Source organism: Halichoeres trimaculatus, unplaced genomic scaffold (genome assembly GCF_033239565.1).
Source record: "Halichoeres trimaculatus isolate MK-OKI-2021-1 unplaced genomic scaffold, fHalTri1.1 fHalTri1_scaffold_15, whole genome shotgun sequence".
In the NCBI taxonomy this organism is placed as follows: Eukaryota; Metazoa; Chordata; class Actinopteri; order Labriformes; family Labridae; genus Halichoeres; species Halichoeres trimaculatus.
Genome location: NW_027437193.1, coordinates 12,791,930 through 12,936,108, shown reverse-complemented (window position 1 = coordinate 12,936,108; position 144,179 = coordinate 12,791,930). Strand labels below are relative to the sequence as shown.

Here is a 144,179-nt window from a genome sequence, read left to right as displayed (position 1 = left end):
AATGAGATATAACATTAGCCCCTCATTCTAAGGTCTTCCATTACAACACCTTTGTACTCACACATTTCACCCTGAAACATCATAACCATGGTGTCCCCAGTGCTATTCCCCTGTGTCTGCTCTGACACTTCACATCCCCACCATCTCCCACATTCTGCCTCTGTTTTTACCCCTGAGTGGAAATCAAAGGCAAACTTCTTTTTTGCACCTCTGTGTGCTGAGAGACAGAACAAGGGAACAGAATATAACATTTCCCACCTTAATATGTCAATATGTGAGAGTCAGTTAAACACATGCACTGCAAAAACTGAAATCTTATCAAGTGTTTTTGTCTTGTTTTCAGTAGAAAAATTCTTATGACTCAATATGAGCCACATTCACCTCATCAGTTCAGAAAAATGTCTTGTTTCGTGTTATTTAAAGACAAAAATGAGGTCTGAATTTCTTGTAACCAGTAAAAAAAATCTGCCAATGGAACAAGAGAAAAGTTACTTGTATTAAGACATTATTCTAGTCTCAAGGAAATTTTCAAGCAATTTTTACTTGTTCCATTGGCAGATTTTTTTTAACTGGTTACAAGTGATTCAAACCTTATTTTTGTACTCTGATAATTTGAAACAAGACATTTTTCTGGATTGATAAGTTGACTGTGGCTCATATTGAGTAGAACAAGACCATTTTTACTTAAAACAAGACAAAAACACTTGATAAGATTTCAGTTTTTTGCAGTGTGTTTGCTGTTCTTGCTTTGAGATTATGCCCTTCAAAGTTGATTTTCTTCTGTTCATCCTGTTACATGTAGCTCCTCCACACCGGCTGCATAATCTATATGTGTGCATCATGTGTTCATGTTTGACTTTCATTACATGGCATTGGGCACAGTTGGACACAGTCTACTTAGTTTTTACCATCAGAGAGTGTGTCTTGTTAAGGAGTGATGAGGAATTAATAAACTCCAAAAGGCGGCGACTGCAGCTCAGATCTGTCTGGTAAACAAGTCTGGTGTGGACACAGCAGAGTGGGTAATTTCTCTGATCAATAACAAACTGCAGCAGCAGGCCAGTGGAGAACAGCTGCAGTGACAGGCTCATTTTACAGTTTAATCCCACATCTGCACAGTGTGGGGATCACAGCCCAGTGTGCAGCATCAGGGTAAATGAGTGCATGTGTCACAGTGACTGGGTGGTTAGCACTACTGCCTCACAGCAAGGGCATTCTGATGTGTGGTGGACAGAGACTGTCCAGTGTGCTGTGTTGTCAGACTGAGGGGATGAATGCCTTCACACTGATCAATACATGAAAGACAGAGCTACACTGTAGGAGAGCCTGGGCATGCTGGATGATGATAACAAAAAAATAGGGAGAATAAAAGGAGCCCGGCGTGTCATCTGCTTTATGTGAAAGTGACCTCAAACAAGGTCTTTCTGGAAATGTCATTTAAAGATGCGACTCAGCAGGGTTCAGCAATCAAACACCCTAATAACCCATCATCTGCGAGTGTGTTATTGTATTCACTGAGGTGGAAGTATCCAGGCTGACAGTTTTTGACAGCAAATCTATTGAACTTGGGATTCAAAAGGAGGTTCGCTGTTTGTTTGTATCAGGTCAAGAGATTCCTCTACACAACCAAAAGAGGGTGCTGTGGTTCAGCTGCTGTCAGGGCTGCTTTTAGTTTGAAAGCACAGATGTTCAGAACTCACAGGCCTGAGGACTGACATCCTGCGCCTGAATAAACTATGATTTTCAGCTGTCATCATCCAGTTTTTAAGGTTTTGAAAGATGAATGTCACATTTGTGAACAGTGAGGTCACAGGCTCATTTTAGAGATGATTAACTTACTTTCTTTTATACTTTTTTCTTTTGAGATTGCTATCTGCAACGTCTGATAATTTTACTTTTCCTGTTTCTCCTCCTCCTCCTCCTCCTCCTCCTCCTCCTCCTCTGTGTTTTATATTTTACAACATTTTTATTGTGATTTTCATTTGCAAAGAAAAAAAAACTAAAAAGATGCATGAATCCATTACCAGGAAAAGGAGAAATGTTGTTCATTGGTGCTAAAATGTTTTTACGGAAATCCTGCTGTGAGTCCCAAAAACCAGTGTTTATATTATCTTTACTAAATGAGAATTTCTGCCAAGCAGCATGGCAACACAGTGTATGTTGGAGTGAAGCCTGTACAGACTGGCACTGTCACTAATCCTGCACACTGAACTGGATAGCACATGAGGTCCTAGCTGGACGAGTGACAGTATAATTACATGCTTGTGCTTTTCACTGACGGCCCTGTGGATTTGATAGTGAACACGTACCAGGAATCCAGCTGGTGTATATTAACCCCCTTATTAATATTAGCATTGGCTTGGACACACTTTATATCCTGACTGCTGGTAAATGATCACAGTAGAACAGTGTCACCACAGCTGCACAGACAGCCATAGGAGAGTTCATGCAGTTATAACACAACACTGTAAACTGCAATTTAAAGACATTAAAGTTACAACCAGTGACGTGTTTTCCATCAGCCATTAGGGGTCAGTCCAAAAGAAGGTAAGCCAAACTATTGCAACAGATTAGTATCTGGTTGCTACTAATGCTGCAAGTCTTAAGCCTGGACGACGTGGTTGTGAGCACTACATACTTCTGTGTCAGAGTGTCCAAGTCACTCTGCAACACCTTAATACATGCAGACAGTGTGACTTATATGCTTATCTGGTTGCTAGTTTCTGGTCCTGCTTTGTTTTTGTAGGCATGTCCATAGGGAATTATAATGACTTCAAATGTATTATGTTAATCTGGAACTAATAAATGTTGCCACTCATTGTAAAGAAGGCTTGAAGTATATCTGATGCACAGGGATGTATAGGGGTGTAATGTAAGGCTTGCAGTCCAACATGAAGTTTCATTTTGGAGCAGACACACACCAGGCTGTGCTGACAAGCTGTAACCTTCAACTTCAAGAAATACAACTGATGCAAAGGTGCCTAAAACTGCAGTTTGTGGAGCGCAGATGGCCTAGTGGTCTAGGTTGCATTCCTTGAGGCTCTCCCTCACACAGGCGGCTCAGGTTTGAACCCAATCTGTGGCCTCTTTCCTGCATGTCACTCCTTACTCTTGCACTGACTCGTGCTGTATCTACTGTCCTCTTCTATCCAAATAAAGGCATAAAAGCACAAAAATAACTAAGAAAACAAAGTAAAATAAAATAACTGTAATTTGTTAAGTGTTCACTTGGAGCTGGCTCCAGAAGTACTGGAAAACACAAGCACACCACTCGGATACATCTTGCAGCAGGTAGTGAGGAGGCTCAAAGCCAGCCTCTTTACCTCAAACTACCTGGACAGATGCTAGGTGCAGTTCAACATTTCCAATATGGCTCCTGACAGTGGCCATTGTTTTTAAAATTATATCAGAGACATCACAGATGCCACATACCAATATTACACCATCTATGGTTACAACAGGGCTACATGGGCCTACACTGTAGGGTACGGCATTTATAAACAATACTTTATCTATATAAGTAGAAACCCAACTCAATGCAGGTACTGAAACAATTTTCAAATGGAGCAACAGACTGTAATTTTAGAATCAATACAAACTTAAAAACATGCAAAAGCCCAAAATGATGTTTTTGCATATATTATTATTATTTTATTATGATGATTATTATTTTTCATTTATTTATTCTGTTTTTTTCATCTTGCCTCTGCAGCAAGGTTATATGAAGTGGCTCTGTACCAGTCATCTAGCAGTGGTTGGCTGATGGCAAGGGTAATTTATCAAGAGGGCTCATGTGTAATTGTACTTGTAGATCTGAATCATTTTTGAGTCATGACTGGACAAAGAAAGAAAAGAATCATAACTATCTGTCAAGTGGTGGCTGCAATATTTTACAAAAGTGATGGAAATTGATGGTTGCAGGAGGTCTGAAACTATTTGCAATTATGGTTATTTTCAAATTGGCTTCAAAGAAAACAAATGTTGGTCTGGGAACAAACCTACTGTGAGAGGTATTTCGATGGTTTGCTGTTGCCTCTATGAAATGCTTCTATATAGTTATGCTTGGCTTTTATGAAAAGATTGGCAGCATGCAAACATTTAGAGGAACCTTCATCTGCACAAATTTCTCAATAAGATTTGTGGTAAGATGTGTATAAAACTAATAGGCCCATTCAAGAATCAGATTCTGACCCTTCTCCTCTTTGTCATCAGAAGGTCTCAGACTCAGCTCTTATTGATTTTTCAGCACTATTACTGAATGTTGTTGAAGGTTGAAGTATATTGTGCAGCAATTCATTGTGGTTTGTTGGCTAGATTATTCTACACTACCTTAACTTTTTTTTTTGAAATAATAATAAAAAAAAAATCCTGCTCTTAAAAGCAGCACCTGCAGTGGAATAACTTGTAGCACTCCTGTCGCACCAACTAGGTTTTCCTTCTGTCTATACTCTTGCTTGTGTTGTACGTCACTTTGGACAAAAACGTCCGCTAAATAATACTATAGAACTGTGGAACCATTTCTTCCTGACAGGTTTGTCATTTTGCTTTACAGTGCATGAATAGTGTTGTCTGTGGACGTCACAGTGAATTGAACCATCAAATGGAGGAACATTTCATGTTGGCTTTGCCTTTGAGCTTTACCTTTCTTCTTAAGTAAATGTATGGCAGACATGCTATTAATCTTAGCTTTGCAACTGTCAAAGTCCAGCAAGACCGAACATTTTTGCTCACAGGTTAGTCTCTACATAGGCCCAGAGTTAGGGTTCCTATTGAGAGCTGGTAATGAACCAATGGAAACCTGATACAACTCAATGAAAAATCAATCAACATTGTGATTTGTCAAACCTCTGAGATTGAAGTGAAAGGATTAATGTTGTGCTACTATATTTTCCAGGGAACAAACAGCTAGTTCCAGAGTCCTTCTACATTAAGATTCTCTCAGGGTTACTATGCATCTTTCCTGCTGTCTACAAACTGCACATGAATGCCTTCCATCCTGTGATAGCTGCACACACCAGAGATGGGAGACTCTTTAGCTTCAGTTGATTTCTATAAGTAGATTCACCCATGCAAGCTCAGCTATCAATTCAATTCGATTCAGGTCCATTTAAGGCTCCATTTCCATCCATGCTTCTCAGGTAGCAGCTCAGACTGTATGTACCTAAACAAAGAAGTGCTAGATTGCTTAAGACTAACTACACTAATAACTGTGTGGGGTTGCCATGATAGATATCATCTTTCAGTCACAAGGCTGGAAGTTCTATCCACACGTCCACATCTTTAACTGCCTCCAGTGCAATCAGTGTGTGAATGGGATGGGTTTATAGTCGTTGGGTTTTACATAGCAGCCCCTGCCATCAGTGTATGGATCTGTCAAAACACAGTCCATTAACCAAAGGGTTAGCAAATTGCTCCCTAATGTGATATCAGAAAATGGCAAATGGATTCCTAGATTACCTTTCCCCTCACCAGTCACTTGTCCAGATCTTACTGCAGGTGGACATATTACCTCGGAAGTAACATGCATAACTGTGACACTGGTATAGGCTTTTGGGACATCATACATTGATTTTGGCTAATCCTTATTAGCAGCTGATGACAAAGGCTGCAGAAGAACTGGTCTTCCAACACAAGACTGCACCCATCACTCTACAGTTTGTACTCCTCGCACTGTATTCAAAACTCGCCCCCCCCCTTGCTCTCCTTACTCGACAATGTCAATTGATGCTGTCAAGGACTACAGTGATGATGGTTTGATGATAATTTGATCCATCTATCTTCCACAACTTGTTCAGGTCCAGGTCCCAGGGGCAGCAATGTCATCATTAAAAACCAGTGGTCCCTTTCCAGGGTCACTCCTCTGAAGGGAGACTGAGGCGTTTCCAGGCAAGCTGAGAGATATAATCTCCATCATGTCTTGGGTCTACCTCAGGGTCTCTTCCTGGATGGGCATGCTAGGAACACCTCACCAGGGAGGTGTCCAGGAGGCATCCTCACAAGCTGCCCAAACCACCTCATCTGGCTCCTCTTGACGGGAAGAAGGAGCAGCTCTACTCAGAGCCTCCAAACCTTATCTCTAAGGCTGAGCCCAGGTGCCCTAAGAAGAAAGCTTGTTTCAGCCACAGTCTTGTCTTTTAAGTCATTGACTGTATCCTGAGCTATCTGTCAATCTCACACTCCTTTTCCCTCCTCACTTGTGAACAAGACCCTGAGATACTTAAACTCCACCCCTTGCAGAAAGACTCTCCCCCGACCCAGAGTGGGCAGTTCATCCTTTTCAGGCAGAGAACCATGACCCCAAAATTAAAGGTGCTAATTTCCATCCCGGCTGCCTCACACTCATCTGCAAATGGCCCAAGTGTGAGCTGGATGTCAGTGTTCAATGAGACCATAAAGACCACATCATGTGCAAAAAGTATAGATGGGGTCCTAAAACCTCTGAACCTGACTCCCTCTACCACTTGCCTGTGCCATAAAAGTAATGCACAGAATTGGCGACAAAGGGCAGCCCTGGTGGAGTCCAACTCTGACTGAGAAGTCCATCAAGTTACTGTTGGTAATAAGAAACAAATCCTCGCTCCAAAAGTATAAAGATCAAATAGCCTGTAACAATGAGGCATTGACTCCATATCCCCGGAGTCTCCCCTACCTCCAACAAGATACATTGTTAATTTGGTGCTGATGATAACGATGTTGATGTCAGTGCTGGTGGTGTTGGTAAAGTAATGGTTCATATTAATTTTGTAGATAAAGTAGATTATGTTCATTTAATGTTGATGAATTGATGCTTATGATAATATTGTAAAAGTCAATGTTGGCGTTAATGATAATAATCTTGGGAATGATGTTGCTGTTGTTGATGCTAATGTGAACAACAACAGCAACAACAACATGTGATAATGGTAAATGTAAATTGTAAATGTTATTTATGATTATGTTCTGAATGGTGTTGTCATTGTTGTTCTGTTGATGAGGTTAATGCTGACACTTTTGTTGTTTATATTGGTGCCCCATTGATATTGTTTATGACGTGAACGGTGACTTTCCTGTTGTTGATAATAAGGATGACTATGATGATGATTGATGTTGATTTTAAAGTTATGAAAATGATTTTGACAATGATTTTGTTTACAGCAATGGTGTTAATGACAATGAAGTTGACGGTTATCACGATTATGATGAGGGTGATGATGATGATATAGATGGGAAGGTGTTAGCTTAAATTCCTGAGCACTATTGGGGTGCGCTTGAGCAAGGCACCAAACCCCCAACTGCTAAGGTGCATACTGACAGTGCAACACCATCACTCTGTCCTCTCCATAGACTGTAAATAGAGTGGACAGTGTGGCTATGCCATTCATCATTGTATGGTTTTGAAGCCAAAATACTGCTGTCACAGGCGCAGCCATTGGCAGCAGTTGGAGCCAGAGTCTGCGCAGTAAAGACGATGAGGGATTCTGGGAGAATCTGAGTGGAGCTGGGTGACAAAAATGATAATTTTTTTTTTCTTTATAGAGTCTAATCACTTCTTGACTCTACCTCCCGGCATATTTTACAACCCCTGAAAAAAATACACGAGAACAGCAGCTGTCAATCATCATTAAACGTGACGTAAAACCTTGTTTTTAACCTCACATAACTACTGAAAACGAAACTTTTCTGAAAAAAGAGGACTCAAATACAAGACAGCCAAATGTTATCTTCAAATCACCAAAATAATATTTCTACGGGGAGGATTAATTTTTAAAGTTTGACCACAGCCCATCTGGAATGGCTGAGAAGCTGATTTTTTAACCTATACTGCAGCCAGTCACCAGGGGGAGCAGTTTTTGTGGAGACCTCACTTCGAGCTGAGCGAGCGGACGTCCATTTTTTTTTACAGACTATGGTCCTCTCTAATCAGCGCGTGTTTCTGTGAAATGTGTGTGTATGTGTATGTATAGCATGAGCCAGAGTGAAAAAAACAGAATTTCCCCTAAAGGGATAAATAAAGTATATCTTAATGATGATGCTGGTGAATGTGGGAAAAAAAAGCCATCATTCTTTAAACCCTGTACGCTTTCCAAGTGCACTGGATGTCACCAGCTGTTACTGATGATACTTGAAGCTGTTTATTTACTGTGACTCACACTGTCGCCTCCTCCTGGATGCTCCCTCATGTTTTTCTTACTTGCTGCTGTGTGTTGCTTTGGATCAAAGAGTCTTCTCAGTTTAATTTCAGTAATTGTAGCACTGACACATAAGACAACATAAGCACTTTATTAATTACTCAACATATGGTGTTTGGTTTTTTTCAAACTTAGATTTCCTCTTGAAATAAAATAGTGAATCTATTTTTGTGACATCTGAATTGCACCACCACTTTTCATGGTAATTATATAACAGCTGTGATTCTACTCAGTGTGTTAAAGCAGCGTACAGCAGGGGCTGCACTGAAGGTCATTTCATGGCTGCAAGTAACAATTGGCATTGTCCACAGATTGGAGCCTCTCCAATGAACATGCCAGCCGAACAACAGAGTCCTTCCAAAATAGCAAACTGAACAGGTCTTGGATGTCTGAAAAGCTTGTGTCGATGTGGTTGGTCATGTTGTGAATTGTTGCTGCTCCCTGTCAATGGCAATCACCTGGTGGGATCTGAGAAGGGTTTGGCACTGAGCGACGCAAGGCTGGATCCATTTATACTCAGACTGACATACACAGTTTCCATGTGTGTCTCTGTGTCTCTGTGTTGGTTTGGTCCGGCCAAACACTGACAGCTTCAGTCCTGTGCTTTTTGAAAATAATGAAGAACAAACCGCAGCCATGACTTATTATTTTTGCAGCACGCAATAATTTGGTGATTGTTTTATGCTTCAGCATCCCATCTATTCCAGGACAGACAGACCTCATGAGTTAGGAAAAGCACAGTTAGCTCGATCCTTTCTCAGTGTCATTTTCCTAATTGTAGTTGAGGGAGTAAATTGTCGTGGTATGAGGTTATGATGTAGGGTTTTTTCATGCATTGTTGGGCAATAACAGCCCAATATAATAGATCAAAAGGGCTTCTGTCTGCATTAATTACAGAGGAATCAAGGCTAATTCTTCTTTAAGATAAATCATTTCTGGCCTGTCATAACTTCAGGAGCTGCTATCCTGTCACAAAGCCCATGTTGTCAGATATCATCCCTGAGGATCTTAATTTAATTTACAGTCTCGAACATTTATTATGATGGATTATGTTTGAATCCTGCTGAACAATAACATTCAGTCTCATTGGTCGCACAACTTGCTGCCACAGAAAGGGATACTAAAGCTTAGATTATGTAACATATTGACTCAAAGATCTTTGCTTATTATTATGAACAGGAAACCTCAAAGCTCATTCATTTCCTCTGAAAAAAACTTGGTTCAAGGTTTAAAGGCAATGGATGGACATTAAAGAAATGTATGCGGTGTGGCACTGAAAGAACAAACTCATTTTAATGCAGGCCATGCTTTTGATGCACTTCTTGGTTTGCCAAAACTCACCATTTGCCTCTATTGACTTGATTGGTTGCCACTTTGGTCACATGACATGAGTGGGAGCCCAGGCTTATAATGAGCTGTTTGCCCTGAGCAGTTGGCAAGTGACATCTGTCGGCACCCTTAGACAGGATCAGGTTATTAAAAGAAAGACAAAAAAGAAAGTATGAGCAGAGGAATTTACATTAATGTGCTTTTCAACAGTTAAGTTTGTTGTATTTATACTTTCACTCTTACATTGATCAAAACTAAAATTTAAACACATCCCAGAACCTGCATCAACTGAAAACACATCATCAAATGTTAGGTGAATCCTATAACCAGCAGAAAACAGACATAGTCTCAGTGATGTCACTCATTGGTTCATGAAGAGGAGTTATGAAGCCCATAAATGACAATCCCTGAATTGCAAATGTTGACCCAACCTTAAGTCTCACCCCTAAAGTTATTTAACGTTGGGTGGTGGGGGATCAAATCGCTCCATCCCTAATTATGGAAATCTCAAACCTTGATATCCTCAATATGAATCAATAGATACAATTTTTGTACTAGGCTGTAAACAAATTCATGCTTTCAAAGTGTTTATTTTAACATGGGTGTTAATTGAGTCTCTTTAGTTTCTTTGGACACACAAAGATCCACAGTTTTTAGCACTTCACCAGGCTTCAATTTTTGACATTTAATGTTGCTGCTCGGTGCTCACCTGTTTGTACATGCAGTTGCTTTTATGATGCAAATAAGGAGCATTATGAGAGAAAATTATCCTGCAAAATTTGTCATTAAAGGAGAAATGAGCTATGGAGACCAAAACTGTTTCTGTACCAGACTGTGAACGTGTTAAATCCAGCTGTCAACAGGTATTTCAGCATGGGGCCTACAAGAGATTTCTTTGTTTCTAGAGTCAGCCTTAAAAGTCCCATATTACACTCCTTTTCTGCAGTTTAAAATGGATCATTGATGTCTTCATGAAATGGAAACATATTTTGGTCCAAAAAGCCAATAAATCAAGCACAGCAGCATTGTTTCCAGGCTCTCATAGCCCCTCTGTTCAGAAAGGTCTGATTTAGTGGGCGTGACCTTCATATGTAAATGAGCCACCGCTGATACTGCCCCGCTCTTCCCCGTCAATGAGCACGGCGCCACGAGAAAACGGCGGAGCTCATTTACTGTAACATTACAGGCTAAAACAACAGGCTAACCGCAGCTAAAGTTAGCATCCTGAAGCTAACACAGAGACAGGGGGGGCACTGAGGAAAAGCTCTTACATCTGCTCCACAGCACACAGCAGTTAAAATACTCAATTTTCCAGGGTCTGAGGTTTGTAAGTGGATGTTTGGTAATGTGCCTGGATTCAGGACCAGTCTATTCGCTAGCCCTCTGTTGTACTGTCCAAAGTTGGAAAAGCAGTCGGCCGTGAAGTGACAAGCACCCATGCACGGTTTTACTGAGTGTAGCTGGCACATTTCCTTGATAAATGAACTCTAGCCACTTGTTTTGTCTTCTTCCAAGATGGGAAGCTTGTGCATGGAACTATGTGGCTGTTTACAGCCAAAAACAGAGCAGTGATGGCAGCTGGGAGCGAAGTGGGCGGGGAGGGGTTTGGGAGTATCTGCTCCGGTGGACCAATCAGGTCAGACTTGCTCCTGATTGGTCAAAAAAGGGAATCACTGAAATCCCCAAAATCCAAACATCTCCTTTTAGGTCAGGATTTTACATTCACAAGCACTACTAAATACAGGTTTTGTCATTAAATATCTCATTTTGTGGGCTGGGAGGAAAGCCAAAGACCCACAAATTTCACTAAAAGACTTAATAAAGTGATATTGCACAATATGGGATCTTTACACTCAGTGGACACTCAAAGAACTGCATTTTAATGCACACGAGCATTTGCATTATTTTTCAACTTGGAGGGTTGCAGAGTGAATGTAGGCTACTGAAACCATGAATGCTATATTACTGTAAAATTGTAAACTGAAATAGATGTAGACTGACTCAAATCAGCAAAATAAAAGTCATGCTAGACATGTCCAAGACACTTCATCATTATATCTTAAAAAATACATTGATTTTTGTTTTATTCACCCTTTAACATTGATTGCAGTGACACCTCCAGCTGGAATCAGCAGTGTTTTCCAAGATGAAGACATTGTTTCCAATGAGCACCATCACCCATTGTCCTAAAAATGTGACTTATGCCAAAGAGTGAATTTATTCAAAAATAAATTGGAGAAACCATTTTTGTCAAGAAAAAAAGGACATAAGGCCAAAAAAACAAACTACATTGTTAAGATTATTTCTATTCAACCTGCTCCATAGAGTCCTTAGAGTAAAAGTAAAGCCATAAACAACAGAGAGAACCAAAAAAGCTCACTGAGAAGAGTTAAGAAAAGTCAATATTATATAAATGATGAGGTCCAACTAAAAGTCTACCAGAAGTGGTGAAGAATACAGAGAGACAAGTGGGAAATCAACACAGAGCAGGGGAAGAAAGCTGTCAGACGTGAAAACAGGAACTAAATACAGATGAAGTCATCAAACGCAGGTGTGACTAGACAAGTCACAGGTAAAAACAATAGGTACACACAATTATAAAGGTGGGAAAAACACTGAGGATGGGAGTGAAGCTGTCCAAACGAAAGTGTGAATGGTGCATCTTTGAGTTTATTTTTTTCAACTGTGTGTGAAATCTACACAACTAAGCCATACGAAGACTCTCAGGCATGACCTGGGAGGTTGCTCCACTTCTAATTAATTTGCATATTAATTGAACATTTTCTTGGATTACTTGCTCTCAAGCAAACTGATTCTTATTTCATAATACGGTAATTAAAAAATTATCCTATCCACAGACTCCATCTCTCTCACCCAGGATTATGTTATTGTCCTCGCGTAACACATCCAGTTTTCAGAGACTGGTTCATGTTAAAGTAGGTGGAAGAGAAACAGCATCCTGTGCTTATTATTTTGGAAAGGGTTAAGGTTTAAGGCTCTGAAAATCCCTCTGATCAAACTGGATGCAGAGTTAGCATAAAGGCTTTCCAGGGTTATTATGTTTTGGATGCTAATCAGGTAGATTTAATAGGGATTTGCAGTTCATCTTGAGTCATTACGGCCTTGTTTTTAAAACAAATTTACCCCTCGCTCGTGCTGCAATTATTATTTCCTCCTCCCCTCCTCAATAATAACCAGCACACTTCACTGAGCAAGGTCAGCACTCCAGGATTAGGGAGCTAACTCTGGGTCACACTTGTGACACTTCATGATGGAAATAGCCTGATTAACAGATGCTTTCAGGCTCTGGGATTCAGCCAGTTTGATTTTGCATCATTCATATCCCAATGATGTTCACACACACACGCACACACAACAGCCTTTGTCTTAAATAGAAGCACAAAAGCATCTCCTTTTATAGTCCTCCCACTATTGTTGGCAGTCAGGTTGGGCATTGGAAGGGGGGTGGAGATGACACCTGTGGACAGTGGATAAAGGGACGTGACCCCCAATGTGCCACCTCCACCCAAACGGTGCTGGATCCCTCTGCTGTGTCAGGCCCTGCTTTGTGACTTCTTGAAATGGCCCCTAAGCCGAAGAAGGAAGAGCCAAAACCTGCTGCAGCTCCACCTAAACCCCCAGAGCCTGAGCGCCCTAAGACCCCGGACTTTGACCCCACAACAGTGACGGTAAATGAAAACCCAGAAATTAAATTTTAAAAGCGAGGAGGAACTTTTTGTATTGTACAAATGCAGAAGATAAATGTGTGATATTAAAGAATATCGTCTAAATATTACTCAAGAATTAAGATTTTTTTATTTTCCTAACAGTCATAATATTCAGATGTTTTACATGACTACAGGATTAGTATGGAGACACATTTTACCACCAACAAGATCACTTCTTTTAAATGAAAGACTGTGTTACGCTGCTGTTTGTAGAGCAGTGGAGACCCCATGTGACATAGCCCTGACAGTGCACCAATACAGGATATGTTTAAATGGCTTGTTATGGTGATTTTATTGTTATTTTATCCTTTTATTTGACTTGAAACATGCATAACAACGTAGTTTCCCTGCTTCAGAAGCTGTGATTTTATGAAAGACGGAGCTACAGCCACCACGGAAAGATCTTCTGCTTACTTGGCCCCTTTTTCTCATTGGCTGAATGTTATCATGCCATGTTACAATGGAGTGTGGTTAAAGCCACAAAATATGATTTTCATTATGTCTGTGAATAGCAGATCACCCACACATTCCTCAGCAGGCAAAAAAAAGGAGGGTGGAAAAAGCTGGTAGGAAGAAAAATAGAGATAATTACATCCATCGCCATCCGTCTTTAGACATGCTTTGATAAGTGTTTGGATAATATTTTGACAAAGCTCTAGAGAAGGGCTGGGTTTTAAAGACATCCAGACTTCAGACAGATACTGAGGGAAATATCAGAGGAAATTCACAAGTATGCTGAGGGCATGGGCTATCAAATAAGTGATTATATGTACATAGAATGTAAAGCATTTGATGAGAGTCAGTTGTTAAACACAACCAGCTCAATATTTATTCTTTTTTTTCTGGTATTGCACAACATTTTAACGCTCAAATATCTAATGACAAAAACGTGCTCCTGTGATACTGAGCTTTACAGCTTTAGAGGAACTTTCAGTGTATGTTATTTTTGGCAACCATGTGCAGGGGTGTGTCCAGAGGGGCAGCGAGGGGTGGCATCCCCTCGATTCAGAATGGCCCCCCCAAAATCTTAAGCTATGATTTAATATTTGCCTTGTCAGAGAGAAAACTAATATTAAAAGTAACTATTTGAGCTCCCAGTAGGCACATTATGTTTTCTTAGCAACTTGATGATATCTTTGGTTAAATGTTTACTTATACGCCCTTAAGGAATTGAGACACTGATGTGTTTCACTTTGAAGTGAAAAATGGTACACAGGAATAACAACTAATTTATATGATAACTAAAGCTGTAAGTGTTTTATTTTCAATTGACTCTTTTCCTGCCTTATAAACTCATTGAGAACTCAAGCCTTGGAAAGATGTTGCATAAAAGTTTTCACTTGCACTACCAAGTACATAGATCTGCACACGGTTATGAGTATGTTTGTATATGTGTGTTAATATATGTATGTATGGGTGGATCTACATGAATATATGTACATATATATATATATATATATATATATATATATATATATATATATATATAAGTGTATTTGATTGTACAATGACCGGAAAAATAAACTAACTAACTAACTAACTAACTAACTTCACTGAAACCTCCCTGGCACCAGTAGTTTCAGACATGAAATTAAAGTCATAGAAATAGTGGGTTTTTACTGTTGTGGTCTTGTTTGGTTTTGTAGCTCAAAAAAGGTGTCAATTAGTATTTATTTACATTTCACAGCTAACGCAAAACTCTTCACAGGAGCCTGTAAAACTGAGAAAAACATGTTTCTGAATTACAAAGTCAGCAGGGTCCCCATTATAACACCTTCATATATCACTTCACACATGTTGTAAGTAAGTAGCATAATATTAGATACATTTCACTTGTTTTTTGTCCTGCGTTCTTTTGAACCCTTAGAGTTTAACATGCTGGTAGTGTTGATAGTTTTAAACATTCTTACATTGGATTGCTTCTAAAAATAGTCTGAAAATACATCCAATGAAGGTAAACAACAGTCTCACTGAAAGACGAGCGTGACAGACCCAAGGTCACTATAAACAATGCACTTTGATAGGAACAGATGCTCACTGTAACCTGATCTGATTGGCAGACATCATGTAAGTGTCTAGACAGAGTTGTTGCTCTCACTCCTTGTGAGCTGGAGAGGTCGCCTAATGATTGAGTCATTTTCTTTTCCTTCTCTTTTTCAGCTTGAATTCACCCCCGAGCAGATTGAGGGTAAGGTCATTGTTACAGTTTTCATGTGTGCTCTCTGGACACTTAGATATTTTTAGCAGGGATGGATGGTTTGTGCAACCCAGTGCCCCATTAGTGAGTGAGTTCAGCAACAGCTGATACAATGGTTTAAGGGGTATGATATAACAGAGTAAACAAATCCATCTAAGTTGATCCCTTTCAGAGGAGATCAAGGCCCTTGTCAGTCAGAGTAGAGAGGTGTACCTCAGGGTTTGAGCTTTGGTCTGTGGCTTTGCTTTCGTAACTTTTCCTTGTACCATTGCTTTTCTGCATCCTAAAGGTCCTCCTTCAAAGTTTCTGTGTTTGAGGTGAACATGACTGAGAAGGAATAACTTGTTTATCATCCCACAGACTTCAAAGATGCTTTCCAGCTGTTTGACAGGACACCTACCAGCGAGATGAAAATCACTTATGCTCAGTGTGGGGACTTGATCAGAGCTTTGGGTCAGAATCCCACTAACATCGAGATCATGTATGTCCTTGGGAAGCCTAAGGCTGAAGGTGGGTGTTTTGACAGTCATTGAATGATGCATTGAATTATCTGTTCTGCACATCTCATGAATTTATACTTAGAGTTAGATCTTTAAAAGAAAACTCTCACTAATCCTGGCCAGCTCATCTTTGTTAAATTCAACACTTTTGTGCATTATTCCTTCAGAAATGCAAACCAAGATGCTCGACTTTGACCAGTTTCTGCCTATCCACCAACACATCTGCAAAGCGAAGGACCGCGGGACATTTGAGGACTTTGTGGAGGGTCTCAGAGTTTTTGACAAGGAGGGAAACGGCACCGTGATGGGGGCTGAGCTCAGGCATGTTCTTGCAACACTGGGTGAGTTGAGCAGCCTACTCAAGCAGATTTTTATAATTCTGTCTTAGTGAGGATTTAGCTGACACATTTTCTGCTTTCTTTCCCCTGCAGGTGAGAAGATGAGGGAGGATGAAGTGGAGCAGCTCATGCAAAATCAGGAGGATGCAAATGGATGCATTAATTATGAAGCTTTTGTAAAATACATCATGGCTTCTTAAAAGGGTTCCTCGTTCCTATTCTGGTGCTGCAAATCTTCGCATTACAAAATTAATGACCTAGTAATGAGTTTATCTTCCTTCAACAGAACATTAAAACCCAGCTTCAGATGTTTCTGTGAATCCCATCCTGTACATTTCTCATTTCCATCTCAGGTCCACACATCGAAATTTCACAGTGTTTTCAAAAATACTTGACATTACTTCTGTTCATATTGTGGATCTCAGTGAATAAATAAATCAATCTGATCATGTTGTCTTTTGCAAATCAGTGCTACTTACCCTTGGTTTATTGTCTGACATCAAAGATAATGTGCAGCACACCATATCAAGGAAAGCACCGTAAACTTTGATTTCCAATTATGAAGCCATTACAGATGGCTGTCCAGGTTAAAACTGAAAATATAGAAATTGATTCAAAAAGACTCTATTTTACACCTTAATGGTGCTGCTCAACCAAAGGCATGTGGAAAAGGCCTCATTAACCATGTTAAAAACAGACAATATGTTTTGCTAAAAGTGAAACCAAACCAGGTTAAAAATCAGAAACCTTTTCAATTGTGTTTATGTCAATAACTTCTTTGGTCATTATCAAATGCATACTTCAGTCTTAACATTTATTAGATGAAATATCTTTATTTGAGATTGGGATTCAAGCTAAGTGCTTTATTTAAAAACTATGGTCTGCAAGTTTCATGGATATGTATTACAGTTTCCATTTTCCTTTTATAATAGCCACAAAAAGTGAAGTGAAGACCTGAGAAAAAAACAACCAATCACAGTCTCAGTTTGGGGATTTTGAAGCCTCCATAAATCCTGATTTTAAATAACGGGCGGTTGTGATGTTTACAGATTTAAATGTCATTTTTTAAGACTGAAGTTATTTTAGTATCACAGGATTATAATGTTGGCTGTCTGTAGTAGTCATTCCCTCCTTTAGCCAGCAGAGTGAGCTGTTGCTTCAGTGATGTTTCCCACAGAGTAAGTGGTTCAGTTAGGATAAAGGTTTCTCTTTTTAATTCCATCAATGTTTCTGTTTTCCACATTACATGTTTAAAGCATTAGTCCTGGGTTAATCATTCATATATGACAGTCATTTAAATTTACATCCACCTGTTGCATCCCATCCACTGCATGGATGCTTTAAAACCTTTGAATTGGCACTTTCTATTTTATGATTTAGTTTTTTTTTTCTACATCTTGATGAGTCCAACACTATAATTGAAGCTCCATTAGCTTCCTTTAGAGACATTGCTGGAAGCTCGCTAACCTTGGAGTAGACTATTTTATCGACATAAATGTGCTCTAGATCTCATCGCTCTTTTTGGCTGTAAGCCGGTGTAAAAGTGTTAAAACGGTAAGCATTTTCGGTTCCCTGTTTACTTAATATCATAAATAATAATAATAATAATAATAATAATAATAATAATAATAATAATAATAATAATAATAATAATTAAGGAGAATTCACTTTCACCTTAAGAGACTACCGTACACTGTTAATTATTATTGTTTTTATTATAAAAAGGGCATCTCATTGTAATAACTATACCACTTTCATTTTTTCATTGAGGCTGCACTATCTGACTGTGAAACCCTTGAAATTGTCTTTCAAGGCTGTAACTGTCCTTCATAAAAGCAGGCCAAGTGTATTTTGTGTTCTACATTAAAAAACTGAAGCACTCAGTTTAACACCAACCACACTCATAGGTTTGAACAGTATTAAGTCTCACACTATGGGATTACAGACTTGTGATTTCCCTACAAGTTCATTAGGAAATATAATAATAATAATAATCATAATAATAATAATAATAATAATAATAATAACAAAATCTTGAACCAAATCCAGCCAGACTATTCTAGTTTTAACACTGACATGACCTTCATGTTCCCATCTCTTCACAGCACATCCCCTTCTTCGCCATGCTGACCTTCTTCCGCCCACATTATCTTTGTCAGCCAGCCTGCTTCTTCTTCCAGCCCGAGTGTCAGTATATATTTAGCCTTTATTTGCACAGCCAATTTCCCACTGGACCTCCAGGACGGCTCCACTTTATAGTTGCTGAGATATTCTGAGTCAACTGCACATCAAGAGTCATTTGGTGAGAAGGCTATCTTAATGGAATCATTTTCTTAATGTGATTGCAGGTACAAAGCAATGCTGTACTTATTAAAGTGCACTTATACTGTGGTCAACCTCAGCTCCCACAGACCAAACCTTGAGGGAGATGTCAAGCTTCAATAAGAAGTTCTCGTTTGACTGGACTTGATTGATTTGTTGAATTAAGCAGGTGTATTCAGTCCTTCATACATTTCATTAGCCAAATGTTTGAGCTGCTGTATATCGTTCAATTTTCAAACCAGTGAGTCTGAGCTTTATTAACACAGAAATAATGCATTTTATGTCTAAAAAGAAATATAAATGTAATGTTTCCATTACTTCCAAATGACGTGTCATTGTTGTCACACTGTTGTATATCTTTGGTGCCAAACTCAATGTTTCAACTCAGAAAAGACATCATTTCCACTCTGCAGTTCCAATATAAACGGATGACACCATATGTTCCCACAATTCTGAGACTTGTATTTTTCTCCCACGGAAAATTAGGCCCCATGTTCCCACAGCCAACAAATTGTCAATCTTTACTAGAAAAAAAATAAAATAGGCAACTCGAAAAGCATTTCGGCTGAAGCAGGGCTTGTACATGCCAAAACACTTTTCGATCATTTCCACAAAGGTGTAGCCAGCGGTCTGGGAGAAAACGGGTGGAGAAGTTGTTGATAAACGAATTTAGACCCGCCGCTCCCTTCATATCCCAGCCCTTGCTCCATGCCCGAAAGATGATGTACGTTCATCGTCATGGAAACGACCGCAGAAACTGCGTAGCTGACCAACATGGCGGAGGCTGGACCAGCGAACGCTCTAGGGTCAGTTCGCTATAATACGTGAAGCCGTATTTATTGCTTTGAAAGCAGTGGTAGTGTGACGAGTTTTAGTAGTATTGTAGCAAAAGATATTATGATATTTAAATATATAAATATTTTCCGACCAAACGTGCGTTGCTCCACATTAAAAAGGCCCAGGTTGTTGAGCTTGCCTTTGAGAGAGACTTGACCCACAGATGTACAACGGAGTGCGAGGACGCTGTCCTCAGGACATTTTACTGCAACACTCGCCGGCTCCAGCTGTTTTAAAGGTATTTCTATCTTTAGCTTGCTACTATTGTTGGAGTTTTGTGGTTCTTTGATTGTTGAATGGTATTTAATTTTTACTCTAATGTTGGTGCGCTAAAGGCGCTCAGTTGTATGCGCACCGGAGGGAGAGAAAAGAGAGGGTGGGACGTGGCTTTCGTTGTGGTACAGTGCCTTGTATATGTGAATTAGAACTTTACACAATGGTTATGAATCCAGTAATGAACAAGAATTTGTGCCCCCCTGCACCTGTCATAATGCCCCCCTGTTTAATTTTGTCTGACGCCGACTCTGGGTTAGCACACTGCTAAGCTGCAAAGCTAAGGTAACCTGACTGGTCAGACAACAGTAGCCACAACTCGACTGCCATAATTGATAACATCACAACAACAGTATTTTGGCAGATTAGACAATAAGATGAATGCCCGACGGCTGTAATTGTTGTGTGAAGCACCACAAAGCTAATCTTGCTTACCTGTCCAGCAGAAAGACGGCGACATCCGCGGACGCTTTCAGCGCTGTTAAATCGCGGAGTTCCCTCCAACGTCGGAAAGCCACACCAATGTTGACCCGGGTCTCTCCTCTTTTATGGCCGTAGACCTTCTTTTTCATTTTATCCTCTTCTGTCCTTTTTCTTTTTGGCTGTTTTTCAGCCATTGCTACTGTTAGTATCGCACTGCTTCTTACGCTAACTGCGCACGCTACGCAACATACTACTCCCCCTCCCCCCTCTGTCTGATCTGCACGTGAGTCTGATCCGCCCCCTGGGTGTGTGAGGGTGTACCCTGTTTTGGTGGCTCGGTCTGAGCCACAGTATTTACCTGCTGAAATTCAGAGCCAAGGCTGTGTATTGAAACTGGACGTTTTTTTTTTTCCAACATGGTGTGTCAGTGATGTTATCTTGTGGATGGAGAGGAGAAATACGGCGATTTTGACAAATAGTGCTGAATAGATGATTGCTCACTACACTTTTAAGTCATACAAACAAACCAGATTTTGGGAAGAAAAAAGAAAACAACTTAGAACAGTGGACAAAGGCAAACGCCAACTGTAGCTAACACGGCCTAAGGCTCAGGCATACTTAAAAAAAAAAAAAAAAACTCACTTTCACCTTTAGAGACTACTTTGCATTGTTAATGCAGCTTCAGTTTCCCTACCTGTGCTCCGAATCATAATGTCCTTTGCGTCTCTGCTGCTGTTATCAGGGATCCAGAATGCAGGGGTTTTTTTTAAGCTTTTTATCCGTGGTTAATTAATACTATCCATTATCAGCTGATTAGAGGAAATCTAATTCAAGTGACTGAATCAGTTTAACACTTATTGTTACCCTCAAACCTGGCACCAATAGAATATTATGCTGTCACTGAGTAGATCTGAATAAATGGAAAGACTTGCATAAAACATTAAATAGTAATTGTATCTCAGGTTAGCACAAGGTAGCTTATACTTAGATAAAAACACGCTTTATCACACTTGATAGAGACTCCAGAGAATAGTAAACAGTGATATTCACTGACTGAGTGCTCCCAATACAAATACACAGACCTATGTGAAAAGCTAAATAACCTAAGTACAAATATCAGCATTGCACTTCACAAGGATCCTCATTGTGTAAGAGACTGTCTTATCTGAAAAGCAATTTCTCTTCCTTCGATTACTTTTCTACGAGCCATTGCCTCATCAGTTTTAGCCTACTTGTAATTTTCTATTTACAAAATGATGGATAGTGCAACAGGGAACACCCTATCTTAGCATTATAAATGACAATGACGATGAGGTATCATTATGACTGTGGCGGGAGCCTTAAGCTGTCACGCCAGTCATTTGTTCCTGAGGTAATGACAGGTGAAATGCAGCTTATGAGAGCTCATGGCAAAGCATCACATTTAAGTGCAGATGTGCGGCTTGCCTCAGGCAGTGGAACACCCCATACAATCACTGCCAGGGTCAGCCTTTCATGTTATCAGGCATCAGAAGTATTAATTGTCACAACAAGCCTGTATTAAGCTACATCAGAGCCTTGGATAATTGTTTGAGGCTGTATAACTCATGAAGTCCTGAGGGCTCTGTGCTCAGGCAGCAGTTTCTGCTCCACTTCACTCCAGCTCAGCCTAAAATGAAGAAAAACGGTGTCTACATTTATATTACATAACCTTCTCCCAGGGCATCTCTACTTGCATCACTGACAACTGCATTTACAAACAAAACAATTACATGCCACAGTGTCACTAATGCTGCATTAGTTAACTCTATCATGAGAATCATTATTTGATTAAGTCATTACAAGACTGCAACATTTATTTCTCACAGTGCTCCGAGATAAATAAAACGAATAAACTCAGACGATCCCATTAGTGAAATATGCTAATGTCAGGATGCCTAATGTAACCGTACAAACACTATGCAGCTCACACTCTATCAACGCTGATCAATGTTATTTACAAGCTTCCTTGAATAAAATGAGTCTAAAACATAACAAGACCAGAGGCTTGAATAAATGAGCGTTTGATTTTTTAATAAAATGATATATTTCCATTCATATGTGCATGTACAAATGTATATCAATAACACAATGAAACTTTATGTACAGTGACATTAGCTTCCTTGTCCCAAAAGAAGATGCAATTCCTTTTATCAGTAAGGCAACATAGGTGGTTTGAGTTGGTCAGGTGTACTCAGGTACAGTGATATCAAAAAAATTCAATGTCACACTGCTCTATATCCAACCATGTAGAAAATAAATCAAACAAACCTGGTCTACAAAGTGCAGTGGCAACAAAGGAAATATGTCCACACTCAGAATCCTGGATGCTGGTAAACATGGTTTATCTCTTTGGCGAGTTGGAATAAATGATGTTATTTTCCTTTTGTATGAAAATATTTCACATCTATTAGATTAAGTTTGATTTATCTTTACTTGATGAGGTCATGGACTTGAGCTCTGTGTTTCAGTAGTAGAAGATGCAGAAAACAGAAATGTACATTGAGTATAAAACACAATAGAATATTTACATTAAAATCACTTTGGATGACCAACACTTAGATAATGGCTTATGTCAGTTCAGAAAAGCAGCCATTAACAAAATAAGATTTCTATGACATACCAAAAAAATACAAAATACAAACATGATATGTACATTTAACAACAAGGAGAGAGAAAATATTTATGTAGTACACATCACAATCCAACAATTTTGGTCACAGAAATTCAGTATAGCCTCAAGTTTTTCTACAATCCAAATTTCACAACAGATCCAGTGAATTTAATGCTCAAGGAAGCAGAAATATAAACAACAAAAACAAAGTTTCTAAAAGAAAACAAAAAAAAGTTTTACCATAAAAAATGTTTGATACTCATTTCTCTTCAAGAAAGTTAGAGAAGAAGATCTGTCTTACTGTCAGGACTTTTCATAACAGCACGTCAGTGGTTACACTATAAATAACATGGATGAGTTTTTGTAGCCAATCGACAGTGGTTGCCATATTGAAAATGCTGACCCAATGTAACTACTGGTGAACACACTAAAAGACAAAAAGGTGGAGCTCAAGTAATGAGCTCTTCAACCAAAATCCTTTTTTTTCTTTTTCCAGACTGTTAAATTGTCTTTGATTTTAATCTTGGTGATAATGAGATTGTCTGGGGTCATGCAGCCAGCCTAATATGGACACCCAATGAGCAGAAGTTTTTGTTTCCTAGTCCTGGATTTGCCTCACACTTCAACGAGATGGGGGAAAAAATCGGCAGTACCTCAAGTGTCCATATGGGGCTAGCTCCAAAAGCTTTGAAACCAGCATACACACCAATTCAGCTAAGTCTGTTCAGCAACAATAGTCTTGTTCACAGCCTGGTATCCAAAACAACTTTATTTTGAGTATTTTCTAAAAACACTCTGTATAGTAGGGGGATATTCTTGACTCATTAGTTTGGAAGGTTTTAAGGTAAAAAGTTTTGTATAAATGAATGCTTGGCCGGCTTGATGGACAGCTGTCAGCAAGGGGGCAAAGGGTTAGAATGAGTCAGCATTTTTAAAGTGGAGACAGTCACAAAAGGAAACAGCAAGCATGGTAAAGCATCTTTAAAGATCACATTTCATCAAGTTACTTTTGCTATATTTTACACACCTAATAGCCAGAGAGGGATAATAAAGTGAAAGAGAAATCTTTATGCTCATGTTAGCTATGCTTTTGAGAGCAGTAGCTTTTTGTCTTCATGTTATTACAAAGCAAAGTGCAGAGACTTCTTTGTAAAGAGCCCATCCAGCCTTAACATCAAGCAAGGTTAACAAGCTGATAGCTAACTGACAGAATCAAGCTAGCTATATTTCTGTTATCTTTAAGAAAAGCTAGTCTAACAAGCTGATCGCCAACTAACAGGATCAAGCTAGCTGTTTTTTTCTAGTCTTTAAGTAAAACTAGGCTAACAAACCGAAAGAGCCAAGCTAGCTGTTAGTTTTCTTGTCTTTAATTAAAGTCAGGCTAACTAGCAGCTAGCCAACTTACAGAGTCAAACTTGCTGCTTGTGTTTTAAGGTTTGACATTAAGCAAAGCTAACAAGCTAATGAGTAATTGACAGTGCCACGCTAGTTTTTTTATTTCTTGAATGTTTGAGTAAAGCTAGGCTAACAAGCAGCTAGCTGTTTGTGTTTTCAGTTATTGTTAAAATGGATTAGACAGCTGCTAGCAAACTGACAGATAGACATTAGTTGATATCAATCTTCTTTTCTACTCCTTCACAGAAGAGAAACAAGAAAAATCCTCCAAATGCTAAACAATTCTTTAAACATCATTTACCGTACCACTTGACAGAAATACTCCTCTGATGATATGTTACAAATGCTGGGGCACACAAAGAAGCATCCACATCAGAAATTGAGCTTGTCACCAAATTCACAGTCTTCTTTGTTATCCTATATCATTATCCCTATCCACATTTAAAAGAAAAGGCGAGCACTTTTGAGACTGCAGATGGGTGTTTGTCTCCTTTGTCGTGTGAGCAGCCTGAGCAGATGAAAGAGTATGCATCAGAGCAAATTGCTGCCCACTCATTAACGTCTTTTTCCTTGAACCAGCAGCTTAGCTGTGATTCTCATTAAAACACAGGAATTTCATAAAGCCAAAAAACATTTAATGAAGTTCCACTGCATCTGCACTTATCATACATGAAATTAATGTGTTCTGCTTTTAATTTCAGCCTTCTCATCCACACTCCTCAGGGAATTTGAAATACATCTAAAAAAAAACACAGGGGATGTTCACACTCTTTCTCTCTGAGGAGACAAAAATAAACCCAATAAAGAAAGCAGAAAAAAAACAGTAGCAACTTTTACCTGGACTGGAGAGGAAGCTCTGTTGTGCACAAGTGTTAGAACAATGTTTACAATCATACTTTGTGAGACTAAACTCAAACTTCTGTATAAAAGAGCACGGAGTCAAAGGAGAAAACTCAGACTTCTCTGACACATTATCATAAAGGCTTCACTTGAATGGCTTGTTTGTTTGAAAAAAAAAAAAAATCTTTCTTTCACATTGACCAAAATATGTCACCGTGTGTTGTGGGCTGAATAACAATTTCCCACTTCCCATTAAATCAATTTTCATCCCTTTTAGCAAAAGAGAGCAGAGTATTTTTTGGATTTTATATCTTTCAAGCTGTCGAGTTTTTGATATTTAATTTAGGTGAACCCTTAAGCTTCTTTCCTAGCTGTCAAAAGCAGCTGTTGGAGCCAAAAAGGAGTCAACTCCCAGAGAGTTTCTGCATTTCAGTATTCACAGCACACACATTTACTTTCTTGGCAACATTTTAAGTGCATCATGGTCAATGTGTCAAATTATACTGCAAGTATTCCTCATCACCCATCCGTTATGTTAGAAAAGAGCAGATGCTTACGTGTGTGTGTGATTTTCTGTGTCCTGAAGCAAAACCTGCAGGATAATCTTACACAGTGCAGTGACAGCGATAAAATCATACGATCAGATGATTATACTTATTTTGACAGTTTGATGATGAAGCCATATTTATGATGCTCTTATCTCCAAAGAAATGAAAACCTCTTGCAGCTCTTACACTGCATGTTTAAGACAACAAAGCCTTCAAGGATGTTACGTTATCAATCATACGTCGTGTGCAGTTAAAGGTGTACTTGAAGGTGATGTTTTTTCCGCAGAAAACAACAGACATGTACTCTGGTCTTCGCCCACATCTGACACTTTGTGGTTTTGTTTGAGGAATGAGTCTGTTCTGTCAATCACCGAGTGGTTTGTACAGAACAAAAAGTCTGTTCTCACAAAGGTTAAGCCCTTGTTCTCCTGGTCACACAGCAGTAGTCTGTTTGATGCTGTGGAAGCTGATCCTGGTGGGAGATGTCGGGATGGACATGGCTCGGGCCACCCGTACTCTTAGGGCGTGGTTATCCTGCCAGCGATGCCACCGTTTCCTCACTGCAGAACGGACCTAAAATGACCAGATTTAAGATATCATTGTGGATTACATAACAACTTCAGACTTCACATACAGCCTGGAACCTGAAACTTATGCTCTTATACTTTGTAAAAGTGAAAAGAATTTTATTGCTAACTATGAGGGTCAATACCTTTATACGGATATTTGATAGATAGATAGATAGATAGATAGATAGATAGATAGATAGATAGATAGATAGTCCATTTCGAAATAAAAGTGTGACTAAAAATTGAGCGCAAAGCAATGCAGTAGTTATTTATAATTTAAAAAATAAGAAACAGCCTACCAAACCACAAACACTAAAATCTGAGCAAGGGTTTATGTCCCATTTTTGGTGAAGAACTGTCTGGTCGGACTCAATATGAGTCACATTAGCCTCAAAGTCCGGACAAAGTCCCTAGTTAATTGAATAATGTCTTGGGACAAGAAACTATTTTTACTCTTTGTTTGTTCTTTAGAAACATTATGAACTCTGCAGGTCATAATTCTGTTTGTGAATGTTTACTTAAGAGGCCAAAAAAGGGTCAGCTCAGGCATGCTCTCTGTTTTCCACAACAGCATTTGTATGCTACAGATAAGATGAAAAATGAGATTTGGAGAAAAAAAGGCCAAGGCAACAAATATGTTACTATGTGAAAGCAAAGGATTTACATAAAAAGTATTACAGTTCTGAATTTTTGAGAATAAAGTCTCTAATCCATGAATAAGTTTTGCATTTACTTGAATAGAGAGTTAATTTAGCAATTGCAAGAATTAAACACAAATTAACAGAATTAAAGCCATTAGGTTATGACAAAGATCTGCAACGTGCAGCTCTCCGACTCCTTTGCAAAAGTTTTTTGTTACTTCAAGAAAAAATATTACAGAAATAAAGAATTTTTATTTTTCCTACAGAGGGAATTGATGATTAAAGATATTGACACGCAACAAAATCATGCATTAACATTTTGTTGAATTAAATATGCATCACATCTTGCAATAATACCTGCCACAGCTCTACTTCACCTCCTACAATAGCAACTGCCCACCAACATTTCTTGCAATTGTGACTAACCTGGTAAGACAATTAAATCTACAAAAAGACAAATACTGTCAGTGTGATGGCTTAATTTACGTCATACTATTTATTAAATTTCTTTTTTCGGTACTAGTAAATTTTCAAATTTTCTACAATGCTTGAAATTTTAGCATTTTAAAAATTAAACCTTTTCCAATTAAAATTTTTTTTAAATTTTGAATTTTATTTTTTCTTTACTCTGAAAATTTAGCAATTTATAAAAAAATTTTTAAAAAATGACATTTTTGAATAAAGAAAAAATGGAATTTTTGCAATTTTTTAATTTTTAAAAACTCTTTGATTTTTTTTCAAATTCATTAAAAATTGCAAAACACAAGTACAATTTACAAATTAAAAAAATTGGATCATTTTAGACAGTTTTTCACTAGAGTTTAACTATGTATAGAATTTTATACACTTAACTGTCTTGATGTGTCTTTATATGTTTTATGGGAGCAAAGCCATGAATTTTAAATTTGTGAAATCATAGTCCCAATTAAATGATAACATTGTGATTTTATATGACAAAGACTGTAACATAACATGGCTCATCTCTATGTAAAATCTAATACAAGATATCAGCGGAGCAGCTAGCTGCCTGCATGAAGTCAGGCTCAATGGCTGAGGCATAGTGGCAGCAAACGCTTGCATAGGTTGCCTAATAGGCTCTCTCTCTAACATAATCAGATCCTTATGACAGTGTGGTGCTGATGTGCTGTGGGAGTGAGTATTTAGTTGTTTATGAAACTAAGCTCCTCATTAGCACTGGTACTGTATGCTCTTCTGATCTGCCCCTTAGGAATAACATGCAGACGCACAGCACAGTTTCAACAAGTTTTTACTCAGTCTTTTGTCTTCTAAATTTATGACTTCAATCTTGATATCTCTGCTTGTTTTCTTCTATAATTTGGCCCATATACTCTGTTGAATACAATAAATGAGCAACTAAAATGCGGATAATGACACTTAAACTTGCTACAGCCACATTGGGTATAATTCTCAAAGTTTAAGAAACATTTCTGAACAAATATTCTTGTCTTCTTTTCAGAAGTGTCATTACTTGGCTGGAAAATGCTGTGTCATTAGCTGGTGGAATCTGTGCACTCTGAGCGCCCTCTGGTTTGTTTATTTTGGATTAAGCATCAAAAGTGTGAATCGCTTTTGGACAGAGACGCACTAACGACTCCCTGTCCTGCTTTTCTGCCTACAGTGAAAAGAAAAGCTCAATCTCAACACCCTAAGTAGCATTTCATCTTCTTTATACTCACTGATTAAAACAAGATGGTTTTCTGTAAATATGAAAAATATAGACTTAAAAGTGTCAGAAATTCAAAATGAGATCCTTTTGAGGGGACACCACACAGTCCCTCTTCAAGCAGCAATCTTGGACAAAAGAAATTAACAAACTGTACCAGAGTGGTCAGTCACATCGCAATCCCTCATCAAATAAAGCGTCTCTACCTCCCTAAGATCCAATCATTGGAGAGCTGTTAGAGTGCAGTAAGAGGGTCCTTCAGTTTTCACAATTACTGACAAATGTGTAACCAAAGCACATTAACCACCTTTTAACAGATGGAATTTGGGCAATTTGCCTTCACGTTAATTTGCTGAAATGACAGCACTCTGTAAACATATATTTTGGTCAACAGTAAAATGCCAAAGTGTCGCTCACTAATGGAAGAGAAAGCTCTCCAGCACTTTGTCTTCATGAAAAGTAACTATTGTGACCCCCGCCTGAACTTGGCAGGAATTTGTTACTGAGAAGGGGGGGTAGTTACAAACAAAACATGACAAAACTAATCTAAAAAAATCATTGCAGCTTTATTAATATCATATATCAAGAAAAACATGACAACTTAATGAAATTCATAAATGCTGACACTGTTTTGCAGAGCTCCTGTGACTCACCTCTCCATTTAGAAAGCAGTAAAACACTGAAACAAAGAAGCCCTGCAGAATGAGACACATTCCTGTTAGATCAGGCTGTAAAAAAAGCTTCAAAGTGTGATGCTACTTTAATTAGACATGAGAGAATTCGGACAGTACAGTTATGAAAGAAATAAAGACAGATAAAAAATGCAGCATTGGATTTTCTCAAGTAATTCTCGCCTAAAAATCACCCCCCACTTAGTTTGATATTCTTAATCAGAGATTGAAGTAAAAAGAAGTAAAATATCATGCCTTCATGTCTGTCTAATGCTATCATGAGAGTTCCAACAAGAGACAGGAGAGCCACAATGTGTAAACACAGCCAGGTGTTACTTCCAATTATTCTCCCATAAAAAGGCTCGTAACACAGAAATTCATCCCTTAAGGCTGTGAAATCAAACACATTCAGGGATCAGTCGAGTTTGCTTCTCATAAGGGTGACTTCAGTGTCAAATATCATCATGATTCTCACCTGAAAAGACTGCAGAAAGGAGTTGAAGTAGATGAAAACAATTTGTGAGATGTCGTCCTCCCCCGGATTCACGAAGAAGAGCATGTAGGTGATTCCCAGCAGGGGTAAGAGGACCAGTGTTGCTTTAACAGCTTTCCTGTGAAGACAGGGACAGAATATATACTGCTTCATTTATGAAATTATTACAGTAAGAGGTTGGATTCGGTCCAAGCTGATTTGAGAAATTGCTTTATCCTGTGGGGTGGTGGACGGGGAAAAAAAACAGAGATACATGATACTCGCTTGTGAAATTAAGCCTTGTTTGCAAGATAAGATTCTTTTTCTTAAGGTGCTATGTTTAATAATGCCTTTTTGAGGTTAAAGGGATAGTTCAGTTTTGAAGTGAGGTTGTATGAGCTCTATGTGACCACTAAGGACATTAGATACAGTAGAAAGTTGTCTCCTCTCCCTCAGTAAGACACAAACTGTAATCGATGGTGACGAGGAAAAAGACGCTAACAGGGAGAGACCGTACCAGATTCAAAGGCTATTTTCTCTGCCTACAAGAACTAAAATCAGAAAGTAATACCACAGTTTAAGAGTACGCTGCATAAAATATTTTTTAAGTGCATTAAGTCTTCAGAAATATAAACATTTATCTGGATCTCACTAACTGGTCATATATCCTTCCGCGCAGCGCTAGTGCGCTCTGTCCCCCTCCTCCTTTCAGCTGTAGGGAATGTAAACAAGCTATGCTTCGGGCACCGGTTGTAGCCTCGTGTAAGTTTTAGCAAGTATCGTAATTCTTTTTGTACTCTAAGGATTGTGAGGCAGCGTAGGAAATTCAAAATGAGTGACTATGACAGCGATGATGAAGTTCCATTCACTTTGGAACCAAAAGGATACCTGCATGAACCGAAGTAGCTACACAGAAGATGAGCTGCTACAGATGGCGACTGAAAGGAATACAGAGGAAACATCCACGGACACTGGACATAGCTTGACATAGCACAGGACAAACAAGCATAGCTTGTTTACGTTCCCTACAGCTGAAAGGAGGAGGGGGGACGGAGCGCACTAGCGCTGCGCGGAAGTATATATATATTCCTCGTCACCATCGATTACAGTTTGTGTCTTACTGAGGGAGAGGAGACATTTTTCTACTGTATCTAATGTCCTTAGCGGTCACATAGAGCTCATACAACCCCACCTCAAAAAAACTGAACTATCCTTTTAAGTAGTCAAACTGTTGAAGAGTGTGTTTTAATGGGTTGAAAAACCAGCTGAAAGATTTTGAGTCATCCTCATTTTTTCTCATTTCAGGGAAGATATTTCCAAAGAAACATGCTTTTTTTTGTCCTAAGCAAGCAGAGAAAATCCAGTCATCTCTCATCAAATATTTGTTGACATTGGTCATGAACTTTAAGTAACACTAGCAGCAGATTTTAGGAATATGGTGTTCTATTTTTAGGTCAATTATTTATGCCTTACACTGCTCCCCCCCTCACATAAATCTGCACAGCTCATGTCAGCATATCTGCCACACAACGACTGTAAATCCAGCTCCTTCCTCCACAGCCAGAATGGGAGTTGTCTGAGATGACATAGCAAACACCCTGAACTCTTTGAATAATCCCTGAAGGAGAGCAACACACTTGACAGAATAGCCCTAAAGGAAAAAAAAACACCCTAACAATTTAGCAGACAGACACACAACAGAACAACATGTAGCAGGACTGCACGCTGTGAGCCTCCCTCAGACACACAGCAAATCCCTGCGCTTTCTCACTCATCAAGTCTTGTCAGACACATGAGAGGTTCTCCACCTCCAACCATAACTGTCTGGTCAAAATAAGATGGCTCCTTGCATGAAGGACTGCAACCCTCTTACGCTGGCTTAGGCTACTTGTTTAGCTGGAACTTCAATTTCTTTTTGCAAACATGGAAAGAACATGAGGCGAATCTGAAAGTCATTAAACCGTGTCTCATGACTCAAAACACAGCTGGAACATAGAAGAAAAGATATTACACTTCACCTCAGATTTAATGAGAAAGAGCACTGCAGCTTAAGATTGGATAAAAGGAGTAACTCTGCCTTCATGATGTCACCCATCAGTTTGTGGTCTGCAAAGACTTTTTTTAAAATGGATGACACAGAGGTTTCTTAAAAGTGAAAATATTTCAAGAATCTTTTAATCGTGGATAGACCTGAAGGAACCAACATGTTTTTCAGTGAGTTTTTGTGTTTTGATTAACAGAAAAGGTAGGGCTTCAGCAGCTGATCCTTACAGTCCAGGTTCAGTGCCAAACAATGTCACCTCAGATTATCAGGAGGTGTTTTGGCTTTACTTTGTATTTGGAGATGGTGAAGACTTTTCATTCATCTTTTTCAATCATCATCTAATAACATTTTTTTCCCTTTCCTTTTAATTGCCCCTTACTTCACTGGTTTAGCAGTTTCTTTTGAGGTTTAATAATGATGGCGATGAAAGAGTCATAGTTGTACTGATGGAAATAGGAAGTGGTAATGATAGTGATCTGATTTTCACATCATATTACTTTTTAAAAAAAATATTTAAATTATGTATATATGAACATTTTTGCTTTTACACCACTCCTGTTTTGTTTTTCTCTATTTATGTTGCTTGATTTCAGTTTTTGCTGTTTGCTTTTGTCCTTGTGTATACCCTGCGCTGCACTTTGGATCAAGTGTGTTGTGTGTAGAGTGCAAAGTGCAAAAAAAGAAACAAACTGATTTGATTTGGAGTTTCAATCATTCTGGCCTTGCTGTTTTTGGAGCTTGAAGTGACTATATTTTGTCAACAAGTGGAGGAAGGGATGAAAGCCTTTACTTACAAGGTATTACAGTCATTCGGCCTGTGCTTACAGCTAATCAAGAAAACAAACAACATGGCTTCCAACAACCTTACAGATGAGTGGTTGTAGTGGATCTGAAATGACTAGATGTAAGATGTATACACAAAGCATGTGGTGCATTTACTGCATATAACATGACAGCCAAATATTTTGCCCTTTAGAGGATTGCTAACAGGGTATAGTTAAAATGATCCATGCACTAGCTAACAAGCCAGGTATTGCTAGTTTAGCAGCTGTTACCTGCTAACAAGATGCTAACATTTAAATACAGGGATTTACCCACAAAAATATGGGACTTTTGGATGGGCTTTTACTACAACTACATCTCTGGTGTCTGGTCTCTGATAGTGGTTAGCTAAAAAAGTAATTTGCAGATAGAGAAAGGGATGCTAAGAGATGTCCCTGACATCTTTAAATGTGAGTTTGAAATGGACTGGAAACACTTTGATTGTAAAACTATGTATTTTAACATGTGGGCTTTACAGGATTAAGTCACTTTTGGAGCCAGCCTCAGGTGGACACTTGTGGAACTGCAGAAAGTTGTTTTTTGAGTCTGACTTATCTAAGTATGTGCAACATCTATTTAAAGATTATCATCAACACATGATATTTTTCTCCACACTCCAACCATACAACATTTTGCTTGCTTGAAAAATGTGGCTTTGATTAAAAAAAAAAAAAAAAAGTTTGTTTTTCCCAAGTTTAAGAGTTGAGCATAATAATTTGTTATTAAATCAACAAATTGCAGTTTTTGGCAAAACTTGATCAGCTTTGGTTTCTGCCATCCTGGTAGCTACTGGCTCAATTCTGATTCATAATTAGTCAGAAATTTGCATTTTTCCAGAAATTACAAACGATCAAATGAGGCTGCTTTCTTCATCTGATATTAAAATGTATTCCTGCAAAGTTATAGATATGGGTGTTGTGTAGGCATTCATACTACCCCCTCATCGCAGACTCACCTGTACTGTATTGTCTCTGATGTGGTTGAAGCTCTTAGCTTGGTCATAAGAATTCTGACGATATTGAAGAGAAAAACAAAGTTTATCTGCAGGGAAAGAAAAGCACAGGAATTAATGAGATTTGAAAACCTCTGTTTATTCGCTCACAGTGAAACAGTGGAGGGTAATTTGCTGCAGCGAGCAGACTCAGCTGACTAAATGCTGAGTGGGAGGAGTAGCAACACAAGTCAAGGCTTCCTCCTCCTCAACAAGACCGAGCTAGTTAGAGGAGCACATGTATTGAAACCGGTCACCCTGCTGCTGCACGCTGGTAACAGCTTGTACATAACAGTTAATGAATCCATTCCTATGCATACAATTTGTTACTCTCAGGATTTTACGAGTTGAAACACCATAACCCATCTGGAAGATTGATGCCACCTTTACAAATAAGTTAGCAGCAGGGTGGAAATGGGTTTTATTGTTAATCCATTTTCATTCCAGGTCAGATTTTTTCATCAGTTTGCACCTACACTCAGGCATTAATGATTCATGGCGTACTACTGTAAATTGTGTTAAGCGTGAAAATGATAACAGCAGCTGCGTAGCGTAATGACTTTGCTGCTCACCAGGAGCACAAGAATAACCGGTCCCTGGTAAATGTAGTCCATATATTTTCCAGGTTCTTTACCAAACCAGCATCTGTGAATACGAGAGAGGACAGAATGAAAAGTAGAAACGAACTTGGCCATAAACCTTTTGTTTTTTATTATACTTACTGCTCATTTTCATAATACAACTTCCCGATGGCCCAGGCAACTATTATAGGGCATGGAATACCTGGAGGATGAAAAAACATAAGGGTGAATTTGACTCAGAAATAATGAACACTTTGAAAGTCCAAAGGGGGAACATAACTGAACACAAGAAACAAAGTGAATTTTTCCTTTGTCACAAGAGAGGGGAAACTTTTCTTACTTCCTAACCTCTAAATTATAGAAGGCTGTACTTTTCTGGTCACGGCTTCAAGCTCCGGACTACAAAGTAAAAACTTTGAAGTAAGAAAAAAAAGGCAAAAGTAGAAGAAATAAGGCCAAAATGAGTCACACACAGTGACTTTTCAGAGCTAGAGTGGCTTCACAGTCATATGATGCATCAGTCAGGAGTCAGAGGACCAGCAGAGGTATAATGGGTTTGTGCGAGTATGTCTGGCAAATACAAACTGATGCTGTGTTATGGGTGCTGGTTTTTCTGTCTTTTGGGAGCTTGTCAAAAGCATTTGTCGAAAAAGGAGGAATACTAAACATATTGATGGGTGAACATTTTTCATCAAAGTGATGCCTTCATTGAAAATCCTTATTAACATTCATTGAAAACATTCAGGAAAAAATACTTTAAATTCTTCACCTTTGATGCTGGCATGCTACAGCGCTCTCTGACACCCTCAGCAGTGATGCGTTTCAGAATTGTGGAGTGAATGCACATTAAAAAAAGCAGCCACAGGTTATGGATGTGACATGTTTTGAGGAGTAGACAGCCACACACTTAGATCTGGGGGTTTCCATTTTATATCAAGTCTGGCTTGAAAGAAGATCAAATGCGCTTGATTTTCCTCAGATAAAACAAAAGCTTTTGACTTTGGAGTGCTGTTATTCTCCCCTCAGACCCGATGGGTGTAACTTCTCAGGGAAATATCCTCAATTCAAAGACTTTTTACCAGGCACAGGCACTTTCAGCTATTCGATTCAAGTACAATCCTTTGTTTTCATGCAGATTTTTGCTTCTTTTACAGACTCATACAAGCTGTGCTGCTTAAAAAAACCTTTTGTTGCATGTTGAATAAAAAGTGCTTAAGTCCTTTGGAATATCACTGTGCTACCCCAGAGCATTTAGCAGAGCAGCTCAAGGAAAGACTGCTCCTCTAGAAAAAGCTGTTCATTTCTTTGTTAGTCACCCATAAAGCCTTCTGAACCAAACATATTCTGATGAAATATCAAGTGTGCACAAGTTGACCAAGGTTTGAATGTAGCTGATTAAAGTCAGATATTCCCATAAAGATACAAAAATCAAGGACCTTTCATGCAGCTGAAAGAGCAAATGTCTGAATTTTCCAGCCCCAGCTCACTACAGGCCTCTTGGTGGACGACATATTTAATTTGGCCTACTTTCAGCATCTCCTAATGAATTCTAATTAAAAAAAATCTCAAGACTACTATTGGTGGCAAAAGGAGAAATCTTTTTCCCCACAGTGGAGCAGCTGTCTCACTAAGAAGCACAATAACTTGTTCAGACTATTTCTCATAGTACATTTAGCTTCATTACCACACTATGCATAATGTGCACTTTGAGCTCTCTTCTACCACGGTTAAATCTCTGTGTTTCCTCCCATTTTCTAAATTATTTTTTTAATCATTAAAGGTAGAGTCTGCAAGATTTTCCTAAAAGAGAGAATGTAAACTTTCACAGGAATAATCCTGCTTAATTGCCTCCTATGGGCCTATATACATGTGTGTTAGTGTCAGTGTCTGCCCCAACCCTCTCCTCAGCCTGAATGTTGATGTTTTTGTTGTGTTGAGATGTTTCTAGGTGGAGAGTAAGGGTGTATTCACACCTGTGGCTCATTTGCTTTGTTCCGATTCAGGGGCAAAACCGATACAATTGTAGCGGTCGTCACTTGTTTCGTTTGTGTTCACAAGGCAAGTCTCTTGCGGTCCAAAGTTGTAAACAAATGTCACGTGCGATCGATTTTTTCTCTCATTGGTCAGAAATCATACCCGGAAGACGATGAGTTTCCCTATCTTTGTTCATTCATTCATTCATTCATGTTCTCACCCACCATGGAACATTAACTACGTGTGTGGCTAGTTTGCATTACAGCATTTATCTGGCTAATGCAATCGTTCCCAAAGTCTGGGACCTGACCCAAAGGTGGGTCTCCAGAGATTTTTTATGGGTCACCAAACTAGTTTTCAAAATGTTTACACAAAATTCACGCTTCCCTTTACCAGAAGAAGTCTCCCTTCCCCTTTATTTGTTAACTGATGATTGGCTCCCCACACTGTCATAGCTGGTTGTGCTTTCATTGTGAAGGGTCATCGCCACGTTTACTGTAACTGGAAACATGCGACTGTTTTTCAAAAGTCTGAAGCCATTTGCTGGTGCTACTCAAACAACCAAAGCCAAACCCCCTTATGTTTCCTACTGTTTTACAGCACTCAGAGGAAAGGCTGAAAACAAGACATGAACAGATGCCGTTACCTTTATTCTGGATTAACATCGCATCTTAATATCTTGTCCTTAATATCACATGACGGGGATGCAATTCTGAAAAGCAAGCGGGCTAACCCGTAATAAAAATGCAAGTATTTTCAGAGTGTAAGCCTAGCTAATAAAATATGTCAGGCCTGTAAGCTGGTCCAAAAAATGTAAATGAATCATAAACATGATTAAAGCACCCTTTTTTATCCTGTCATTTGATTTACAGATTACATATTTTGGATTGGGTCCCCATGGCTTGTTTCCCCAAAAATGTGGGTCACCTGGAAAAAAGTTTGGGAAACACTGGGCTAATGTATCAGTGTGTGCTTTATAAACAACATGTGCAGTTTTTCCTGGAGTCCCGACTGTGTCTGGAAAATAATATCCTGTTGCACATCTCGAGATGAAAACGTGCCAGCTCAAGTCACCGCAGACAAAAACGGGCTCTGATGGGTGCACAACAACACATTCTACTCTCACAACTACCACAGTTATGAGTCAGTTGTGCCTGTTGCTGGGCCGTTTGTGTTCTCACGGCACAGGAACCGCTACAGGGTGCGTATGAATGCGAGCCGAAACCACCTATTTTTGGCGATCTCGACCCGCTTGTTTTGTCCCGCATCCGAGCACGATTGCTGTGTTCACATATGCCCAAACGAACTGGACTTTCGGGGGGGCGGCCCACTGTTTCGGAACAACTGTCCCAAACGATCCAGGTGTGAATACACCCTAAGTGTGGTTAGATCAGCCAATAATAGCGCACTGAGTGACTTTGCATGCAATGATAATAGCGAGTGGAAGAGGCTATCCTGAGCAGCTACGATAGTAGACGTAACACAGATAAAGAAAAACACAAACAAAGAGGAACAAAGCTAAATAGATAAAGCTTCTTCCTGTTAGCTTGTGCCACTGTCAGGTCATGTGCACGGCTCCCATCCACGCAGAAACGTGATGCTACAGGTGGTTTATGGACTGTTGAGTGTGCTCACGTAGCTTCAGTCGAAAGCAGTGTGTGTACGCTGCCACCAGCACCGAGCCAAGCAGGAGGAGCCCAGTTTGAATGTTGTGTCTACAAACAAGTAAGGAAAATCCCTGCAGACCCTACTTTTAATTCACCTACACATGCTGCCAGCCCTGACATTCTTGTTTGTTCTTTCTCGTTTTTTTTTTTTTTGGAGCAGTAACTCCCTCAACAGGCGATAATTCTACATTTTTCTGGAGGTTTCATATTACAAATCCCCAAAATAAACACTGATTTTCGAGATTTTCTGATCCATGTACTAAAGTAACCCTCTGCAGCATGTGGCTATGGTCAGATGTTTTCTATCCAAAACAAAAATAAACCAATCTTCTCGGTCAGTTTTTAGCACTGAGTAATTGACTGTCTTCAAGAGCTCTACCACACCAACATTCACTCATCACAGGAATCACTTACGCTCATTAAAATAGGATTGATATGTGCTTTATTTGCCTTTGGTTGCTTCTATTTTGAAGTTAATATTATCCTTCTGATCATGTGTCACCACCAATCATAAGTCATCTGCTACTTATGTGTTTATTTTCCATCCTTGTGTGCGTAAGGCTCTGCTGCATGACCTAGATTTAGCAAAGTGTGTGTTTGTTTTTTTCTTTCTGCAAGAACACACAATGCATGTGACACAAAGAGAGATGTCAGACCTGCTCGGTGTTTCTTTGTGCACTTTTCTGTCCGAGGATGAAATTTTTCTGACATTTTTCTGTTTTTCCTAATAGCTGAAGTCAAGCTGAGCACAGATGATTGATGTGGCCACAGGGGGGACATCCCCAAGTGCCTTCTAGCCCTAGAACTAGAGAATGTAAAAAAAAAAAAAAAAGAAGACATCCTCCCATGAAATCACAGCCATATCCTTGGGCTAAGCATTAAAGAGTCTCCCTCGGATTCTCAAGCTAACCAGGCTTCATTTCATTCAGCCAAATGCTGACTTGTAATTGGAGATAAATATTATATATCACTGGGGTCCAGCTGCTCTGCCAGCTGGATTGCATTAATAGTTCAGATATACTCCCAGTACATCTGGATAGATCAATACAAGGCACGTCCACAAGTTATCAAAAATATAATGTTAACACCCCTCTTGCTTTCATTAAAAAAGTATTATTTTGCGCTCACTCCGAGTCTTGTGTTTTTATTCTTTCTTTGGAAAAAAAATTATTCAGGTAGCTATTATGAGAAGCACACTGATAATCTCATTTCCTGACACCAACCTAGTGGCAACAACAATTTCATAGAATATTGAAATTAAATGTATGAATAAGGATTAAGAGAGTAATTTGTCTTCAGACTGATGGCCTGATTTGGTCTAAAGAGGCATCCAACAATATCAATTTTCAATACCTCACAAGAGCTGTATCAATGATACTTGCATAGAATATGAGCTTATACAGAGGGTGTACATGAATTCTGATATCATTTCACAGTGACTGAGAGGAGCTTAAAAATACCGCATTGACCTGAATATGGGACGACCATAATTATAAGACAACACCCCTCTTTTTGAGAACAATCTTCAGAAAAAGACTCTGGTAACCAAAATTTACTCTGCTTGGAGAAACTGTTGTTTTTAGAGACTGCTTTTTTCAGTTTCTGGTAAAGACACTGATATTTATATTTGAAATGCCATACCTTAACAAACCACTCACTTAGTAATTTATTTAACCTTAACAGTGAAATAATTTTGTCAAGCAGTTTGACGGAAGAATTTTGGACGCCCATCCTTGGGAAATTACACTCCTGCTGCAATTACCATCATTATCTTAAAACTAGCCTTATAACTTGGCTAGGGATGGGTCATGAATTAGGTACTTTTATAGGTACTGACCAAATTCTGTCAAAAGTACCGGGTTCAGATTCACATAAAATCAAAAGGTACCATTCTAGGTACCTAAATGCATCCTTGTGACTGTGAGGGAGTGGAAGAGTAGGCGATATTCCCCAAGCGGAAACCTCCGGTCAAAGAATATGAGACAATGCTGAAGTGCCAAAATCTGCTGTTTCTCGAGTGTTTGCTTGAGGCTGGCTCTGGAAGTACCAGAAGTCACACACACACAAAGCCAAAAAAAGCCAGTTTCAAAGCAGAAATTAACCTATTTACAGCCTGGTTCAAAAAACGTCTCCTGTCTGAGTCGCTAATTTTACAATTGGCACCCACTGTATGGGGGGTGAATTTTTTTCAAACTCGGCCGTTCAGAGGATATTAAGATCGCAAGCTCGCCCAATAAGAGGCACAGCTGAGGGTCACGTGACCAACAGGTGCCCTATAGATGTACGCAAAGCCCTTGCCACAACCAATGTGCTTCATTTTCTGTTTCAGAAACAGATGGGTGACATCAGTGAGACTACGTCCATGTTTTATACAGTCTATAGATTTTTTTCATGCTGGACATGAGCACAGCATTGCAAGGTTATACGGTGAAGAATAAACATGTAAAACTGAAAAAAAAACATCTCTCCATTTTTCATTTCCTGTCACTGCGTCTCTGGTGACTGGCAGATCATTGCAGCCACAGTGAGTGCTGTTGCAGTCGTGTAGCCAAGCTAGACAACTATTTGCATGTGTTAATGGTTAGACTCTGGTCAAAAGACGATTCCACTCTTTCACATTACTTTCAACGGAAAAAAAAAACAACTTGTCCTATATTATGGTCAATACGGTATTGTGCGATCATAAAAACCTATGGCCCTTTGTGTTGTAAAAAACAAATTTAAAACATGTTTGAAAAAAAAAACTTACCAAAATAATAAAAGCAAAACAACTCATAAAATAATTAAAAAAAAACAATATGATACCATATGATACCAAACCATATAAAAAAATAATACAGTGCAATACCACGCCAAATCAAATCATATGATACCACCCCCAAAATACCATACTATGTTACCACACCCTATCGAACCAAAGCATAACAAACCATATCATTTGACACCAAATTATACCGAGGTATATCATACCAAACATACTATACTATACAATTATGTCTAATTTGATACCATAGCATGCTGTGTCAACAGGAGCATACTTACACCAACCAATGAAAAGGAAGACCCACTTCCTGAGCTTATCAGTGGAGTAAGTCATCACAATGGCTGTGTGGAGGTAGCATCCTTCAACAAACATCCAGAAGAAGTTTGTCACCACAAAGTAGTTGTATATCGTTGTGATTAATCTGCACCAAGGCTGAAAAAGAAAAAAAAGACTTTGAGTTACTTTTAATTTGCAACACAAACTTTTGGGTATGTTTTTTCGTGGCTGAAAAACTTTAAATTGCTTTATGTATTATGCATATACAAAAAAAAATATTAATAATAATGCAATTGATCCTGTTACCTCATTGCTCTCGTGGATATTGTGATCAATAAGCTGAAGCAGAAACCACATCACATTCCTCAGTATGAAGGTGGTTATCAGGTTCCAGTGAATGATGTTTCGGAGACACCGTATGCTCCTGTATCACAAGTCGAATAACAGATCTGTTGAATTGTCATGCATTTGTTCCATATTTAAAGCAGTGAAGGATTCTGTTCAACTGATGTTTTTTGATGTACTTATATGAAATAAAGTTATATCATGCTGGATTAGGTATCGGTTCCTGTTTGTACTCATGGATGCACTATAAATATGACTGAATTATTCTGGTGTATTGAAACACTTAAGAACTGAATGTTTTTGACTCATGTTTCAGAACTTGAAGGAGCAGGTTTTAGTAAGTCTGCACCTTTCACATCAGAGATGAGGCATTTATATCCGTCGACAGCCACAGTCAAGCTGAATCTAAAAATATATCATTTCTACATGATCGCATTTGACTTGGTTATGGCTGGGAAAAAAAAGATGTGCAATTTATTTTGACACATCTTGAGATTTAAGGACTCCCTTGAGGACTCTCGTCATACTTAGAGCAGACACTCCAGATAAGTTATCTCTTTTTCTTAGACCTTTAAAGGAAAGGTTGAGATGATGGTTAAAATCTTTTTTATATCCCACCAAAAATAACCTTCTTTTGGAAAAGCCAAAATGTAGATTGTTCCATCAAATCTAAAGAGATTAAATAGCTGAACATATTGACTATTTTTGTTGCTTTCACAAAAGAGAATCAATATGTGCCTGTAAAAGCCCACATCGATCAAACCACTGTGCACAACTCAGCCGAGGCTGTTTAGTCTTTGCCCTGCTTTGTCATGGCAGATGTAGGTGTATGTGTGTGTGAATATGTGTGTGCTTCAACCAGGACATGAAAATAGGTACAAGGGAGTGTTATGAAATGCACATTATGTCCACAGTGTTCCCTGCTGAGCCGGGCCACAGACATACATTTGTTTGACTTAAGCGAGTTAACGAAAGCAGTCAGAGGATATTACGTGAGTTTTCACTGATTGTCTCCTGTGAGGTCTCATGCATGCAGGACACATTTAGACAGAGACTATTTCTGTACTTGCCTTAAGCACAAGAAGAGAATGAAGGCCACGACTAGAGCTCCCACTGAGATACAGTGGCCTAGGTAGTTGATGATGAGTGCGATTTTATAATGCATCGGATATTTTCTCTGCAAAGAAGACAAGAGAAGAGGATAAACAGATACAAGATGTTTATATTAACCCAGTGCTGATTAAAAATAGTTGCAGAGACATGAATACTCTGAGTTGTTCTGGTCAAACAGTTCACTATTCAAGACCTAGCTTCGTATCAGCCTGTATGTGACAGAGATGCAGTCGTAATTGTTTTATTTTTATTTATTGATGCAGTACTTTTACTAAACTATATTTAGAAATAAAACAAGGGGTTTGCATTTTTCTTAAACCTTTTTGAATAATTTGACAAATCTGAAAAATTTGATCATCAGGGATGGGTACCAAATTAGGGTTTTTTTTATCAGTAACCACTGAATTCTGTCTGTAGTACCAAGTACTGATTCATGAAAAATCAAACGGTACCATGTTTCGATACTTAAAAGAATCCTTGTGACTGTCAGGGAAGGAGGGAGAGAAGACGATTTTCCATGCTGGACATGAAATATGTTCAATTTAAAAACTAAGTTATTTTATTATATTACAATAATATTTATTACCACATTAACACACACCAAAGTGCTAAAAAATTGGTACTTTTGGTACTGATACCAGGTACCTGGCATCGGTACCATATTATTTCGAATGTGAAAGGTACCATGCCTATTGATCATTGATATTTTATGGAGTAGAACGGCACAATAGGATAGGATAGGATGGGATAGGATAGGATAGGATAGGATACAGTAGGTTACATTGGGTTCGTGTGATATAGCGTGATGTGATACAAAATTATGAGATAGATTTTGATGAGATATGATAAAATTGGATGGGATGTTTTATAAAACTAAAGAATAAAATGGGATAGGACAGGATAGGATGCAATATGATACAAAGCAAAATACGATCCAATGCAACAAAATATGATAGAACGTGTTTCGATACCCATTGAAGTATTACAAAACTGTACAATACAACACTGGGGACAATGAACAAAAAGAACTATAAATGATCCTTATTGTTTTTGTACTGAGTTAAACTCATTTATCACTGTGAATTCTCAATCTTTGGTGGCAACAGTCTTCATAGAGGAAACCCAGGTTACTATTACAATTTCTGGCTCTAAATTGTAACTCTCACTCTATAGATTGAGGCCACTAATAACTAGGGATGGGAATTTACAGTAATTCCTGTAATCGAATATTCTAAATACCTAATGAACGAATTTTTGAATACTCACAGATTATGTTTATTTTTATTTTAACCATTGACGAAAATAGGGTTCATTAGACATGGACCCCCCATTATTAAAGTCACTACAAACATGTTTTCCACTCTCATAGATGTTCCCTGTGGCGGGGGCTTGCACTCCCGCTTGACAAACGCCATCAGCTCTCTGAAGCCTCCACCTTCCACAAAACTTATTGTGAGCTCACCACCAGTTATTAGCGAGCTAATCTTCTCCACTATGGTTTCGTCAAAACGACGTGCTAACAGGGCTAGCAACTGACGCCCATGTGGTCAAGCACCGAACTAGTTATTATATCGCATGCAAGTTTAATGCATATATCTTGCACTGGACATTAACTCAACAGGTCTCAAATGTAGCACTTGTTGTGTTTTTGCTTTCGGTGTAATAACATGTAGAGGGCTGCCGTAAAACAGTTGAGAAGTCGTTAATTGCTGTCCTGTTAAAAATTCTCCTATCTAGAAGCTTTGGTTAGGTAAAAACAAAACGCTGGGTCACACATGTGAAGCTGTGTGTCTTTAAGTCATGTCACCAAAAGCAGTGCTTGCACAGGTGTGCGAATAACAAAATGTTACTCGAATAATGGGGTTAATGACGAGTATTCGAGTACTCGATTACTCGATTACTTGTACCCATCCCTACTGATAACACCATAATCCGTGACACCTGAATAATTTCACTCATTTAACCCATTTGCTTTCAAGTACAATTTACAAAGAAGATTGGTCAGAAGACATTCAAGAGCAATATTCTTTATGAATTGAACTATCACTCAGCCCCAGCTAAGAGTGCTTCTATTTATGGAGTAGCATACAGTGTTTCATTGCATTGCAGTTCTCTTGGAAGATTATGACTTTTTCAAATGTCCTAAGTCTTACCCTTAACTGGGAATAGAGAAACAAAGTTGTGATTTGTTAAAAACTTTTCAAATATATAGCATGTAAGTTCTCTATCAACTTCCTTTGGTCTATGTCTCACCTTCATGTTGTCCTGATAAAGGTGAAAATTGACACCTTGTCAGGCATCATCCCTTTATATACACAACCAGATCAGCTTGACTTCTAGGTTTCAAATAAATGCGATGACACAGCCTTTAACATATTTCATATGTCATAGTGTTGTACGTCTAGAAATACACACCATCAGAAGACATAATGTGAGGTAATCAGGCCCAAACTCATTATGTGTAATACATCAGTCTAACAGCATGGCCTCAGGCTTTGCTTACAGTGATATAAAAGACTGCGCTTATAAATTTGTCAAACCATCTGTAAAACGAATGTTTACATGCTGCACAACATAGAAAAATAATGTGTGGTTTGACAAGCGCATTGCAATCAAAACCACATATGATTGTTTTTTCCTGCACCATTAGTGTGATGGTTAGGCAGCGTGATAGGCGTTGATCTAAGACGTTAACAGATTGCTTGCAAAATGAAGGACGTAGAGAATTCCAGCTCACCTTCTCCTCCAAAATGGGCTCACAATTGGAGTAATTGCTCTTCAGCGCCCACGTTCCATTATCCATGCATTCTCTGTAAGCACTCCCTGCAAATAGAGCAGAGGAAACAATGAAAATGTAATATTGCTGCAAACAATGTTGACGTCTTGTCGAACTCTCGAATTTTCTTTCAGTTTAAATCCTCACATTTGTATTCATTCCACCTCCAGCTGAGGCCAGTTGTTTGTTCTGGCAAGGTTAAAGTAAAGTGTCCGCCGAAGCAGGTGAGCTAAAACATCCTTGTAATTTCTTCAGAGCAGGGTTCAAACCTGAGCACTGTATCTCTGAGTGCGACACAGAATACCAATTCAGCAAAACAAATTTTACTCATGGCGAGGAAATGCAAAAGCTTCTTACGATGTTGCCTTATTTGCATATCTTTAAAAAAACGCTTTTCACAATCAACTTTGAGGGAGAATTTTTCATTTGCAGCTCCACAGTCCTTTACTCTGCAGGCCCCTTTATCACTTTAACACATGAAAATGTATAAGGAGTGGGGCAAGAACAGAGAGGTAAGAAATGAGGGAAGGTTATTTTCTTCCTTTCGATTACGACCAAACGCTTTCACTGATAATGTGAACTTATCTACTGCCAAGCTAGTCATCACTTATTTAGCTTTCTATTATTGGGTAAGAAATCTCACTTTAATTATGGTTTCACTGCTGTCAAACACCACAAACTTATACCGCTGAAATAAAATGAAGCAAACACACAATGGTGTGACCTACTTTTAACAAAACTAACTTTCTTTAAACAACACACTAAAAAGGAGGGATAAGTTCTTGAAGTCTTTTTTGGACAAATAATTAAAATATTTTTGAGTGCATACTTCCTTTCCTATTCATCAGCAACATGATGAAAATAAATGAAATAGGGAGACCAGTATGTCCCAGTGGTTAGGTCACACACCCCATGAGGTTAGGGTCAGGATGGTCCAATCCAATCTGTGGCCCCGTTCCTGTAGGTCACTGCCTCTCAAAATAAAGGCATAAAGCAAATAAAATGCAGATAAATGTGAGCCAAAGTTATGATAACATGTCTAAAACCAACATGAGACAAAACTGCTCACTTTATTGGTTATGTTGCTTGGTAACTAAACAAAATGATCAGCTTGGTCAACTTCAAACCAATTTCATTATGTTTGTCAATCAGTTATCTCACGTCTTGTGACACAAAGAGCAGGTTTAGAGCATGCCCTTTTCACAGACATTCAACATTATTCCATCAGTGAGCAAACATTTAGCTACAATGATATGGAAAAACTTCAACCAGAACCCTTGAACAGATCCACACAAAAGCAGTTCCTATCAGACTGTGCTATTTATATAGAGCTGGAATAAGTGTGAGCTTATGATGCTTCAACACATCCCATTTCAGAACCAATAAGTCAACAGTTCCATAAAACACAGTACAGTGAGTAAATCAATCAAATACTATCACAAAACATTCTTACCAATTGTCCAACTGTATGAAATACTTGGTTCTAATTGGTTGTAACTAGGGATAGACCGAGTATTGGCCAGGCCGATTATCAGGGCTGATATTTGGCATTTGAAGCATATTGGCATCAGCCGATAAGAAACACATTTAAAACTGCATTATTGGGGCTCTGATGCAGCTGCTCTGCTGTCTGCAGTCACTACTCAGTCCCCTGCATTGTCACACCCACAGTACCATCTGATTGGTTACAAGCAGAGCCATTGCTTGGGAAACAGCCAATCAGCAGTGCAGTTATTACAGTTATTGCAGTTACATTGAAATTTTGGAAAACTTTATTTACTGTAGAAAACCTGAGCTAGTTATTTTTTTAAGTTTTCAATTGACTTTATAAAACATGCTGCTAAGCCTGAGAGCTGTTTAATTAACTCATGCTTAGAGGTATTTGAATGAAGATAAGTGTTGGAGTTTGTACTGTTCAAAATTTGACACCAATATTTGCACTTTGACTGCAAATTAATATCGCCTTCAAATATCGGTCATCGGCTTCTTTGACTACAAAAATCAGTATTGGTATCGGCCTGGAAAAATCCATATTGGTCCATCTCTAGCCGTAACCCCTTGACAACAGTTTCTTAACTTCAAAACAGACTTTCAGAAACACATCAAGCTATAGGAAGAAAGGGATTACATCTACTGTACTATTAATGATATCACCACCCTTAGTTGACAGTTTTGCAGCAGAGAGACAGGATAGAGTATTTATACAATGTGAAACTAAATTTTTCTGGAGAGTAAGGGTGTGGCAAAATCTTGTGAGATTTAACTGTGACGATATTTCTTGTTACAGTGAAAAGTTGTCTCGCAGGTACAGGGCAGAAGCCTATCAGCGTAGACATTAGGGGTGTAACGGTACACAAAAATCATGGTTCGGTACATACCTTGGTTTTAGGGTCACAGTTCGGTACATTTTCGGTACAGTATGGAACAACGCAAAACCATTTGCTTGTTTAGCATGTTTATTAAACCGGAAACTTGCCATTATACAGCGAGGGGGGGAGGCTCTTCAAGCTCCGGTTGGTCGTTAGCAGCAGCCATGATGCACAATTCAGACACAAGCTCCCGTGGCTACTGAAGCTCTTTGATATTCATCTTCTGATTGGCTCACTGTGAGACGTCACGTCCACATGATATGCACATGATTTCAAAATACGAATCATGGACTTCTGTCCTCATGAATATCAAAACGCCTTCTCTGCTCAGCCAATCATAGACGAGTACTCACGTGAATATTGTAGAGCCATGTGCAGCGGCTAAGGTAAACTTACTGTACTCGTTCGAATACAGCACTGTACCGAACCAAACAGCCTTATGGAGCGGTTCGGCACGGACACATGTACCGTTACACCCCCAGCAGACGGATATGTAGATCAGACTGCAAGCATTTCAGTTTTATATCTATGACCTGTGGGTGCAGTAATGCACCTTTGCAATATCTAGTCTTTTAGAAACTGACAAGAAGAAGGAGCAGGAGCAGCAGCCTATCAAACGCAGCCAGAAAGACGTCAGAGTCTGAAAAAATCATCAGGAAGATACCACTACTTTTAAATTGTTTGTGTGGCAGCATTTGGGGTACCTAGCAGAAATAATAAATGGCAACCAAGTGACACGGACAACATGTAATCACTGTAAGAAAACAGTGCCATACACGGCGGCTAATACAAGCACTATGCTATAGTCCATACAGAACCACAGCAGCTTGCTACTAAACTCCATTGTACCTGTGATAAAACTGTTAAAAGCCAGACAACACTGACAGACACCAAGCACCAGAGCCACATCAATAACAGGAGACATAAAAAAAAAAAAAAAAGCCAGACCCTGTTTGCACATTTTCCACTTTGTATTGTTGGAGTAATACTGTAGTTACAGTTTTGCACATATTACTTAAACTGAAAAAGGGGATATTTAATTTCATTTGTGGAAAGAAGTTCAACAGTTAAAAGCTTGTGCTAAATTCATGCATGGATCTAAGTTATAAAAAATGTGAAATGTACCCACATTGTTTTGTGACTGTGTTCAATAAAAGGTGTCATTTTACTATTTTTAAAAGTATTGTCAAAATATTGTCTCATAAGATCATGTATCGTCTTGTCTCATGAGCCGAGTGTATCGTCACACCCCTACTGGAGGGCATCGAACTTAAGACTGATGGTAAAGGCTGACCACTCACCAGCAGAGGTGAGAAAAGGAGAGATTGTGGAGGCATCAAAGGGTGCACAAAGAGCTAAATAAAAGGGACATACATCAAGAGCAATCATGAACCACGACAGGCTATGGGCTTTGGCATCATTACAGGACTGGTTGAGTGAGAAAATATGTTGAAAGAGTTTCTGGCTATGAAGACAGTATGTGAGCTAAAACTTAGTGACCACTTCTTAAGCTAGACAAATTTACATCTGTGTACTTGTATGACCAAAACGGCAGTAGTAAGAAATTGATAAATCAAAAATGCATTTCCACCTCATCGGTAGGTTAAAAATAGGTTTGATGTTTGGAGTGATGGTTTAGCTAAAAATATAGACTTGTGAATGAAACTGAAGTCCAGAAACTCATAAAGATTAACAGTTAGACAAAGCTCACATGGGCGTGAAGTGTTATTTTTAAATATACTCACAATGACTCAGCGTTCTTGTCAACACCAAAACACTCTTCGTGCAAAGAGAGGAAACTATCCACCTCAGAAACACCTACAGTTGTGCTTGAAGCAGTTGCATTAGCAGAATAGGATCCCTCGCATTAGACTAAGTGTTACATAATGTGACATTTGTATCTAGATGGCGGATAGAGGAAAAATGAGTCTGGCAGCCAGAAAGGGAGAAGTAGGAAAAAATAGATCCTCCAAAACAGGCTCATTGTATCCTGTCAGTTGACACTTGCTGTGTTGTGACAACACAGCACTTGGTGCTCCTCGTGAAGTAAACCCAAATTCTTAGCTGTTTATTCCAGCGGCAAATCAAAGCGGGATAAATCAGCCAAGCGCTTGAATGAGCGAGACTTGTATTCCCAGAGACACAGTAATGCAGTCAATTACTATACACTCTGAAACACACAGTGCTTGTTTGTTTGACTGTGTATAAACTGCCTTACATGTTCATTGATCAGCTGCCATGTAGCATTAAAAGAGCTCCTCTGTAGCCCATGCAGGCATGATTTGACAGTTGTGTCTCCTGCTTGGTTCAAACCTCACCGTGAGCAACAAAAATGTTTGATCCAGGCTGGAGTTTCTGTTGATATTATCAGGCAGGGAGTACAGCAATGTCTAAGGGGCTCATTACTTTTTTCAGAACTGCAATCCCCAGATGAGTTTAAGTTTTCAGTCATTATGAGTTTCACCAAATGAGAATAAAATACTCATGCTCACTGGGACCAAATTGAATGCTATTCCACAAAGCTCATTTTATTGTCATTTTTAGCTCCATTTAACTGTAGAGTGTACAAATGTGGTCAATACGCACTTTACAACACTGTATAACCAGGGTAACATATAAAATAAAACACCTCTTTATAGAAATGTTCTCCTCAATGGACATGCTGCTGTGTACTTCTGAAATACTGTTATACATGCCTAACCTTTATTTGTTCAGCTGTCGCGTGTTTTCTTTTCAGTTAGTGCCCTAGAGTTTAGTTATTGTAACTGTACATGTACTGTACCAATAAAACTGGCTCTGAGTGGAAAAAAAAAACAAGATAACAACATTTTGTGAAATGTTTGTGTTGCACTCTTTGAGGATAACACACACTACAAAGTCACAGTACTGGCCAGGACCGGAGTCATCCGTCAGCCAGTGGCAGAAACCGTATAATTGTCAGCAAACAAAGCTAATAGCAGTGTTGGTGCACTGAGGGAGAAGGCATGATAGCTCTTCTCTTTGAAAAATAATAAGCAGCATGGAGTAGTCTACATATTAGGACTTACATAAGCCTGAATTGCGTTTATCCGTTCTCTGTCTCATCAGACTGTCTGGACCAGAGAACCTGGCTTGGCAACAACTACCCATTAGTGATGTTGTTGTTTTTGTTCTTTGAATTTCAGGCAGTCTTGGAAATGCTTTCATCTATTTTTTCAAGCTTACTGAAAAAGTTAAAGTCTAAAGAAGTGTTTCCCAGCTTTTAATGACTCTATGGTTGCAGACTTCACATCTTTGCACTAACTGAACTGGGGGACCATTTATATTTGATTAAAGATATGAATAACATCAGTGCTAAAAAAATTTAAGGGCACAGTATTTAGTTATATAAAGTATTAAACAAGGTTTGAAAGAAGCAGCAAGGAAGTCGTCTAAGATAGGCTCAAACCCCTCTCCGCCCCTAAAGAGGTGGTGGTTTAAGACTGGCCTCCAGTAATCAAGGACTGTGACCTGCTTTCAGTGCGTTCCAGAGCGAGCTTTTTTTTATTTGCGTTTTATTTGTACTCTGAACTTGAAAGTTGGGAGTGGGAGTGAAGTCATCTCCGAGGTTCGGAGCTGGGTGTTCCCACTCAGAACTCTAAAATTCCAACTTGCGAGTTAGGCATTAAATAGGCACTCAAGTATGACTCGACGACAAAGAAAAGTAAAAAAACTGATACATAGATAACAACAAACCATGATACATGCATAAAAGTGTGACTAATGGCTGAAATACGCCAGATACGTCTCCAGTCCAAACTGTTGGCTTTTGAGAAAACTGAAGGCTTTTAGGTGCACCTTATGGTGCGGAAAATACGGTATTGTTTTGGTTTCTACTGAGTCATGTGACTGCACCCTGTCCACTGATTGGCTTGTGGCAAGCATTCAGTGAATGAGGACTTCAAAGCCCCTCTCTTTTGCCATCTATGCACTATGTAATACTCAATAATGTGAAAATACACATTGTTAAAGCAACATTTTGGATAACATCAAACCTAATATATATTTCCCACCCCGATTTGTATTTAACTTGATTACAACAAAAAAAGGACATTATGAACAGAGCCAGACCATAAGTCAATAGGTTTGAGATTTTACAGCCCAACAAAAATGAAGAGAGGCTTATCAATGGAGTGGAAAGTGTGGAACAATCTTCAGTTTCACTTTATTTAAGTTGATAATCACACATCAGGGTTTTACTTCACAAGAAATTAAGGAATTAAATCGTCTGAAATATGCAGATCTCTGTCAGACCGTTCTTCTTTTGAAGTCGTCAGATGAATTTACGCCAGTGCTTGCTATGATGCCGTACCTTGATCTGCTTGGGTAGTTAATGAGTGAAATCGACTTGAAAAACTGCCATTTTAACACAAAGTAAAGACAGCGAGTCTGTTTCTTATCCTCTGCTCAGAGGATTGTTGGTACTCCTTATCTTTAAGGCCGGATGCAAAAGTGGGGGTTTAGTGTCAGGTTATCAGTAAGTGTAGTTCAAATGAACCTCTCTTCGCTTTCAGCTTCACTGAGGTCAGTTTCATGGCCGAGTGGAGAAGGAGTCAGGGGACAGTAAACTCTGATGCAAGATGTAAATCTGTTCCCGTTTTGAAATATTGGACCGCTCATGAGTTCATTCTACAAACTGCAACACGAAAGGCATAGTCTGCCAGAAAAAACAGCCCGAGGATGAGAGGGGGAAAAAAAGGAGGTGACAGGATCATGCCCTGTGGTATCCCATGGCCTCTTGGAGAAGCAGCCCTGCAGTGTGACACACTCTGCTCATCCATTAAGGTAATGCACAACCACGGCAGCGTCTCCCTGCATCACTGTCAGTGAGATCCTCAACAAGGCGGGTCAGAAGGTGCTGAAGATTCTGCTGAAATAAGATCGCATGACCCTGGAGTTGAAGCAGGAAGAAAGTCTTCAACCTCTTTGTTAGGCAGTTTGATGACTGAGAGATGGTTCTGGGATGTTTTTTATAGAGACAACAAGATGTTGCACATCACAGACACCCTCTCAAGACTCAGGTTGAAAATGTGTTCAATTGCTCAACACAGCTGTGCTGCTTGAAGCTTGGAGGATCCTCTGACTAACACCAAAGGGTTCTGAAGTCTCTGCTTTATTGAGTCTATCCATCTCTATTTTTATCTGCTACAAGGCTGAGATGATTTGCTGTCATGAGTAATCAAACTTCGCTTAGAGATTGGTTTGTTAATCAAAGCACCAAGGTCTGATGAAGTTCAGTGTAGAAGTTTTAAGATCCCATCTCCGATTTTTATGTTTGTGTGGATAAAAATAGAAACACCCGGAAATGCACAAGAGAATTTAGTACAGGTATTGTGTTTTACCGTTATGCAAGGCAACACAATCTGGGTATGTAAACCCAGCAAGGCTGAAGTAATCCAAAACATTTCTTCTTCACTTGTTCTTTTTTAGCAGGCGATGCCTCTGTAGGGGTATTTCTACCACCAAGCAGTTGGCTGGCTGATAAACAGCAGAGCTTTTCACGTCTTTCCTCAAAAACCTTGACAAACATCACAAGACAATCACAAGCTTTGTCATTGTGTCCGTCTGCAGGAACTGATTTGAGTCAGTAAGACAGCCCCAAGATGACATCTGAATCACTTTAAGTCATGAACAGCTAAAATTCTTCTCTTAAACTTTAAATTAACTTTAAAAAGTATGACAAGAACATCATTCTAACCCACAATTTGTCTGCAAACACAATAAAGTAAAATTTCCAGCAACTCTTGGGATTGTTAGGCTCCTATCAGAGAAGCAGCACGGCGTGCTTCCCAGATAAAGTTCCCCGTCTCTGCGGGTAAATCTCACACTGTGTTTCTGAGACAAGCAGTGGTGATTGCAGAAATAGAGAAAGAAGCGCAGGTTGGGACTTTGTCCCTGAGAGCTTTTCCACTGATGCAAGACTAATTCAGAGCACTGGTGCACACAGAGCACATTTCTGACTAACCGAACCATCTGTGCATTACGCATGATAAATCTATTCTCTTCACGTTTTTCTTGACGCTGCATTATATTTACACAGTTAAAATTAAATCACCCACTGACTGGGTGCCCATAGAGATTGCGTAAGGCAGAAAGCTGCCTGCTGAAGGTGTTAACAATGCTGTAAGAAGCACAACCATGACTACAGACTACTGGTGTAAAAAGGCATGAGGAGAGGAAAGAAATGTGCAAATCCAGACCGGGGCAATCTGTGCCAACGTTTTCCACCGCCTCCACTAACGGTCGTACTGACACGCTTGCTTTTCCTGGATGGACAAATTTGTGTACACAACAACACCGTGTATATGTTTAAGAATTAAAAGATAAGAAACTTCTCTATTATGATTAATGAAGGAGGGAGCTATGAATCATGTTGATGTGTGTGGATTTGTATAAAAGTGCCACTAAAAATTGGTGATAATAATCCATAGCTTTTTTTTTTTTACTTTGAAGGATTATTAAAGCAATTAAAATAGAAGAATTAAAACATTTCACAACAATAGTAATATCTTAACATGCTGGTAGAAACATTTAGATATGAAAAGAATTGTCAAAATGTAAGTTAGAAGGTTTAAAATTAGTGCTGTCAGGCGATTAAAACATATCTAATTTATTACAGGATCTATAATTAGTTAATCTAATTAATCACATTTTAATCTCATATATGCTTAAGTCCCTCAAATTTGAAGTCTAGTACATTACAGAATTGTAGTGCATGACTATTTAAATGAATACACGAAGAAGAGAAGATTTGTAAATCCACATTTTTTTCAACTGGCCAATATTAAAAATGTCCATCTTTGTTGCCATTGACGTCCGTAGACGTCAGCTTGATTGCAACCGTTTACTGCGTCTATAGAAAAAATAATGTTTTTCAGTAGAGGGAGGCAGGGTCTGGTGGAGCTTGTCAATCAAACTCATGCTCATAAACTACTGTGGGTGAGAGCGGTGCACTCTTTGGATGAGAAATCAACATGGATATGGGGAGAAGATGTGAGATGACAGAGGAATAACAAGATGCTGCAAGTCAGAAAAGTTCAGGCAGCTCACGCTCAAACTGAGAATGGGTTGCAGTAGCTCAGAGAGAAAGAGCGGTGCCTTCATGAGAAAAGACGATGCAGATTATGGAGAGGATCAAAGGATGGAGCACTCGAGATAAACACGATAAAAAAAGTTGGGGTTTTTTTTTCTGATTTTTGGGTCAAAAACTGGGAGAGAGATGTAAAAGAAGGGAGTCCACTCTTCTTAGGTAGCTTTGGTGTTAACATTATTATTAAAAAAATAATATTATTTTGGTCTTGAAAGGTCATTCAAGAAGCTCTAAAAATGGCTGGCAGCCAATGAGTTAATCTTGCATTATTTTTTTTTTAGAACACATTAACTTCCAGTGTAATTAATTAATCTAATTAAAGCGTTAAAATGACAGCCCTTTTTAAAATACATTTTCTAAAATCTCTTAAGAGATAAAAACAAAGTGCAGACTGTAAATGACATACTCAGTGATTATTGTTTCAGGCATGCTGTGATTAAGACATTTTTTTATGATGTAGCACAGAGCAACAGAAAAACTTACCTCATAATATTTTCATTAAGAGAGCATGGCTTTGTTATTCAGTGAAAAAGAGACAGTGTGCTATCCCAGAGGTTCCCAAAATAGCAGTGCCACAGACCGGCAACCACCCTGCCATGGAGGATACACTAATAGGCAAATCCAAAAATAGACAAAAAGAAGGATAAAAAAGTGCAAAAAGGATACCTAATTTTTCTGATAAGTAGAAAATTGTATTACCTATTTGCTCTTATTGCTCTGTTTCCTCAATCACTCATCACTGATACCGTGGTTATCCTGGCTGATCCTCACCTCAGGGATCTTGTGGCTCCAAAGAAATGTAGACTATTCTCTGTTTGCATGGTTTGATGTAATTTTTTTCACAATAGTGATTAAAATGTGCATTTGTAAACAGTTTTTGATTTTGGAAGGTATTTTGCAACCCCCACTTTAGGAACTATTATTATTCTACCAGACCCTTGGTAATAAAGACAAATGAAAATTGCTTTTAGCAGGCAGGAATCTCAAGCAAATCAGACTTATTCGAGATCAAGTGGCTGTGAAAACTGGGTAACTGGAAAGAAAAAAAGGCACTAACCCAACTTTAATGTAGCAATCACTGACTGCACATTGATCTAGAAAGTGCACCTTTATGTCCTTCCTTTGTGAAAACAAATAAACGGAAAACAAGAGCGGAGGAACAATATCCCTTGATGGGCTCTGACAGATTGAGCAGGTTGGTTTGTTTACTAACCAAAACGGGCACTTAACTTACAGATAAAACTGCAAAGATCTCTGTTAGTCATGTTTTATTTTGCCAGTTGATTTTGATTTCAGAGCTATTAACCATTACGTCACAACCTTTTTTTTAAAAAAAAAAAAAAGAAAAAAAAACATTTAAAGAAAAAAAATCAGATGACTAAATGACAGTAAACTACCATGGCATGAACCCCTGCAAAGAAACAGAATTATAAAAACTGACTGCCATAGAGAAACTACTTTTAAAGAAAAGTTATCTGATGGATATTTTCATTTTAAGCTCAGCCTATGTTTATTTTCTATAATAGAGAGGCAGAGTTTATATTCCATGCTTGCAGCCGATCACCAGGGGGAGCTCTACATTTTTCGCTTCACTTGGGGTAACCATTGTGATGTCCACGTGGCTGATTTGATTGGGTGATGGATTAGAAAAAATCATCACAAGTAATCTGGCAGATAAAAAGAGTCTGTTTATTTGCTGCTGCTTGACCCAGTTCTGTCAACTGATTGTTGGTGTGCTTCCAACCGTGGGACCTACATCAATGCCAGAGTCGCAGAACAGTACAACATTTTTCACTTAAAGCTTTTAAGTCTGTTCTTCTTGGTCTGAAGTTTGATTTCTCCCTGCTTTGGTCTGCCATCTGTCAATGTGGGTTTTTGCTACTTTTCAGCCAAAAGGCCGTTTTTCAAGATTGATAGCCTTAAACAACAACACTTTTAAAAAATAATCACCGATACGCCTCCTCAGAGTGCAAAGCTGGTGCTCACAGCTTGTCACAAATTACACACTCATTTCTGCTGTTTTGTGAAAGAGGCGGTAGAGCTGTAGCGTTGTTTCAAGTTGGAGAAAAGATGAGAGGTTATAATATCTATATGATGAGTGGTGATCAAAACTGCTCATGCAGACAGTACACCTGAGCCAGTTTGATTTCTCCAAGCTGTTCTGAAATATCTTTTTAAGAGCTGGGACGGTGTAAAACTAGGCCATACCATAAAAGCATGTGACTCACGCTACATTGTGAGAACTGGAGCTTCATTCATGGACACCACAGGGCAAGTGAGGACAGAATGAAAGGGGCCAAGAGGACACAAACAAAGTCTGACAAAACATGAGAAAGGTCAGGATGTTGGAGGGGAATCCTCAAAAAGAATGTAAAAAGAAAAATATTATATGGCAGGGACTGTAGTTTAAGGCACTGAGAGGATGAATTAAGTGATCTTGAAATAGCTGCACTTTTAAATGTTTGCCTGTTAGTAATCCATGATTTTAAAATAAGATTATCACAGTGTAAACTGGTTATTTCTCGATGACATTTCTTGGGATTCATGGTTGAGCTAGAAAAAATGAGAATTCAGAACAGTAATACAAAACAGATAACCCAGTAATCAAACTATGGTACAAATTATCAGTACGGTACAAAACAAATGCATGCCCTGGCAAGAGTAACGTTATATGACAGCACTTGACATCTTGGCAAAACTCAAGGTCAGCTCTACCATTTAAATCAACAATGTCCTGCACTTCACATTTCAGCCAGAAAGCCCATTTGTTTAAAAACTATTTTCTGCAGTAACACATCCGTGTTCCTCTTTCTGCAGAGAAAAATGAATAAATGAATAAAAAAATAAATAAATAAAAGTAGAATATGAGTTGTTTTGACAGCAACAAAGACATGACATCCACTGTGGCTGGTTCTCCGTACAGCTTCTCAGAGAAGGGGCTGAGCTGAACTGCATCCCCCTGTGGTTAGTACATTTACTGATGACAAGAGCCTCATACAAACCACACTTCAACAAAACTACAGCACCTGGGCCCTTTTCTTCGAAGCATCTTTCCATCAAAGAAAGTAGAAAAAAATATTATATGAGCTTCAAACAAGGGGACTTTTGGTCTTATAGTTCAAGAATAATGTTATACATTCATATTGAAGGCGTCATATTTCCATAGTGTAAATGTATGTAAAAGTTTTGGGTGTGAGTAAAAGTGTTGAAGCTTCAAAATGCTCTGGGTACACTTTACCTGTTGTTTAATATGGTAGAATTGAGAAATGGTTTATGTTGTACAACTGTTTTATTTATATAATGTGCTCTATATGATTACCATTGTTACGAAAACACATTTATTAAGGCCATTGTGTATCAGGTGAAGATACGAGACATAAATCATCTTAAGGAACAAATCACCAAGGTCATTACAAGCATAGCTTCAACTGTGCTAATGTAAGTTCATCAACAGTGGAAAACATGTTTTAATATGTTTTTCACATTACATAAATAAAAATGGTTGTAGAACATGGAATGTTTAGTTTTCTTATGTATGGAAATTTATGGCCCTTCATGTAGAATGAAATGCTAAAGAGTGAATTTAAGGCAGTTAATGTCCTGACACATATGACGTACCACAATATCTGAGCGATATTGACTGTTTGATTCTTTTTAACTCAGTGCAGTTGTAATGTTCTACTTTTTTTGACTTCACAAAGAAGGAGGAGTGAATCACAATATTAGATCAAAGTTTGAGTCATATTAGCTGTGCCCTCTTTTTAGTCAATGGTAGTACAATCCACTCCACTGTTTTGGTTGGGATCAAGTTTAAACATTAACAGTACAGACAGATAAGATGTTCCCGAAAAATAAGTAAATTTTATGTCGCTTAAGGGGCTTGATTGGGACCAAAACAGGTTAAATGGGGATTTTTATTCAAGACAGAACTCTGTAGTACACTCTTTTGGAGTCCCTCAGTGAAAATATAAAGCTGGAAATGAGCAAAGCAGGTGTCCTCTAAGCTCAAGAAGTGTTTCCTAAGGGTGCTGTAACTCGAGGACTGTGAAATGATTATAGATTTACGAGAGGTTTAAACACAGAAGCAAGGTAGCAGCAAATGTATTGGCCTTGACAACTTCTGCTCTGTACAAAGATTTCACATTAGCTGGTGCATAGGGGCACAGCGGAGCAGTGCTGTGTTCAACGTGTCATAGATGAGGGACTGCAGACCAACCAAGTGCGAAGCAAGGCCGCAGTGAGGGTTGGCCACAGGTACACCTGAGCAATTTAACAACGAGGTGACAATTTATATTAGCTTCAACTGCACCTACTTGCAGAATGATGAGAATGTCTCAACAACTGGAGGAGGAACTAGGAACTGTATGCTCAATTTTTCAAAATGACCTCTGCTTTAACTCCATTAGTAAGTGACAAATTAGCTTTTCTTAAACTGAAAAAAAGGTTCTCTCAGTTACAGACAAATTAAGTTTGGAACGTTCCATGCATACATAAAATTGTTTTTAATATTGCATGTTTATTCTTCACTTCACTTTTAATAATCCTCTGTGTGCCCCTCAGCTCATGAGACAGTCATGTCCTCATGTATGCTAGGCAAATGCTCTTCCCCTAAAGAGCAGCTCTGGGAAATTCACTAAAAAGTAAGACCACATGTGAGGCTGATGTTTAAAACTAACCATAACTTCTAAATTGGGTCACCCCAGGGAAATCTCTCTCTGATCTTTTTATCTTTCTAATTTTCCTTCAATTCATCAAAAATCTCACGCTGAGTTCAATAACTCAACAGAGCTCATCTCTTAAACTGTGCATGCTGTGGTTTTTATGTTGAGCCACATAAAAGTGCTGAGTATCTGATATCGTCTGGAACTTGTGATACTTATGATAATGGATGGCATTTTTTGCATATGAGGACAGGTCCTGAATTTTTTATGCACATACTCTTGCCACCATATTTATCTTGGGTCTTGGCTGCAAAAATGAATGCCTTAATGTTTTGATTGCAACAAAAATATTAAATCCAAGACGCAAGGCCCTCCCTCAGTGTAGTTTAGTGTAAAACTCTAAATGTTCATACTCTGGTTTGCACGGATTTATAAATCACTGGACTATGAGTTCAGTTTATAATTTATCAGTCTCCAATGAGTCTAACCTGTCACATCTCAACATTAAAATTTAAATGACCTTCAGACCTAAACTGACTTGGCTTTGATCAAACAAAAATAGGCAGCCAAACCACCTTTCAAAAAACTGAAACTGTCTCGCCCTCGTCAGACAAGCTGTAATACATTTTGTCAGTGGTGCTGAATCATTTTCAGTATACTCTCTAAATATTACCTCACATACAGATCTAGGACTTGTATCCTTGGGAGGTACTCAAAGCCTACAGCACAGACCACATAGACACACTTATATCACAAAGCACTGAAACACATTTCACAGAATGCTGTCTGCAGTTTACCTCAGATGCTCTTCAAGTTTACAGAGCATCCACAAAGTAATCACAGTACTCCACATTTTCCACATTTTGATATGTAATTCAAATGATTTTTTTTCCAAAATTCACAAACACTCCATAATGAAAATGTGTGTTGTTTTTTTGGGGTTTTTTTTTTTTTTTTTTTTTTTTTAATATCAAAACTCAAAAACTAAGAAAATCACATGCAACTTTATTCACAGCATTTTCTCAATACTTTGTTATCGCACATTTGGCAACAATTACCTCAAATCTTTTTGAATATGATGCCACAAGCTTGGCGCACCTATCTTTGGGCAGTTTTGCTCATTCCTCTCTCCAGCACCTCTCATGCTCCATCAGGTTGGATGGGGAGCATTTTCAGATCTCTCCAGAGGTATTCGATCAGATTCAGGTCTTGGTTCTAGCTGGGCCACTCAAAAGCCGCGTTTTCACCAAGCAGTTCGGTTCGGTTTGTCTCGGTATGGTACGCTTTTTACGGCGTTTCCACTGACTAATCCCGGGACGGATCCTCCAAAACCGAGACGAGCCGGCCTACTTTTCTGGTACCCTTCCATATGGGTGCCAGATTGAACCAATCCGCTCTCGAAAGGCGGAGCTACAACACTGCAGACCGTTGATTGTTCGGTAGAATCATCACTTCCCATGCGACAGTGGTGATAAAAAAAGACACAAATCCTCGCCATGTCTAAAACTCCGGACGACTTTGTTGGAAAGTTTACTTATTTTGGACGATGACTGGACGAAACAACGTGCCATGGACGACCGCCGAGGTCCAGACCTTCCTCGGAATCATCGGCGAGGAGGCCGTGCAGAGGGAGTTGGACAGGGCTGTGCGGAACGAGAAGGTGTTCCGACTCGTGTCCGAATGAATGGCTGTTGAAGGGTATGCAAGGATCCCAGATCAGTGCCGGTCAAAGTGCAAAAAACTCTGTGCCGAGTACCGGAAAATCAAAGACCACAACAGTCCAAGTGGCGTGCAGAGGAAGAACTGGAGGTGGTTCGACCTCATGGACGCCATTTACGGCTCCAGACCGGCGAGCAGACATTCTCAGAGTTGTCCTGAAGCCATTCCTTTGAAATCTTAACTGTGTGCTTAGGGTCATTGTCCTGCTGAAAAATGAACCATCGCACCAGCCTGAGGTCAAAAGTGCTCTGGAGCAGGTTTTCATCCAGGATGTCTCTGTATATTGCAGCATTTAGTCTCCCAGTTTCTGCTCCTGAAAAACATCCCCACAGCATGATGCTGACACCACAATGCTTCACTGCAGGGATGGTACTGCCCAGGTGATGAGCGGTGCCCGGTTTCCTCCAAACACGACGCCTGGCATTCACACCAAGGAGTTCAATCTTTGTCTCATTAGGCAAGATATTTTTTTTTTTCATGGTTTGAGAGTACTTCAGGTGTCTTATGACAAACTCCAGGTGGGCTGCCATGTGCCCTTTAATACAGAGCGGCTTCCCACTCTACCATACAGGCCACTCTCTCCACACAGGACTGCTAAAGCTCTCACAAAGTGACTATTGGGTTTTTTGTCCTGGTGGTTCTGAAGTTATTTCATTTATGGATGATGGGGACCACTGTGCTCACTGTAAACTTCAAAGCAGCAGAATTTTTTTTTATATTCCTTCCCAGATTTGAGCCTCGAGACAATCCTGTCTCAGAGGTCTGCAGACAGTTCCTTTGACTACATGCTTGGTTTGTGCTCTGACACGCACTGTCACCTGTGGGACCTTATAAAGACAGGTATGTGCCTTTCCAAATTATGACCAATCAACTGAATTTACCACAGGTAGACAGGAACATCTCAAGGATGATCAGTAGAAACAGGATGCACCTGAGCTTAATTTTGAGCTTTGTGGCAAAGGCTGTGAAAACATATACATGTATATATGTAAAAATAATAATAATAAATAAATAAACAAATTTGTCATTTTGGGGTAACGTGTGTGGAATTTTAGGGAAAGAAATTAATTTATTCCATTTTGAAATGTAGAAAAGTGAAGTGCTGTGAATACTTTCAGATGCACTGTTTATTCAGGAATAAATTTACAAAATGTTTACTTTACCCAGCATTATTGTTGAAATATGCTGAAGGAAAAGCCTGATAAAACCTGACCTGTCTAATTAAAAATGTGTTTTTGCAAGAGATTATTTATATGTGGATCAAATAACTATTTACAGAGAGGACTGCTGCAGGAAAATGAAACTGTTGCATCAGACTGCAAAACTAAACAATCTGGACAGCACACTCAAAGTTTGGTTATCAACTCCACTTTTGACAAACAGTGTTGAATGTCCTTGTTTCATATGTTCCCTCAGTGACATTTTGACACATTCACGGCTTCTATAAAAGAAGCAGCCAGAGGGGGGAAGAAGAACTCTTAGAAAAATCAAAAACAAAAAGAGAAAAAAAAGCAAAGTTTTTCTTTGTCATGCACATTTGTGGCTCCCGCAGAAATGTTACTGGCATATTTTTGGTGAAAATTAGACACCCACTTCTACAGTAGAGCTGTCTCACTGTTTAAAAAAATATTTGGCACATAAGTGGGATTAGTGTGGATTGTATTTGGACATCAGAAAGAGATCATTGTTTGTTTCAGAGCAGAACAGCCGGGGTAGAATTTAGTGCAGGCAATCTGCCAGAGCAGAAATGCCACCGTTGTTTTCCTGTTTTCTCAGAGCGCCTGTAAGCTGTTGTGTCTCCTCCTCCTACGTCTGACAGTTCAGATCGCAGTGGGAGATCTGGCTCTGGAATTACTGCAGCAGGTTAAAAAAAGAGACATTTCTCACAGTGACTGAGACCTGGTGCAGCCTCAGGTGTTGTTTCAGGCTTTATATACCTGTACTTACATATCACAGCTTAACTTCATTAGATGTAAAAAGTAGTTGCGTAAGTTGCAGTAACTTAACATCCATTCACTGTGCAGGGTTATCTTCCTTCTTTTGGCACAACAGTCAGAAAAGCCACGGAGACAAATTTGAGTGCAATACCATTAAGAACAGAAATGCTATAAATAGCTGTCCTCTTGTCTAGACAGCCTCCAATCAGTGAAAAGTACATGCCAAAACTTTTACTTTAATTTCATTGGTTCTCATGTAGCGCCCCTCTTTGACAAAGTAGTTCCCTTCTGTAATCCGAAATTTGACAGACTTAATAGGGAGACTATAATCTGTTTCTCATACCAACTGCAGAGCTTTGGTCACCTTCCTTTTCTGTTCAACTAATAACATTTGTTAGGCTTTTGTCTGATCACTGTTATCTTACCTGAGGTATAGTGAGCTGGTGGTTCTAATGGACACAGATAGGGTGAGCAAAAACCCAACCAAAAGTCAAATGGTCCTGCTTACCCAGACAACTGTACTAACCCACTCACTTTACATTAGTCTGCTTTTTACGTGGAGGGATGCACGATATTGGATTTTTTGCTGATATCAGATATGCCGATATTTAACTTGTTTAGTTGATACAGATACCGATATTTTACTGTGTACATAATTGCAGAGATTATCATCTCTCTTCTGAATTGGAGTAGCATATTTTATTATGGTGCATACTCTTATCACATGTTTTATGTAAGATTAACTTCTTGTGCACAATAATAACAAGTACCTGAAACAGCATATTTATTTATGAAAATTGCTTTCAAGCATAAAAAATCCCAAAGATAAATCCAACTTTAAAGATGGATGATGCTCTTCCTGAGAAAATCACAACAATACCCACAACCAGGGCAAATATGGCCAATTTCACAATCGACAAGAAATATAACCTCTGATCACAGGGAACATATAAGAAGTGCAACTGTACAGAAATTAAATCCAAACTGAATAAAATGTCTGACTTTGGTAAATGGTAAATGTGCTTGAATGAGTCAGCTACATGTACCTTACAGACTGCTGCTTAAATTCAAGTTTAACTTAAAACAAGAGCCAAATATAGGACTACACAATCTGCACTGTGCAAAAAAAAATAAAAAATCACAACAAGTGATTACATTGTAAGGTTTTTCATTGAAAACTATTTTTTTTTAAATAAAAAAAAAAACTATAAGATTTTATTATTAGACAAATAATTAATTATTTGCACATAAACACACAAAAGTACTGAAAATTGGTACTGTTGAGTACTGATACCAGGTACTGTATTGTTTCAAGTGTGAAAGGTACCCATCCTTAGTAGCATGATCTGACACCTGACGAAAAAAATTAATTTCCCACACTGGAATCGATAATAACAATTCTGGATTGACCATGACCAAACTTAACACTGCCATGTAAATAAATAAATAATACTTAAAAATGGGTCGACATTAACTGGATGAGCCAGGTTGTTTTGTTCATCTGTTGCAAAAATAATAACCCAGAAATATAACCCAGAAATGTATTTTAACTTTTGTAATTCTTCTATGTTGTAAGGTGTCCTTGAGTTTCTTGAAAGGCACCATTCAAATAAAATGTATTGTAATTTATTTAGAACAGTCACCATAAAGAAAGAGCTCTCATCATCCTGCTTGCTGCCCCTCCCTGCCTCAGCCATGCAGGTGGTTTTCAGATATGAGTGTGTCCAAAGCTGACAATCTTCCTTTGTTAAGTGTTAGTGTGAAAAGCAGGTTGCTGTAAATACCAGGGCCTCAATGGCCTGACATTATCTGGAAAATGTCAGAGTTTCACCTCTTTACAAGGGGCTATACATCATCCTGTATAACCGTTCCTTTATCAAACTTTTTTTTTTTCTTTTTGGAACAAGTCGGGAAAACTTGTTATTACAATCTGGCGACAATCATCAAAAGAAAGAAATGATAAGGAAAAAAATTCAACCCATTAAAAGCAGAAGAGAAATACAGGGTCACCCAGTGACTATAAGTGACTTCGCAAAGTATATGTTATTTTCATAAAGTATCTCTCAAGGGAATAGAAAGCTGTAACCAGGTCACCAGGAAAGCTGTGAAGAGCTTCACTGCTTTGGATGAAATTATTTGTCTTTGAAAGCTGTGACACGAGGCAGCCCAAAGCATGCCACTGGCACAACATGAGGGAAGAGAGGGTGACAAAAAGGAGAACTGAGGCCAATCAGTCCATATTTGTGAAGTGATTATCAGGCAATCAGATGAGTCCTGGATTTAAACGCAGCTGGTTTCAGATAAAGAACATCTGAAACGTACTGCTTTGGCTTCACTTTCTGTTTTCAAATAAAAAAAAGTTTCATCTTTAATGAAAACCCTACTTCCCGAGAGGAATGTTGACATTTTCCTCCCCTCAGTATGAGCTTATATCATCAAATGATCTCTAAAAGAGGACACAAAAAAGAATCAAAGTAAGCCAAGCACGTGGTATGTCAATAAGTGATTGAAATTATAACAAACCAGAGATGACACTGTATTGATGGCAAAGAAGAAGCTTAGCCTGAGGTGTACCCTACATGTCATGAGGTGCCCATGATCCACGATGATAATCCTTTACAATCAGTTAGGCTTAATATCCCCTGAGGTTAACCATAAATGATCCTTTGAAAAATGTGTTTTTTATGATGTGCTCAGTATTACAGAGAAGTCTGTGTAGTTTTCTTTCTCAGAGGACAGTTTAAAGTTAAAAAAAAGAAAAGAAAAGCTGGTTGCACTGTTGTTGCACAGAAGTTGGCTTAAATAGAACATCAAAGAAAGAGAGATAGAGAAGTGTGCCAAATTTTACTTATTCCGTTTTATTATTCATTTAAATAATGATTCATCTTCTTCATATCTCAAAATGCAGATTTGGAAGGTTTTGCCTTCGGCTGAAAAAAAAATAAAGAAACATTTCTTAAAAAAAGTATGTAGATTTCATTTTGAGTTTGATCAAACTACTATTAAAATAAAATTAGTACTCTACATCTTTTAATCAAGCTCAATGAACACTGCCACAACCATTGGACAATCACCAACACCCATCTCAAGCTGGGTAAGCCACAAATGGCTGGAAAGATGGACTGTTCACAGAGCTCTGTATCCAAGCATATTAATGGAAAGTTGACTCAGAGAGAAAAATGTGGCTGAAAAAATAGGCACAAGCAACAGGGATGACTGCAGCTCTGAAAGAATTGTCAAGAAAAGTTGATTCAAGAACTGGGGAGAGCTTCACAATGAGTGGGCTGAGGCTGGTGACAGTCCATCGAGAGCCATGGCATACAGACTTCTTCAGAAGGGGGACTTGACTGTTTTAATTCCAAATATCAGGCCACTCCTGAACCACAGACATCAGAAGTGTCTGGGCAATGATCTTCCTGCAGTCTGTGCCATGCCATCTGTTGGTATTGGTTCACAGTGATCTACCTGGAGATCTTAAAGCACTTCATGCTTCCATCTGCTGCCAAGGATACAATTGTTTTTTTTTCTAGCAGAAATCAGCACCTGCCCACACTGCCAAAACTTCGACCAAACTGTTTTCTGACCAAGAAATGACTGTGCTTGATATACCAACCAGCTCGGCTGCTCTGGACCCTGTAGAAAATCTTTTGGAAGCTACTATGGAAGGAAACAGAGCTTTATCCCCCCCTAAGCAATGCCGCGGGCTCATTTCCTTGACAAAGTAAAAAGCTCTCATGATATTTACAACGGCTGATACAATTCATACAAGATCACAAGCTGAAAAAAATGTTTTCAAAACCAAGCTCAAAAGTCTGCAGTTCCACTAATGGCCACTCGGGGCTGGCTCCAAAAATGAATCAATCTCTATCAAGCCTAATATTCAAATATCCAACTTAACATCTGACAAAAAATGGATGGATTGATTGTAATGTGGGTTTAAATTTTCTACAGATTATCCTTTTAAACCATACTTATCTTTAAACTATGAATAAGAAGAAGTGTGATCGCTTGGGGTGACAGATAATCATAATCCAACCCAGGATTTTCTGGGAATTTTCAAAGTAATCAACTTTCCACATTAATTTTTGGGAATAAACATGGACTCCATAAGGAGGATCTTAAAAATAGCTAGGGTATGATAGCATAATTTTGGCCAGAACAACCACATTTTATGTAAGTTCACTTAAATATCCATGCCATCTCTTGCCTACATAACAGCACTTAGCCAATTGCAGGGCTATTGAAGCCACACTCTCTTTAGGCACTGTGCATGATGCCCACAGCACAAGATCATTATAGGCACCACCAGAGGACTACATATGTTCAACTAAGTTTTGATTAAACAATTCAGAATTTTTACAAGTTTCCTAAGCTTAAAGGGACTATGGGTGATCTTGAAAGAGTCTCACTTCTAGAAATATGACTAATTGGACCAAGTTGGGTTACTTCTAAATGCTATTTCTCAACTTCCCAATCAGGTCCAACAGGACCAGATTGTTTTATTGCACCCTGAAGTCTCTATTACAACAACATGCCGGCCAACAAAGTTTAGTAATGAGAAGAGAGATCTGTGTTTTCTCTGGTGAAAACATTTTTTTTATTAGTTTTGCAGTAATGGTGGACACAGGAGCTGAACTGGCAAAAAGAAAAAAAACAGAACAGAAGAAAGCTAAACAGAAGAGTGATAGAGCACGGGCTAAAGACAAAAATATGGGATAAGTTGTTTGTGATAATGTTCATTCCGACCCACTGCAGTGGTCTGTTCAGACTCGAGAGTCTATCAGTAAAATGAAGAGTGAGGTTATGTTAGCTCTGCTTGGTAGAGGAGCGCTGGCAGGACATAACCAGGATTCACTAACATTACAAGTTATGGATACGTCTCAGAGCGATGAGTCTAACTAAATATAGTATAGTTTATCGGCTACAAAACTATGGTACAACCCGACAAAGTTTGCTTGTTCTTACGTTTTAAACAACAGCACTGCGAAAACCTTACCTCATTGCGTCTCAAGTTAAAAGTTGTCTTAAACAAAGAAAAGCACTGCTTAAAAGAAGATACAATCTCACACCCGCCTTGGAAAGAGTCATGCCATCATGACAGTGTGTGCACAATTCTGGCCAAAGTTTGTAGAAAGTTTCTGAAAATTTAACTGAAATTTTCCACTGCTTTGAAGCCCTATTCCAACTGCAAGAAACATTGGATTACTAAAAATAACATTTCATTTCATATTAATACTGCAGATAAGTGACCAATCATTTGCCTGCATCAATAGTTTTCTTGCGGAAGATTAAACAAATAAAGGTTTGAGTAAAACCATGACTGCAAGCTTCACTTGACCGTGCAACAAAGCGTGAACAGCCACTGAAGTCGCAATAACAGGAAATTGTGTTTGTGCCGGTTTGTCTTCTTTGGTTTGGTAGTGAACACTGAAGCATTGTGACTTGAGTGATGACCACCGAAGCCTGCATATGCCAACCAGAGCCTGAAGAGGAGTTGCTGGGTAATCTGTTTCCTCACAGCTGTGTCTCCTCACTTTTCCCATTTCTCTTCATGTCTTCATGACACGTAAGTTACATCTGCAATTGTAGGTCAGGGATTTAAAAGCTTGCACACGTGTTTATTGTCAAACTTCCTTGTCTCACAGCTGTACTGCTGTCGGCTGGTGAGGGAAAATGAGCAAATAGGCTGTGTGCTATAATTATGTAGCCTGGAGGGAATGCAACAATCAACAGAAATATATATAACAAGAACATGTACACCACATTACACAGCTAAAGAGCGTAAACATGCTGTCACATGTTATGTGCAATTTAAGTCATTTAAACAAGGCCACTATTGTAAAACAACAATTTTTTTAATCTTGCTATTTTTACCAGATAACTACTGTATTAAACCTTGACTGATGAACCAATGTCCACGTACACTGAGTCTATTTACTCCCTGCAAGGAATTTAAAATTGTTTTTCCTGGTAATAATGTAATGTGAATCAGTGTTTAGTTTCCATTCCATATCTAAAATGATTTGTTTTTGACCATTTGTTGTAACTTGAGTCAACACACCTGACCCTGTAAACAATAGCCACGGTTACATGAGGAGTTTTACGTCTTTCCGAATGGAATCTTTCCGAATGACTTTTCCGAAAACAATAGAATACATGGAAAGGAATAGTCCAATCTCTGGTCTACATACATCTAACAGAATAGTCAATGAGGCATGCGCAGAAAAACATAAACATCACGAGATTTATCAAAGCTGGAGGATGACAGTTTGTTTACAGGTGGTTTTCAGACAGGTGTTGCAATACTCCTTATTTTTGTTTGTCGTCCGTCCAGTCTTGAAATTATGTTTATTTCTTTCAAAGTTTGGATCAAAAACAAACTTTCCAGCAGTCCAGTGCTGAAGGCTTGCCGCCATTTTTAAAGTTGAGGAACGTCTCTAGTTGGGTCTTACGTCATATTTGAGCATGCGCTGAAAGAACGCACCCTGACAACTTTCTGTTTAAGTGGATACATGATACCTCAATTGGTTTGGGGAAAGGAATATTCCACCCCTGTGAAACCGATTAAATGTCCATTTGGATTGGCACTTTTCTTTCGGAATGAGGTGTATACAAAGGTTAAATTCTTTCCGTTAAAGCAAATAAACCGAATGCAAGCGGAATATTTGGGTCCATGTATACGTGGCTAGTGAGGCAGAAACATTTCTAAATGGAATCAAATGAACCTTTTTCTGAGTATAAAATATAGTTATTCAATTATTTAAGTTAAATATTTACAGTTTAATATTTTCATCATCAAGCTTCAAACTCTTAATTTGTGTTTCACGTTACTACTTTTGTTTCACAATTTATGTTAAAGTGACAGTGCCCAAGCTCTGGCAAAAAGAGGGAAAACGCAACACAAACTTAATGAAAGAGGTAATAAAACTTTAAAACCTGTGTAAGAAATATAAGAAGAAAAACTGTCTCCCAAAGTAACCACCAGAAAAACTCATTACCTGGAGAAGTAGCATCCAGAAGCAGACATGATGATAAAAGGAGAGACCCCAGGGCTGCAGGGGTTTGCAAATGCTGCTGATCAATACCACTAAGCCCACGGTTACCTCTTCTAACAGCTGTTTGGGTTTTAGTCCTTCCTAACAAGCACTGTTGACTGTCTGCTGAGTTTTCATGCAAAAAAACACCAATTTTGGAAGGGGTGGAGGAAATGTGGAAAATTCATATCAAGGTGGCACTTCATCACTGGCTTAAATGTAACTTTGAGGAAATAAAACGGGATCAGTGTTATCCCTGGTAAAATAGTTCTTCATAATCCATGATGATTGTCATGTGTGACCTTTTTGTTGTCTTCTGTGGATTTATCTTGTATTTCTATGGGTCAGACCTTTAAGCCTTCTTCTCAGTGATCCTTGTTTTGTGTGCTTTCCCTTGCATTTCCAGTTTTATTTTGTAGTTCTTGCTCCTTGTGTGTCTGGTTTCCTTTCACTTCCTGTTCTTCTGTTTTCCCTCCCGTTTGATTGCAGTCATTAGTTTCACATGTCATGTCACACACCTGTGTCCTGCCGCTTGTTACTCTGTGTGTGTGTGTGTCTTTGTCAGTTCATCTCGTCAAAACCTCATGTGATGTTACTTGTGGGTTTATTTTTCTTCCGTGTCTCTGTTCTTTTTTTTTAGTTTTGGTTTTGATTTGACAGTTTTTTTCGTTTTCCTCCTACTGGGTCCTTCCTCTTCATGCCCTACTAGCGGGATGATGACAATCTATTAAAATAATCATTTTTCACAAGGGTCAAATTGTGTCCCCTGTCACTACTGAAGAAAACATGTTTAACTGCTCAATAGTGAGTCACATAAGGCTTTGCCTTTCATCCACAGTCATTAGTGGAAACACATACATGCTGCTGCGTGGGTTGTCAGATGCCTCTACTGGCCACCTTCTTTGAGAGGTGTTCCCGGCAAACTGATTATGTCAGAACACTGTCAGAGCTAAAACAGCTGAAATCTCTTCCCATAAAATTGGCTTTTATTGGTAAATACAAACATTCCTGATTTGAGGGTACTTTTTTGTATTACATATTTAAACTTAGCCCTGATCAGTTAAAATCCAATATCAGACAACCCCTGAAGACTGTGAATATGAGTAGAAATTTGTTTTTACATCATTTTATATTTTATTTTAATTTCTAGATGTGCATTTGTTTGAACACATCATGTGAAATTGGTATGAAAAGGAAAAGGCTGTCGAGGGTTTGATGTTCCATTGGTTTTAAAAAATCTACCCCTTACTGCTGTGTTTTATTGTAGTATGTGCAGATACTTAAGCAGTAGTGAGTGCAGCCTTGGGTCCTGGGGCCGATTTACCCCCCGCAGTACTTGGTGTGCAGTAGCTAGTGAAATGTTTGCCTCATACAGTGACCTGAATTTGCTGTCTGACTGCCCTTTTAGCCAGTCTCAGTGTGTAGAAGCGGATCAAAGGTTTTCAAGAGCGAAGATTCACCGCGGGAGAGGTACTTCCTAGAGGTCTTTGGTGCAATCACTGGATTCAGCAGAGACAACATCTCACGGCTTGTTGCAAACAGAAGTGGTTGATTCTCTGCATGAGAGACTGCACATAGGGAGCCAGTTGCATCAGTTGGAGAGTGTGTTGGATAAGGCAATTCTTGTGGTTTAAAGGTTTTAATTTTACTCTTTCACAGGGAGACATGAAAGGAGATGCAATGCATTAAAGGGCTTGTTTAGGCGGCTGTCATCTATCTCATGTAGTAAACACTGATGAGTCATCAAGTTGTGCTGATGGTGTAATTTTTGGAAGAGTGGAAGGATTCCTTTCACATCATTAGGGGATGAACTTACTTAATCATTACCCAACTATACCTCCCCAGTGACTTTCGTTATCTCCTCGGAAAAGATTGTGCCCACCACTCAAATGTCACTTATGGCTCTCAGATAAAGTTTATAAGAACAAAGATTCCTCTAAATGATTGGAAATACTATATTTTGCGTATATAATTTGCTTTAAATTAGTTTGGTTTCCTTGTCAATGTCTGGGACATCAATAGCAACATGCATTACAAGAGGCAATCAAGAGCAAGGACAAGTAAGGAGTCATTGAAGTAATCATGGTGGACAGGACACAGAAGCAGTCCTAAGTATGGCTCTTTAAAGTGCTTCTAAGGACGGGTGTTGGAAATTAGCCATTGCTGTGGCGACTTTGATACTTGCATTGGATGGGTGCTCAGTCCCGAATGCATAAATCATAAATAAATAATAATTCTGCACACAATTATACTAACAGTACCATCATACCACAGAATGATACAACAACCATTGAAACATTGGAATGAAATTCAGAAAAGTGAAGGTATGAACGTCCTGTCCCGTGATCATGAGTAAAAAGCATTCAGGCCGTGGAAATCACACAGGAACTGAGAGAAATCAAAAAAGAATTGGGCAGAATTTGGTATCAATGAAATCTTATCCATTTATAGTAGTATCTAAAAGACATCATTAGCCACCTTCACTTTCTATCCCTAAGTTGAATGGTGCCAGCAAATGTATCTTTCATGTCAGCACAGAATGAAGTAACATAGCACCCACAGTTTTATCTATGATTCAAAGTAAAGCTTCAAGCTGTGTCCCCTACGTGCAGCACTGCAGCAGCTCAGCTCTGTCCTCTTTGAACTGATACACCACAGCGCTGATATGTCTCAGACTTTATTAATCCTGATAAGAGAATCAATAAAGTTCCATTGTGGATGCAGCTATCCTGACTTTGAGCTGTGTTGTGGTACATTATGTACCAACTAAACGTCTCCTCTGAGAAAATGAAGAGGCACACACAGAGAAAGGGTGAGTTTACCAAAGGAGGGAACCTGACTGTTGATATCATTCATCTCTACCGCTGTGAGCACCTTGTATTGCCTCAGGCTTGACAGAGAGCATGTCACATGTTACTGACAAAGCATATACAATAAATGAATTTAAAACCACATTGACAACTGAGCCCCAACTGCGGGGATGTGGAGTTCGTGTAAACCAGAGACCTGAACAAATGCTCCAAAAAAAGAAAAGAGAAATGAGACAGGAAGGTTTAAAAATGCATAAACCTCTTAAGCCACTCTGAACAGACATTAATATTGATGAATGCTTGAAAAAACCAACAGCAATTTATAGCACCTTACCTGAGCGGGCCTTTCAAGGTAGTGGAACCAATGATTTTTATGTGTGAACTGAATCATTTTGTGCACAATATACTTCCTTAGCTGCTGATTTTGAAGTACAACATAAAACCTACCAAAGCTTAACACAGGACATGAAATTCGGGGAGCACAAAGCACAAGGGTTTTTCCTTGAGTATAAAAGTAGCACATCCTGGGTCATACGTTTTTAATATGCAGGCCTGTAGCATACAGTGTTTTGCCCTGAGACATCCCCAAAGGGAAATGGAAGAAATTCTATTGCAAGTCCCAAAGGTCAGATACTGCATGTAGCCTAAGAAGAGACAAAAAAAACGGCACACACATCTAGCTGGGTTTGAGTCTGCAGAGCTGTGTGCTGCATCTTCACATCAACCTTATTTTCTAATTTTAATCTACTTTTGACTGTTTGTGCAAGTGCCCTGTAGTAATTAGCAACATCTCATGTGATGTTGAGGCCTATTTCTATTCTTAGTCTGACCCAATTTCTTTTATTGTTACTTAACAATGGCAGCAAATGCAGTCATTAGTGCTGTTGAATAAGAACAAGACAATTATCCTCCACTGTCTCAGGACCCTTTGAAAAATACAGCATACCATAACTTTAACCTCAAAATTAGGTTATTGATACATAACTCAGGGACAGGACCATGCCTCTTTCTCTCAGAAATTCAATTTCCTCTTTCTCACAAGCTTTTCTACTTTGGCCTTCCTAATTTCATTACCTGTATATACCTACACAAGCATGTCTACTCCTTTCTCCTCTATTTGTCTCTGTTTTCACTGAAACACTGACTCACTAGCCCACTGAGACCTGCCTCCAACATCATTCTGGACCACTTGGTTGAAAATGGCACCAAACCAATCTTGCTTTTTTTCAACCCTCCATCACCAAGATACCTGAACCCCTTTGATCCCATCCAACTTTGGCACACTATGACCCTTATCATTCTATCCAACTTTGACCTTTTTTCCTTCCATTTGACTCTGAGCCTTTTATCCAATTACATTTTGACCCTCGTAACATTATGATGTGGTTTGGACCCTGCCATCCTCTTCGACCCCGATCAGCTCCTCCGACTTTGACACCCGTCTTTCCCTAACATTTTCCACCTAAGCAACTCCACCAATTATTCTGTCTTGCTTTGACCCTCTTCCCCATCATTTTGAACAAAAGCAGTCATGTTCTACTTTGACCACCTGTAACTACCATTTGACTAGAATCCCATCCTACTTTGACCCTATCATTCCCACCATTTTGACCCTGAGGATTCCAGCCTACTTTGAACCACTACAATCACTTTTATCTTGACCACTTTAATACTATCTTACTTAAACTCACTATAAAGCTATCTTACATCCTTTCTAACCCCTTATTTTGACCTCTTATCCAATTATGCTTCAGCAACCTTTAATACCATCCTTCTTTTGCCCTTCGTATTCCAACCTGCTTTTACACTAACGACTACACTAACACAAATCCCCCCCCCCCCCCCCCAATCTCTATCTGTGTGGCATATTTCAAAGGAGCTCCTTCTTATAAGCTATTTTTGCCTGATCTTGCTGGTCTAAAATAATCACACCTATTGTTTCTATTTCTGTGTTTAACCACAATCATTTTTAATATTTCATACACTGCTTCACTTGAGATATTACATTCACCCTTCACTGAGTTTAGTTTTGGATCATTGAATGTCTTTAAATTTTAGATTGACAGTTCTATCTTGGGGGTAAAACATCACATTTGTCTCAGCTTAGACCACTTTGTTTGGCCATGACTTTTAAAAATTATCCTTGGACCTGTGCTAGCTAACAATGTTTCTAGTCAGTTATGGTGAATTTAGTGAGTGGTTTGCTTTCTGGGTCTGGAGATCTACGGACAGCCTCCGGAATTACATGGTGTCTGTATATAGATGTGCAGATTGAGGTAAAAAAAAAAAAAAAAAGGTCTCATGGGAAACTATGACCATGTGAGAGAGAATATGTGAGAAAAGAAGCGTTACACAACAATAAGCACATGTACTGTGGCTTCCATCAGCCATGGTGTCATTCTTTGTGGGTCAGGGGTGCACCCTCAGCAGGTCACCAGTTAATCACCAGAGCTGACAGTCACACTCAAAGAACAAGCCCACCCAACATGTTTTCAAATTGTGGCACAATGTATGGGGCCAAATGACCTCCTTAGACAATGCAAACTTGATACAGATAGTCTGAACCCAGAAGCCTACTGTGAGGCACCCTGTGCAGTGCTAAAAACTGCAACCCTGTGACGTCCATAAATGTATCTTCACAGTTACATTTATATATTGAGCTCACTGCATGCATCTATTCCCCAGCACAATTTCTTCTTAACACTTCCCTTGCTCTCTGAACTTTCCCTCCGCCTACTGTAACATGGCTTAAATCCAGGCATTTATCCCTCCAGAGGCTCTGTTTGGCAGGTTGTTAAGCCTGCTGTGTCAGAACTATGATAAATAAAGGAAATAAATAAAGTATTCTCAAGCTTGCAGAGCAGCATTTTATATCTGTCACAGTTCAACCTGTTTGGAAAGAGCATGTGAAGACTCTGCATGCAATGTTGTAACACATCATGCTGCAGTCACATCATCCTTCCTCAGAGACTGCAAGCTCACATGCATCACTGCTATAACCTACGGTGGCTCTAACGCACTTTCAGATGATGATGAGTGCATCAAAGAGATTAGCACAGCAAACTTTCACTAGCCGATTAGTATTCCTGTGTGATAGCTCCGTTTGGAGCATACGATAGCTGATCAGAGACAGCTACACCAATGAAGTTACAGCAGCTGTGATTGAAAATGCATGGTTCCAAAGTATATTTCTTCTGTTGCAGGGGAGCTTGCAAGGTAAGGCAGCTGCAATCAATGAGAGTAACAAGCCATAAAATGACTTTTTTCTTAACTGTGAGGTCATCAAACTGTAAAACTCCTGTATACTCTTCCCTATGATGCCTGCAACATCATAAACACTACTCTCACAGACAAAGCTGTATTGTAGGAATTCTTACTGAACAACAAAAAATAGCAGAAACCTTCTCTCCAATCTCTTAGAGTAAACTGGCTCTTTTAATAATAGATGCGGTTGACGATGCAGATTTAACAAAAACAGCACATTCTGGTGTCAGTGAGATTCATTCCTGTGATTATCTCCCTGAATGTCTCTGGGAAGAGGGGATAAAAAACTGTCACCTGTTCCATTTTGCCTGAGGAGTCTAATTTGTTCAATTTCCTTTGATTTTTTCTTCCTCTTTGATTCTTGTTCCCATTATTCCTACTTATCCTATTTAGTTTGCCAAACCTAAGAGAACAGCAAACGAAAAAGCAGTGCAGCTGTAGTAACCCCAAACACAAATGGAAACAGTATACTTCAGTGTATGTGACAGTCCTGATGTTTGAGTGCATAATTAATTTCACTGAACCATTCAATGCTACAATATCCAACCCTTATGTGTAATTAATATTCAATGAATCCACAAAGGTGTGAATAAACAAAGGTTGACATCATAAAATGTCCTCGCGGCGCATGACTATGTTTTTTGTATGAAGCGGCTCACACTAACAACAAGAGTGGGGCAAGCTAATGCTGACCACCAAAAAGCAGCGGCGACTTCAGAGAACAGGGTGTTAATTCCTGTATGTTGGAGTGAACAAGTTAGTGGTTAGCAGTTGAATAAAAAAATCATGACAGAGCCTATTATAGAGATCATAGCTGTGTTAAATGAAAAATGCAGCCAGGATTAATGAATCTGCACATTCAGGAGTTAATTTTAGGTGTTCTGTAGTGAAATGTAACAAATTTATTAAAGGTCTAAATAACACCTTCAGCAGCCTAATGATTAATACAAGAGTTACATAACTGGACAGTGTTGGTGTGGTGTTTAAAAAAAAAGGTGATATGCGGCTCTTCGCTCCTGTTTTAAAAATATTGGTCATCCAGATTTAGCTTGGATGCTTGCAGTTTTTCAACACAGAAAACAAAACTTGAACTTGTTGTTACAATCAACAGCAAAGTGTAAATTCTGCTTAATGGAAAACTACTGACAATGTCTGGGACTTCATTTGTAAGTTGGTATTAGGAGTTCAGGCAAATAGTAGTATCCACTGCCTTCTGTTAAGAGCGTGATTCAGCATACATGTTTGAAGGAGACCTCAAGACTGCCTTGCTCCAGATTAGACAGCCAAAAACTCTCCTGGCTGACAGTACTGTATGTGACAGATAGAAAGTCTGCAAAGCAATCTGCCCGATTGAAGCTGAGGGAGTCTCTGCTGGTAATATTTTCTTTTCTTTTCTTTAAATGATGAAATTCTTTGTTGAGCTTGCATTAGTGGACCATTTTTAAATCATATTTCTTGGGTTTAATAACTCAAGGCTCTGTAAGAGACACTTCATTAAGTAAAGTCAAATAGCTCAGCCTAAGAAACACAACAATACCGAACAACTGAAACAAATCAATGTAAACTGTGAGTATTTCTGGGCAGATTTATCCTTTAACGTTCACTGAGCAGCACACGTGCTCTTTCAGATCCAGCTGCTCCAATGACAGGAGGTGTAATGATCATTGAGATTCACTGTCATCACTGCTTCACATCACAACAGACGGCTGTAGCACCAGAAAAACCCTACAATTAGCATGAATAATACAGTATGGTACATCTAAAATGCATACTGTAATTAGCAGGATTTATCTGCTCCACGTGTTTGCCCATTACCACATATTTAATCACTCTGACCAAAAAGAAACCCCTCTTTCACGGCGTTTTCATCCAGGTTCTATGCAAAAAATCACATTTTCCGTAGAAATGTATGACAGAGAACTTTTGCAATAAGGGTAACTTACTGGTTGTGTTGTACTTCACCCCGTTGATGTACTCCGGGCAGGGTCTCTCCACGATCCTCCCGGTGCTGCTCCGTGGCCAGCAGGTTCCAATCTCATCCGTAGTGGCATTACAATAAAAACCTGAGAGGGGGGAATTAGGAGGAAGAAGAAAGGGGTTGTTCATCCAGCTGTAGTTTATGTAGTTTTTATTTTTCAAGACGCAACACTTTTGGTGGAGTGTAAAAAGAAACAGGTTCACCTTACCATCAGTGTTGAGCAGTGACAAAGACGCGTTTTCCAAAAAAGTGTCTTGAAAGGCATCAATCAAACTACAGTTTAAGTCCGCGAGCTCACCGAATATAATCTGATATAAGGTAGCATCCATGGTGGGAGCTGAATAATGACAGGTTAATCCCGGGTCCGAGCGAAGATGCACACTGAGCCCAGCGGTGTCCACGCGCTTGTGAATCGGAGCAACAGTAAAGACAAGCTGAGTGCTCAGCGCTCCCACTGAGAGCCGCGCGCCCGGCCAATCAGAGCCGCGCGCGCCCGCATTCATCCACGTGCTACCGCGAGCCGTTGAGAGACAGCCGATACAGCGAACTCACCGCATCCTACTGTCACTCTGGCATTTCACACCTGACAACCTCCTGTCTGGTTTATTCAGGGAGAGAAGAGCTGCGTTCAGAAAGAGAACGAGTGCTCCTTTCATTCTGTACTCAGAGCTCCTGAAGTGATACTTTGTGGATCCTGACCTCATTTCAGGTTTACTGATAGGCAGAAGTCAAAAATGCATTTTAAAAAAACATCAATAAGAATGGAACACCATGTTCCTTTTACTGCTGTTACATATATCCAGGAGTCAGGTCCTTTTTTTTGACTTTGGTGCATCACAAGTTCTTAATCATAGAGGGTAAAAATATGCACTCCAAAGAGATAAGATCCTAATTTATGGCTCAGAACTACTGCAGGCCAAGCTAATTTAGCTTCAGTATGTCAGTGCTTTGATTGGACCACCCAATCAAAAGGGCCTGGATCCACCCCTGTACTAAAGGTCACAAAGTAATACCCAACTACAAATTACAAACGGGCCAAAATTGATGTGCAACAAGAGGGGTAGGCTTGATGGGTTGAAATGTGGTAAGACGTCAAGTGAGGTCATACCCGAAACTTCTCTCATTTTCTGAACTCCTGTGGAAAAATTTTGCTCGTTTCCTAAAAGACTGATTTCTTCAATTGATATGGCCCCCTAAATCAAACAAAGCAAGCAAACAAGCAAGAAGGAACAGGATTAATCCTGTCTTCATTATTATTCTGAAAAGCTGACACAGCTGTCCTCAGGTAGGCGTAAAGAAATCAACAGCTTTTTGTAGAAACAGTCTTTGTTCACTTTGCTACAGCAGAAAACAACGGTGAAGGACATATTGTATTGTTAAATGGCATAATGACAGTACAAGACAACAGTTAAGCCATTTATAGGAAAATAGCTTAGATAAAGCTTTAAGAATTTTGAAAGAAATCCTGGAATTAATTAACATTTTAGCATGTTTGTGTTTTTTTCCCACACTAAGATTGGCATTCGAATGTGACTTTGTGTACTTGGGTCACTGAAGCAAATAAAAAATGAAAATTACTGTTAAAATTAAAAAAAAGAAACTTCCTACACGAGCTTTAGGTACTTAAAGCTCCTGTAAGAAGTTTTTTTTTATATTTTAACAGTTATGAAACAGACTGCTATTGTTACAAACGCTTCAATATGCCAAATAAAATCAAACAGAACAATCAGCAACAAGAGCTTTGTGTATTTGTTGTTATGAGCACCTGAAACTTTTTTCAGAGGGTACGCAGTTAAACAGCTACTTTATTCCATGACTACAATTTAGACAGTGATGCGTACAAACTAAAGCAAGGCTGGGATTGTTGTTTATGTCACAAAGATTGTCTTGTGAATCAGACATAATCAGTAGATAGATAGTAGCTACAGCTTTGCCCACAATGGGCACAAAAATCCTTATCTTCCAAGGGCTTTCATTTCTCTGATTGTTTTAAATTTTTAGTAAATAACCAGAATAACAGAAGAAAATCTGTTTACACTTTACCCATATATCAAACTATACAAAAAATATGGAGGTGAAAAGTTTATATTTAGTCAGGGGTCAAAGTGTATTTTTTCGCACAGGCCCTTTTTGTCTAAATTTGTTGGTTTTCACGTTTAAGTAATACAACACTTGTAGGGAATATTAAAAAAAACATTTGTTGCTGTCTACTGTAGGAAGAGTTGCCATCCAATTGGCTTGGATTCAGTATTTGAGCAAACAGAAAAAGCAATGTGATGTGTAAACAGTAAAACAGTAGCTGGAGGAGACGATGGAGTTGCAAAGTCACGTGTAGCCTTTAACCTTTTAATCTGTTCCTAAAGTCTTTAGCTCTAACCAACAAAATCATAACCTTAAATACAACCCAAATGTTAGAACCTTTACCATGCTTCACTAACAGCTAATACTCCACTGCTTTAGTCTACTGTTAAACCTAATTATAAGCAGTTGCTGGGAACTGAGGATCCAGGACATCCTAGTTGATTAACAGATGACAGACAAGAGAGCAGGAACCGGTGTGTCAGTGGGGCCCCTCCCACTGAATGATATGATATCAAAGGGCTAAGCTGAGAGTCTGCCAATAAGCCTCTTTGTCTTTCACCTCTTGAGTGAGGCTCACACTAAAATCTCAGGTAGAGGGTGAGTAAGAAATTTACATATCAATAGTTCTCTTAGGAGAGCAGATTTAAAACAGCCTGCCCCCGTAAAATGTACACTTGCATTTACACAAAGTACCTTAGGTAAGTCTTGGTTCTATTCAAGTGCCAGTCTGTCAGCATGTCATTATAGTATGGCAGCTGGAGGTCCATTTGAGATGACAGCTGGCTTGACAAAGTGACAAAGTGAAATTTCCCAGCTCTGATAGTTGGGGTCCAGAAACTGGTGTTGCAGATTTATTTTCTCTTTATGCATGAGATGAAATATGGTTCAGTAACAGATTGATTACTGAGTAAGTCAATGAGTTCCAGCGCTCATGCTGCTGTTCAGGGTTAGATTCAGACTTTCTTGTATAGAATGGACAAATGAAGGCACTGACTTCTATAGTTTAAAAATTATCATAGGCTAAGCTCATTTCCTCTAATCATATTTACTTCAACCTCTAACGTAAAAGGAAACTTAACAGAAACGTATCAGAGTGGCAGCATTATAAATCTGATCATAGCCCAAGGTTTCAGCTTGGCCAGGGGATACACGCTGCTTCCCTACAACTGTTAGTGCTTCAGCTGTGAGAACTTTAAGTGCTGAAGCTGAGATGATTTATCACTGATTAGCTGCATGAGTGGATTCATCTTTGTCTATTTAATTCTGTTCATATTCTATTGAAATGCTGATTATCAACAGATTGAATTGGGAACAGAAAAATCCCTGTGAGGCTCTTTTCTAGTTGGTGATTCCTCCAAATCTCCTCTGTGCCACACTGTGCTGCCCCCCTCTGACTGTCCTCTCTTCCTTCAGGTGTTTGTGGCAGGACCACCAGGTTTAAAGATTTTATGACAAAATACAACTTACTGTTGGAGTGCTTGAAAAAGACGGTTTGACTTCTGAGCTTCTTTGTAGTTCTGATGAATCATTTGGTTTGACTTTAATGCATTAGCATGTTAAATGACTGTCAGCAGCTGTCACAGCTGGAGCACAGAATGTGACTCATTAGGGCCCTACTCTATTGGCTCTTCACTCAGGTAAGGTGTAATTATCTTTTGTGTAGAAGGGGGAAGAGCATGTTTACATTCAGAATACAATATCTAATGGCCACAGCTACATTTAATGGAAAAAACACACAAGGAGGTCAGGGTTAACCAAAGAATAGAGCCAGAAATTCTGCATCAAGAGGTGGTTAGTCATATGAACAGAGGACGTTCAACCAAGAGCGATCAAAGTTATTGTACATAGCAATAGTCATATCACATGCAAAGCATAACTCTGCTTTCAACAACACTTAAACCATGACTACCTTTTTTCCTTTTATTATTAAAAGTGAGTAAGAATGAAAGAGACAAAGATCTACATGGTTTGCAAAAACTAAACAAGAAAAAACAACAAAAAACCCAGTGTCGTTTGCACTTGAAACATGGCCAGATGTACCTCCAGTTTTTCACAATCAATTGTTTCTTTATTCTCTGGTTATCTATGAAGTTCCAAATAAAATATCATTTAAGCTTAATATCTGCAATCTGGAATGAATCTATGTGAAACATTAGCATTTGTGCTTCTGAAGTTGAGCATTATTTAAAGAAATATTAACAAGGTTGTGAAAAAACAATGTTTTGATCATGCCCCCTTTATATTGGTTGGTGCAGTCAGCTTGTTGCAAAAAATTTAAATCCAAGTAATATCAGGTGATATCAGGTGGGTTAATGGGCCAAGACCACCCAAAGCAGCCACTAAATCCAGGGTTAGCGTTGATATAAACGTATGGTAAGATCAGAACATCAAGACAAGAAAAAAATTGAATTTACACATCTTAGACTAAGTTTTATCACAAAGTTCCACCAAACAACTCAGGGTTATTTTAAGACATTTAAAAATTGTCAGCAACAGAGACACAGCATGAGAAATTGTTAGTTCTAACTCTTGTGTTGGTGTACCTCAGCAGGCTCTCGTCTCCATCTGTTCGAGAGGAAAAGCACCTCAATTTTAGCAGCTCTGGGAAAAATGAGAGTTCTAAAAATGAGGCCTCACATTGATATGATGGACCTATTTGTGATTTTGAATGTGAAAATAATTAGAACAACAAAGAAAATGAGCATGTTGTTCAGTACACCCGACACTTGACATTTTGGGGAAAAAACTGCAAATTACAGTAAGGTTGAATCACTCGCCTTTGCTGTGTGTTCACTTGGGAGCAGATTAAGTTTGGTTCATGAGTTTCACTTCATGGCTTGTGAAAATGCTACACAGTGTTGAATACAGGCACAGGCTGCTCAGTGTATGTAATCCATAAATTATTCTAAATAAATACAGGAGTTTATTGATCTGGGAATAAGTTTTATCATTCACAATCTGACCTTTACTCACATCTCCCAAAGCAGCTTTTTGTGGATGTTTATTTAAATTAAATGAGCACCATGAACTGGAAATAGGTTTTTAACTCTGCAGATACAATTTATACAACTCAATAAATCCACATTTTTACTAAATAATAAAACATGCATATGAATCTTAAACCATGAATAAATCTCTGCATAACACATTAAGCATCATGGCTCCAAATTGTTAAACCTGTTCTATGAAAGTGTCTGGGCTGGACTTGTGTCTCATAACTGAGTCTAATATCTTGTCTGTTTACCTGTTAAATATGAGACACGACCTTTTCAGCAGCGCAAGACTTTCTCTCTCCTCCAGAGCCCTTTCATCTCATTAAACTCCAGCTACTTTCTGATCATGTTCTCTAGCCTGTTACATACAGTCAAGTCCAGCATCTGAATGTGGATCTGAAGACCAAATAGTTAATACATTTTAGAACTATCACTGATTTATATGTTAGAGAGGAAATGACACAACTTTCCTATTAAGACATAATTCATAACAGTTTGTTGCTTAAGAAAAATATTCTTGTTACTATGAGCAGGTATTCTTGGTCAAAATCTATGAGTGGATTCGCAAGTATCGACCCTGAAAATTTTACAGCCTAACAAGGAAATAATGTTGGAGTTAAAACATGTTAAAAAACAAACAAACAAAAAAAACCAAGTCTCATCTTAAGTAAAAAACTTGTCTCACACAAAATGTGATACTTCATGACAAAACCTGTACTTAGTTTTTTCCTCAGTCTCCATGTTAGCTTCAGGATGCTAACTTTAGCTGTAGTTAGCCTGTTGTTTCAGCCTGTAATGTTACGGTAAATTAGCTTCGCTGTTTTCTAAACATTGTGCAGGAGCTAGAACTCGTGGTGCCGCTCTCAGTGATGCGAAAGAGAAGGGCGGTATCAGCGGTGGCTCATTTACATATGAAGGTCACGCCCACTAATTCAGAGCGTTCTGAACAGAGGGGCTATGAGAGCCTGGAAACAATGCTGCTGTGCTTGATTTATTGGCTTTTTGGACCAAAACATGTTACTACCATTTCATGAAGACATCAATGATTCATATTAAACTGCAGAAAAGGAGCACAATATGGGACCTTTCAAGTGATTAATGTAAACAGTGAAAAATATCTCTCTGGTTACATAGTAGCTTGGCTTCCATTGTAACTGATTTTAATCATTGTTGTTGCTGGATGTTTATATTCAGCTGTACCATTAAAAAAGGTCAACGTATCATCTGCAGGAATATTTAAGTTGACATTTTTCTTATCACTTAGTGTGTTTCTTACTCTGGGCTTTGCAGTGGACAAATCTTGAAATAAGAATGAGGCGTATGTCACAAATATATTCACCATCTGATGGTTTCTCAATAGCAAGACACAATCTTGCTTTGCTTTTCTCAGTCAGAGATGGTTGGGGTCTAGTTGTTCCTCAGGATGCCCCCCACTGCCGTCCAGTAACCATCATTATTCCTTAAGACCACTCTCAAGACTGAGACAAATGCTACAATATTCAACAGTTATTCAATTTAGAAAACCAACTGAAACTAACTTTTTTTTCTGTGCCATTGTTTCCACACTGGATCAGTACATCAAAGTTTCATCATGATAACTTCTCAAGAGACACTGTAAAAGGAAAGACAAGAAAAAAACAGAAAAAGAAGTGAAAGAATGAATTGAAGATGCCATTTGCACTGCATTATTTTTTTCAACAAGCACATTAAGGTTTTATTTTAACGACTGTTTATTTTGGAAACAGACACAAAAAGTATTTTACTTATTCCTTAGATTAAATTTGCATTGATTGCTTTTATGCTTTAAAAAAAACTGAAAACTTTAGCTAAGCAAAGACCTTCAGTTGTGTTTCCATTGTTTGTGACCTCTCTTGTTTGAAAAACAGAGAGTCCTCTGTGGGCAGACATAGTGGAATTTCATCATGGTTGCACAGACTTCACGCCTGTATCAGAGCCTCAGATTCTGGTGTTGTGGTATCCAGAGACATGAAGGCATTTAGACCTAATCCTACTCTACTCAAGTCAACCATGGGTTTTGTAAAGTTGTTCATTTCATGAGGCTTTTCTCTGGTGTTATTAAGCCTCAGGGTGTTTGATGACACAGGGTTATATTTACTGTGTGTGCACATGCTGCAAATAAAACTCCAGTGTTATCTGACTTTGGATGACTAATCAGATGCAGAGTGGACCATACTTCAGTGTGCACTTCTGATAATTATTAGCTTTGCCTTCTGAGGGTAAAAACTGCGTTGCTTCCCTGAAATTGATGAGACATTTCCTGTTGTTTTCTCTCAGTCATCTTGCCCCTGGCGTATTGAGAAAACTCTTTGAAGGGAATCCTCTACCCTCAGAGTGTAGTTGACCTAATTTGCATGAATGTAATATCTGCAACTGAGCCTTTTACCAAAAATGAAAAGGCACTTTTTTCTCTCCTAGATGACAAAAGCAGAGCTATAAACTCCAGAGGCTGAGAAAATGCAAGCTGACTATGTGTTGGAGTGAAGTGGAAGCTCAAAGCAAGGGCACAGCCTGTAAGTACCTACCACAGAGAGCAACCCATCTGAACCCATCCCCTGTTGCTTGACAACAAAACAGTCTCTGGGGAGGATGTCAACATTCTGCATTTTAGTGTTGCCAAGACCTCGGCAACTGTCTTTATAGTAAGTGAACTTTCTTTTTTTACATAAATGTAAACTAAATAAGTAGTACTTTCTTAGTTTAGCAAAAACCCTGCAAGTTTACCCATTCATCCGATTCTGGTGAGTCTCAGGTTCACTGTAAATACTTTTAGAGTTTTATAAATTAAACAGAGGCTTACTCTGGTTCACTGGCTCACTTCAGTCACTTTAAACATAGAAAGAGAGTAATGCAGTTAAACCAGAAATGAAAAATACCCTGTTTTATCAAATGTAGCAATGGAGAATCTGTTAACATGTTTCTGGTGAGTCTCAGGTTCACTGTGAATTGTTAAACAGAGACTTTCCTTTGGTATACTTCAGCTTTACATCCCTTTAAAAGGAGTAGATTTTGCTGCAAAAAAAACATTTCTGCAATTTCTGGATTTTTCTTACACTGTAGAGGTGCACACTATTGTTTCTCTTTGGTAAGTCTCAGGTTCATTGTAAATAGTAAGTTATACATAGGCTACACTCTGGCTTACCTCAGCTACTTGAGGCAGAAAAATGAACCAATGTGGTGGTAGTAAAAATCTAAATTGCCTTTTTTTTTGCTTGTTCTTTTTATGTTTTTGTTGTTTTCATTGTTTCTGTCGTTTTCTGTTAACACACTGGCTGTTTTTATTGTGCTGTATCAATAAAGCTGGCATTGACATTGACATCTGTTTCTGGTGAGTCTCAGGTTCACTGTAAACAACTGGTTACAAAGTGGCTCTTCTCTGGCTAACTTGAGCTTTATGAGCCCGAAAAAGTAACCAATTTCACTGTGGCTCACTGAAAAAAAAATTCCTAGAATTTGAGATAACATAATGCATCATCAACTCATCAGTGAAAATAATTGGACCTTTATCAGGTCTGTTGTTGAAAGGAAAAGAAAGTGACTTTTAAAATGTTTGTGTGTTGTTGTATAGAGATTTTTTTTTAATCCAAATTGATCAGATTTTTGGCTGCCTTTGCCTACTTTTTTTTTAAATTGTTTAGAGACAAAAGTTACATTTTCATCAATAGAAACAACCTGTGTAGGTCTGGCTCAGTGATGGAGCGTTATCTTTCAATCAGAACGTTGGGCACTCAGCATGTTGTCATGTCCTTGGACGAGATGCTTAACCCCAAGCTGACCCTGGTGGCTGAGCCAGCTGTGTGTGAATGTTATCCATTTATACTGACGGTCAATTTACATAGCGGCCTTTTCCATCACTGTTTGAATGGGTGCATATGACATGTAAAAGTGCTTCACATCAGAGGGAAAGATGAAGTGCTACATAAATACAGACTGTTTACTATGCATTCTAACTCTTTTCCTCATATGGTCTTTACGGTGAAATTCTACTTTGATAATAAAACACCATTATGATATAATCCAGGACCCCAAATACAGACTCCATAATCCATACAGAATCTGTAAATAACTTTAAATATAAGAAGCCTACATAACATAGGATGAACATGACTCTTAAGGGTGAGAGAACTTGTTCCAGACTGGGAAGCAGTGCACTACAAGCTCCAGCATGAGTTAGCAATGACATTCAACAATAGCAAAGCTCATGCTTTAGTGAAAGGCCTCAAGGTGACTTATTCAATGCAAAGCAGTTTGACAGTGCAACTCAGCAGGCGCACACTCAGCCCAGCTCAGGTGGCACAAGCGATAAGTCCAGCTCATTGTAGCTGTTTGACTCCCAGGTGATTTGGCTGAGGATGAGAGCAGTCCAGTCTCATTACGCTGTTGTACTGCTGCGAGCCATGACCACCTCCTCTGAGTCAGTGCTCCACGTAACACTCGCATGTCGAACTGATGCTTCACGTGGGGTTAACATCAACCTCTTTGTTCTGTCTGAATACAGTGACAGTGATGGGCCTTATTATTTATTGATTCATTTTCTGTAGAGGACTGTTCAGGGTACAAAGATTAGCAACTGCTGTACAACTATTTGAACCCAAAGATCTGTTGTCACCTCTAAAGAAAAAAAAAAAACTGTACCTTAAACTCTGTTTTCACATTTTTTTTCTCATAAAAATCATCAGTGTGACATATGCAATATCCTCCAAATACTGTTTACCAAAGCAGAGTATTCTAGTTGACTGAACTTGAAATGAGGCTAAGCAAGTCATGATGTTGTGCTACAGATAAACATATGGCTTTACACTGCAGAGACTGACTTTGTTGTACACTAAATTTTGATCCAAACAAACTTTATGTCCTACTCTAATCTCATATTTTCACTGTCTTTTGTTGTTTTTATTCATTCATTTATTCATTCAAAAGGAATAATAGACATAGATTTTGCTCCGTGTCTCTTCTTAAAACCTATCAATTGCTCTTTAAAGCTTTCGTTCTTTTCTCCTTATGGTTCATTGCTCTACCACTATTAGAAATGTATCTGTTTCATCATTTTATTCTGTTTATTTGCATTTTTTCTAATTAACCTTTTATGATGCATTTTGTACTCGCATTACTCTAGCTTTTCAGACTCCTCTCTGTCTGGCCTAAATGTTAAATGTTTGGTTCTCTCCTGAGTTCCTTTGTCTTGCTGTCCCTGTCAAAGTATTTTGTTAACATTTGTTTTACAACATATTATAATGAACACTGTTGTGATTAATAAAATGGATAGTTATGAGTCTTGGTAAAAAAAAAAAAAAAAGTACAATAAAAACATGTTGCACATTTTAACCATGACAGTAAAAAAAAGGAGTAAATTAAGTCAGTTTCTGCAAATAACTCTGAAGGAAACACAAACACTGCCTGGTCCGTACATTAGAGTAAAACAAACAAACAAAACGCCCCAAACAACAACAGCAACAATAACAACAAAAAGTTAATGGGAATGAAACCTCTAGAAAGAAAATTGTAGGAGTCTCTTTAATGAGATCAGTCCAACTCTCCAGGATGAGAAGCATTATTTACCTGATGCCTTCAACTTTCACCAACACATACACTCCCAAGTGATACTCCAAACATACACTCCCTTGTTCTGCTAAAGCTCCTGATCTCCTTGATGCATACATGCAAATTAGCATTTGCATATGCCTTGTTTCTCTTCCTGTTAAGATAAAGTGATTTTTATTTTCTCCTGACGGATAATTCAGAACAACGTTTATTTGTTTGTGTTACAAGCAAGACCACTGGGAGTTTGAAGTGAGTGAGTTGCAGATGAAGATAAAAAACAGAATTTTCAGAAGTGGTCTGTGTTTTCCTTAGGTCTTTGTCTCTGAGTGAGAAAAATCACCCCTTACCAAAACAAAAAAAAAAAAAAAAACCTTGCTTGCTTTGCTGCTGTTGAATATTTGTCATTAGGGGCAGCAGACACTGGTTTCTGTGAATGCATGATAAATACCTTTTAGAGGCAGCTTTGGGTGTGCAATTTGAATTCAGGTGCTCAGACTGCAAAATACAAATTCTACAGGATAACACATAATGGAAAAGACTGGCCACACTCTTTTTATATATTAATTCAGACTTTTACTTGGATTTTGAAAGGATAGCCTGAGAGAGCTGGGAAACATGGGAAGTGGAATGAGCTCCATCAAATCATGTCGCTAATCGTTCCTACAACAAGTGCAACAGGGTCTGCAGCCTCTCTACATACTGAGCTAAATCAGCACCCCACCGAGCCCTGTGGAAAGTTTCCTTGATTTAGTTCATCAACAGGTCTGCAGCAAATCACACACTCCCAAACATTGCACTGCCAGGTGACATCAGTCTGATAAGCTGCACCTGCACATTGGCTCCTAAATGGTACATGAAGCTCGAAGTACAACAATAACAAGTTTTCCTCACTTTATTGTGTCCCTACATTCTGCCATTGAAGCAGACTTTATAACAACACCACTTGTAAGACTTATGTAAAACACGCAGTTTTCACCTACTGTGCAAAAATGAAAGCAATCATGCACTTACCACCACTTCATGCATGCTGCTTTCTTCCACAAACAAAGCAAAGCTGCTTTGAAAAGACGCTTCTGTCTGTTTAAGGATACAGTTACTCCTCTCAAAAATTCTGTCTGCCAACTGTATAATGTAATTGTCATGGAAAACTTAGTTTAAGGAATAACTTAACTGACCCCTGGCCCCTGTGGTTTAAATGAATATCAATTATCCCTGTGTTGTTGAAAGCTTCTGCAACCACAAGTAAACATCCTATGCAACAGAACACAGAATAAACACAGCACTTCAAAGATTACTCTCCCCTGAAGGAGACAGAAATTTTGCTTATGAAATTATCTTGCAAATATAGTTTAAAAGCATAGCTGGCAGCTCAAATGGAGATTAACAGAATACTACTCAGTGCTTTTTAATTTCAGAGCAAAAAGGGTAATTTAGTTTCCTTTCATTGACTCCTCAACTCGTCTGTTTTAGGTAAGGAGTGTTGGTGTGAAGAGCTGGAGGGGGCGGGATGAAAACTGTTAGTCATTTTTTATCTTGAGGTATATAACTCAATACAAAAGACCTCCTGGGCTGATGATGCTGTTGTGTGGAAAACAAATGCACTCACACATAAACACAGTCTGACAAGAAAAGTGACACTGCGCGTGTGAGCTGGCTTGTCAGACTCTGCACCCACTCACTCGGGGTGCAGAAATATGTTGATCCCAGCAACTTGATTTCCCAGAGGGTGGTTCTTTATCATAATATCGCATGCTTCACTGACATGCTATTGGTGTCTCACTGAATCCACTCTACACAAAGCACCGCTCTAGAGTGGACTTGCATATAACTGTTGTGGTTTGAGGCCTATTTTTGTCTGTTTCGTGTTTCATACGTCACCAAGTGAGGAATTGTTCTTATTTGAATGTTTTCGACTCTTCTTGTGCGAGCTTGAATCAAAGATCCATCTTGTGCTTCTTGCTCTGTTATATTAGAAGACTAAGCTGCACTGTGATGTTGTCAAAGCTCTTTTTCAAATCTTTAGAGATTTGAGACATCTGCTACACTTATCACTACTCAGCGTGAGATAAAAAATAGGACTGTGTCAAATATTCACACTTTTAGTGATAATCCTCTCTCTTCATCGAGGACCTTAGCCATATGGTGTTCCCCAGTGTGAGTAGAAGCTCTGCTAACATTTATTGTAACAGTTAGCTGATGCAGATTAGCATCAGCTAATCCTCACAAACAGCACCCAAGGGAAAGAGATGAATGTCAGGGAAATCTTCTGAGGTGGAAAGTCTTTGCAGTGCTTCTATTAGGGTCTAGCATCTTGTGATTTTTCGGGCTTGCTTGGGATGAAAGCAGTGCATTTAAAGAGGAAGATTTGATCACACTGGGTTTCTACAGTGATGGTTTGTCCTTGTCTGAGGTCGCAGGTAAACGGTGTCCTGATTTTTCATCTGAAGCAGTTGTCTACTCTCGATGGATGTTTGCACAGCTGGCTGTGCATCATCAGTGAAGACTGAATGACAAATATCAATCGCTGAGAGGATCAGACGACTCTTAGAATGTCGTTCATCCCAGTGGGCTTGTAAAGGACTTGTAATATGTCTAAATTTCTCCTCAAATAAAACTGGAGATAAGAAATCCAAGAAAAGAGATAGAAATTATCTTTAGACAGTTCAAATTCCTTTTCCTATATACACACTTTTTGTGTTTCAGCATTGAGCCTTCATCAGGAAGTCTCACATGCAAAAAAGCAATGAGACCTTAAAGTGGAGTGTAGTTATATATTAGGCCCATAGCATACATAGACCAACAACATAGTCTCACTGAAGCCACCTATTGGGTTCTGAGGAGGTTTTAAGAAAGAAACTCAAAAGTAACAATCATTATGATAAAAGTGCTCATTCCAACTGACTTTAGTTACTATATTCAACTTTTAAGAAACTGTAAAAGAAGTGGAGTTAAGGTCATAGCCTTGCCACCCAGCCACCAGCACCCACGTCTACGTGAATGTTAAATCAGCCACATACGCAAATATGTATTTTGAGCCTTAATATAATCAAACTTGCTGGCTCCATCCCCTCCAGCTATGTTTTTTGGGAATGTTTACATGTTGCAATAGTTTCACAACGCTCTATTCAAGTTGGTGCACTGTGTGGAAGGAGAGGCAAAGAGAGAAGTTGGTTGATTGGTTCAAGAGGCACAACTGAACTGACCATTTTAAGAGTAACTGTCTGGTTTAAAATCTCCCCTGGCGCTTGATTTATAAACTGTAGTAATGAAACACACTTTTGAGGCTTAGTGAGATCTTTCAGACAGCTTGGGTCAGTAATTAATAATAAGAAAAGGTATGATATGTTATATCTAATACTTCTTGTCTTGAGACACCACAGAAATTTTCACCTATACAGAGCCACGTTTCCACCAAGCAGACCGGTTTGGTGCATCTCGGTACATCGTTGCACTTTGTTTACTGTGTCGCGTTTTTCTTCTTCGTTGGATTAACTGTGTCTCGCTGCTACGGCCTCACACTATTGTTTAACAGCTGCGGCTTTGGCATCCAGCGTACACGCTGCCTACCACAAGAGGGCAGTTTTGGAAACACAAATGGGATCAAGTTTAACAGTATCAAACTGTGCCATACCATACTGAACCGAACCTGACTGCTTGGTGGAAATGTGGCTCGGGTATGAATATTTCTGAATAAATCAAAGACAACAAAATGTTCAAATGCCATTTTTGCAAAAAAATATAGAGTTATAGTTCATTATTTTTCTAAAAGCTAGTACCCCCCAAAAGTGAGGTAAACTGGAAGATAGTTCAAAACTTTATGGCCTTCTAATTCCATGTACTCAGTGAGTTTTTATAAATAAGTATCTAATTTACATAATTTGTTGTTTTTAATTGCTATGATTTTGTGAATCAATTTTGTGGATTATTTGAATCTCATCATCTGAAAAAAAAAAGAACTCCTCAGTCCAGCTGTTTTTATCAGTGCTGGAGTTTTGTCCAACAAGTAAATATCAATAATGAATAACTAAACTACTTCTATCAAATCCCACAGACAGCTGAAAGTGGCATCCACATTCTCATCATCTGAATTTAATGCAGCTCCTTAATGAAGACACACCGGAATGAAGACAGGGTCCTGGCCACATAAATCATGAATGATAGAGATGACACCTCTGCACAGGCTGCTGTATGGCAGAAGTAATTCTGTGCTCTCCATAGCTTTGACCAGGAGTCATTATTCTACAGGTCCCAGACTAACTGTATCAGGCACAGGCAGGGGACATCCAGGTTGAGAAGTCTCAGCAAGGTTTCAGATATCGACTGAACAACGGGAAGAAATGTTCAAAACAGAACTAAGTTAGTGCTTGGAAATTCCCTCAATGGTTCTATTGGAATTAGTTTTTATCAGGCCAATTAAATCCAAATTAATGATTGTTCAGATGATTAGTATTGTTCTCACCAATTCCCTGCTGAGTTGTACTGTTCTTAATTTCTTCGTGCCAGGGATCTTGGACCTTTGATTAACAAGGTTCCTCCCCGTCGCCATGTGTGTAATGAGCGCTCTATAGATTGCTGCTCAGTGGCTACAAAAAGCAAACAGAAAGTGGCTCAAAATCAATAGTTACTCCTCTATCCTCAGAGTAAATCAGACCATGCAGTTTAGCTCAACAGCCTCTCTCCACAGCTCTTCTACTATATTTAGGTTTATTCAATGACTGAAGTGAAGAGACATATTTCAAGATCTTTTAACCCCAAATTTTAGAGTTTTTCAACATAATTAAGCCTCTGTAGTTTACGAAATAATATCATTAATTTCACTGTAGTGTGAATCAAAGCATTGTCAGGATGGGATTAAAATGCTCCAATGTTCTGAAACAAACATTTAAAATAATTTGGGATATTTTCAGAACAAAACATATCCTGGTTAACTGAGTTGTTATATAACCTCAAAGAAAATCCTTCATTAACCTTTCCAATTTTATCTGAGTTCAATCTGTGGTGTGGCTCATTGGGACATGTGGGTGGTTTTTCAAAGAACGTCAGTCCCTGAAGACATGACATCTGTAGTTTGTGTCACTTATTTCTGCTGCATGTGTTGATTATAAAGACAAAATGGGAAAAAAAAGCAACCTGCAAAATGTTGCTCTTCTTACAAATAATCCATCTGGTTAAGCAGGTTGGCGATACAATCTTACCTGATATTTCTCAGTCCAGTTTTATCCTGAAAGGAAGCCGAGCATATTTTACCAGGATATGCACTATATTGGATTGTGATCCCCTGCCATTTGGCCGTGCTGCTGTGAATCTACTTAAGGTACCACACAGGAACAAAAACTCTGCCTGCAGGCTTCAGATTCCCCAGTGGAACCAGGTTCATGTCAGGGAGCAAAGCTTTATGAGCAGAATGAAGTAAACATAGACATATGGTGTACTCAATCCTGTCCCTGAGGGGGCTCTACATGTTCAGCCAATACACTCTTTCTGCACTTCATCACAGGTCTATGACGTGCAAGGTTTGCAACAATGTTTGGAGATGTGTTATTATTTTTATTTTTATTATTATTATTATTATTACTTTTATTATTATTATTATTATTATTATTGTAATTAGTATTTAGTTCTGGGCTGGAAATAGAACTTGGTCATAAAAAAGTGCTGAATTTAGAAACAATAACAAGCCTAAAGAAAACTATCTAATAATCATATCAAATATTGTGCATTTTAAGAAAAGCAATAGACATATCAGAGGAACTGGTGGAGAAAATCTACCTTATGTACATCAGATAAGAGAAAGTAAAGTCATATAAGTGGGAGATGTTTTCATTTACTAAATAGAGGGCTTAAAGGTACAGCCTGCAGGATTTTAGTAACAAAATAAAATTTCAACTTTTACAAGAATAATCCTGCTCAAATGTCACTTCTGGCCCTCAATATATGTGTATCAGTGTCTGTGTCTGCCTCAAGGCTGATTTATGCTTGACGCAGCCGCGGGGTCCGCGCAGCCTGCACACCTTCAGATAGAGCTTTTTACTAAAGAAGGGTGAAGCTTGGCTTGACTTTCACTTGCTTTCAAGAACTTGTAGAGCACCACGGAACGAAGAGTGAAGCCAGTCGGCTTTCTACTGAGCAGGTATGTTTCAATATATTTGATTAGCTTGTGCTAACATGCTAAATCAGGTGCACTACTCTCGAGTCTCTCCTAAGTAGAAACGGGATGCTGCAGGTGGTTGCTAGGCTAGTAAATGTCTTTATGTTGCTATGGTTGGAAGCTGTGGGTGTGCGCTGCTGCTAGCACTGAGCCAAGAAGGAGGAGCCTAGTTTGGATTTGTGTTTACTAACAAGACATGAAAATTCCTACAGACCCTACATTTATTCTGTCCTTGTAAGAGCTCATTGTTGGCCAAAATTTATATTCATCTTTATTGCTTTCTCTCCCACTAGTAGGAGAATAATGGACTATAAATAGTGAGTAGTTACAAAAGAAAAGAGAGGTTGCTTCGCACCCCTAAAACACTCTTTATGTGCCATTTTACAACAAGCCAAGGACGATCTTTTTGTCTCTGGACTTTAGTGGTAGTTACAACAGTATAAATCTGGAAAATATAAACCCATAGTGTTAAGAGACATTCAGCATGATCATACTGTCAGTGTCAGCACAGGTTTTTCAGCTAAGAGTGTATAAAAGTAGTTGCTGCATTTAATCTAACACGAACAAGCTAAAAAATTATGATGGTGTTTGAGTGGCCCATTAAGGGTGAAACTGTCCTTACAAAGTTCACCAAAGATGAACTCCATAAGAAAAATGACCAAGGCTGAATCCCATGCCCCTCAGGTGTGTCTTTGATAGCAGCAGCTCCATTAGGATGAATTGATTTGTGAGGATGTCCTGTTTAATGCGTCACAGTCTGTACCCCTGTTCCCCATCACTAGTCACAATCTCACTTCTCAAGGTCTCTTCATGGAATTCACTTCACTCCATATTCACCATGAATATGATGTGACTATAGACGTTTTCCAATTGACTGCTATACAAGCAGTACCAACTTATTTGGTGAATATTTAGTATGTAGTATGAGAAAAAGAGCAAAATCTGCTGTACATCAATTACTGGAATGAGTCAGCATTACATCTAATTTTAAATGAACTGTGAGATAGAAGTGATGAGACAGAAACACTGGTAAATTTTCTCATATCTGGTCATAAAAGATAAGATAACCATCTCACAGGTAACTCTTAACTTCTAAAAAAGTTAATCCAAGCCGATGAGAACCTTCTATTAACTTTTTATACCTGGATTATACAAAGCGGTTTTAACATCAGCTGTGAATAATTAAAAGTTAATCTGTTCCAGATTTATTTTCATCAAATGATAAAACCTTTGGTATAATATTAAAAATCAAATGTGATGAACTTCTTTTGTAATATAATTCTATGCCTTTTAATTTTTCATTTCTAAGAACAGGACCCTGAATCCCCCACCTGCATTCAAAGGACTAAAAGCACAAATGTTCCATCTGGAAATGTCTTTGCATATATTCTACTTATGTGTCAATACATTTTAAAAAAAGACAAAAATAAACAAAACAAAAAAAATCAGCAGCAGTACAGCTTTCCCAAAACTGAAAATCAGCGTAGCCTACTACAAAACAGACCCAACAGATCAGTCCTACTATTTACTACAGTCATATGTAGTGGGCAGTAGGTGGGAAGCCACATGTTGATATGCATCCATTCATTGATTTTCACCACCTTCTTTATATGTCACTATTATTTTCTATCAACTAAAGTTAAATGGTCCATCAAACTAAAATGTCACCAAGAAAGCAACACAGCCTGGTGGTTGACCTATTGTTACTCACCATATTTGTGTCACCTCAACAATCATGTAGGGCAGCCTCTCCAACTGATTAACTTTCACTGGAGTGTCCAGTGGAGCTGTGTCATTAGTTTGTGTGTGACACCAGCCAGAGACTGCAGAATCCTCATTCCACCAAAATAAAACAACACAGCTCTTTAACAATATTCACACCAGTATGTCATACTTATACGAAACAATGGCTACCTTTTGACAGACCATACAGTGGAACACAAACAACAAGTTAAGATTTTCATGCATTACCATATCTTGGGCTTGTAGAGAGTGGTCTGGAAAAGTGAGCAGCAGTTCTCTGGGCCACAATGCCTCATTGATGCCCAAAGGTCAGAGGTGAATAGACAGACTGGTTGGAGATGATAGACAACAGTACCTCAAATAACTACTGTTGTGACTTTTTCTGGTGCTTTGGGCCTCCTGCTGGCCCCGTCGGGATGGGCCCCTAATTCCTCTGCTTAAATACTTCATCACTGAATTTTCTATTGCCTTGACCTTCTTAGACTATTGAGGAAGAAGACGCGGAGTCCATTTAGCCAAGGAGTTCAGTCATCCTGAATCCAAAAATGTATTCAAACATGCCATCTTGAACAATGTGAGTTGACAGGTCTAGAGGAAATCAACCTCTCTCTCTCTCTCTCCCACTCCAACCCCTCCCATGGGTGATGCAGCTTGTGTTATATACTGGTGTAGGGCATTCCAGATAATCTGCAAGGCATTCCTTTCCTCAATACAATTTGTTGATTGGCTGTTCTTTTCTGAGCTACAGAAGATGTCCTGTTGGTGTCCACTTTTGGAATATGTGCATCGGTTGTCAGTTTGGAGTTCATAATAGCAACTCTTGTCGCATCATGAATGGGAGCAGGCTCAGATGTTATTTCGGTCATAGCTGGCCCTGGACTTGCATGTCAGCCGACACTTCAGGAGGAAGACTGGTGTAACATGTAGAGGTGTCCCAGTCCGATATTGATATTGGACTAAAATCTCCGATATAAACAGTCCATTCCAGACCCCGCTCCTGCTGTTTTTATTTGATTTATTTAGGTTATTTTCTGGGTCTTCTAACTTATACTTTATTTTATTCAATTACTAGTATATTCTTACTTTTAATGTTAAAATTTGTGTGACCCATTAGTTAATGATAAACGGGTCAGTTTTTCCTCATACCTACTGTTGCTGAATACTGTTCTTTGTTTGAATAATATCACTTAATCAAGCCTTTTCTAACATGACAGACATACTACAAAATAAGTAATAAAAGTAAGCATGTTTGATGCTGATATCGTATTGGATTAATATCGGTATCGACCAATACTCAATGCTGCAGTATCGGTATCGTATCAGTAGTGAAAATGTAATATCGGGACATCCCTAGTAACATGATCATGTCTTCAGTTGTCAGTCAGATATTTAAATGTAAGAATGTTACTCAGACTCCAGAGATCCTTTCTGTCTTATTGATATAAACAGCAACATTATAACATTCAGCAAGCTCATTCATTGGTCAGTGTTCAGCTTCATCCACTGTACTTTTGAAGACATTGAAAGCAATGTGGTCACCTGTCATTCTGTTAGTTACGTTTCCAGTAAAATATGGCTCCGTCTGAGTGCAGAGGAAACCGGCAGAGGAGCAGGGAGGGGGTGTTTAGTGTGAGCGCTCTGGGCTTCTGCTGCACAAAATCACTGCTGTAGGGGTAATTTCTGCCCTAAACCTTGTGAAAGGACCCAACTTGTTCCATCCCGGAGTATCACTTTAAGGCTAATATTCTGGTTTCTGAAACATTCAGGAAGGGTTACTGACTGCATGTTAACATAGCCAATGAGTTCACTCTACTCCAGTGACCTCTACACTCACCAGATCTTAACCCAAAACAGCTCCTTTGGGATGTGGTAGAACGGGAGATGCTCATAGTTTTAAATCTATTCCACTAAGACCTAAGGAAGTTGTGTACTAGCAAGATGTACCAGTAGGTGTATATGTCAAAGCTTTAGTTTCTGAAATATAAAAATATCCTTTCTGAAAATCTTTCATGACTCAATGCATGAAGAAGGTTTTCATCCAGTTACAGCAAATCAATTATTACTGGAGGTGTTGACATTTCAAACATAGCACTCCTGAATTATATTCCATTAAAAAACAATTTAAAAAAAATAGAAGAATAAGTAGACAATGACAACATGTTTGCGTGATTTGAAGTTTAGCGGAGAACAGGCTGATGGATTACACAATTAGTCAGGTTAAATATTTCTGTTTTTGCTCTTGCTCAGTCATTAGTTTATTTTAACCTTATTATTTCACTTCAAAGCCAAATTATGAGCTCAAAGGGCAACGAGTGACCGCCTATCAACAAAAAGAACTGCTAGTTCATGTCTCTGTAGTGATGATGATACCATTCAGGTTTCTCTTAAACATCAAGATGGGATCAATATTTCTTTAGCCACACTCAGAACTCTGCATGGCTAAAAAACAGAGGGAAAATTACCCGACAAGATTGATGTGACCCTGCACGCTCTTCTCTTCCTTACATCCATCCTCCCCCTCCACCTTTTACTGCAGCTACAATTGATTCATCTCCAAGACAAGAGACACACCTCTACCCCTCTGCTGTGATTACCAATTGAACAATTTAGCAACTGTTGTTTGCAACTGAGAATACTGAAGGTGCTACCTCATGCTTTTGGACAACAGTGACTTCAATCAATTTGAGAGGAAACTTTGTTTCCTGTAAAGAAAAACTTCTCTGCCATGTGATGAGTCATAGCATGAAGTAGGGGGGATGAAAAGTGATAAGATGTTTGGTTTCCTTGGCTATTTTTCAGATAGAAATCAGTGTGACAAATGTGTGGGTCCCCCGTCACCTCCTGTGTATGTTTGTTTCATGCTTTAATATCCTGTTCAGTATCTGTTCAAGATGAAATCACAAAGCAGGTCCCTCAGAAGTATTTATACGACGTTGATGGTACAGAGTGAAGTAGATAAAGATTAGAATCTTATCAAAGACAGCAAAACTGAAAACAAAACCCATTTAGACCAATGCATTTGTAGTTTTTGCACAGTAAATGCATGGATGTTTCATTAAGCCACTCCCTGTACATGGATTAAGTAAGTCCAAGGTCTTCCTCCAACCTATGACCTGCTGTATTTTAGTGGTTATAAGCAGTAAATCCCCCATTAACCTGCAGCTAAACATCCACTGGGAATAAAATTTCCCAGGCCCTTGATCTGCAATCTGTCTTTAATGACATTCAGTAAACGAAAAAAGCCTGATAATGTTGTGAAAAACCAATTAAACACCTCTGATTGTACAATGGTTTTATGTTAATAGAACAGTCAAAGATTTGTGCATGTATTAGAGCGTGAGTATAATTGAAATGTTTGATTTTTGCAAATGGGCTGCTCTGTATTTATATTAAAAGGATTAATCTCTATGATACCATGGTCCTGTCTGCCAATCAGCCCTAAGCCACGCATTCTGCAGGTTTACACACAGAGCACAAAGTGATTATTTTTAAAAGCTTCTGGGGCGCATGTGACACATAAAAGCTTCCATATCTGTTTTGTCTCTTTTGAGTCATGGAAGACAGTGAGTTATAAACATGCCAGAAAAATGTCACAAGTTATTTATATCTGTGATAAAAGGAGGAAAGGCGGTGGCAAATCAACTAAATATTTATTTTGAATCCTACAAAGATGACAGAACAGTCTATCATGTGGTATACAATATGTCACAATGAGGTGTAACTGGAAATATGAGTGAAGGATGACTGAATGGTTGGATAGATGGATGAATGAAGGGATGGAGAGGCCATCATGAGGTAGTGTATGAGAAAACAAGACCCACTGAAATTCAAACTATTCACAGATTTATTTATTTATTAATTTAATTTATGTCTAGGAGCTTGTTAAGAATCTAATTTTACTTCATTCTAACACAATTTAAAATACATTAATATTAAACATGGGTTTAAAAATGAATCTTCCCTCTATAATGAAAATAGCATGGGGATAGTAAAGCATTGGAAAAAAAAGTTTAAGGACACAACAAGAGAAGCTATGACAAATTTTTGCTTACGATTGTATTCTATCAGCCAGTGTAATGCAAATAAGAGTTTTCACCACATGATGAACCCAGCAAGAATAATGATCCCTGTCCACACTCTGTAACCTCACTGTTGTGGTGTCACAGTCCAGATCTTTGTTTCTGTTTCCGCTCACAGATGTCTTTTCCAGCAGCAGGAGACATCTGTTTTTAGGTTTCAAACAAATTCTTCGACAAGAAATGAACACAACTCTAAAAGAATAGGTTTCTATGTTTCAAGGCTAAGCCAGGACACTTATTTTTGACAGGGACTTGCAACTTGCAGGATATGATTTGAAAGAATAAAAAGCAGTGTTATGAAACAGAATCTTCAAAAGTTTTAAAGGTCCCATATTATGCAAAAATCACTTTAAGTCTTTTAGTGAAATTTGTGTGTCTTTGGCTTTCCTTCCAGCCCACAAAATGTGATATTTAATGACAAAACCTGTACTTAGTAGTGCTTGTGAACGTAAAACCCTGACCTAAAACAAGCTATTTGGAATTTACGGGGTTTGCCGACGTCAGCGAGTCCCTTTTTTCAGGAGTAAGCCCGAACTGATTGGTCCACCGGAGCAGATACCCCCGAACCCCCTCTTTGCATCTGGAGAGAAATCTCTCCAGCAGCGGGAAGAGGAGTGTGGCTGTTTTTGGCTGTAAACTGCCACACAGTTCCATGCACAAGCTTCCCATCTCAGAAGAAGACAAGTCTAAGTGGCTAGAGTTCATTTATCAGGAAATGTGCCAGCTACACTCAGTAAAACTGTGCATGTGTGTGCTAGTCACTTCACGGCCGACTGCTTTTCCAACTTTGGACAGTACAACATAGGGCTAGTGAATAGACTGGTCCTGAATCCAGGTGCATTACCAACCATCCGCCAACAAACCTCAGACCCTGGAAAATTGAGTATTTTAAATGCTGTGTGCTGTGGAGCAGATGTAAGAGCTTTCCCTCAGTGTCCCCCTGTCTCTGTGTTAGCTTCAGGATGCTAACTTTAGCTGCAGGTAGCCTGTTGTTCTAGCCTGTAGTGCTACGGTAAACAAGCTTCGCTGTTTTCTAAACATTGTGCACTCAGGGCTCGTGGCGCCGCTCTCAGTGACGCGGATAGCAGGGCGGTATCAGCGGTTGCTCATTTACATATAAAGGTCATGCCCACTAAATCAGACCGTTCTGAACAGAGGGGCTATGAGAGCCTGGAAACAATGCAGCTGTGCTTGATTTATTGGCTTTTTGGACCAAAATATGTTACTACCATTTCATGAAGACATCAATGATCCATCATACACTGCAGAAAAGGAGCATAATATGGGACCTTTAATGCAAAATTTGACAAACCTATCTTCATTGGAAAACTGCTAAAATGAGGCCACACTGGATATTTCTTAACCATTCCAGGAGGTCTGGATATCTTAGTGCTGATTGGCTTTCACTACATGTCATCAAGCAAGTTTTTGCAAGGCTGAACTCTGAGAACTCTGATCAGATACTGAGCTGCCATCAGGGATATTTGTTAAGACAAAAGGGTTGATGGTTGTTATTTAGCACATGTGTAGGCCAGGATTTTATTCCTTTAGACTGTGCTCTGCCTGCCAAGGCTCCACACAATCTACTTTTACCGGATACAACAAATCTTGTTTGTAAGTGATGCTTGCTAAAGAAAGCACATAATGATCATGGGACTGTAAAATAGAAGTAAATCATATCATCATGATAACACTGAATTCGTGTCAAAGGTCTTAGGTAGCTCTTCTACCCTGTCTACAACTACTTCATGCTACCCTGCAGTTTAAATGACAAAAGTGCTCCATGTTTCCAGTCACAGTTCCAATGTCACAGTTTTGTAGTCTCCTGAAAAACCGTGACACTGTTTTGGCATCCATGAAATCCTTCTTTCTTTACCACAGACAACTGAATGTCATTGTCATACATAAGACCTGTCTATCTCTGCCTCACCCGCCTCCCTGGCTGATTTCAAACACAGCCCTGGTCCATTTACACTCAGCCATCATCCCTCTAATCCATCTCAGCACCTGTTTCAGACGCCACCTCTTCCCGAGTGAAGACTTTCGAGGGGTCGAAAATTGAATGTCACTTTACGAGTTACATAAAGACTATAACAGCAGCCTGATAGCTGATGGATACACACGGGATGTGCTTCAGCAGGTGTTTTTCTCACAATGACTTCCTTGAAGAGAAAAGTGAAATCCTCACTTAGATCTTAGACAGAGCAGCAATAAAAAAGATGCTCAATTTTCTCCACCGCTTCACGAGAGCCAGTTTAAATGAATTTAAGATATTTTTGTGACGCATAAAAAGAAAATTCTATGAAGAAACTGGAAAAAAAATTAATTGGATTTTTATCATCCAGGTTTCCCAGTCTCTTTTTGTCCAAATTTTAATGACAGACACCTGTCCCTGACTGTGAAATATTGTGCTCCTGTGCCAATCTGCTTCTTTCTGAACCCCTAATTTATGTCATTATGCTTTCACACAACCACGCTTTCTGGCTCATCAAAAGCACAGCCCACCTCCACTAATATCCAGTATAAATCCCTGGCATGGAGACACACTAACAGATGCCTCAGAGGTCCTGACATTAATCTGGATATGGCTGTTTGTCTCTCTGAAAGGCCCCTTCCTCTGCGACTCAGTCATGCACTAACAAATACAAACAACTGTGGTAATCGGTGCTCTGATTCTTTTACTGCCTCCTACACGTCATATGCATTGTTTTTTTATTAACATTTGTTTGTGTGCCTTTTCAAACATAACTAGAAAAGCACTCAGAGAGCGCAGACCTCCGCCAAGCATATTGTGATTGTCACACAACACTTTAGTCCTACTGTAATGTTATACTCCCTTTCAGCAGACTGTCTGCTACAATTTGGTGTTAGCTGCAGGTTTGTACAATAATTTGTTACCTGACAGTGTTGAAAATGATGATGACACAGAACATGTTTTATATTTCCGATCTAAGTATCCAGAATATTTCCATGATCTAGATCATACTTTTACAACTGTCAGAAATTATTGTGATCTTGTCTTGTTTTATTTTACAAAGCAATTCGACCGTTTATCGCAGAGTTATTCACATAGGTGAAATCCTTTAAAGAAGTCTTGGATCCCAATGGTGATCCGGATCACCTCCAAAATTTAATCACTTCTTCTTTATGCCATTTTGAACATTTCCTGAATGTATCTGGTAGAAAGTTGTCTTGAACAACTTTAGGAAAACGCTTATATTTTTATACGTTTACGCCTGTCGTCCACACAAAACCGCAGTTTTACATCACTGAAAACGATGTTTTCTAAAAACTCTGGCCAAAGTGAAGATTTTGGAAAACTCCGGTTTCATGGTTTTGTGTAGACACCGGTAAACAAAGTTTTCAGTTCTTAAACATCACAGCTGAATGACAGGGGCTCATTCTGGTTGGCTGACACAGGTTTTGCGTCTGGAAAATACTGCCCATTATGGGTTTGGCATGCCTCAAGCCGCACTCCCTGGCTGATTTACCTGCTGCGTGTGGACGGAGGTATTTTTAAAAACGAACAGGGGGGGGGGTATTCTTTTTTCAAAATACCCGGCTACGTGTGGACATGGCCATATAGACAGGGGAGTGATCAACATGGGTGTGAAACAAGACACAGGTGAACCACATGAGGAGCAATCAACAAGGAGGGATAACCACAAAAAGGCATACACATGACAAGAACCACATCAAAACTGTAATGTTCAATAAACAGTCCGGGTGCCCGAGTTTATGAACTTTAATGTGTGAATTTGGTCAGGAACACAAAACAGGAGCTTCCCTCCTTCTCGGTTGTAAACAGTACTACTGCGCATGCCTGTACTGCGGCTCTGATAGCCTAGAATCCAAGATCACTGCGCAGCCTTAACTAGTCCCTACTTCTGGACATTACAAAAACCACAAGGGACACAAACTAAGGACAACAACAGGAAACACAGAACACTCAAGAATAACTAAGATAATACAGGTGACACAGAAACACAGGACAAGCACAGAATAACAAAGAAAAACAAGAAGACTAAAACACAAGAAAACCCAGAAATACACAAACCAAAAACCCAAACTGTTACAAAAACAAACACACACTTGGTTAAAGGTCACATCTCTACAACAGAGTGTGTGAGACTCCTGGCCAGAAGGTGGCGAGGCAGTCCAATTAAAAAAGATCCTCCTCATAGCATCTTTAAATTGCTTGAATCAAGCTTTGTTTGCTGTTATGTAATTGCTGTGGGTGTCATAGGCTGTACTTGGAAAACTATAGTGAAACGAACTTCAGGAAACATTTGCAAGTTGACCAGCTCTTAACAAAAACTTATGAAATGACAAAGTTAACAATGCTAAGTTAAAAAGTTTATATGGCAAAGAAGAAAAACCTCTGTTTAAAATGTTTGGGGAAAAAATCAATTAAAGATAAGCTTTTCTTGTACTGTGAAGCCATGTGCAGTTTGATAAGCACATTTTCTTAGTGTGTCCTTTATCAGGGTCTAAAGCGAATAAATTCAGGTGTCTGCGCTTTCTTTCATCAAGGCAAATGTCACACTGCATCTCAGGCAGGATAACTGGACCTCTTTTCATATCAGCTGCGAGTTAACTTTGCTCTAAGTGGTGCTGATACTGCTTCTTGATTCATAGGCTCTGCCACTCTGCCATTTCTTCTTGGAAGTGATTTATTATTCATGCCAAAGAGAGCACAGCAACACAGGCATCCCTTTCAAAAATAATCCCATCCTAATAAAAGACTAGTGACAGCTAAAAGCTATCGCAAATTACCCACTCTAACATGTCTCAACTTGAAACAAATACCAAAGTTTAATGACAGTTTTCCCTGAAACATTTTAGATTTAGAGTTGGTCAGATTTTTTTCCCCCTCTTAAGAAACCATCAATTTTGAAGCACTTTAAATCCACAAATATTCTTTCCTTTGTCGCACGTTGACTGGAGCCTTTGAGAGAACTTTGATTCATCAAACCCTGATCCAGCACATCAGCGTTTTTGAACATCAAACCTAAAGCTGTCAGACTTCAAAGCTGAATGCTCACACTGCTGAAAAACATCAAAATGTATCAGTGATATGATTAAAATACAGAAAAGATAAAAAGTACAAATAAAAAGCTTAAAAAGAATGTTTGGCTACTGAAACCTACAGCTGAACACTTCATTGTTTCCTTTTTTTAATATACTTGTTTCTTACCTTGATCTAGTCTTTGGTACACAACCCAAACACGTCACATAAACGAAGCCTCTTCAAAAAATTGGCTTACCGACAACCTTGTAAGGGTTCCAAACAAACCATGCCATTAATCTAATTTGTCTCAGTAATCAGGTTGCATAGAGAGTGCATGTGAATAAAATCTACATAAGAGATCTCTGATTAACATTTATCGATCCACTGTAACTCTTCTCATCTTTGCCTTGGTGAAGAAGTCGATACTCTCCCCTGATGTTGCCGGTAAAGGGACAGATTCCTTCAAAACAATAGACGCTGCTTGATTTGCAGAGGCTATTTCCACTTATCACTTAGCTTGGCAGCTAGCCCTTTGTCCAGCAGGACACAGCTGCACACACACCTGCAGTGTGTATCCTGTTAGGCAGGAGGCAGGTCGTATCTCACTGCTTTTTCAGACCAAAAAGCTGCTCTGGAGTCCTAATGATTACCTCTATCACCTCCATAGGAAGCACTGTGGGGCCTGCTTTGATATTTTGCACACGGCTGCTTTAAAGCATCTATTTCGTCTGCTGTTTGGTGATATATGTTGGGCGGGTTCCATTTGCATGCTATTGTTGCATGAACAAGCTTTGCCCTTGAATCCTTGGGATCATATTTTGTATGCAAAGATGCACCTTGCATTAGCAATCCAATTAAGAGCCCATACTCACGTATGCTAAATCTTAAATTGGTGCACGCAGCACTCACAAGTGACTTTCTAATCAGGGTTTGTGCCTTGAAGAGACAACACGTCAATCAGGTTATTTTTGTGAATTCAGTTTGAAAGAGGAAAGAATCAGGAGACAAGCTTGAGGCTCGCAGAAGAGAAGTCGCAACTAGTTAACTGCATTTAATTCCAATATTACCAGAAGGTGTTCTCGTTCAAAGCACTTTTTTAAACCAAACTTAAAGCTGATCATATTTTTATCCATCATTTTTTTATTTTCAACCAAAAAAATCATGTTAACATGTCTCAAGCTATCTAAAAGTGGATGCAAATACACTTCTGTTTGCTTAATTTAAACTGATACTACGGGATGGAACAAGTTGGGTCCTATCACAAGGTTTAGGGCAGTAATTACCCCTGCAGCAGTGTTTTTGTGCAGCAGAAGCCCAGGGCGCTCGCACGAAACACCCACTCCCTGCTCCTCTGCCGGTTTCCTCTGCATTCAGACGGGGCCAACTTTTACTTGACCAAAAACACAAATAAACAGACTCCCACCGAAAAAATCTGATATCGGTCTGCATTCACGCTTTATTTAGAGAATTTTCAGCGCGTTACTTTCACACAAAAACACCGCTAAATAAGGCTCTAATTCAAACGCAGGTAGTCTGCCAGGACGAAGAAACACAATGAGAACTAGAGCCTTATTTAGCTGTGTTTTTGTGTGAAAGTAACGCTCTGAAAATTCTCTGAATAAAGCGTAATGCAGACCAATCTCAGATTTTTTCGGTGGGAGTCCGTTTATTTGTGTTTTTGGTCAAGTAAAAATTGGCCCCATCTGAATGCAGAGGAAACTGGCAGAGGAGCAGGGAGGGGGTCTTTGGTGCGAGCGCCCTGGGCTTCTGCTGCACAAAAACACTGCTGTAGGGGTAATTTCTGCCCTAAACCCTGTGATAGGACCCAACTTGTTCCATCCCGGAGTATCACTTTAAAGCTCCTGTGAGGATCTCTTGGTTTGTATTGACTCTGGCCCACCTAGTGGTCAAAGTTTTAACTTTGTCACAAATTTTTAAACTTTAAATCACATACTTTATCTATTTTTCATTCAAAAATAGTTTGAGATGGAATCCAAAGACTTGGATAAAAAAAGCGTGGAAAGAAAATACAAAGACCCACACATGCACAAGAAGCACAACTGGAGGTAAGTCATCTGACTTTCTGTCTGCTCCGAGGCATCGGGGGCATGACATTTACACCTCAAACAGGTCTCAGGATTGCAAGGTCACACATTTCCATGCATGCTAGGGGAGTTCTGTAGCCCTAGGTCTGCTTTGACTTGCACTTATCTTCCTTCCCATAAAGACCAAAGGAAGAAAATACAAACCCAAAGGTGAGAATGAGCCTTGTAAAACAGACTTGTTGGTATTTAGCCCCCAGGTGCACCTTCGGCTGCCTCCCCCGTGTAGGTGCTTGTTGACAGCACAATTGGCACTGCCACAGAGGTTAGTGTTCTCATCTTTTGAGGAAATGTTCTTTTGTTGTCAGGTGTTTATCATCAAATTTGAATCTTTTGCAGGTGCTAAGCTGCACAAACAGTTCACTTCTACCCACATCTCAAAGAGGCTTTGACGTGACAAAGAGTGAGTTTTGTGAAGAGTAAGAAGAACACGGGAAATTGCATTTCCTTGCAGCAAGTGAATTAAATTGCTGAAGCTGAAAGTTGAAACTGAAGAATTATGAAATGAAATTGTTAAAAGCAGTGAGACAAAGCTGAAAACACAGAAAATAATAAAAAATGGAGAAAGTAGCAGCAGAAAAAGTAGTAAAAGAAGAAAAAGTATGAGTAGTAGAAGAGGTGGAAGAAGTAAAGAAGTGGAAAAAGTAGTGGAAGCTGTAGAAGTGCCAAGCAGAGGCCCACAGAGGCTCCTCTTTGGCCAGCTCTGGTGTGCAACCTGCAAAGCTCTCAGGAACCCGGCCTGCAGAGGTTCCTCTCAGGCTGGCTCTGCAGGGTGCACAGCAACCTGTACAGGCGGGAGGCCACCACTTTAACCACCACACCACATGGTGCTGGTGCCTCACAGCAGGATAACTCATGGCGCTACATTAAGGTTTACTACAATGAAAAAGCTAAAATGCTGTGAAAAAAATCTGTGTATACACGGAAACGCTGAAGGACTGAAAACACTGCAGTAAGCATGCCAGGCCTGTAGTTGGCGCTATAACCGTCTTGCCCAGAAGGGGCTTTTGGTAGATCTCCACCTAAATAGAGTTGGGCTGAACATCGAATGTACTGACGAATGCTAAGTGCAGAAGTGGAGCAACAGAGGCATATTTTGTTGAGAGACTCTCAGCAGATTCAGCATATTCAGCAGCACAAGCCCAACATGGTAGTCTGTGATGATCGTAACAACGGTTTTACAATGGTGTCTGCAGTGTTTTAGAAAAATTTCACTCTGGAGGTAGTTTTCAAAAGTTTCCATTTTAGGTCGGCTAAAACGCCATTTCCGTGTAAACACAAGGCTGAACGCAATGATACTTTTGTGTTTCACCCTAAAACTGTTGTTGTGAAAACGTCCCTCAACACAGCTTAGTCTACTTCTTACTTTCATTAGTTCACTGAGTTTGACACAATAACTAAAAGAAATAAAATTTAGTTGCACAGTGAACCCCTTTCCTTTTCCTTGCAATTTTAAACACACACAGATGTGGCAACATGGATTTGAACCAGGAACCTGTAGGCTGTGAAGACACAGCACTTACCACTGCACTAATACCCAGATGTTGCAGCTGCACTAATCTAGCAGTATCACACATAAAACATCATTAAAACACTTTTTAGTTTGCTTAGGACAACAAGTTCTTGGTTAGGACTTTTTTAAAAAAAGGACAAATCAGGCCCAACCCTGCTTGGCTTCTGAGATGAGATTGGGTTTTTTTTAGAGGTAGAAGCAACTAACCTGACACGCCAGACGGACAGTTTCATATATCCGCCACGGAAATATTTCACTAGTCCATCTGGGTAGCAGCTCTTCCGATTTGTTTTCAGAGGCGGGACTTCAAAAAAATCTGCAGCTGGTGATTGGACGACCGTTCTGATTAACACACTCACCACGGACCAATCCACATCAAGCCACGGTATGACGTAGCTTATGTGAGCCGATGCTTCTGAGAAACAATAGATGAACAACTACTGAATCACAAGAAACAGCTGTGAAAAAGGCGTCAGACGACAGTTTCCATCCATCCATCCATTTTCTATACCGCTTGTCCTGTTTAGGGTCGCGGGTGGCTGGAGCCTATCCCAGCAATCATTGGGCGAGAGGCAGGGTACACCCTGGACTGGTCGCCAGTCAATCGCAGGGCTGACACATTGACAAACAACCGTGCACGCACACACTCACACCTAGGGACAATTTGGTGTGACCAATTAACCTGGTAAGCATGTTTTTTGGACTGTGGGAGGAAGCCGGAGTACCCGGAGAGAACCCACGCATGCACGGGGAGAACATGCAAACTCCACACAGAAAGACCCACCGGCCGAGGTGGGGATTTGAACCGGTGACCTTCTTGCTGTGAGGCTGCAGCGCTAACCGTTGCACCACCGTGCAGCCCCCGACAGTTTCCGTTTTTATAAATTTAACTTAAGAATCAAAGGAATGCTGACAAGTACGAAAGTCTGCTGACGTCACGTCTGCTCCCACAGCTCACGCCTCTCTTCCCTGATTGGGCCGGTCAGAATTTAGCCGAGTGAATTCTTTGGTCATTGGAGCCTGGCAAGATGGACCTGCCGGAGTTCAGAAACTGAATCAGGCAGGACCGTCTGCTCTGCAAGGTTAAGAAGCAACAGCTACTTGCACAAAACGGCCATTTATAGGTTTCAAAACTGTTGGCAGAAGCAGCCTGGGCTCTCCCTGGAGCTTCTGACACGTAACTTCCAACTCCAAACCCCACCTTCTAATCAACCCAATCCCAACTGAAAGATACCTCCATGGGCTAAGACATCCAACAAACCAGGGAGCTGCCCCCCCCAAGAGAAGATAAGCAGGGTGTCAATGATATACCGGTTGTGTGTTAACACTGTCTTAGGGCATCTAGATGAAAAACACGATAGACGACGTGCACCGAAACCCTGAAGGGGAATCGTTCTGCTTGACATAACAACTTTATCTCTGTTTGCTTTGCTGCTATTATTACTGATGAATCTATGTAGTTCATCCCATCAGTATGCAATTAAAATTATGGACTTCTTTGTTTTTTTGAACTCCATTAGTTACATGAGAAATAAAGAGGATGATGAAGACCCTCTATTTTTCTTTTTACAAAAACAGTGATGTTAAAGTTGATACAAGACACTGCTTTAAATCTTTCAATAAAGGCAGATTTTGATACACTTAGAGAACTGACACACTACTGTCATGCACATTTTCTTTATTTTTTGTATGTTATGTTCATGATCTGATTAAATAATAAATTGATTATTAATTTCTGGTGAATGTAACATCTTTTATTCAGTTTGAACATTTGACTGATTCTGGCGTCAGTGTATTTTCAGTTTTTGACAACTGAGAAGAAGTTAGAGAAAAACAATCTCTTAAAAAAAAAAAAAAAGCAAAACCTTTTCCCTGTGGATATGCAGATAAAAAGAAACATCAAAGGTTTCACGCTAAAGCTAATCTTCAGGTTAATTTGCAGCTGTTCTTGAGACTTTAAACGAAGTATCTCAGTCTCCTATTTTGTGATATTTTTGACTTCAGACAAGGAGTGTGAGTTCCCAAACTGGGAAGTTCGTAAATTAACACCCCCAAAAAGAAAATGGGAGCCTGTACATGATTTTTTTGTCTGATATAGGAATATCATTTATTTAAACACTCTTTTATTTCATTTTAATCTTCTATGAGAAGCTTGATTACAAAAGAAAATCTATAACACTGAGAGCTTCCTGTGATCTCTGAAAGCAAGTCAAACCATTAGTAACAACCTCAGCTGTTTCTACGTATTTAATTATAGCATACGTCTGTATTCTTGGTGCAGAGACCAGTGCTGCAGAGCATGTGTCATACAGAGTGCTTAACTACTGACTACATAAACAGCATTTCCTTAGTTTTCCACTCTACGGGCTCTGAGGACTCTAATGAGAGACATACTATCAAAAAAAAAAAAAGCAGAATGCTGTGCTATAAGTATGAGGCTACACCTTATTCATCTCAGTCATTCATAGTCTGAGACCAAGCTCAACAGAGTCTTTCCTTCTCTCTGCTTCCTGTAATCAACACAGATTGTGCGATGAAACCTTTGGTCATGTTTTCTACCTATGTCATAAACTTTGAGCTTTCTGTGTTGCTAGGGGCATTTATAATGGACAGCTTGTTCCTGTCTGTATTTCTGTAATATAAGGTCGTTTTTTTCACCGTGCCCTCTGCTTCACAAGATCTGAGGTTCAGTGTGGTCATAGCAAAAAGAGTGGAAACCATCTTCCCTTACCTGCTTTAAAAGTAAGAAGTAATTCCCTGTCTACAATTGGCTAAAGTTTGGTACATACCGTTCAGGATCCATCTTGAGCCTCTAAAGATCAGGGAAACTTTCAGGGAGTCTTACTAAGGAAAGACAGTAATCTGGGGACTAACTGCTCGGGACTGTAGTGTACTGTACTGGAAGAGACTGTCTGTACTGTTTTCAACCACATTATGTTTTAATTCAGCTATATCCTGCCTCTTTTGCCTTGGTCTTGACCTTCTCTTAACCTTTCTCAGTCCCATCTCTATTCTTTAGTTCCAATATAGACTGTAGCCAACCCTAATTAAGGCTTTTTAATTATTTGCAGGGCAGCAGTTCATCTTTTCTCTCTGTTGTTAATTTTTTATTTACTTAATTTAATAATTGTTTTTTTATTATTATTTATTTATCTTTTTTTCAGTAATGTGTTGATAAAAATTTACATTCCTACAAAAATAAATTAAAAAGTAGCCGAATTGTCAGACGAACTTCTTTGTCTGCAGGGGGCAGCAAACCTGACAAAGTTCCCTAAAAGCCCCAAGAAGCTCTGCAGAACTGTTGTGGATCTTATTACACTAAATCTATTCATGACATGTTTATTTTTGGACCTTTCCAGTCTTGCGTTTTCCTGTCTTACTGTAAGCTAACACCACTAACACTTGGCTTCTGTTTCAGACCTGCAGAAATGATGAAGGACCTAAGTGGATTTATGAATGACAGACTGGCTGGTGTCAAGCAATTATGAATCCAGTGTAATAGCAACCCCTGGAGAGAATGCATCTTTCATTAGTCTCCCTGGTTTATGATCCATTTAATTACCTCCCTTTTGAAATGAGATCAGCAGGGGGAAGAGAGGTTCAATCCTCTCTGACCGCATGTAATCACTCTGCATGTTTTCATTCAGTGATAATCAAAACTCGTGTTGAGCAATCAACTTTTTGATGAGTGATCAATCAACTGGAGACTGACAACTCCATCACTAATTCCTATGAGAGCCAAAGCTTGACGGTCTGATTGAGCCCCTGACTCTGAAACATCACTTTCACTTTGATATCCTGTGGATGTAAAGTGATTCACCTGCTGGATTAACGCAACAATAGCTGAGCTAAGGAACCATATCCAGTTTTACTCAGGCATGTACTCGAACAAAAAAAGTGGCTCTGGTATCAGATTATGATTCCGAGGACAATCTGTTTTTATTCAGTCATGAATCTGTGTCTAAAGGTAGTGCCAGAAAATTAGTTATATGAAGAAAAAAAAATCTTAGTCTTAGGTAGAGTCGGCAGGTTTTTCCTAAAAAATAAAAAAATCAACTTTTGCAGGCATAATCCTGCTCAACTGTCTCCCACAGGCCTCTATACATGTGTCTCTGCCTGTGCAGAGACTGTGCATGTTGATTAGCAGGTGGAAGAAGCTGTTCCTGAGCGGCTTTGATAGTGGAAGTAGCACGGAGAAAGAAAATCACAACAAAAGTGAAACAGAACATCAAACAGATAAAGCTTTTCCCTAAACGAGGGTGAAGCTTGGCTCAATTTTCACTCACTTTTGGTCACTTGGAGAGCAGCACAGGATGAAGAGTGGCACGAGTTGGCTTTCTGCTAACCAGGTATGTATAAAAAAAACACAGTGATTAGCTTGTGCTAACATGCCAAGTCAGGTGCATAGCTCTCAAGTCTTTCCCATGTAGAAACACAATGCTGTAGGTGGTTGCTGGGCTAGTCAATGTGTTCACCTAGCTTCAGTCAGAGGCTGTGGGTGTGTGCTGCTGCTGGCACTGATCCATGTAGGAGGAGCCCAGTTTGAATTTCGTGTTTACTAACAAGTGATGAAAATTTCTGCAGACCCTACCTTTACGAAAAAAATGTTTGACTTAGACCCTGGCTGCAAGACCAATACAAAATAATGCAGCTTTCTTAAATTATTTTTTTCCTTTTTCATTGAATTTTGTGCTTAACAGCTCAGCAGAAATATGTAAAAATGTAATAATTAAATAAATAAATAAATAAATAATAATTCAAAAATAAATAAATTAAAAGCCAACAGGAATTTTACAGGTCTACAGTCTCATCACGATTTAATCACCTCGCTGTACAGTTCAAATTGATACACTTTGTAAAATGTTTACTGTCAGGAAACAGGAGGTATGTTTGATCAAACACCTCCAGTGTCTGCCATAAAGATCCACAGGTTGTCCCAAGTGATAAATCTAGCCACTTTGTCTTAAAGTGCTACCTTTTTATAATCTAAATTATATTTTTACATTTTGTTTATATTTTTGTTTATTTATTTTTCTCTCTCTCAAGGATATTTATTCTTCCTTTTACAGCCCAGAGTTTAGGCATCTCATCTTTTTGGTGGTACTGAATACAGCCGCACTGCCACCACTTCACCAAACAATTGTTCAACAAGCGGCCTGTCTTCACAGGTCTGTTTTCTTCACGTCCTGTTAAAAGATTTCCACACTTCTGACATTTAAGCCATGGAGTGTCCAATGGTAATAGATTGTAATGTGTGAGTTTTTTTTTTTTTTTTTTCTTTTTTAAACCACATGTCCTGAAAGAGTTACGGTAAAGCTGTACTGCTCTCAATTGTTGTTGTTGTTGTGTATTACTTAATTATTTCTCATGAAGTTAGCGAACTAAGAGTGCTTGGTTACACCGGCACAATGGCCTTCAGAGTCAGACAATGCTCAGTAACAGCTGACTTGAATGGTCAGAGGACATGATTGCCTTCAACACATATCTACCGGCTCTGATCTAATAGTTGTGACTGGAATTAGGACATCCCGACTTATGACACTGTGATGTGGTACTGTTCCAAGAGTGACTGTTTCTACTTTGCATTTTCCTCAAGTATTAGAAGAGCATGATGTGTCTTTCGATCTCTATTTCAGTCTAATGACAAGCACATAATCTGACACTCTTCATGGTGATACTTTTGTAAGGCTCAGAGCAAAAGGAAAATTTGCCAGTTTCTTGTCTTCCAAGATAACTCTACGATAAGAGTCCATCTGATACCACATTAGTGCAGACACATTAGTCACCAGAGTACATAGTGAACTGAGCACTGTGTCTCTAGAGTCTGTGTTTCCCCTACATCTAAATCATCACGCACGCAATGCTGCTGCTGTCATAAATAATGCCATCAGGATGATAGAGGTAGACACTCAGTCTCCAGCGGCGACTTTTTGAGGGAGTGTATTCCTGTTTCCAGTGGCACCTCGTCTCAGTGCTGGTTAACGTTCTGGTAATATACACATCCACACAGCAGATGTGCAGCAGAGGTTTTTTTTTATTTAGTCACAACACCTGCTCAGGGACAGCGTAGTGTTGTGGGAGTGGACAGGAATAGGAAATGGTTTGATTTTGTTTTTCAAAGTAACAGCCCGGGGGCCGGTCATGGAAGAAGCAGGAGATTGTTGGTGACATCCAAGTTACACAACAAGTTCTAGTGGGAAGTTTTATTAGAGCAGTGTTAGAGACACTGGCAGAGGCTGAGCTAAGAATTCAGGAGACGTTCACTTGTCCCAGAAAATAGACTTAGAGCCCAGATTAAAAAAAAGTGTGATTGTGATCTTTCAATGAGATACATTCACATTAAAGCAAACTGCCTGGAACACAAAAAGAATTTATCAAGACACCATGGTGATTTAGGTTTCTACAATTCTTTATCCTAGCACATAGAATCCAGAGGATGAAAAATGTGGATGTTTAAGCCCAGGGACGATGGGGATAAAAGGCAGAGCTATACTCTCGGGCAGGTCAGACTAACAGAAAATAAAAAGGCAGTTGTGCCAGCCAAAAACCCTTGTCTTTCGAGATAGAGCTCTGGTTCAACCCCTCCCTTTGAGCATCTATAATCTGGATTCTGAATGTATCTATAAAAGAGCAGACTCCATGATTGGGCCACAAATCTGTGTCTGCTGAGATGACAGAGCACACAGAGCAGTGCACTTGAAGAGACAATAAACTGATTAGCTCTGCTTTGTGGCCGCATGCATTCCACTTCAGATACAACAAGAACCCAGAATGTGAGTGAATAAGCAGGTTCAATAATTCACACTCTTACAATACAGTGCTGCACTCTCTGGAATTATGCATAGGATTTTTGTTGGGGGAAAAGGGCCTCGAGTGAGAACAGGGATATTTGCATTCATCCCAATACTTCTTTTTAATCACAACACTGTCACTCAACCTCTTTATGCAAATACACCCTATTTGTAAAGAAACTGAAAATGATTGTACACTATTGAATATTCTGTAGCAGTTGCACATTGTTCAATCACAGAACTTGTTGGTGAATTTCTGCTAAAGCCAAATGATATTTTCAAAACTGGAAATGAAAAACTTGAGCCAGCACTTTTATTTCAATCAACCTGCCTCTTTTTCCCAGTCATCTGGCAACTCAACACATGAAATGAGGTTGGAGTTAAAATCTGTAACCAGGCTGGAACCTGCTTTTGCAAAGAAAAAGAAGATGTTAGATGTCTGTTTAGAGAGACTACCTTTTGGTTGAGTGTTTTTTAGTTTTTAATTTTTGCACAAGATGGCAATGTTGGTCAGCCAATGGGTCCATGCCAAGAGATCTTCATACCTATCCAAACTTCTAAATCTATAGGAACCCCAACGATGACTGAAAACCTTTGGAAGTATTGTCATGAGATAGTCAGTTTGTCTCTTTAAACTATTTGTTTAATTATTCCTGACAAAAATAATCTGGTGGCATAGGTTATTGTGCTTTGGTGTTTGACCAAATCCCACATCATTATGAGTAGTACACATGACCACTGTGACATTCCCTTGTTGGTGTTTCAAGGGATTTTCTGAAGTCTGAAGATCAGCATTTGACTGTAGCCATGTTGGTATTTCAGAACCAGAAGTTTTTATGCTCAGAAAAAAGGTGGGTGTACACAGGTCTGTCTTTTTCTAATGAATAAACAGCAAAAATGCTAATGAGCACAGCTGACCTGAGTGAGTTTAATTTTGGACTGAAAGACACAGTTGTGAAAGCTACCTAGCTCATCAGCATATCAGAGAGTGAGCAGATGTAAGCCAGGGAAGAAAACCAATCCCCTGCTGCTTGAAGCCAGACGTCTTTTGTTTGAGTTTGTGCCATGTGTCATGATGGCAAGGAAAGGCAGAGGTCTCTCAGAACAGAGCCATTCTGCTTAATATAACTCATTACATGAAGAAAATTAATTATTTAGATGAGAGGGGTCCTGAAGGAAGCTAGGCAATGCAAAACTGTGAACTGTATAAAACATGGCTTTAATCTCCATGAGTCACCCGTCTGTCCCTGATACAGTGACATGAAGGCAATTCATGGACGCAGCCACTGATATGATGCTGGCTTTGAGCTTCCTGTCTAACAGCTAAGGGGCACTCATAGATCATGTGAGCTCAGCCATGTCTTCTATTGGACAATAAAACAATCCAAATATCTTCTAAACTGCTGAGCGAGAATAAAAATCACCCCTGATAAAGTGTGTGCCGATAGCAAAATTAGCGTTTCATATCCAAGACTTTTGAAAAAAAAAGGGTTTTAATTTAGTGCTGGAAAAGTAGGATTTTTTTGGCTTGGTCTTTCAGCTGCCAGACTAAAGGGGATCCTCAATGCATGTTGTAGCACTTTCCATAGGCTTCATTTCTGAACCGCTTATTCTGTTCAGGGTCGCAGGCAGCTGGAGCCTATCCCAGCTGTCATCGGGCGAGGGGCGGAGTACACCCTGGACTGGTCACCAATCAATCATAGAGGTACTTTCCATAGGCTTCATTTTCTAAATCAAATGTTTTACCTCGTGTAAAACATATGAGGTACTGATCTTCAAATTTTTAAGACGTTCAAGAAAGGCTCAGCTCCTGTGGTCACATGCCAAAGAAAGTGAGTTTTGCCTCTTTCTAAAAGGCATAAACCCCAAATTCTTTCTGCTGATTTTTGGCAAATGTGAATGTATATGAACAAGTTTGCTGACACTGATAGTCACCCACCATAGCAGTCCCTGTGTGCCATCGGTGTGTTGACGATGTTTGATGGGTTAATGTGACTAGCAGTGTAAAGCACTTCAAGTGGTTAGAAAGAGATAAAGTATAAGTTTCCCTTTGCAATATAGTGTAATGAACCAGACAACAAGCTTAGTATGATATTTACAAGTGAAACTCTCCACAAAGTTAACAAAACTGGAAAAAGTTAACATTCATTCCTGTTAGCCTCATGAGTACCTTAGGTGTTGAAAAAGGAAGCCAATGTGGAAAAACCTACAGTCCCTTAACTGTCCGTCACTGAAATCCAATAATCTAGTGTTGCCTGCTTTAAGACAGCCTCAAACACACACACACACACACACACACACACACACACACACACACACACACACACACACACACACACACACACACATACAAAATTGTAGTGTAGGTCCCTTAGCTCATTTTACAATTCATGACAACTGCATTGGGGTTGAGTGCTCAATCATTTAAATTCCATTAAGCCTTCAAGCTCTACAGCTTGTTCAGTGTGATAAATAAACAGCTGCGGTCACCAACAACAACCACAATTAGAACCTCACTCTTTGGAGATCACAGAGGGGAAACTAGTTCATTAAGCAGCAAATAAGTTAGACACAGCTGTTGACTTTTAAGCATTCATTACTTGACAACAGCTTACCCTTCACTCCTGTCAAGCTCTACCCTTTCCTCCAAATATGGTCCCATTGGACTCTACTATCTGGCTTCATGTACACAGTTCATAGACCAGAGGCTACATCAGAAATGTGCAAATTAATCAGGGTTCATTCTTAGCTTCACAGAGGAGGTGAATTTATGGGACACCTGATACTTAACATGTTCAAAACCAGCAAGTTGTATAAATGTAGAATGTAACTTTCTAACCCATGTTCTTTCCAAAACTCGAATGGGTAATCTTGCAATCAGTCCAGATTCAGTATAAAACACAAGTTGAGAACAGCAAGCTGTGATGAATTGATTTCTGTTCCTGTACAATTTTGCAAATTCTTTAAAATATAATTTCTCATGTTGTGGCTTTGATGAATCTGTAATTATTAAAGGGGACATATCATGCTGATCCGTGATTTAATACTAACATATAATATAATAAATTTGAAAACAAGACCTTTCACCCCCTGAATTTTCAAAAAATGAGATATTGTATTTTTTCTGATATCCTAGAACGAGATTTGATGCCTCTGAAAATAGGTCATCGACATTTGGCTTCGAGATTTCGACCTTCATGGCCACACGAGGATCCTCTCTTTTTATTGGAGTAATCTGATAAAGCAGCTCCTCCTCTGTGATGTCAGTTAGACACACAACCGCCACCGAGGGATACACCCACCAAGAGCCGAGTATAAATAAGCTCCCTACTAGCTCTGGCTAACTTGACTGAGTGCTAATATAATGACAAACTGATGGTAGAGGCGATCTTTAAACTACACTTTCAGCATGATGGATAAAACAGACAGAGAAAAATGAAGGAGCAGGATGGAGCCCTGTTATAGAAATAGTTTATTGGTGAAGTCTGCCTATATTTCCACGTATAAACTCTACATGTTACAGTACCAGTTTGACTCACCACACTGAAGCGTCCTGAGATGATCTGTGTCCAGGTGGTTTTTCTTCCCCCTGAGCTGCAGAATCGTCCGGGTCCGACTCGGGGTCCAATACAAAAGGACGTATCCTACAATCTGCCATTTTATTAGTGCTATCAATGCCTTACAGTGAAGTTTTGGCAAACAGCAAAGTCGCTCGGTCTGCTCCATTCAATGTGGCGATTTTGTAAATACTGCCATGCTGCAAAAACAGCCCCCTCCGCCCCTCTGATAGAACTGACCAATCAGAGCACAAAGGGCTGTGACATTGCAAGGTTACTGGAGGTCATTCTCGAAACGGAGCGTTTCAACGAGATCTTCAGAATGGCCTAATTGTGGGGAAATGAAGGAACTAAATGACTTGCACCGAGGGCAGAAATGCTTTACAGGCATCCTAGTCTGGCATAGTGAAAAGGAGACACAAGCATGATATGTCCCCTTTAATTAACGTTATCTGATCCCTGTGTTTCTACAGCCACCACTTCTCAACCCTAAAAAGTGGTGGCTGCTCTCTGCTGCTTGTGTGTTTCTGTTCGATTGTAATTCAGAAGCAGTTTCCATTATTTTCAACATGCTTCAAAGATGAGCTCCACTGAAAACCCTGCTCAGTGTGATATTTAATAACACCCCAAATAACTTCCAGGGGGGTGATTACTGGTAATGAAGCTGCTGAGATTAAGTCTGATGCTCACACGCAATATTGCTTCATTTCCCTAATATTACAGAGCAGACTAACTGTGAAAAATATGTCCATTCATTTTTGTTCCCTCTTGTCACATTTCGGTGTTGCATTTAAAGACCAAACGGACGTTATTGAAAGTCATATTTTTCTTTCTGCTATGCCCACTATAGTTGCCGCTCAGGATAGCTTCTTCCACTTGCTAATCAACATGCAAAGTCACTTGCCGGTGGATGCTCTGTGATTGGCTGATGTAACAACGCTTACTCCCTGCACAGAAACTTCCAGAGACAACCAAAACATCAACATACAGGCTGAGGAGGGGCAGACAGAGATACGGGTACACATGTATAGAGGCCTGTAGGTGATGACTAAGCAGAATTATTCCTGTAAAAGTTGACATTTTATTTCTTAGGAAAATCTGTGCAGGAATTGTAGTCTTTTCTCCTTCTCCTTCTTCTTTCATGTTTGAATGAGAACACTCAGATTTCAAAGAAATGCACTGTCAAATTTACTTTTCATATTTATAAAATTGTTGCTAGTTAACTAGGAATACCGTAAACTGTTACCTGTTTAAAACGGCTTTCTCGTTGTAAACACTAACAGATTCTTGTTTGTGGGTGGAAGTGGTTCATAAAGAGAGGATGTCAGTTTTTCCATCATTGAATAATCAAGCATCTACATATCAGAGTTTTGACCTTTTTCAAGTACACAAACTCGATTATTGAACCAAGGACCTGACATGAAAATCTCTCTCAAACAGCAGCATTACAATAACCCTATCTTTCCTGCCACATTGTCAGCTAACAATGAGTGGTTATTAAATGTGTGCTATCTTCATTATTTATGCTTGCCACTTGGGTTTTCTGACGCCATGTTAGGAGTGGAGAGACCCTCATGCATCTGTTTAGCACCACTGGATCCATCCTTAGTGTGGGTGAAGGGCCTTTTGACAGCTTTTCAATTAATAAAAAATAATGTTCAAAGGGAAAAAGAGCATTGATGAAGTCCTCTAGTGTGACTTCATCTGACAAAGAGGGACAGTTTCATTCAGAATTACTCAGGACCACTCAGTACTGCTAACAGTCATGATTCATGACTCAGACTGTGTTTGAACAGTCCAAGGCGAGAATTTGATAAAGAGGCTGAATCCATCTAATGAATGTTTCCACAATGCCTGACTAACCTTGACTCAAAGACTAAAGCCTATTTAAGATGTGGATAATGCCTCCAAGGGGATAAAAAATTAGAAGAAAAAGAGAGCCAATAGACCAACATGTCTCAAACAATCACTCTTTTTAATAGGCAACAGGGGGGTTACTCCACTAGAAGTCTAGTCTATATATACGTATTAACATTTTCTATTCTGATTACTCAGGCAGATGTTTTTATCAATAAGCAAAAGTTTTTGTTGACCTTCCAGTCTGTAAATGGGTAAGCACTGTCCAAACTGCCAAAACGACAATCCGTAGCTTCAAAAAGGTGCAAAAGAGACACTTTTCTGATCTAGGACAATGATTTATACAGCTTTTATTAATCTATACACTCCGGCCTCTAAGGTATGGAACTAGTTGCTGATACGCACGCAATTTGGGGCGTTCCCACTGACTAATCCCAGGACAGATCCCCAAATAACCGAGACGAGCCTTCCCACTTTTTGGGACCCTTCCATAGGGGTGCCAGACTAAACCAATCTGATCCCAAAAGGTGGAGCTACAACACTGCAGTCCATTGATTGGTTGAAAGAATCATCACTTACCGTTTGACAGCGGGTGTATGATCAGTAGGATCAGTCTTAACTGAGCCAACCCATACCAAACCATACTGATCTAAACTGCTTGGTAGAAAATGGGTTCATGTGTCAGTTCTGCGATTGACTGGAGACCAGTCCAGGTGTACCACACCTCTAACCCTAAGACAGCTGGGATAGGCTTTGGCCACCCGCCACTCTGAACAGCCTTAGTAGCATAGAAAATGGGTGTATGTATTTATGAAAATAGCGTAAGCTCATGCAGTACACAGAAGTCATACACCCAGCAGCTAACAGACTGATGTTCAATTACTATTCCCAACCCCTCTCAGCCAATCATAGCACATGTCTAATGATAAGGTGGTGTATTTAAATATTTTTAACCCTCCTTTATCACTGCTACCTCTTTGCTACCCAGCTGCTGCTGTCTTGATAATTCCTGCTCCTATTAAGACTCTACGTATGTATCCTATCGATCTGTGTGTATCCTTTTTAATCTGTATGTACTTACGTGGGTTTTGCAATGTACTTCCTGGAAAGCTCGAGCAGGCTGCTTGACTAACCTAGGGAGTGCTCTGAAAAGTCGAGCTTTAATGTCAATTCTAACTGTATCAATTTGGCAATAAATGGTTCAAATCCATGACATGAGAGTTCCTGACTGAAATATGGGTTATGCAAGGCTGCGATAAAAGTGAGTATCATTAGTTGACATGGTATTACCATCTATCTGTGCCTTTTCTCATGCATAAAGTTAGAAGATGCGTGGATGGATGGCTGGATGGATGGTGACCTACAACAAGATATAAAAGTCTTATTTTTAGGGCCCGAGCCCCCGAGAATCAGGGGGCGAAAGCCCTATTGAAACCTTTGCGATTATTCTTTATTCTTATTTGTTTCCGCCACTTTAACCCCAAATTGCGTGCCTTTCGCTCGGAAAAAGCGTGAACATGCGTGTACCCAAAATTCGCATGCCCGTGAGAATTTATGAATCTGCAACTTGCACAAAAATAGTTTTTTCTCAGATCAACTCCAAACCTTGCATATGTGTACTAGACACATTGAAGATTAATAATCATAATAGAATTTTTGTATTATTTTGGGGTGTGGCCACAAATGATGGCCAAAGTTGACCATTTTGCCGTTGTTTTTACATCTTAATAACTATTCTCTACAAAGTTGGATCAGATCCAAATTCACACATAAGTTCACTGTCACAGCCTGATTCCATGTCTATCATTATTTGCGTTAACATTAATGCTCCATTTGGACACAAACATCGGATTTTGACGATTTTTAGCCTCAGACTTAATGGAACGATTCCCTGGTTTTTCATCGGCTCAACTCCAAACTTGCCCTGTGTACACTACACACACTGACAATGATAAGCCCCTAATCGATTTTTGCTACGTTAATGGGCGTGGCCACAAATGACGGTCAAAGTTTACCATTTTAATTGTTTCATAAAAAACCTTAATGTCTCTCTGGTGCAGTGTTGGATCAGGGTTAAAATGCAGACAGAGGTTTAGTGTCACAGCCTCACTGCATTTCTATCACTGGTTGTGCTAACATTAATGCTCCATAGCGCCACCCAGGGGCTCAAATCTGCAGCCCGTCCAGCTACTTTGTGCTACGGGCATCAAAAGTTTTGGGCTTAACCCTCATGCCTAGACGTATGGCTTTTGGCTGAGCCACATTTCGCTACTCATGTGGCCTCTGGGACATGCTCTGATTGGCAAGCCTTGGACGAGCACATGTGGCGGCTAGGACACGCTCTGACTGGCGCACACAAGGCGAGGGCCCATTCATCGCTGCTTGCAGCTTCAATTTATTTTTTATTTTTTTATAGTGTTTTCCACAACTGTATTTCAGAATACTGATTAATTATCTCTTCAGGAGAGAACAGAGACTCTTATAATTGATGTCATTTTCTAATTTACAGCTCTTGTGTCTAAAAATCTACCCAAGACAGTTGATATTTGTTTTATCTTTCTATTTCACCTGTGACTGTTTATACAGTCATTGTTTTTGGAAGGTGAATCTAATTGTTGTGGTGGCTCCCTTTCATCTAGGGCTGCTTTGAAGCTGGTCATTTTGTCTTTTATAGTAAAGCCTCTACATCCATTGGCTGGATTAAAATCAACCATTGTTCCCCCATTTGTGTTTGCCAACATTATTCATACTGGGTTATTCTTACTTCTACTGAAATTTAACATGCAACCCTGATGTGCTGACAGAGAAGTTTGATAGAGTGCTCAGCCAATTTTTGACGCAATTTTACATATCCCTCAAAGCTTCATAAAAAAAAAAAAATTCTCAAAGATGCTATGAGGAGGATCTGTTTTAATTGCACTCCCTCGCCACCTTGTGGCCTGGAGTCTCTACACACTGTTGTAAATTACTTTTAGTTAGGCTTGTGATTGTTTTGGAATTAAATGTAGATCAGATCAGAACAAGTTCTTTGTTCAAGACAACTTTCTACTGGATACAACGTGCTGAGGTAAGGTATTTATTAGTACAGTTACAAAGCGCTATAGTTGGAATGTGACATCAAGTAAAGGTTGTTGCAGCTGTTAGTAACATCAGTGAGGCCTGGTGCTCTGACATATCTGTAGACTAATGTGACAACAAGTAAACTCTGTCAGTTTGTATGTAGTTTAGTAGCCGTTTATATTTAGTGCAGCTGGCAGCCCAGTGCTCAGAGAGATGTCCGTAATGTGTAATGTTAAGCTGCGTTTCCACCAAGCAGTCCGGGCCGGTTCAGTACGGTTTGGGCCGGTTTGGGACAGTTAAGTCTGATCCCGTTTGCGTTTCCACAGCAAACTGTGCCCTCTCGTGGTGGGCGGCGTGTAAGCTGGATGCCGGAAGCTGGTAAACAATAGCGCAACGCCATAGCAGCTTACCCCGCTATTAAATTCAACAAAGAAGACAACGCGACACAGTAAACAAGGAGCACGGATGGAAGACATGCAGCATTTCGTCCTCTCTGTGATTTTCATGTAACTCTCTGTTACAAAGTGCAATCAAGCTTCGTTTCAGAGAAGTCTGTGTGCGGCCAGGAGAAATGCAGCCGCTGTCGGGGTAAGTGATGATTCCTTCGACCAATCAACCGTCTGCAGTGTGTTGCTCCACCTTCCGAGAGCGGATCGGTTCAGTCTGGCACCCATACGAAAGGGTCCCAAAAAAGTGGGACGGCTCGTCTCGGTTTTCAGGGATCCGTCCCGGGATGAGTCAAACGTTGCTAATAGCGTACCGTACCAAGACGAACCGACCCGGTCTGCTTGGTGGAAACGCGGCTTTAGTAAATCCTTGCTAGCTGTGTCTTGCCAGTCATCTACCAAGCAGAGCTACGTAACCTTACTCTTCATTTTACTGATAGACTCTCAAATTTGAACAGACCACTCCAGAATAACTGCTCCATGTGGGCTGGAATGGACATTATTACAAACAGTCAAGCCCCTGTGTTAGCCCGAGCTAAGGGCTAATTAGCCTTTAGCTTGGGCTCTTCTGTCCTTTTTCTGTCTGACTGTTAGGTTCCTGTGGTACTACAAAATTAGTCATAGAAATCGTTTTTAGCACATCTCTGTGTTTTATCTCTTTGCACCACTAAACTTTGTCAGCTGTCTGTCATAGAGACCTGGACGTGCCATAAATTAGTCCGATCCTGGACCACTTACACTGGAAGCTAGGAAGTAGCATTTTAAAATAACCTGTAATCAGCAATATTGGCATTGATAATCTAATTTTAAAGTGTGGATTACAACCAGGCATATATCTAGAAAGGAGCCTTTTTAAAGACCACTTTCAAACAACTCACGGCCCCTCAAAGTAACTTCAACATCAACATATTAGGTGTTCTGATTTCCAAAGATGCCTGGAAGTTCATGCCTCAAACGTTTGATTCAGGAGTTGACGAGACCTACAAAGTCTTTAAAGTTGTTTTGTTGTTGTTGTTTTTAGCTCAACTGATTCACTCACATTTATCTAGACATCCCATTCTTTTAATTGACAGGACTCTCTTTCCGGACCAGTTCAGTTTTCTGAGACGTACCCTGCAGACATCATGCACTCAAAGTATTGGACTTCTCTGCTAAACACCTTTTGTATAAATATCTGATTCGTCTCTTTTGTGATCACAGCAAATTGCCAGACGGAGAATGGTGAATCAGGGAACCATGTGACAGTACAGTTTGAGTGTGTGAATAGCCCCCTGTAGCTTCATCAGGAAAATTGCTGTTATTTCTCCTCCACATCTTCCAGACACTATGGAGGACATTCAATGCAGCGCACCAGAGGGACTGCAACTTTTGTGTTTCTTTCTGCAAGCATGATTAATGTGTTTGAGTGCATGTGCGAGTGCATGTGTGCGTGTCTAATTCACAGTAATCTGCCAAGTGTGGAATAGATTCATATGTTTGGCTGTGCTGCACAGTCCTTTAGCAGTGGCAGCTAATTGGATTAGCATATGATGCAGATTATCTAGTCGCCACTGAAGGCGAATTAGTGTGAAAAATGACTGACGGAAACAGGCAGGAGATTTGATGGAGTCAGACGTATTTCAAACTGATTACATTTACGGTAAGCCAGAGCTAAAAGGCACTAAACCACAGGCTAAGAATAGTGATGAACTTAAAATCTTTAAACCAAAAAGATGTGGGAATGAAGAGAAGGTGGAAGCTGGATAACTGCACTGACGTGAACCAGTAATAACAAAAGTGTTTCATAAGGGTTGGCCTCCAGTGTTCGACAGTTCAGGCTGAGATCTTTGATGTTTTAATCCTGTCGCCCTTCACATCAATCAAGCCAAACGTCTTTAATTACCCAGAAGCCCACACTGTTTGTTCTGAACTGTTTTTTTGTTTGTTTTTTTAAGTCTTTCCTAAAGCTGTCAAAGTCCTGATTGCAAACAACACAAATTACCACATCAAAGGATTTGTCATTTTTAACTTTAACTTTCACTTTGGATTATTTTACTTGCAGTGCTGTTATGGCAGGATAAGTTATATACAATGTTTTATGAGTGGGTATTACGGGAACCAGGAGGGTCTCGTCTATTCATATCCTCAGACAGCTTATATATTTGTGCCCAATAGGTGCCCATATTTCCCAATCCCTGTTAAAAGAACATCATCAGGTTTACAGAGCCAGCCACTGATCCTCTCTGCAGGTTAACGTCCACATGCCTGTGTTTTGTCTCATTGTTCAAGTCAAGTTATTAGACACAGACTACGTTCACTTTATCTCCACCTTCAGAGCCAACACCACCATAATATGAGATGCCATCCATCCTAGTGTGGATGCTACTGTAAGGTAGATTGTCATCAACCATATCCAGCTCTATAGTGCTGTAGACTGCACAACAGGCCAGATACAACAATTTAAACCTAAAATAATAAGTATATTTGTAACTCATTAGGCTAGCTGATAATTCTGGTGTCAGCTAGCAATAGTAAAAGTTTTCAACCCTGTGGTGGCTAAGTACATACATCCCTAGTCAGGACATATTTGAGCTAAAAGCTGCACGTTGAAAAATCATGCTTGCATTGTAAATTTTGAGAAGGTGCCAACTTTTAAAGCATCCACAGCTTCTGAAAATATTTTGCATCATTAACATTTGTAAACCTGCTCATCTGGTATTTTTAAAAGGAAGCAGGTACAGCAGTTAAAGGTGTAGTAGGCTCTGGGAGAAAACGAGTGGTGAGGTTGTTGAAAAACGAATTTAGACCTGCCTCTCCCTTCAAACATCAACCCTGGCTTCAAGCCCGACAGACGATGGACGTGCATCGTCATGGAAACGACCGTAGAAACTGCGTAGCTGACCAACATGGCGGAGGCCGGACCAGCGAACGCTCCAGGGTCAGTTCGCTATACGTGAAGCCGTATTTAGTGCTTTGAAAGCAGTGGTAGTGTGACGAGTTTTAGTAGTATTGTAGCAAAATATATTATAATTTTTAGATATATAAATATTTTCCGACCAAGACGTGCAATGCTCCACAATAGTAAGGCCCAAGTTGTTGAGCTTGCCTTTGAAAGAGACTTGACCTGCAGATGTACAACGGAGTGGGAGGACGCTATCCTCGGGAGATTTAGCTGCAACACTCGCCGGCTCCAGCTGTTTTAAAGGTATTTCTTCTATCTTTAGCTTGCTACTATTGTTTGGGTTTTGTCGTTCTTTTAATGTTGAAGGGTGTTTGATGTTTACTCTAATGTTGGTGCGCTAAAGGCGCTCAGTTGTATGCGCGGAGAGAGAGAAAAGAGAGGGAGGGACGTGGCTTTCGTTGTGGTACAGTGCCTTGTACATGTGAATCAGAACTTTACACAATGATTATGAATCCATTAATGAACATGAATTTGTGTCCCCCTGCACCTGTCATAATGCCCCCTGTTTAATTTTGTCTGACGCCGACTCTGGGTTAGCAAACGGCTAAGCTGCTAAGCTAAGGTAACCTGACTCGTCAGACAACAGCAGCCACAACTCGACTGCCAGAATTGATAACATCACAACAACAGTACATTTTGGCAGATTAGACAATAAGATGAATGCCCGACGGCTGTCACTGTTATGTGAAGCACCACAAAGCTAATCTTGCTTACCTGTCCAGCAGAAAGACGGCAACATCCACGTACGCTTTCAGCTCTGTTAAATCGCGGAGTTCCCTCCACCGTCGGAGAGCCACAGCAATGTTGACCCGGGTCTTCCTTCTATTACGGTCATAGGCCTTCTTTTTCATTTTATACTTTTCTGTTCTTTTCCTTTTGGCCTGTTTTTCAGCCATTGCTACTGTTGGTATAGCACTGCTTTCTTACGCTAACTGCGCACGCTACGCAACATACTACTCCCCCTCCCCCCTCTGTCTGAACTGCACGTGAGTATGATCCGCCCCCTGGGTGTGTGAGGGTGTACCCTGTTTTGGTGGCTCGGTCTGAGCCACAGTATTTACCTTCTGAAATTCAGAGCCAAGGCTGTGTATTGAAGCCAGATTTTTTTTCAACATGCTGTAAGTGATGATGACTTTGTGGATGGCGAAGGAGAAATACGGCGATCTAGACAAATAGTGCAGATTAGACGATCACTGACAACACCTGTAACCCATTCAATCTCAAATTCTTACCCTGCAAAATGAAAACATACATTTTTATGTAAATGTATGATTTTATTTATTTATTTATCTTTTTATTTATTATGTCATAATATTTCACATAATTTTACATTATTTCATTGTAAAACTTAATTGTTATTATTATTTTAATTATTATGATTGTTATTTATTTATTTATTTATTTATTCATTCATTCATTCTTTCATGCAATCATTTATTTATTTATTTTTGAAAGTGCTGTAACTTGTTGCCAGTAGGAATGGTGACTCCTGCATTAAGTAACTTTATAATTTTAAGATACTTAGATTTCTTTTTCTTTTCTTTGAATGTATTTATTTGTTTGTTTTGTTTACCGGTATTTTTAATTAAATGATTGTGGTATAAACTTATAGTGGAGTTAGTTAAACAAAAGCTAAGGCACCCTGATCTTACTACATACTGATAGCGATAAAAAGGGGATGTACTGTACCTGCAGGACAGGGGACAGTGATGTGACGTAATGCAAAGATTTCTGGAAGCTTCACACAAATCCTTTCATTTCCAGTAGATTCCTTGTAAGGGGATAATGTTGTTCCTGTGTGTTCTGTTGAGATCAATTCTCACAAATATTAAGCTCTTAAAAATTCATTTTGCTCAGCCATTACACCCTCACAAGGGGCAGACAATGGTTCATCTCACAACTTTTTCAAACAGGCAATTCAATTACAGCCTCAATTTTATTTGCTGGAGGTTTGGAAAGAGTACAGATAAGGGATTCTGATCAACTAGAAAAGCTTAGAAAAAAGACGCCAACGCTCCCAGCTTCTGAGGATATAGAGCACCTTATCAGCAGACAGAGATACAGAGGCGAGCTGCTCAAGACACAGAGGGAAAAAATTCAAGTCCCTAAAGCAAAAAAAAGACGCCATAATTATGATAATCAGATGGTTATAAACTGCCATCCAAATGTAGTGAGGCCTACAACAAAGAAAAGGGTTGATCCATTATTGCCCTCTGCTGGACACTAATCTACTTTCTGTTTAAAATACTTCACCTCAGTCACACCTCACAGAATCATGGCAACATTTCAAATTCAAGCAAGTTGACAGTTTATATTATGACATAATTTCTATATCAATGATTATCTCCTTTTCTTGAAACAGACAGAACCGTTGAGTCTTTGAAGTAAGCAGTCACATCATACTGATGTTACACTGGGCACCTCTCAAGCGCCACAAGTTATTGATTCAGGGCAGAATAATAGTGTAACTGAAAGCAGGCTTACCAGCATGCATGAGACAGCTATGGGGGTAAAAGGGGATGATACAGAGAGTGAAAAAAGCCTAAAACGCTGTAAATCTGCCCTCATCTCTGACTATAAACAGCTGTCATCAAGATATACTGTTTGCTCTGTGTGCCAAAGCGTTAACATAAATCGACCATCAAACTGTTGAGCTCCCAATGATAAATCCTGGAGTAGCAGATTATTTTGCAATAAATGAAAAACCACTTAGTTTTTTTTTTTCAATGAGTAGTTTATTTAAATGTCTATTTGATCTCTTTTCATGTGAAGTGTCCTCACATGAAACATGTAACGTGAAAATTTTCACCTCAGGAACAATACATTTTACCATGATAGTCTAATTGTGAGTGTCTGTCTGTCTGTCTGCCTACCCTTACCCCTCACTCCTGAAAGTAGAAAGAATGATTAATTTTAATATCAGCTTGAAAAAAAAATCACAGGGACTTTGAACATATAGGTGTAGCTCAATATGCAATAATATGGAATATTGTGGAAAAGCCCGGCATTACTCATCAGTTGGTTGGTTTGCCAAATTCTAAACACATAACATATAAAGTAATGTTTCAGTTATTTTTCTATTGAAAATTATGGCATACAGATCAAAGCAAATACAGATATTAATCTCAAGGTATCTCAGTATGAGTTTGTATAAACTGCTATTCAAACAGAATAAATACCATATAATTATAGGTCCAGTTGTGGGGAAGACTGGGTTAGTAATTGAACAGGCAAGTTATCTCAAGAGTGTTGTATTGGAGCATATAAATGAAAGGTTAGCCGTCACGGAAAACTGCATCAGGCACAAGTAACAAGGGTATCTGCAGCCTTTTGAGGATTGCCAAGAAAAGTCAATTTGAGAACCTGAGAGAGCTGCAAAGAAGTGGACTAAAGCTGATGTAGATACTCTGAGCCTCGATGCATGGATGTCTTTAGAACAGAGGTCACAACTGTTGTATTCCCAAAGTCAAGCAACTCCAGATGTGTTGTTTCAAGGGGGGCCAAATTCCTTTTTTATGAGTCTTTAAGTTAATTTTGCATTCCACTTGTAAATCGAGGTCCAAGAGTCTTCAGGAAGTGTGAAGAGACTTGAATTTAAAGGTGCTTGAAGTCCAGCATAAGAACTGCAGTCTGTGATGACTTAGATGCCATGTTACTTGCTGCTGTTGGTCCACTTTATTTTATCAAATCTAAAGTCAACATAGCCAGTGCCAGAGCTCCTCTACTGCCAAGGTCTATTACAGTGCCAATTTCCTTTTCCAGTAGGACTGGAGTTGAAGCTTACTATCAAAAAAATCTTTAAATTAAGAGTAACAATAAACTTGAAATCACTCTACATGTCACAAATATAAAAATGTACAGAGATTCATTCATTTGTTCACGAAGAGCAGGAGGTTGTTTTGAAAAGAGAATGCAGTGTTGTTGAGCTTAGGATTTCAGTGTAGCATACTTCTCCCCACAAACATGTTTAGAGAGGATGGGAGTGAGTGAACAGTTAGCAGGCTTTGGTTCTGTGCATCAGCAGGGGGACAAACACTTTGTCTCAATCACTGATCTCACTTCTGTTTGTTTCATGTTTTCCTGCTTCCATTTTCAAACTCGACTTCCATCTCATTACAGCCCTCAAAAACTGGAAAGTTCAGTCACTTCCAGTCTTTATAGACGGTCTGAAGTTAAGTGAAATCAATTTCACAGGGAGCTGATACAAAAACAGAAAGAGCCGGAATGATTCAACTCAAATTGTAGCAGTGTAATAAGTCGAGAGATGTGAAGATATGAGTGATTAGATAATCATTTTCCCCACTGCTCAGCTTATTTGGTGTATTATTTTCAAACAATGTGGCTTAATAGGAATTTGCATGCTTATGAAATGTAAGTAGTTCCATTTATACTGCTTAGGCTGAATGTACTGTGATCTGATATCAAGAGAATATATCAAAATGTCAAAGAAAGGGCAAAAGAAGAGCAGTCAGGAAGATAAATGAAAAACTTTTGAACCTTTAAAGAAGGGGTATTGTGCTTCTTTTGATAGCTTTTGAAAAATGATGTATTCATCTCAGACCGGTATGGTTGAAAAACTCTGAATCAAGCCTCCAATCAAAAATGCCTCTCCTCAGCTTCCACCTCATTGTGGCATGGCAACAGCAGTGGAGGTCTCCAAAGTGCTGATAAGGCATCAAAGTGTGTTTCCCTGTTTATAATTAATTGTTAAATAAGCTTTGAAACCCCAATCTGACTCAAACATTTCCCTTGAGTGCTTGGTATGTTTTCAGCAGACTAGCTCTTGGCAGCACAGTCGCTGTGGCATTTTATTTTATGGACAAATGGTTTATGACGTTTGTGGTTTGGTTTATCCACATTATCAAATCACAGTATTGCATAAAGTAACGGCGCCATGGTGTTGTGATTAGGGAACTATGGAAAACAACTCATAGTTTCAAAGCAATCAACATTCGGACATTAAAATAACTGCACTTGAATGAGATTGACTTTGACTTAAAAGTTAAGTACATTTATTTTGAAAATAAAAGTATCGCTCGATGAAGAAACCAAATGCACACAAAAAAAACCAAAAAAACAAGAAAAATCAAAACTCAACTATCCGATCTCTCAAGAAGTATCTTAGGATTTTCAAAACATGTACTTTTACACAACTTCTGTTGATGAGCAGCAAAAGACAAAAGGCTCTTTGAAATCACTTTTAATCTCATACTCCTTGTCTCCCACCCGTGTAGTAACAGTGTCAATAATAGTGTTTTTCCACCAATTTCCTCTTCTGGCTTGCATGCATTTCTGTTGTCAAGATTGTCATACTTAGGGGTCAACCGGGGGGGGAGGGGGGGCAACAGTGCTTGGCTACGGCACAGATTGGATGGCAAGTGTGACTGTGCCCTAAACCCCCGAGTTAGAAAAAAATTCATTCACCCTACACGATGTGGCGATAGTGAGATCAGTGTTCTGGACACAAGCTGTTCTTGAATCAGGCTGTAAATATGCTTTTTAATGCTGTAAAACTTTTTTTTATGGCTGTACAAGACTTCCGGTCTTTCTGCAGCAAGCCTCAAACGGATTCTCAATGAACAGCAACTTTTTGCACTTCTGTAAAAAGAGTCACCACGTTTTTCATGATTATTCTCTTCACTTTTGGGGTCATTTATGTTTTCATGATTTTCCATTTCAGGTTTCAGGTTATTGCATGAATCGGGATTTTTGAATCTGGTTCGGGTCATCACTTTGTTATATTTGATTCATGTTCCAGGGTCATCAACATAGACTGTATGAAAAATGGGTAGAGTCTCTACTATGTCACTGTCTGTTCCTGATGCAGAGTAATGATGACATTTGATAGCTCAAAAGTTGGTGTCCATTTTTAAATCAGCAGGTCCACATTTTTCTTGGTCCCCCCAAAAATTCAAGACACACTTGAAGGCATCTTTGTGCACACCTCTTTTTTTTTATTATTATTATCTATTATTTTCATTTTTTATTTTATTTTTACATTTAATTATTTACTTCTGGTTTCTTTTGCTTTGAGATTGAATTCAAATATTTTCACAAAGAAGTAAACTTATCACTAAACTATCTTTGAACTTTGACTTAAATTGTTACTATTACATAAAATCATCTGCGCAAGGGTGATCACTTGTTTTTTGTCCCAGTAAGCGATGTCACTTCACTAAATCTACAGGTTGCAACACTGCAATTTTTTTTCCAGTAGTGAAGTTTTAATGAACAAGTTTGTCACTTTGAGTCCTCTAGAGGGCAGTGGTAAGGCTGTGAGATGAGAGCATAGATGTTAAATAGTTTTTTCTTCATCTCATGTTGTTGGGCCACGGTGCATATTTTGTATCTCAGAGTACATCTGGAATGAGTGGAATTCAGATGGAAACCCAGGAGTCTTGTGATTGCTACAGTAATCCGTCCACATAGAAGCGAAGCCTGTTGGGAAATATCCATGGACATGTTTTGAAGTCGGATGCAATCACAAAGCATAATGCAAAGGAAGTTCAAGCAATCTGCTATTTAAAGTTTTTGCACTGCAGTAAACAATGAAATCCATTCAGAGGGAAGTTGTTTGGAGCATTATGTTGATTTCAGTGGTGATGGGAGTCAATCTGACCTGCAGCACGTGGAGTCAGCATGTGACTTCTGTAGTGTTGTATCCCAACATTCTCCCACCTCGGTCGCACGTTAGACCCCACCTTGCTGCTATAAATGCCTCCATGGACTCCAATGGTTACACCATCTGGTAGAGGGGAGACAATCCCTCCTGCGTTTTCCCCAGCGTGCTGTTTTTAAAAGGTCAAGGAACTGTACACCTCCCTCATCAGGCTGAGAAAAGAAGCAAATCAAGAGAATTTTATGCATCACTCCTCAATAATTTTCTGGCTTCATTTGCTTGTTTTTTATACAGCCAAACCAGTAACAGATATGTGGGCAGAGATAGATAAAAGTGAGTACAGAACATGCAGTGGACAGCAACCCCCACACAGTGTGGAGCTTCTCTCAGTACTTTTTCTTCTTGCATTGGAAGATGATAGTGAAAATATCTTTTGATCAAGAGATCTGCATGTGCAGTCACACCCACATTTCCCAAGCCCTATTCAGTTCTGTAGGGTTTTACTGACCACCCCAGAAAAGTTTACAGAGCTGGAGAGAAAAATGATTTTAGCCCATGAAGGCATCTCTGGAAGCATCAACGTGGATTTCTTTCATTAGTCAGAGTTACAACTACACTCCCCCTAGATGTATCAGGTCATCTTTGATAGAGTCTCTCCAACAATGTGAGGAATTAAGGAGGCTCATTTATTTATCCCAACATTGTAAATCCAGAAAATTATGTCTTACATCACAATGGAATTAAATCTGGGAGGTTCCTGGGAGTTTGCAGTATTTCTTTACTGTGACATAATCCTGAACTGAAACTGACTTTTCCTTTTTATACCTGTGGCTGGAATTCTTTTTTAAGGTGGTCTAATTTAGACTTTGTTATTTTGTGAGCCATCACTTAATATTGCATCATCATACATAACAGCGTAGAAGCTCACCTCAGCACTGTTAGAGAACTGCCAGGACGTCCTCTTTTTTTCTGCCTGCTCAGACACAGATTCTGGCCTCTGCATACAGATGCATCATCTGCACTTATCAGTGATTGAAAATAACAAGAGGGCAATGACTGATCGCTCACATTTCACCTAATGCAGTGATAAATAATAAACACAATTCTTGGGATACAACCTCTTTCCCAACAAACTTCCATTAGTTTGACTTCGTGGGAGGCCTCATGGGCCTCTCCTGAATGCAAGGCATGTCCTGATACCTGCAAAGATAACATGATCTCTTTATAGTCCTCCTGACCTCTGGAGCAAGCTCTACAGCCTCTACAGAATGTCACAGTTGATATGCAGCAGTGTACATTTACACTTAATGACTCAAGAGATCATTAAAGTTGATACTGTGGGGTTGACCCTGGATTTAGACAAGAGCCAGGAAATAATCACATGACAGTTATTTCCCACTCCAACGATCACAGGTTTGTGAAAGGGCAGAAAGTAATTTTAGAACATTTAGTAATAAATCCAATTTATTCTTCTCAAAAAGTATTTAAGTCCAGATTTGTGGATTTCATGGTGCTTTTCCCATCCCAACCCGTCTTACAATGGCAGGATACCGAGTTAGAATAACACACAAGCCCATACCTTCCTTATTTTGAGTTCAGCTGAGTGTTATCCTAATATTTGTACAAGTCCTTTGTCAGTGCTGATGTTTTCTGTCTTCACATTTCTACTTTCCCCAAATAAGCATTATAATGAGAAATTTGTTACCAAAGCTGGATTTTAGTGTCAGAAATGCCAAAAATAAATAATTTCTACAGTTGGGAGGCTGTGTAAAATGTAGATAAGAATTCTGGGCTGGATTGCCAATTACATTAACCCTTTATTTGATGGAAAATATTGCAAAGACAAAATATTAAAACTGAAAAATGGAATTCCTAAAATTATGCTGGCACCAAATTTAAAATAAGCAAAATGTTTTGATAAAGTTGGGACAAGTACAATAAAACACTATTCTAAAAAAAAAAAAAAAAAAGATTAAAATCTCCAAACTGTGGAACAGGCCAGAAATATTTCATGGCGGCTGACAGGTTGAGTCCATAAACTGTAAAAACAATGGACATCATCTTGCTCAACTGGAAGTAAAGTCACCACAGAAACTGCTCCCCCTGGTGGCTGGCTGCAGTGTAGGTAAAAAATCCAATTCCCCAGTCATTCCAGATGAGCTGTGGTCAAACTTCTAAAAACGAATACATAGAAAACTCTCGACATAAGCAATCATCTGGACAAAGTCCGTATTTGATGACCTGGTTTATTTAAGCAAAACAAAGCCAAACTACATTCTGCACATATTTAAAGAAGAACAGCTCTGTTGTAGGAGAGTCTCAGTGGAAAACTGGCCCATCCAAAGTCCCATTTTAGCCATTGAAAATACTTGATATGTTATGGAAAGCCAAATAGTGAAAGGACATCCCGAAAAATAGATAATCTGAAATCCAACATCAGGCAGCCTCCTCACTTTTTTGATACTCGTTTCCATCAAAAGTAATTGCACTTTTTTTTTTCATAAACTAATACAATTTTAAAGCTTCATCTCTCAATGTGTTTACCTTTGCACTAGGCTCTGCAGGAATTTCCGTTACTTGTTTGTAAACACGACATTCAAACTGGGCTCCTCTTCATTGGCTCAGTGCCACCCACAGCCTCTGACTGTGACTATGTGAACACACTCAGTAGCCTAGCAACCACCTGTAGCATCACGTCTCTATGTGGGAGAGACTTAAGAGCGATGCACCTAACTTGGCATGTTAGCACGAGCTAATCACAAGCTAATCACAGGTATTTGACACAAGCCAACTCATATCGCTCTTCGTCTCTGCTGCTCCCCAAGTGCCTGAAAGCAAGTGAAAGTTGAGCCAAGCTTCACCCTCAACTGGGAAAAAGCTTTATCTGTTTGGTGTTTGGTTTCACTTTGGCCATGTTTTCTATCCCCGTGCTATGTCCACTAGCATAGGATAGCTTCTTCCACTTACTTATCAACATGCAAAGTAACTTGCGCACTGGGCGCACTGTGATTGGCTGATGTAACCATGCTTACTCTGCCCAGAAACATCCTAAAACAACCAAAACACTAACATATAGGCAGAGGTAAGGATTGAGGTAGACACAGACACTGATACACATGTATAGAGGTTGGGCATGTTATTCATTTGGAAATACCCTGCAAGCTTTACTTTTAAATAACTTAAAGCCAACAAATTCTGCTTTTACTGATATCATTGAGAGCATTCCAACTTTTTGAAGTTGGACTTGTATTTGGTGCATGCATGGTATAACAGAAAAAAAGTCGGTTAATCTTTACTTTTTGAAAGCTTTAACTGAGACAGGTTCAGGGGACATTTGCAAGAAGTCGACAGCAATGGTAAACTCACTGTGCATGGTATGACTGCAGCACAAAGTACATTACTTAAAAATATACAAAGAAAATGGTTAATAGACAGTCCACAGTAAACTGTGTAATGCAGAAATGTCCCAAAATCCTCAAACAGTGTTTTTTATGAGCTGATACTCACTATTGGAAAGCTTGTAGGCACATTATGTTGGTCTAAGCCGGTCTTTTCACTGAAGCTTCTGCTGTGTTTGAGGAAGCAGAATAAAGACGACCAGGCAGTGCACTATGGGTAGAGATAAGTCCCTCTGTGTGAAAATGGCAATATAATCTGATATGAAATGATTGTTTTGGGCCTGTTATGGTTGGCACAGAGCAATAGTGTTGTGTGAGAAAACATGATAATGTTTTATCTGTTGCCTGGAAAGAAAAGAATCAAATCAGTTCCACAAGGCCTCCAGTTTTTGAGAGAACCACGTTTCCCTGCATTACAAGTCACAATGCTTTCACAGTTAAAGTTAAATTAAGTTTTGGATGAATGTGGTGATATGGCATTGCTGAAAACAGGTTTTCCTGGAAATGGGGAAAAATAATTTGTGAAATTTTACAGAAAGAATACATTTCAATCACAGATACACGATACTAATATTCATGATAGAAGTATTTCAAGCTCACTCACTACCCACCCAGACAGGATGCTGCGAACACAGCAGACTTTCCAAAAGATAACAAGCCAATCCAGTCTAGAAGGTGTGTTTTGAACTTGGCAAAAGACAGCCACAATGATTGGCCCCATGCCTGAAAGGTCTCGATTTGTGGACGACATCTGCTCAGCTGCTGCTGAAACAAAATGTTCCAAGACAACCACTGTCACTGCTGCACACGTAACATCTGCAGTGTGTTTCATCAGCTGTGTTTAAAGTCATTTGTTCTATATATAAATTCTCCTTTCTGCAAAGTCCACTCTCCATGACTGAGGCAGAATGACTCACTTTACCTTCCTCTAAGTGACGCTGTATTTTGACAGACACAGTGTCACTACAATACATCAAGGAAATGACAGAGTACTCCAGCTGTTGAGGGTTATTTCCAAAGCACAAGGTGACTAATGGGACTTCAATGTTTTACAGCTACATTTATATCTGCTGAGCCCTTAGAACAAAGTGACAAACGTTATTAGAAGCTGTCTGGAAGGTTAACTGTGATTGTGTTTTGCCATTCCATTAAATGCAGACATGATTTTTGAGGATGCTGAAAATGCAAATTTATGAAACTTGGTTTCAATTTTGAAAACACAACCCCCACCCCTTGTAAAATGGCAATATACATATCTTGTGAAAATGGTGACAGCCTTTTCAGTGGATCCATGTGCAGAAGCATTGTTTTCACACTGAATGCTTTTTTTCAGAAGCTCAGAACTTTTCAGTTTTCAGTGGGGCCCTCCTCGTTTAACATGGGCTTGGTATAGGCTTTCGTAGGCTTTATGTACTCCCTGGGTGTGAGCTGCTGCTGCTACAGTCCTTTTGGCAGCGCTCTCTCATTAACATATAGGTCTGAAGCGGCCTTCTGCTCACACATTTGATCCCTTTTCAACCAGGGGGCCTTACACTCCGGGCTGCCTCAATAGCTCTTTATTCCCTGCCACAGGGGGGGAGGTTGGTTGTAAACTGCTTTAAAAATGGCAGCAGATTCTTTCACTGATGTGCAGCTCAAGATGAAGAGCCTCAGCCATTAGAGGTTTCAATAAAAAAGTAGAGTTGACCCTTTTCAAATACCAGGGATTTTGTAATTATGCTTTGTGATAATTATATGCTGACCCGCTCTCACTCAAAGAGGTAAAGTGCAAAGGTGGACTGAATTTGGGATATATCATGTCCCAAATTACTGCAGCAGTTACATGAGAGGTTTAACAACCGAGGAGCTTGGTCTCCATTGAATGGTGTGACATTTAAAATAATGGCTTGGAAACTTCACCCCTCTAACCCCAATTATGCCAGTTGTCAGAGACAACGCTGCGACTGTATCAGTTTATCTGACAAGAGCGATATGGCATGAGGCTGTGTGACTGTCAGGCTGGAAAGGTTTTTGATTGGACTGTATTATGTTTACTCAACTTCTCCAGCTCCTACTCTCACAAGCTTTTCCAGTACATTAATTTATGAAGAATAGGGTAGAAGATTAAATCATTCAAAGCTCCCTGCACTTTGTACTGTATATTCATTGTTATTGTTTTACAATAAACTCATAGCAGGTTTCCCTTTTGTAAAGATCAGGATATTGTCAACATACAAAGATTAGTTGGTGTGAAGAAGCAAACACAATGATCCATTCAGAGCATTGGGAGCAGGGGGTTGCAGTAGCTGGTATCTATTAGGGTCACATGCAGTTGTTCAGCATATAAAAATATCATTGGTCAAAATGTACGAAATAACGTATCAAAAAAAAAACCAACAGTTGGATGATGCAAAAGGTTTTCCCCTTAAAGTGTGTGTGGAAAAAATATGACAGTTTTATATTCAGTCTTATTTACAGACATGGCAGGGTAGTAAAGCATCAACTTTTTTTTTCTTTACTTTTATCAAAATGCTGCATCACGTTTTATAATCATTGTTGCAGCACATTAGAGATAAACACATACCCTTGCTTTTAAAAGTGTTCTCAGTGAAGAAACCCACGCTACAACTGCCTGTACTAATGAGGCCCCATTTACGCAACGTTTCATCCGAATACGCTAAAACGCAGTGAAAAAAATCTGCATTTACACAGAAATGCAGGACTGAAAACGCTGTAGTAAGCATGCCAGGCCTGTAGGTGGTGCTATAACTGTCTTGTCTGGGAGCCCCTTTAGGGAGATCTCCACCAAAGTAGAGTTGAGCCGATGATAAAGTGTATTGGTGCAGCGTGACATCAGTGTTTCCACTGAAAACACCGGCTTACTGTTTACACTGCAACTGTGTCAGCAGCGTTTCAGAAAAATTTCACTATGGAGTTTGCGTTTTAAGTCGGCTAAAACGCAGTTTCAGTGTTCGAGGCCAAAACGCAACAAAAATTTTGTGTTTCACCCCAAAACCGTTGTCGTGTAAACGGCCCCTGAGTCACCTACTACCTAGTGCTTGAAGTCCTAATGCTGTGTTTGATTTGTGCTCGGAACTGGGAAGTCGAGAGTGGGAATGACATCATCTCCGAGTTGAGCATTCCAGTTGCCAAGTCGGAAGAACTTGCCATAACAGCAGTATTTCTGTATATAAACATCAAACTATACTATGTACACAGCTGTTTAATTGCAACAAACACTTGTCAGAAATTCTAAAATAAAAAGATTCTGAAAGAGGCTTAATTACTATTTACCCCTGAACTTGGAATTTCCTACTGGGAACTCGGATGGGATGGGTGGTCCAGATGGGCTTTCCTACACGGAATTCGGACATTCCAACTTCCAAGTACAAATGGGACGCACCATAAGACCAGAAGACAGATGGGCAGCAAGAGCCAAGATATCACTAGGGTTTTCAAGAGGGACCTCTTATCACTAGTTGTTTTATCAAGTTAAGCCAATGACACCTCAGGGAGGCTTAACAGTTAGCTCTGGCGTCCCAGACCAACCCCCTCCAATGCCAGCTCTCACCATCCATCATATCCATTAGCAGAACACCTCGATTAATGGACCCAGGCTCTTTAAGTGCAAACTCCAGGTCGTGACAACACTGACACTACCTACGCTCACCTTAGCCACCCCCAAACCCCTAAGACCCAGAGTCTGTTGTAAGATGTTAAAAGACAGAGCAGGTCACGCTCACACTCATCCACTGCCTTCTGAGAGGAGAAAAGGAAGAGAAGGGAAAGAATAGGCATTTAGAGGGATGTTTTCTGATATTTTAACCCGAAACTTAAAATATATCTCCTCTTTCAGATCTACTGATCTGACCTCACTGCCTCGTCTGACACCTCGTTTGCAGTAGTGAGAAAGTGCTCCACATTCTACTCTACCAATGAACAAACCTTCACTTTCCTAACCTTCTGCTGTTTCTGCTGCCAAATCTTCATATCTGTTTTACAAATAAAATATTGTCAAGTGTGATAAATAAGGGCAGCAGGAAAACACATCTTCAAAAACTTTAAGAAACCGAGAGAAGACACAGCCAAACTTCAACTCCTGTCCAAAAAGAGACTGGTTGTCAAGGGAGTTTGACCAATCAGAGTCAAGTAATCAGGAGTTGTGTTTTGAAACTTTTAGGACAGGGCTATTCAACTATAATGTTCAGGGGGCCAAATTTTCAGAAAGCTTAAGACCTGGGGGCCATACTTTTCTCTAAGCCATCATTCTTAATATGTACCGTATGTTAATTTCACACAACGCTCTTCTACATTCATAAAACTTTTATTGTGCTACAAGGAAAAATTCAATAAAACTTGGTCAAATCTGACATCTCAACCTACAGCAGTGCATTTCCTTTAAAAAAAAAAAACTACAGTAACAACAGATTTTATACAATGGGCTAACTGTACTTGCCAGTGGATTTCATGCCACTCAATAAGTTACAGTAGCTGAACATTTGGAAAAAAAATTGCCAAGCAGATCTTTACAGATCAATTCTAGAACATGACATTAAACAAATAAAGACATTTATAAATGAACAAACTTTGATTTCCTGCTTTTGTCCACCAAGAGGTCAACAAAAAAACTGCAATAAGAGTCTGCATGGATGATCCATAAAACAGAAGCAAACACTGTCTTGCTTCACTTCCAAGCTACTAATGGGAGAGATTGCATTTTTTTGAATGGACAATGGCAGAGAAGGATGGTTTATATGAGGTCAGGGCTATGCGCAAACAGTGATGCAATCTCTCGTTTGTCAATGAGGAGCGAGCATTTGTTTTTATGGCGTTCATGTGAGAGAAGCTGGATTCACAGGTATATGTAGATCCAAACATCGTTAACACATAGATGGCCAGTTTTTTTGTGTTTGGAAATATTTCCACATCAGTAAATACTGTCCAAAACTTTGTAAAGCCCTCTCTCTCATGTGTACGCTTCATGTCAGAAGATGCCTGCATGTCAATGATCTCCAGTTGCAAGGCACCTTCATCAATGTCAAGTGTTGCAAGAAATTCTTGCACTTTTGGGGAAATTTGGGTGTTGGCAAATGGGTCCCTTATGAAATGCAGCAACTCTTTGGGCATGTCAAAGTCATTGAGTCTGGATGCAAAGTTGTCTCTCAACTTGTTTAAAAAGTCAAACATTGCTTGAGTTACTGTGGTCTGTGTTGACAACTTAATAAAGTCACGGAGTGAGGGAAAATGGAGCATCCTGTCTGTGAGGTCGGATGAAAACAGTTCCAGTTTTTTTTGAAATGCAGTTAGTTTTTCAACAAGATCAACCACAGTTTTGTCTTTCCCTTGAAGTCCCAGATTAAGTGCATTCAAATGATGAAAGATATCACTCAAAAAGCTCATATTTGCCACAAATCCATCATCCAGCATTTGAGAAAGAAACGTAGCTGCTTTCTTCTGCTTGCTGTTGCGGAGAAAACTGACAATTTCCTCCCTGAGCTCACAGACCCTTCTGAGAGCATTGCCCTTGCTCAGCCATCTCACATCATTATGCAAAAGCAGGTCATAATGTTCAGCTGACATGTCGACAAGTAGTTGACGAAACAGTCTGTGTTGAAGACTGGATGTTGATCTGATGAAGTTAATCATAGACATAACCGTGTCCATTGTATTTTTCAACTCACCGCTAAGTCGAGCGCATAGCACGCTCTGGTGGAGGAGGCAGTGGAGTGACTTCATCTTCGGTGCAACGGTAGACAGTCGCGCCGCAAGTCCTTTGACTCTACCGGCCATGGATGGTGCGCCGTCTGTAACCAGCATGTTAACGCACTCCAAATCAAGTCCATTGTCATTGAAAAAAGCAACAATCCTCTGGAAAATTATTTCACCAGTTGTGTGCCCTTCGAGTGGTATTAAGCCCAGGATGTCCTCTCTGAAACATTCGCCATCAAAAAAACGTACAAATAAACAAAGTTGTGCTGTGTCTGAGCTGTCAGTGGATTCGTCCACAGCCAGGGACATAACCTCAGCCTTCTTTAATTCAGCCAAAAGAGTTTCAAAAACGTCTCTGGCTAAAACATCTATCCTTCTTCCAGTTGATGTATCGGACATGGGAATTGTCTTGATGCATGATATCACCTGTTCTCTCGCTTCGTTGTCCGTAACCACCTCCTCGATAGCAGCGAGCATGCACTCTTTTACCGTTTCAGCGTCGGTGAACGGCCGCTTCTTTTTACCGAGGATCCAGGCTATGCGGAGAGAAGCTGCAGTTGCCTTCTGTTGAGCTGAACATGATCGACTGAAGACGACACGGCTTCGCTCGTAGTTTGCAGCGAGGGCTTTGATTTTCCGCTGGCGAACATCCGAACCCAGGGGATAAGTTTCATCAAAGCCAGGGTGTTTAGTTTTGAAGTGCCTCCGCAGGTTATAGTCCTTCGCGACCGCAGTGCACTCATTGCAGAGCAAACACATCGGCTTACCCTCTGCAGTTTCGGTGTACACATA

At 39.3% G+C, this 144,179-nt stretch overlaps 2 protein-coding genes across 2 annotated transcripts; one reads left to right on the top strand and one right to left on the bottom strand.

Moving 5' to 3' along the window:
- The first annotated feature begins 13,048 nt into the window (after window positions 1-13,048).
- myl13 (myosin, light chain 13) lies at window positions 13,049-16,511 on the top strand. Its single transcript, XM_074688616.1, has 5 exons — window positions 13,049-13,186; window positions 15,386-15,413; window positions 15,783-15,932; window positions 16,090-16,263; window positions 16,354-16,511. Exons 1-5 carry the CDS (start codon window positions 13,079-13,081, stop codon window positions 16,458-16,460), a joined length of 567 nt encoding a protein of 188 aa, XP_074544717.1. The 5' UTR covers window positions 13,049-13,078; the 3' UTR covers window positions 16,461-16,511.
- A 6,992-nt stretch (window positions 16,512-23,503) lies between these two features.
- On the bottom strand, window positions 23,504-78,216 carry LOC141804544 (corticotropin-releasing factor receptor 2). Its single transcript, XM_074689016.1, has 12 exons — window positions 78,009-78,216; window positions 77,766-77,885; window positions 44,882-44,967; window positions 42,102-42,208; window positions 40,993-41,110; window positions 40,689-40,842; window positions 34,147-34,207; window positions 33,997-34,069; window positions 33,389-33,474; window positions 29,571-29,706; window positions 29,078-29,119; window positions 23,504-26,103 (listed from the first exon to the last, which is right to left on the bottom strand). The coding sequence occupies exons 1-12, from the start codon at window positions 78,127-78,129 to the stop codon at window positions 25,963-25,965; spliced, it is 1,245 nt and encodes a 414-aa protein (XP_074545117.1). The 5' UTR covers window positions 78,130-78,216; the 3' UTR covers window positions 23,504-25,962.
- Window positions 78,217-144,179: the final 65,963 nt, after the last annotated feature.

What these genes read in the sequence shown, in the direction of transcription:
- myl13 (XM_074688616.1), top strand. Translation starts at nt 13,079, where the DNA reads ATGGCCCCTAAGCCGAAGAAGGAAGAGCCAAAACCTGCTGCAGCTCCA. An exon ending in TTGACCCCACAACAGTGACG is followed by an intron (nt 13,187 to 15,385) that starts GTAAATGAAAAC and finishes TCTCTTTTTCAG; the next exon opens with CTTGAATTCACCCCCGAGCA. An exon ending in CACCCCCGAGCAGATTGAGG is followed by an intron (nt 15,414 to 15,782) that starts GTAAGGTCATTG and finishes ATCATCCCACAG; the next exon opens with ACTTCAAAGATGCTTTCCAG.
- LOC141804544 (XM_074689016.1), bottom strand. Translation starts at nt 78,129, where the DNA reads ATGGATGCTACCTTATATCAGATTATATTCGGTGAGCTCGCGGACTTA. An exon ending in GGTGAAGTACAACACAACCA is followed by an intron (nt 44,968 to 77,765) that starts GTAAGTTACCCT and finishes CTCTATTTGCAG; the next exon opens with GGAGTGCTTACAGAGAATGC. An exon ending in ATATCCACGAGAGCAATGAG is followed by an intron (nt 40,843 to 40,992) that starts GTAACAGGATCA and finishes TTTCTTTTTCAG; the next exon opens with CCTTGGTGCAGATTAATCAC.